This window comes from Gopherus evgoodei, chromosome 3 (genome assembly GCF_007399415.2).
Source record: "Gopherus evgoodei ecotype Sinaloan lineage chromosome 3, rGopEvg1_v1.p, whole genome shotgun sequence".
Lineage (NCBI taxonomy): Eukaryota > Metazoa > Chordata > Testudines > Testudinidae > Gopherus > Gopherus evgoodei.
The window spans coordinates 139,597,240-139,719,135 of NC_044324.1; the positions used below are offsets into that span (position 1 = coordinate 139,597,240).

At 40.5% G+C, this 121,896-nt stretch overlaps 1 protein-coding gene across 1 annotated transcript; it reads right to left on the bottom strand.

Moving 5' to 3' along the window:
• Nucleotides 1-53,487: 53,487 nt before the first annotated feature.
• Nucleotides 53,488-102,472, bottom strand: THBS2 (thrombospondin 2). The gene is made up of 22 exons (XM_030556797.1): nt 102,270-102,472; nt 100,752-100,826; nt 99,301-99,857; nt 97,401-97,485; nt 85,008-85,204; nt 84,024-84,164; nt 83,532-83,628; nt 82,396-82,566; nt 81,375-81,551; nt 78,770-78,943; nt 78,167-78,294; nt 77,890-78,042; nt 76,372-76,590; nt 72,882-72,989; nt 70,813-70,972; nt 68,265-68,383; nt 65,611-65,845; nt 63,182-63,409; nt 61,467-61,738; nt 59,042-59,139; nt 57,448-57,587; nt 53,488-55,661 (listed from the first exon to the last, which is right to left on the bottom strand). The coding sequence occupies exons 1-22, from the start codon at nt 102,274-102,276 to the stop codon at nt 55,654-55,656; spliced, it is 3,549 nt and encodes a 1,182-aa protein (XP_030412657.1). The 5' UTR covers nt 102,277-102,472; the 3' UTR covers nt 53,488-55,653.
• Nucleotides 102,473-121,896: the final 19,424 nt, after the last annotated feature.

Genomic DNA, 121,896 nt, shown 5'->3' on the forward strand with positions numbered 1-121,896 from the left:
CAATTTCTTTTCCTTCTTTCCAGATTAGCTAAAAATAGGGAATGAAAATTACATACAACTCAGATGTCCAGGACTAGAAAATTCAGTTCTGGACTAATCATGTGTTTAAGGGCTAGAAACACTTGCTACATCCTATTGGATGGCTAGGAATTCCAGCTTTCGAGAAAGAGGTATAGCATCCCTGAGCACCCCAGGCAAATCATAAGATCCTGGAGATTAAAATTGCAAAACTGAAGCCAGTGCTTTGTAAATAAGGCAACTAGAATGTAGGGAACTTAAAAATAAAACAAATACAACTATAAAACTCCAAAATATGTTCTGAAATATCATCTCAGAATGGGTCCTAATGTAAATACATGATAACGTGTATTGTATAAAGGTTTCTTTGTATTCATAACAAGGTGCAGAGCACATTCTTGGTACTATGTTAATAAGTAATGATAACAACACACTCATGACTTCAGCACATGTGGGTAATGCAGCCAGCACAACCTAATGCTGATAAAATTTTATATCTCCACATGCCATCCTGTATTCTCTCTATCCACATACTGTATACATTACATATTATGTCAATGTTTCTACACTACTACTAAAACATTGAACAGGTCACTGTACATTTAAAAATTTCTGACATCTGGAAATCTTAAACTCCTATGGGATGAAATGTAAAAAAGGGCTTCAGAAATTCAGAAAGAAGTGGCTTACAGAAAAAAAATCTGATTGGAAAATAATCCATAGAAATTGCAAAGTGTCAGTGGAAAGTAAAATGAGTTAATGTGAAAAACACAGAGAAAGCATTTGGGTTTTCAAAAATGGGAACTTAGTGATCACATTGAAAAACCATGCACACTATAGGCAAAGGACAAAAACCATATGACTTTAATTTTATAAATTACACAATGTTTTGATCGGCAAATGTTCATTATATTGATAGCAGCTTCTGTTCCGCTTCACCCTCTTCCTGTCCACTCTCTCCCTTGCATTCCAGGAAAGATCTGAAACATTTTAATCTGTCCAAAACCATGGACTGACTAGTCTGAAAATGAAATATGTTTGCTTTTATGCTGTGTCTTTTTCAGATCATTTATATTACTGTTTCAGGTTTTAGATTTCAGGCTTTGCTGTCTGAAGTTGATCTTTTCTGTGGTCTGGGTAAGGTTCATGGAATGATGTGTTTTCATCAGGCTATGTCTAGTTCTGCCAGCTGAAAATATTACTGCGTATTACAGCACTCCGCAAAGTACCATTTTCTCTCCTCTCGCTAAATATATCTTCAAATACTGTAGGAGGCTTAAGGTGTGTTTGCAAAGTGACAGTACCAGTTCCATAGTTTCCAGTGCAGTGTAACCCCATACATGTAAAAAAGAATACTCATGCTTAAAGTTAAGGAGGTTTTATGGAAAACAGATCAAATGGTTAACGGATCTGACTTTTGAACAAAGAAAAGGGAAAAGGAAATGTGACACAGTAATTGAAACCAAACTGTCCAACAGTTCAGATGAAACATGCTAAAAGAAATTACTTAGGAACATAGAATTTGCCACACCAGATTTGATAATCTGTCCATCAAATCAGGAGCCATGCCTCTGACAATAGTTATTACCTATTATTTTGGAGTAAGCTAAAAATACCCATAAGGCATCTATCTCTTTCAGACTGGGACAGGATATTTATCTATAACCTTCACAGCTTTCCACAGATTGTTGGCACACAGTCTATAATAATTAATAATGAGGTAAAATTCTTTAATGATTTCTGAAGCAAAGATTTTATGCCCTGAAATATGAATTCATTCCTAGTTAGGCATGGTGTTGCTACTAATATTACTGGTCAAAAATTACCCAATCTATTTGCAGTTCCATAGCATATAAGAAATCATGCATCTGATAAGCAAATTAAATCATTGCCTCCCTATCTGCCAGCTAGTATCCAGAGATGGACAGGCTAATTTTCTTCAGCCCAGACCTATAAAAATTTGTATTTTGACATTCATGTAACCAATGGTGAAAAACAGAATAAAAACCAAGACAAAGGGCCGTATTTTCAAAGGTATTTAGGAGCTTAAACCTCAGATAGGTGCCTAATGGGATTTCCAAAAGAACCTAGGTGAGTTAGGCATCTTAACCCAGATCTGAGTGATATCTCTTAGCAAAATCAATGGCAGTTTGTTGCCTAGCCTGCTGAGGTTCTTTTGAAAATTCCACTAAGCACTTAACTGCATCTTTATGTGCCTAAATACCTTTCAAAATCTGACCGTAAGAGTGAAATTCTCTTCTGGCTACATTGTTATAACAATACTTAGTATTTTTCTAAAACACTCTACAGACAATAACTAATCTTCAAGGCCATGTGAGATAGGTGAGTAAATATTATCCATATTTTACAGATAAGAAAGCCAAGACAGAAAGATGCAATGACTTACCCAAGGACATACTAAGTCACTGGCAGTGCTAGGGGAAGAATATAGGACTCCTGACTCCTCAAATTGTGCCTATTCCTCCATACCACATTACACAGAGCAGGAATAGTTGCTTCAATACTTCTGTGCCTGGGTTCAGGGCACTGGATCCATAGAAATGTGCCCTCAGCATCCCCACACCAACAGGACTCACCGCTCCGTCGTGTTTAACGACAGTGCAGATTTCCACTTGGTGGCATGAAGGCAGTATGCAGAGCTATTTCTCACCCATCATCCCTCCACTCACAGGGAATGTGGGATATAAGTGGTGAGGAGAGTCTTGGCCAGGCTCCCTCACATGGGTGAAATTTCACCCATGATGTGGTCTCTTTAATAAAGTTTAGCACATATGGTATGTTTTCACTGAGCACTACACAAACTAATTAATCCTCAGTGAGGTAGGTATTGATTATCCACATCTCTCATAGATGTTTAGTGCCATTCTTGCCAGATTAAATGGAGGAACTCATGTCTCAGACATAAGACTAGCTCTGAGGTGGTTCACATTTAAAGGAAACCAGTAGTGATTTTTGCTATAGCGTCATGGATGATGAAAGAAACATTCACAAGGAAATTAACAACAAAAAAGGATATTTTAAAAATACCAACAATGGTTCAAACACTCAATTCCATTGAATCAGGAAGCTGTATAATCCTTGGTGGTAGCCATTTTGCTGGTAATTCCGGCAGGATGTGCAGCCAGATGACATCTCTGAAAACAGGAGGATTAGATCTGCAGCTGGTCATGAACAGTGGCAGATTTGCACTGTATGGATAGCTACATTCTGTATTTTAATCAAGATTTTTGAAAATCTCTTACTGTTCTCCAGAGCTCTCATGCAGCTTCCTGTGTCAGATCTTTGCCTTGATACATATTATCAGGCTTACAATATGACTTCCTGCTTTAATTCATATCTCAAGGGTTTTTATACTGTATATATATATATATATATACACAGTTGCGTAAATTTGAAAGAATCAACAATAACAGTAACCTCTTTTCAGTGATTTAGGCCTCTATTCTGCAAAACAATCTGCTGGTTAACTTTAAACATACGCTTACATCATATGACTTCAATTAAGCATGTTCAAATTTATAAAACAAAACCCATGAACTTGTTTGAAAACATATTATCAATGCCTTTAATATAGTTCTGTGGTGAATGTCACTTATCTTACTTTATATTTTTGGACTAGTACGTAACAGCTGGTCCCAATCCTACTGAAGCCCAAAATATGAGTCTTTTATAGAGTGAATGACAAAAGGGGGCCCTGGTAAAAGTTTGAATGTGGGTCAGTAATTGTGTTACTACTCAATTACATTTTGCATTTCCCAACTGCACTATTCAATGTAGGCAATAATAATAATACTGAAAGGTCAACAGAGTGATAAGTCAAATTTTCAACAACATTTTTTTGTAGGATGTGAGCGCCATTCATCTCAATAAGAAATTCCGCTCCACTATGTCCTGAATTTGCTAAAATGTAAGTCACTCAATTTACTTACTACAGTCTGAATAAAGATATATTAATAATGAGTTAATTACCTCTGAGGCACAGGAACTCTATCCAGCAACCGTAGCCAGATGTCAGGTGTTTCTGCTCTCAATACTGGCTTTAAATATTGTGATCAGCCTGTCAAGTGGGAGAGGGAGCTGTAAAAATTCATGTGCTAGAAAATGCAGGTCACTGTAAATACATGTGTGGCAAATACAAAGCTATCTGTGTGAAAGGTTTTTGTTCATAGCTTTTGCTAGGCCAAAAGAATTTTTTTCTTTGTTTGTTATGTCCTACACTAATCCTGAAATGTGCAGTCTTATGCTCTGACAAAGCCTTTTAGGTAAAAGGGATGTGTACAAGGATCTGGGTCTTAAAGAGCTTAGAAGGAATGGTTTGTTCTTTTTGAATAAGAGTAACTGAATAATTCATGATACTACCCAAAGAGCAAAGCGGCTGATATTGCAATGGCTGATGCATTGTTATAGCTACCTTCTCTAATTGTTTGTTCATTGTTGGTATGTGTTCGCTTTGAAATGATATGGCTAGTATGTTAAGGAGCTGCTGCTTAATGGGAATACTTGCAGCATGGAATTTCTACAAGTAGAAGCAGGCCCCAAAACCAAGGTGTCTTACACCATGGAGGGTATTGTGAAATTTGACCTTAGGCCTGTCATGTGGGGGAAAAAAATAGGTTAGTAACTAGATGGTTGTGGTGTGATTGGTTAAACAAAACCACATGTTTTTACTAAGGGAATTTTTGTATTAAAGAATTTAGCCAACTCCTCTCTTCTTTCACAGCAGGTATTAGTTAACTGTTAACGTTTTGAATGGAAAGGAACAATTTCATTATTTTAGGCAAGGAGATGTTGGATTATCTGCTACCACACTATAAAGAAGTCTGATCTGTGCAATCAGAGAGAGGCCTGTTTTAGGAGAGCTTTAGAAATGAGCTCCAAGACAGGATTTTTAATGCTTGAGTGTGGTGTAAATTAGCAGCTAACTTGTAAAAACTGGGCAGTAACAGTTTATTATGTATTTTAAGTTTACTATATATATTTTACTTTTTATTTATTAAATTAAAGTGGAGAATTTATATAATCCTTCTGTTTTTTTAATGGGATAGCCAAACCTCTCACATCACCTTGATAGCAAACACAGTAGGAGGTGAAATATACAGTAGTGAGTTAAATTTATTCTTGATGTTACCCTGTTGAGATCAGTGGAGTTACACTGGAGTTACAATGAAATTTGAGTCTCTTGTTTGCATTTGATAGATGAAATTACTGGCACAAACTGTGAAGAGCCCAATTCTTCTCTCATTGATGTCAAAAGCAAAGTTGTCATTAACTTCAAAGGGGAAGGATGAGGCCTCAAATGCTAAGAATATATCTTGAAATATTAAATATTTCAATTTGACTGAGATGAGTTTAAGTTCCTAAACTCTGGAAGGGGACATGGCCCAAGTTATACCTACACCTTGCCCCTTTAGTGCAGTCCTGTGCTCTAGGTGAAATTCAAAAAAAGTTTTAGTTGACACAAAATGAAATGTTTTGTTTCACTTTTGAAATTTTAAAAATATTTCAAGTGTTTGTTTTTTCAGTAAAATTGAACCATTTGAAAAAATAAAATCTTTTTGAGATTTCTGAAAAAAAACCACCTTTTTTGACTGAAACAATTCACCAAAATCCACCCGAATACACGCATTTTCATTCAACCCAAACCTGCATTTTTTTGTGAAAAAAGGCTTCACATGAAAAATGTCCCTCGGTTGCAATTGCGAAGCTCTTCAGCCATGCAAGAAGTGCACCTTTGCACTGTAACCTTTGGTTTATGTATTCCCAATTAGCACTCTAAAGACAAGGAATAAAACTAATCGAATTCTTTATGGTTTGAGCCTCCAGGGCAGTTACACATAATTTAATTTAATTTAATTTAATTTAATGGAGGACTGTGAATGATACAACGAATGATAAAATTAAAAACTTCATTTAAAATAAAGTGGTTAAAGCAAACAGGTGCTGCAATATAACCACACATTGTGCTGATACTCACATTCTAAGATGAAATGTTGCATCCAGGGGTGATCAGCCCCTTGATGGGAAGAAAAGGTATCATCCTTTCTCTAGCAGTACCTTGATGGTGGATGGGCACTCCTAATCTAAACTTAGCGTGCTACCCTTGGTATAGTCAATTATAATAAAATCCATTAACTAACTAACATTAAATCCACCTTTTACCTTATCTATATTTCCGCTATCATAATTAAATATTTTCTCATTGGCTATGTACTATAAAGCATCACATTAATAAATATCTGCATAAATGCCACACCAATAACTTGAATAGCAATAGCGTTTCCCAAAACATTAACATTTTATCTAAAACATTTTTAAAAACCAGTTAGGACTAAAACATGTTTACAACGTGACCTGCGGTGATGCCATAACTTATCTCTAACTTGTCTCTGAATTGTCTCACTTCACTTATATTTATATTTATATTTTACCAGGCCTTGCTTGACTATTGTCAGACCTATTTTTAGGCAATAAAATTTTGGGCCTACTTACATTTCAACACATTTCTATATAACATAGGCAAGCATGATCTCTCTAGCCTACATTGCCAATGAACTGGAGTGGCTTATATCAGAGTATGGCTCATTACATATATATATTACACCTCTACCCTGATAAAACGCTGTCCTCGGGAGCCAAAAAATTTTACCATGTTATAAGTGAAACCACGTTATATCGAATTTGCTTTGATCTGCCGAAGCACACAGTCCCGCCCCTCCAGAGTGCTGCTTTACTGCGTTATATCCAAATTCATGTTATATCGGGTCGTGTTACATTGGGGTAGAGGTGTGTGTATATATATAAATGTTTTGTGCTGGTTTACATTATCAATCCTTCCCCTATGAAAAAGTATTTCATAGTAAAACAATGAGAGGGAATAGTAGCAAAAAGATTATAAACTCTTTATCTCAGATATTTTAAAAATATTTATTCCTTGCAATTTTTTCTAACTCTTTTTCTCTTTGATGAAGGTTCTCTTTCTACAGCAATTTTTAGCCTAACAGTCACTTTCATCTCACCTTCTTTTATTAAAAAAAATTTTGGACTGTTGAACAGATCCCAGTTTAGCTTTTAAATTGGAAAGTGGGTGGAAAAAAACCCGAAAGGGCCAAATATTGCTGTTGAAAAGGGTTTCTTGACATTTTGAAGGAAGGGGCAGTTTAAAATGTCTATTTTTTTTCTTTCAGCCCTTCCCTCCCCTCACTCCCTACTCCTTATGACTGCCTTTCTTTACACCTTGTACCCCCAAGGTGCCTTATCTGTGTCCCTCACATGAATATTGTCCCACCATTGAGCAGAACATGCAGAGGGATTTTTTTTGTGTGTGTGTTCCAGCTGTGAATTCTTGTGAGATGGCATAGAAATGTAACATCACTGAAAGTACCCAGTCAGAATGCAGTATTGGACAATTGGTACCAGATTTGCATTATATTGTATTTGCATTTTGTCCTGGGTAGTCTTTAGTGGTAGGGTTTTTGTGGAATCTTGACTAGACTTCAAAGCTGACTTCCCAGGAATAATTATCTCCTGCAATACAACCACTTCCTCACTCCCACCCCCAGCATGGGGTGGGTGCAGATTGCAAGTCATTGCATCAGCGGGGCGAATTTGTCCCTATACTGCTTATATATGATACATACACCAGAAAGAGATGAAATCTGACAAGAGCACTAGGGGTCCTATTTAGCAGTGAAGCATTCACAAGTTTTAAAAATATGAAAAGAAAGAAGCCAATTTCTAGAGCCAAATTTAGCTTTTACTAGAAACTTCTTTTCCCTTTTGGGGAGGTGGGGGGTTGGAGGAGAGGGAATGGAAAAAATGTACCATTTATAGTTTGCTCCTTAAAATCTTTCTGGACCAATTTCATCTTTACCCTTTTTGTCACCTTTAAGCTTTGAAATGGAGACTGTCCTTAGCAACGTTAGGGCTCATCTGTCCTTTTGCGAACATCCCAGCAGACTCTGCGTGGATCAGCACAAAAGAACCCAAATGTATAGAGTATGCAGGCCTCGGAGAGGGGGTGAGCTGCCAAAAGTTGAACTTTGTGCTCAAGCTTCAATAGCCCTATAAGTATGTGGTCAAAAGGGGAGGGTGGAATGCATTCCTAATGAAATACATACTTTAAAACTTAAATTAATAGGTTTTTAGTTACACTGTGGTTCAGAGACGAGTAGATGTGGAACAACTGCTTACACAGACATAAAACAGTCTCACTCTCACTCTCGCTGGGTCCCTTAGGATGCGGTTGGGCAGATGGATACACATATGTGCAGAGGAATCCTCAACAAAAAGCCTAGGAAGAAAGACAGAGGAAAGTACTTATGTAACAGAAATGTAATTAAATTCTCAAGTGATGAGGCTGACAGCCTGCCAATGCACATTTGCTGGATATATAATTTATAAGAATCATATTTTTAAATGTTTTGTTAAGGATACCTGGAACACTGGCGAAAGTATTTTGTGCTTTATGTACAAACTGAAATAACTAAATAATAATGAAGAACCATACAGTATTGAAGGAGGAATTTAAAAAGACCTTTAATTTTTATAAATGCTGCAGATGTCACTCATTTAACACTAGAGTATTTTCAAAGAAAGCATTTGGGAACAAATAATTTTGCAGCCATTCATTGTTCAACAGCACCATTCCCATAATACTGTAACTCAGACTCCCCTAAAATATTTCTGCCAAAGCACACGACTGGCTTAGAAATATTGTTGTTCATAACGTTTTTCAAGTTTGTATTTCATTCTTGTGTGTCTTGTCAGTGAAATGATACTGTGTAAGTACATATTTCCTATGAGAAGTTGAGAGGATTTTTTAAACTGCCTGAGGGAATTGAAAGTGTCACTAATTTCAGTGATAACTGACTGTCTATTTCCTGAGGTGCTTTTGAAAACCTAACTCAACAAGCTATTTGCAAGTTGGGTGGCAAGTACAAGAGTTATATTGCTTTTAATTAAACCTACTAAAATACACATTGCATAGAGTCTTTCGTCAAAGGACCTCAGGATTCTTTGCAAATACTGATTGAGCAGTGTTGCCACCTCTCATGAGTCTCCTGATATTTGGTCTTTTTCTCAAAGCTTCAACTCCTGGAGTCATGTCATTTTGTGAGAATCTCAGCTTTCATTAAAAACAAAATAAAGTTTCTAGCCTTCATAGTTGCAGAGTAAAGCTTGAAAACGTGACCTGAATGCACCCTAAAGATTAAAAAACCACTGTGTAAGACTGCATATCCCACATTTTAAGTGCAAAGAATCTCTTAGAGGACTATAAAAGGGACTAATATATTGTGGAAGAGAAAGCTGGTTCCAGCCTTAACTATTGAGAGACATATGTATTTTTGGAAGAGAGGTGGGGAGATCCACCTTTAAGGGACCAGCCATTCTACAGGAAAAAAGCCTGGTGGTTTTTGTGGGATATTTCCTGTATAAGAGCTACAGGACTGAGTCCTTTCATTGGAGCCTTGGAGAATGTGGTTAGAGCATGCAGTGAGTAGTGCAATTGGCAGCAGTGAGTCTATTCCAATCTTTTATTTATAATTCCTGCTTCATATGTAATCTAGTGTTGAAGGAGAAACTTTTTGTGCCTCCCAAATAACAGTGAGATTGCAAGAAGTGAGTTTGTAAACAATGATAAAGAGAAATATGCTGCTGAGAAACCCTGTTGCACTGGATTCTTTTCCAAGCTTTCTGTCTTTGATCCCTAGTCTATAGTTTGTTATTACGTTATCTTACAAGGGATGCACTGACTGTGCAGAACAACAGAACTTTCACCCTGTGTGTACTAGATGAATTGTAGAGCTATCACATTCGGCTTTCATGTGGTTTCAGTGTGACTGAATGTCAGTGACAAATGCTGCGTAGAGTGAGTACAAAGTTAGTTTTACCAGCTACTGAATCTACTGGTATACTTCTGAGTGCCTTCCATTATCTCCTCATGCATTTCTATCCAAGTAGAATGGCACAGATAATGAGATATTAAAACCGTAACGGCAATGCTATCGATTGTTAAAATTGTAATGAAATTTGGAAAAAGTAAAAGAATACAACGTGCCCCAATGATTATTGTATTTTAAAACCATGGGGAAGGCTATTAATAGAGAAGTGCAAAATATTATATCCTAGGTAAAGTACCTACTATGCTGGATTTAAGTCTACCATGTAGATCCAATTCTTGAGGGCTGCAATGATTACCAAATGCATGATTTCACAAAAATGGAAAAGTAGTGTTATGCCCAGAACAGAGCAGTGGTATTCGGACCTGTCTGAGTTACTAATGAAAGAAAGACTAGCTTATTGATACAGAGAAAAATTATATTAATTTGAAGAAATTTGGACCCTCCTTTCTTGATACATTTGGATAAAGAATGAGGAGGCATATAGTGCCAGACCTCCATTCCACCTGACCTCTCTGCTTTTTCCCTTCCTCTCCTCCCCACCACTCTGGTGCTCTCCTTCCTTTATTTGCCTATTAGTATCTATCTTTTTTTTAATTGTTACTCCCACCCGAACATGTTATGTCGGTGTAATATTGTTTGTTTTGTACTGTCTGGTTTTGCAGCTTTGACAAGTTGTCAAGGTGCACAATAGCATAATTTTATTGGATATCTTGTGAAATTTGCAGTATTTGGTAACATATAAAAAGCTATAGGTCATTTACCTTTTTGTATTTTTTTTTTACTGTTTGTTTCCTTATGAAAATTAATTAAAAAATTAATCACAAAAAAGAAAGAAAAAGAAATTCAACCCCATTCCCTACAATATGCAGTAGTCTGACCAATACTAAAAAAACTATTGCACAATGCTAGCAGTGTCACAAACTACTACTGTTTCCAACCTCCCTTTCCTAAACAAGCTAACTTGAAAAGCTATCTAAAATTAGTCTTTAGTGCCAACACTCTGCCGCCTGGATCTCCCCCAAATAAGCTTCAGGCCAGGGTATGGCATAGAGACAGCACTTCTTGCTTTGGTGGATAACTTCCTCCTGCTTGTAGCTAGGAAGCATGCCCATATTTCTCATATTAGATTTCTCCTCTACCCAACTTCTCCATCAATTCCCTTTCCAGTCCCTCACTAAATTCCATATTATCCTCCAGCACCCTCCTACATTTTGAAGCTCTACCAGCATCCCATCCAGCAGTTCCATCACATCCCTCGCTTCCTACCAGCTCCACATCCAACCCCCAGCATTATCACAAACCCTTCAACAAAGCTCCAGTAACCCTACCTATTACTTCCAATCCAAGACCTACCAGCCTTAATGCTTCCCATCAGTACCCAGAATCCCCCACCTATGTTCCCAGCACCCAGGACTTTGATTAACAAAAGGGGAATCCTATGGTTTTCTGGAAAATTATATTTGTACTGCATGAATGATCACTAAAGGCCTTGAAGTGTTCTGGAAAAAGACAAAGTGGTGCCACATCTTCCATTTATGGGACCCTGTTATCAGGACTTTTTGCACAGTTCTCAGATTGGTTGGTAAATAAAGTCCATGTGCCCACTGCAGCTGTTATTTTAATTCCAGATTCTGTAAACCGACTTCATCTCTCCACACATGCAATAGTTCACATTTTAGTTTATTTTTCAATTTGGAAAAGGAACAGTATTACTAAAGTAAATTAGCAGTTTCTCTGCAACAACAGAATTGATGTTGCTGAGCATTTAGGGAAACTTTTTATTTCACTTTTTATTTAGAACTCCTCAGCCGGGTTGTGTCCTAGTGATCCATATGCAAAGGAAACTTCTGTGTGTCAATCTTCTCCTGTCCAAGGGGAAGATGAGAACCAGCTGTTTGTGACATCATTCCATTGACTGCTGATTGGAAATTTACCTGTGGGAAGGAGGCAGGCTGAGGGCAGGAGAAGAAAGTTGGGGTGGGAGAATCATGTATTGTCTCCCCACCAGCCATGTGGGTAATCCCCAGAAAATTTATATAGAGTGTGCTACTTTTGTTTGTGGAGCGTTCCAGAGTAGGGATGCACTTGTCTCCGGAAACAGTGCCGAGGCACAGAGCCTCTCTTTGGATGGACCTGGCCGCCAGTGAATGCCCCAAGATTCATGTGAACTGGGTATGAAAATAGAATAATTTTCAAACTCTGGGTTACCCAGAAATTGGTTGCTTCATCTGTTCACTATTCATGTTGTGTGGCTGATCCCATAAATCAAATGGTGCTGTTTCTGCTCCCTGACTGGATAACTGAAACTATTTAAAGAGGAGAATAAGCTAGTAATGAAGAGCAAACATTGAATAATGTGCATCCAGTATGAATTTTCAGACAAATTATTACTTATGACAAAATTTATTACATTTTTCTATTTCATTAATAATTTTGTGACTATGTAGCGCTTGTCGAAATCTCTTTGACCCCACTAGTAACATTTTAGTAGTCCACTGGCTCTACTGATACATAACAAAATATAGTTCAGATTCACATTGTGTACTGCCTGAAATACTGGAATTTTTGTTGTTGCAAAAGTGGAAATACTTTACCCATGCAGATAATAATAAATATTCTGAGTGATTTAAAACAGCTCTAAAGCGGGGACAATGACAAAATCAGTCTAATTTTTGTGCACAGCAAAACACATCCCACTTAACGAGTACAGCATGTAAAAAGATAAACAAACTACTTCTTCACTATACGAGGTGGAAAACAGCAAAGTATACTGTATAAACAGGAGATCATTAAATAGCTAGCCAAAGGATTATTTGTTTCATTTAAAATTAAGACGAGTCATTTGTTCCATCAAAGACATTATTTAAACGTTTTTGGTTTTTCTTTTGCAATTAAATAACAAAGACAACTTCGTCATCATAACAGCAAGCAATCTTTTCCTGTTTCTTAAATTAACCATCTTCTTTGAAGATTATTCATACTTTATTATATATACTTACAGTGGCTCAGGGATGTAGAGAGTTTATTAGCATAAGAAATCACTTCAGTAGTCTTCATTTGATTTATAGCTCTTAAAGTATCAAAGATATCTTACCCAATACATTCGTCTATATAATGTAGATAAGAACAATTTATATAAAATTACATTTTCTACTGTAAATTAATAATGTTTTAGAAAATGTTAAAAAATATGTTCTTGCCTACATATTGCCTTTATAGAGAACCAAACTCCCTGTGATGTAACACTGAGATCATCAAATCCAAGGCTATTAAAATCTATAGAAAATTAATTTTCCAAAGACATATGGCATGATCTTCAATTCTATAGTCCAAATGGAGTTGAAGTCCAGTTCATTGTTCAGACTCCCCAGATTATGGGTGGGGCTGACAGAGCTGCTTATTATTAAAGTTTCCTGACATTGCCCATTATAAGATTCTGGTTTCAGTTGCTTATAACTTTTCCAGACTTTAACCACTCAGGCTGAAACTTTCCACTCTGGGTATCTGCCTCAGGCTGAATTTTTCTGGAAAATTTCAGCCAAAACAGTTCAACTATTTTTGAGAATGAGGCAAGGGGAAAATATGTTGTTTTTCCCATGTCAAAAAATTCTGGTGACCTTTTCTTTAAAAAGATCTAGCACCACCATACTTTGGAGCAAGAACTTGAAATTTGGCAGGGGTAGGCATCACTTTTATGCCAGCGATGTGCCTTTTGCCATCCCCATGAAAATCCACCCAAATTCGACCAAGTTATATGCCCTTTAAAAGTTCACACATGCTTAATAGAGACATCTTAGATTTTAGCAGCTAAATTCTCCAAAGATTCTGTCTTCACACAACAGGCTGCAGCCTGGGATAGAGCAGAACTTTCCCTGCAATCGCAGATCTGGGCTGCTGTGGGCCATGCTAGGTCCAGGCACCTGAACTGAGAGGCAAGAGCCAGTCTCTTTTTGCTGTCAGTTACATCCTTGCTGTGCCAACACAGCCTGGAGGTGGGAGCTGCTTGTTCTGAAGGCAGAGGAGAAAAGAGGCACATTTGCATGTGGAGAAGAGAATAGATTAGGACTAGGAACCTGGGTGTGTACCTGTGCGAAAAATTGAACTGGCACCAGGCAGGGAGGGAGAGGGAAACTGGGACTGGGAATTGGGATGTGGTGGAGCCTGGTACTGTAAGTCAGGGAGATAAATGAGATAGAGAGGAGTGGAAGCCTGTAGATGAGGGGCTGAGGGAGACTGGGACTGGCAGGACAAGAAGACTGGGACTGAGAACCAGTGGGGTGGTGGGATAGAGGTGAGGTGGGGTGTGATAAGACAGATCTGATGAGGACCCAGTGTGTGGGAGGAAAACTGGGACTGGCTGGACAAAGAGACTAGGATAAGGAGTCAGGTGGTGAAGCACAGAGTTTGGATGAGGCACCCAGGAAGTACAACTGGGTCTGGGAGACAGTATAATAAAAAAGAGGATTCTAATCGGGCACATGATATTTCAAAACAATTAGAAAAAGTGATAAATTCAGTTTGAAAAAAAAGAGAAACTGGCAATAATGCAAAAAATAAGGGAAGCAGACCAGGAAATGCTGGCACTGTGAAAAAAATGGCCACTAAAAGAAGGGTTATTATAAATATAAAGCTGGCCAGCAAAAAGCATCATAAATGCATAATGAAAATCCCTTTCCCAGTTCAGGAGTTGAAGGGGCAAAGCTCAGAGGTACAAGGAGAAAAAATGGCTACTAAAAGAAGGATTATTATAAATATAAAGCTGGCCAGGCAAAAGCATCATAAATGCATAATGAAGGTCCCTCTCCTAGTTCAGGAGTTGAGGAGGCAAAGCTCAGAGGTACAAGGATCAGCCCTACAGCTTTTGAATAGGTAAGGGACAGTTAAACAATAATAATGAGAGGTTAGCTATTGAACATGTAATAGGATCTGTGACTGGCACAAGAATACTAGCTACTGACTCAGACATTACAGTTATTAGAACAGATATGCTAAAAGGGAGTAGGGAATCCTAATTGATCTCAAATGGAGACAGTGACTGAGGAACTTCCACCCATTGGAAAATTGGGTTTGAAAATTAGATATTGGGAATTTGAATAAAAGATCTGTATAGCCAAGCTAGTGGGTGAGCTAATAAGAGGTTGGGATTTCATTATGACATACGCCTATTTCATAAATGCACAGGTCTTTACACTCCCAGCTCCAAATGTAAACATTGTCATTGTTTCCTTGTACTCCTCCATCAATCTGTCTGTATCCATCTGTTATCTCTTGTCTCATACTTAGACTGTAAGCTCATTGGGACAGGTACTAGAGACAGGTGATTTTTTTTTTTTTTTGGCAAATAGCAAATTTGATAAATAATGCAATTTCCTTCTCAAGCTGGGAATTACACCCCCCCCCCAGCTTGAAGTGTGGACATTTCTAATAAGGCTGTACTGGTCAGCATGATAGGGACTGGTCTCAGCATGTCAGCAGTTAAATTTTCTTTTCTTTCTGTCTGGGATTGGTTGGTTAGGGTGTCAGCATTTTGGCTCCATTAAGATGATGGGTGGAGATGAGGTGATATTATGGGTTGAGTTAAGCCTCATTGAAACTAGTGAGTGTAACAATCACCCTTCATTATGGATAAAGGTAAGAATGGTTAAGCTCCTTTATGCAACCAGGTAACTGAAACAGTAGCAGCCTCCACCCACAACACAGGCACATGTCACCACCCGAACTAAGACACCTGTGGGTGGAGAAGTTTCACTTGGTTTTGTTTTGTGGAGGGGTGTGTGTGTGTGTGTGTGAGAGAGAGAGAGAGAGAGAGAGAGAGAGACCTTGGGAGAAATGGCAGGAAAGACGCACCAGACACAGATGCAGACACACTGGCCCTAAAAGAAAACTGCTGAGAAAGAACTTTGGTGCTGAGTGCTGGCTAAAAAGGGGCTTGAAGCAGTGAGCAAAGCAACAGTCTTCTGCTGTTTAATTCCTTCTGTGTTCAGGGAGACAGCACTTTGTGCATTCTATATAAATAGACAGGGTTGCATCAAAGATACTTGCCTTCATCTTCATTTTACTCTCCTAGCGGAAACAACCTGCAGGACCTCGGATTTTGGCTACTCTGATTTTGGCTAATAGAGGTAACAATTTTAGGCTACCCCGGTTACCATGACAGCCAGCTGATAGTGGTTATGCCAGACCCAGCAGGGAGTTCCAGCAATTGAATGGCAGCCATGGGATGCACCCCATCTCATGTACTGTCTTTGTCCAGTATGCCAGATCCAGGATTGGATAGATGGAGCAGCCTGCAATAAGCCATGCAATACCTAGGTCACAGTAAAGAGATGTCTAAATAGAACATCTGACATAGAGAACTAGTCCACACTGCACATGGCTAGCTACCACATAGATAAAGTAGCTAGTAACAGAAAGATTATGGAGTTAGAATATGAAATATATATATTGCTGGGTCAGCATCTATTTACCAAATGCTTTTCCTGGCCAACGGGAGCCAAGGACTTTGTACTTGTGGCAGGCGCAGCATGTGGAGAGTCTGGAGACCCCCCTAGCTGCTCTGACACTAGGAGCCAGAGACCTCCCAGCAGGGCTGGTGAGTGCAGCCAGGGAAGGGGGCAGGGCATGATGGAGTGTGTGTGTGAAGGGTGCTGGGCTGTGAGGGTGTGGAGGGTGCTGGGCAGGGTGGGAGGTTTGTGTGTTTTGGGGTGCTAGACAGTGCGGGCCTGTTGAGGGGTGCTGGGCAGTGGGGGAGATCTGTGTGTGTCAGGGCACTGGACAGTGCGGATTTGTGTGGGGCATTGTGTAGTTTTGGTGGTGGGGCTGTGGGGAAGGGCACTGGGAGGGAGGGAGGGGAAATCTGTGTGTATTGGAAAACTAGCGAGTGGGGGGTTCTGTGTGAGGTGCTGGGCATCTGTGGTGGGGCTGTGGGCAGGGGTGCGCTGGGCGGTGTGTGTGTGCACAGCACTATGCATTTGTGGTGGAAGGCTGTGGGGGGCTCTGGGCATAGTGGATCCAGGGGGTGCCGGGCAGGGGAGCTGTGTGGCACAGCATGGGCCCACCCCCAACAGGAAGGCGTATGCTGGTAGCACAGGGCCAGGTGGACCAGTGTGCCTCTGGCTCCCGTTGGGGTTGTGCACCTGTGTCTGTCTGTCTGTCTCACCCCTCCCTCCCCACTCGCCCAATGTGTCCTGATATTTCACTCTTGTGATCCGGTCACCCTAACACCATTAGAATGAGAAACTGAATGCAAATGAGCACACAATAGATGAAGGGAAGTCCCCTCTGTCCTTGCCTCCCATGTCCCTTCCTCGCATTGTATCTGCTGTTTGCACTGATTGTATTCTTTCAAGCTTCCTATTGTTGCTTTAATATAGGACCCTGATACCCCTAAAGGATGCATATCATATGGAGAGCATGCCACAGTGCCATTTATCCATTCACAACATCCCGCTTGTGTGTGCAGCAGTCATTTTCACCCGGAAGCACTTTAATATCCCCAGGCACAGCATGCCAGCATTTTACAATTATAAGGAGTACAGTAAATTCTACATGTCTGCATTCACTGGTCATTAGAAAGATCTAGCACATTATGTTTCTTGAGTAATGGATTGTATTTTTGTCTGGTTGTGGTATAATTTACATGTTTTGTGCATATTAATATTGTTCCACACTAAATTCTCCATTTGCTTCTCTGTATGTGTCTGTAACTATATCCATCTCATACTTTCTTTGAACTGCTTCTCATTTACTTATTCAGTCATGTCATACTTCAGAATTCTTCCTTATTTCTCTTTCTTCCTAAAGATGGATCTCTCGCTCTGCGATTTGAACATTTATTAAATCCATCAGTTTTGCTTGTCTCAGAGACCAGTGAGACATGTATTGACTTAAATATTATGAGATTTAATCTAAGAATCACTGAGAAATGTTACAATAGGAATACAGGGAAGATGTGCTGCCAAATTTGGATCTGAGTTGCATGCGTGGTACTGGGAACATACAATAGAATGTTATTGATTTTATAATTGAGGATGCATTGTGTGGGGTATTTTGGCACTTGATTCCGTTAGTTTTGCTGTTTGTTTCATTAGGATATGCTGCATTTGGCTTTTCAGGACTTGTTTTTAGTTCTATTTTTATGACACCCATGGGCTTTTGAACATGGAACATTATAAAATTAATAGAATTATTATCCCCAAATTATGAGCATTTCTCTATTGCTCCTATGTATTTACTCTCCATCCTCAAATATTTTTATAGGCCACCTATTCATTATCATCCTGGAGGCTCTGCACTAGTTTTTGAAGTCCAGTTCTCATCCCCAGTCTGTGGCTTTCATACTTTCTCTGGGTATGTCTACACTACCTGCCGGATCGGCGGGTAGTGATCGATCTATCGGGGATCAATGTATCCCGTCTCATCTAGACGCAATAAATCGATCCTTGAATGTGCTCCCCATTGACTCCAGAACTCCACCAGGGTGAGAGGCAGAAGCAGAGTCAACGGGGGAGCAGAAGCCATCGATCCCACGCCACGAGGATGCAAAGTAAGTCAATCTAAGTTGATCTAAGATATATCGACTTCAGCTATGCTAGTCTCATAGCTGAAGTTGCATCTTAGATCGATCCAGTGTAGACCAGGCCTCTGACTGCCACAAGGAATAATTCATGGTCCCTATTGGGTGCTATATCCAGGCCTCTTTGGGCAGAGAGAGCAAAAGGAGAAAAAATAAGGGATCCTCTGAATTTCAAGACAGACTTGGATAACTTCCCGCCAAAATCCCACCGACCAAAAAAGGCAATGCTTCTACATGGAAAATAATAATAGCTTCTCTGGGGGTTGCTGCTGGCTCTCCTGGACTCACTGACAACTTTGCAGTGCCATCCCTATAATAGGAGGGGCTTCAAACAAGAGTTTAGGTCAAATGCTGAAAAATAATAGATGCATATTGGAGGCTAAAGCCTTGGACCTATGCCCTAAAATGTATCATTTTGTTTATGTGGTATGTGTGTGCAGTGAATTACCTTCCATCCTTTACCACTGGCAAAACCAAGAAGCAGGCCATGTGTTGCTGATGTTCTGTGGGAGTACTGATGCACTCTTTTAGCCTAATGTTAGACCTCTCAAAAGTGTGAAGCTACAAACAGCTCCCTGCCTTGCATGCTTCAGGTTGCTCCTGTAGAACCTTTCAGAAAGGCTAAGCCTTTACCAAGGAAAATGGTGTTTAGTTACACAAAGATTTTGCAGTGAAGGGAATGATTTCTGTCTCCATACCTGGAGTAACTAGTGCTAGGAAAGAAAATACTTGTTTTTCTGTTGCAATACTGACTGTGACCATGTACAGTGTAGCTGGTTTAACTTATCCCCTTTGATTTTTTCTCTGTTACACAGTTCCCATACTGTAGCTCCTGGAAATCATTTCAGTCAAAAATTCTTGTCTGTGTAAAAATCTGAGACTTCCTGCAGCTGTGGGACACAAGCCAGCAGACTGAGGATTCAGGGCTTTGTTGCCAAGTCTTGCACAGTGCATGGCAGCAGAAAGACCCATAAGATCATCTGAGTTTGATGTGGAGAGTTTCCACTATAGAAATGGAAGCAACATGGTAGTTAAAGCAGGGGTTCTGGAACCGTTTTTGTAGTGGGAGTGTTGAAAGGCATTGAACAAAACTGAGAACCCTGTATATAATGGAAACCACTTCAAGCCAGGGGGAGCTGCCACCTCCTCAGCACCCCTAGTTCCAGCACCTATGAATTAAAGTTTAGAACAGAAAAACATTTATACATAAAAATCATATAGCTATTCAGGTTGGTTCTATCATACATTGACTTCTCTCACTAATTTCCATGAGGACCAAAGAGAATCAATATTCATTTCCTGAACACCACCCCCAAACATGGCAGTTGACCAACCCCATCATCTCTCTAGCATGTCTTGTCTCCTACCCCACCCCCAGCCTGTACCTGGATCACATGCAGCCTACATAAGAAACATGGTGCCACACAGCATCTGAGCTCCAATTCTACAAAACAAGATAGGGAAGGGATAGGTCAGTGGTTAAAGTACTGTCCTGCTAAACCCATGGGTGTGAGTTTGATTCTTGAGAGAGAGATTTGGGGCAAAAATCTCTCTGAGGATTGACCCTACTTTGAGCAGGGGATTAGACTAGGTATGCTTCCAATTCTATTATCTGTGGTATACTTATTTAAATAACTTACCATAATTAAATAAGGCATCCCTTGTTAGGATTTGAAGTCAGCTCTCTCCTGAACAAAGTAGGAGTCAACAACAATAGAATCCCACCCAGTGATGAATAAAGTCCTCATAAGACTTTTCTTTTACATGTATTTCAGATCCAGAAATTTAAAGCATACAAAGACAAGACCATGTGCAGTTTTCCCCTGGCATGCACTGCCCCTGGAGATGGGTACAGGTACTTGACAGGTGAAGAAATGTGTACTACTTTGAAATCTAGTTGGAAAATAAATCATTTATTGGACTGGTGTCATGTTCTGCTCTTCACTGTTATAGCTGCCACCAGTCCCATACATGCTAGCAGCTTCCAATGCAGCAGCAATTTCAGGGGGCTACCAATTTAAAAGTAAAGATAAACTAAAGGTTTGCTTTAAAGACTCCTTACAGGATTATGATTTTAATGTGAGCCACTTGGCTTTTTTAGGGAGGGAGTTTGCAAATACTGTTTCTGTTCACCTTCACATTTATTAGTTTCTTTACGGGGGGGAAATAAGTGAACTGAAGGAGTGGGGTGCAAACCTTACATTCTCTGAGCAGTGGGAGCGGGAGAGGAAAGTGGAAAACTGCCAGTCTCACAGTTCAAGACCCAGGCTGCTGACAGGAAGCCTCAGGTGGGCCAAGGAATGCAAGGCAAGGGACATCTTAGCTGCTTCAGAAAGGAGCTGCCTGTTGAGACCCTGCCTAGAATGTGCTGTACCACACAGCATTTGTGACAGGCAGTTAGGGCTTGCCCATGCCCTCCAACCAGGAGACCATGCCCTTTTTTTGGCAATGATGCAACTGCAAGTGTCGTTATCAAGGCATTAGCTTAGATCTTCTTGAGCATTAGATTTCAACCCTGTGAGGCTCCTTTACTTCATTACTGCACCCACAAAGCAGAGAGTAGTATTTTGCCTTTGGAGGTCTCTCTTTAGTGCACTTCCAATTCTGTATCCAATTATTCGTCTGCATTCTTGAGACGATTAAAGGTAGAGATGGGCCTAAATGTGAATGACAAATTCGAACCCCTTTTGAACTGCAGAAAGTTAGGACCATCTCTAATTTAAAAACCTATTTCCAAAATGTTAAATAAAGACCCCAAAAGATAACAGCTTAGGATGAACAGTCCATCTTAGCCTTCCCACAGTATTACATTTTGGTATCAGCCCAGGCAAGGCTAGTGGAGTGGCCACTGTGGGTGAGGTGTATGGTAGATTGGTGGCTGATTGGTTTTGTTTAAGAATGGCAGGGAGAATTTAGACCTCAGCACCTGCATTTCTTTTTGAGTTAATAGAGTTGTAGACCTCCTACACCAGGGCTGATTTGCCCCCACCCTTTTTAAGGGTTTCCAGTTTCCTTGATAGTGTAGTTTAAATAATCGAACAAATTCCACAACTAGCTAATAATTTTATATTTTGATTTACATTTTGTGAGCTCCAGTAAATATATAAATGTAATCTAAGAAAGTGCTTTTGACAGGTTTCCTTTAAAAAAAAAAAAGAAAACTTGCTGTGTTTTCCTATGCTTAACCAAACCTGAAACAAAAATCTTTCTTGATTAATAAAAGAAAACAATAACTTACCACCTAAGATTTGATTTCAGTAGATTAAGCACCCATACTTACCAAAGGGGAGAAAGAGAAACAGAAGAATAAGGGAAATTTCACATGTTCAGGATTTACCATTTGAGCCCTGCTCCAACGGTTTTGGCCAAAGTATTTTGGCACAGCAGGATAAAACAGTAATCCATTTTATATTTAGTTACTACTGTATCTTGTACAAAAATCTCTCAATGCACATAATAGAAATCATGCAACTCCCTTGCTAAAATGGACATTTATAAGGAAGCATCTTTTTTTTCCCAGTCGAGCAAGATGCTAGGGACAGTTTTGTTTGTTGTCCAAGAGCTTTCCCCTAAACATACAGGATTTCTCTGATACTGATAGTTATAGTTATGAGTGTGGGGTGATTCTCAGCTCTCCCAAATCCTCTTTATAGCCTTAGGGGGGATAGACAGAGTCATTACAATACCTAACAGTAAAAAAACAGACAAATTATTGGATCAATAGATAAGACATAGGTAAAACCCCAAAGTTTTGAAAGATCAATTCAGATAAGGCTCTGGGATGAAATCCTGGCCCCACTGAAGCCAATGGGACTTCTGCTATCAACTTCAAGGAGGACAAGAATTTACCCATGAAGTTGATTTGAATATTTTTGTTTAAAAGTTGGACTTGAAAGCTGCTATGAACTACTTTCTTGTGAGATTTCTTTAGCTCTCACAGCGATAATTATATATTATATCAGTATTTTCACTTCCAAAATGGGGAAATATAAAGGCATGCAGGCAAGACTGACTCCATTTGTGAACACAGAGACCTGTCTGGCCCCACCACTTCCTTCACCTATATGGGCTTCGGGAAAAGAGAAACTCCAGGATGGAACCAGCTAAAGGTTCAACCTGGCTGGAAATACTGCAGAAGGAGCTTTAACAGGGATCTTCATAAACAGGTGATGTCATCAGATTATGCATTCTACGGTGTTTGCTGTAAATATTCTTTCCCCTCTGCTGATTGGCTGCTGGTTCCAACCTCTTCCTACCTCCTCCCTCAGTCTCTTCATTTCAGCCTCATTCTACTTCCTTGCCATGTTCCTCCATCCTTGCCTCAGTTGTCTCCTATCCCTTCCTATCTTCCCTCCTCACCTGCTTTTGCCCTATGCTACATTTAATATCTATATAGACATATAAAGCAAATACACCCATCCCAAATAGAAAGAAAAGCCCAAATCATTTGGAAATAACATGCTTACAAACCATCACTCTGATTGTGTGTTGTATTCCTTTCTTCTTCCCCCCTATGCCTGTCTTGTGTTTTTAAGACGCAGACTCTGCACAGCAAGGGCTGGCTCTTGCTATGTGAATATATATCTCATAGAGCTGGGAGGGACATTGAAAGGTCATTGAGTCCAGTCCCCTGCCTTCACTAGCAGGACCAAGTACTGATTTTACCCCAAATGGCCTCATCAAGGATTGAGCTTATAAACCTGTGTTTAGCAGGCCAATGCTCAAACCACTGAGCTATTCCCCCTGTTTACATGGGCCCTTACACAATCATGAAATCATAGAGTCATAGGGTTAGACAGGACTACAAGGATCATCTGGTCTAACCCTCTGCCATGATACAGGATTTGTTGTGTCTAAACCATCCAAGATAGATGGCTATCCAGCCTCTTTTTGAAAACCTCTAGTGAAGCAGCCTCCACTGCTTCCCTAGGCAGTTTAATCCATTGGCCTATTGTTCTTACAGTTAGGACGCTTTTCCTGAGATTTAATCCAAATCTGCTGTGCTGTAGTTTGAACCCATTGCCTCTTGTCCTGCCCTCTGTGGCAGGAGAGAACAACTTTTCTCCATCATTTTTACGGCAGCCTTTCAAGTATTTGAAGACTGCTATCATGTCTCCCCTTAATTTCTTATTTTATAAGCTAAACTTATCCAGTTCCTTCAGCCTTTGCTCATATGACTTGCATTCCATCCCTCTGATCATCTTTGTCACTTGCTGCTGGATCCTTTCCAGTTTCTCTACATCCTTTCTATACATTGGTGATCAAAACTGGACACAGTATGCCAGCTGAGGCCTAACAGCACTGACTAGCATGGTTCTATCACTTTCCATGACTTGCATGCTATGCCTCTGTCAGCGCAATCCTGATCTTGACTGGAGCCTCTAGATGCTACCGTTATACAAGTAATAATAATCAGTCATTAAAACTGATATATCAGATTGGGGAATCAAGATATTTATCTTCATCTCTTCCGTGCAATTTTGCAAAAACACAATCACACCTAACTCAAAACTTTCATTACAGTTTTCATTGCTAAGGAATTTTTCTCCCACTCTTAGGTGGATCATTTTGACTCAGACAAAACAATTACAGAAATATGTGAGCTATAAACATTCTTGCCTCTTTCCACACCCTTGCATTTAAAAAAACCCCACAATACTATTTCATTCTGAAAGGTTCATCAGAAGTGAATTAAAAAATAAGTAAATAAAACAAATGATAGATTAGATAGATAGATTGATAGAACAGTCTGACGGTAGTTTAACTGATCCTCTTTTGTCATGAATGTATATAGCTATGGAATGTTAAAAGGATCATATTGTGTACAAGATGGCAAAGATAAAGTATATAGCTATGTGCTTCATTTAACCTGGCCTTGAAATTAATTAATGGTCAGTGCTCTTATTTTCTTCATCATGAAGTGTATGGCCCAGATTCTCCATTCAGTTATAGATTCTTTGACACACTGAGGTGGTATAAAGGGCCCATAATCTGGCCACAAATGCCCCACGGAGCATTTTCTGTCAGAAGGGAACTCCCTGCTGGGAGCAACTGCCCAGCAGAGCTCTGTGCCTCCCATGCTGGGAGTTGGAGGGGTGGTGGAATTCTGCTACACTAATTCTCCAGTCTGCATAGAGTCTATTAAAGGTCTTACACAACAGTTACTTTACGTGCCACTGGGAGCAAACCTGGCTCCCTGGCATCATTGTGCCAAGCATATTTCTAACACAGGAGAGAATGCAGTTGCACGCCTTGCTGAAAATGGTGTGCTGTGGAATAAGATAGGCTATCTTTTCTATGATAAGAAAATGGGACCAGGGTTAAAGCTTACACTAACTGGACCAGGGACCTGTGGAAAACAGAACCATTTTGCTATTTGCTTGATAGAGAACGCAATTTAAAATGTGTTTACAATGCAACCCTCTCCTATGCAACATGCCAGTTTCTTGTGTGTCTTTGCATTACCTCTGCTTTCTTTACTGACAAAATTAAACTTTTATTATTATTAGCACTGCAGAGTAGTTGATACAGCTCTTAGACTCACTGCTGGCCTGAACTTCCTTGTAACGTTGACATAACCATGCTAAGTGCTACAAACTCCATCATGAGCATATTGGATCATGTGACATTTTTGGCAAGCAGTTAAAGCGAGGAAGGGCTAAGGGATGGAGAACAGATGGTGTATTATTGGGATTAGGTTGATGTTATTTACTGATTGTACAAAAGTGCAGGTAGTTTGCATTCTGTATTTTGGAATTTTATTTGTATATATTCTTAAGCTTTTATATAAGCATCTGAGGGATGTGATAGCCGCGTACAATCAAATTACAAGAAATCAATATTTTTGATTCCTGAACATTCATTACAGTGATATAGTGTAGCTTCCTACTAAACTAAGATCCAACTAATCAAGAACACCTGATTTCTAATCTTGACTCTGCTAATGAACCATTTTTTGATAATTGACTTACCTTTTCCCCATCTCTAAGAATGTGGATAATAATAAATACCTAGCCACCTACCTGTCATAAACAGATAGCTAAGGGTTAACGTCTCTTTAACCTGGAAAGAAGTATCTGAAGCACCTGACCAGAGGACCAATCAGGAAACAGGATTTTTTCAATTCTGGGTGGAGGGAAGTTTGTGTGTGAGTCCTTTGTTCTTGGTCTTCTGCCTGACTCTCTCTCGGCTATGAGGGGATTTCTATTTCCTGCTTTCTAATCTTCTGTTTCCAAGTTGTGAGTACAGAGATCATAAAAACAATAGGGGTTATTGTTTTTTTCTTTTGTATTTACATGTCTATAGTTGCTGGAGTGCTTTGAATTGTATTCTTTTTGAATAAGGCTATTTATTCAATATTTTTTTAAGCAAATGACCCTGTATTTGTCACCTTAATACAGAGAGACCATTTTTATGTACTTTTTCTTTTTTTATATATATAAAGCTTTCTTTTAAGACCTGTTGGAGTTTTTCTTTAGTGGGGAACTCCAGGGAATTGAGTCTGCAGCTCACTAGGGAATTGGTGGGAGAAAAAAGTCAGGGGAAAATCTGTGTGTGTTAGATTTACTAGCCTGACTTTGCATTCCCTCTGGGTGAAGAGGGAAGTGCTTGTGTTTCCAGGACTGGAAACGGGGGAGGGTGGAATCCCTCTGTTTAGATTCACGGAGCTTGCTTCTGTGTGTCTCCCCAGGAACACCTGGAGGGGGGAAGGGAAAAGGTTTATTTCCCTTTGTTGTGAGATTCAAGGGATTTGGGTCGTGGGGTCCCCAGGAAAGGTTTTTGGGGGGACCAGAGTGCCCCAAAACACTCTAATTTTTTTGGGTGGTGGCAGCTTTACCAGGCCCAAGCTGGTAACTAAGCTTGGAGGTTTTCATGCTAACCCCCATATTTTGGATGCTAAGGTCCAAATCTGGGACTAGGTTTATGATATGGTGTGCAGTGATGGGATAGAGAGAATCCAGAAGCCAGTAGGAATATTATATTTTTCTTTTCTCTGCTAGGGGCTTTTTAGCAGAGAGAAACAGTTTGGTTTTAAAAGGGAACCAGAGAGATTTTTTTTTTCTGCTCTCTCTGGCAGTTGTGGCTTGCATATTAAGCAAGAAACCATTAAGAGACTATTAAGGGTCTTTTGTCACACAATAGCACTCCCATTAGGAGGCAGATACCAGCACTATACTCATGCAAATAAAGTGGTTTTTCTGGTTTACTTTACATTGAAAAAATTAGCTAGAGGAAGAAAGGGAAAAAGGCACTGTTGCTAGGCAGACCCCAGGAGGCAACAGAGAACCTGCAGTTCAGAACATAAACACCGGAGGGCACCACAACACAAGAAAACAGGAACCATGCCTAACAAGACAAAAATGGAGGCCGAAGAGCAAATCAAAGACGCCGAGCACAGGCTCGAGATGGAAAAAAAACAAACAGGAACTAGAAATAAAACAAAAAGAAATGGAGATGAAAGAAAAGGAAGAAAGCATCAAACTGGCAGCCTACAAAAGAGAACAAGCAGCCAAAGAGGCAGCCCACAAAAGAAAACTAGAAGAAGAAGAGGTGGCCCACAGAAGGAAACAAGAAGAAGAAGACATGGCCCACCGCCGAGAAATGGAAAAACAACAAAAAGAAAGTGAAGAGAAGGAAAAACAGAGAAAACATGAACTGGACTTAGCGCAAGCTGGGCTGCATGCGCCAGCCAATCCTAACAACCCTTCGCCAATTATGGTTCCACATCACAGGAAATTTCCCACCTACAAGGCAGGTGATGACACCGAGGCCTTCTTGGAAAATTTTGAAAGAGCCTGTCTTGGGTACCGCATCCCTGAAGACCAGTACATGGTTGAATTGAGGCCACAGCTCAGTGGACCTTTAGCAGAGGTGGCAGCTGAAATGCCTAAGCAGCAAATGAAAGACTATAAACTTTTTCAAACCAAAGCCAGATACAGAATGGGAATAATCCCGGATCATGCCCGTCCGCGTTTCAGAACCCAAAAGTGGAAACCAGATGTGTCATTTCCCAAACACGCCTACTACGTTGGGAAAAATTATGAGGCCTGGATATCAGGACACAATGTTAAATCCTTGGAAGAACTGCACCTCCTCATACAAATGGAGCAGTTCTTGGATGGTGTTCCTGAGGACATAACACGGTACATACAAGATGGAAAACCCAAAAATCTCGCTGAGGCGGGGAAGATTGGAGCCAGATGGATGGAAGTGGCAGAAAGCAAGAAAGCTACGGTCAAGGGGAACAAATACCCCAGGAGGCACACCAACCATAAACCCTACAACCGAGGACAGCCAAAGACTCCACATACAACCCAAGTAAAGCCACAGACGCCCTATTCTTCCACCTCACCAGTCTCCAGTAACTCACCTCGGCCCAGTGACCCATCAGATGGAAGATGCTTTAAGTGTAATGAACTGGGACATATCAAGGCCAACTGTCCAAAGAACGCCATCCGAGTGCAGTTCATTACACCACCATCACACCAAAGATCCCCAGGCCCAGATGCCTCTCAAATACCCTTGGAGCGAAAGGAAAATGTGAGAGTGGGCGGAAAGAAGGTTACTGCGTGGAGAGACATGGGGGCACAAGTGTCAGCTATCCACCAATCCTTCGTAGACCCCAAATTCATCAACCCAAAGGCCCAAGTGACAATTTACCCCTTCATGTCACAAGCTGTAGACTTGCCTACAGCTCAACTGCCTGTCCAGTACAAAGGCTGGTCAGGAATGTGGACTTTTGCAGTCTATGACAATTATCCTATCCCCATGCTACTGGGGGAAGACTTGGCCAACCAGGTGAAGCAGGCCAAGAGAGTGGGAATGGTTACACGTAGCCAAACCAGGCAAGCTTCCAGACCCATTCCTGTTTTTGAGCCGTCCACAGACGCCCCGTCTGTGTTACCAGAGACCCAGACAGAGGTAGTGGACCTGGATTCCATGCCAACCACTGAAGCAGCCACAGCACCTCCAGTCCCAGGCCCGGAACTGGAACAGCAACCAGTACCAGCAAGTGCAACCACATCTTCAAACTCAATGCCAGAGGGTGCCAGCGAGCCAGAACTGGCAGAAGCAACAGACAGCCATACCCAAAAGGCTCAGCCAGAGCCTGAAATACCCTCAGGTGCACTAGCAGAGAGCGGTTCACCAGCAATGGAAACAACCCCATCACCTACATCGCTTCCAGAGGGACCAAGCCCAAGTCCACAGTCTAAGGAAAAACTGGTAACCCCAGCCTCAAGGGAACAGTTCCAGACTAAGCAGGAAGCAGATGACAGCCTTCAAAAAGCTTGGGCGGCAGCACAAAGCACCCCACCGCCTCTCAGCTCTTCTAATCGATCCCGGTTTGTTATAGACCAAGGACTTTTATACAAGGAGATTCTTTCTGGTGGACACCGGAAAGAATGGCAGCTGCAAAAACAGTTGGTGGTTCCAACTAAGTACCGGGGGAAGCTCTTAAGCTTAGCCCATGATCATCCCAGTGGCCATGCTGGGGTGAACAGAACCAAGGACCGGTTGGGGAAGTCCTTCCACTGGGAGAGGATGGGCAAGGATGGTGCCAAGTATGTCCGGTCTTGTGAAGTATGCCAAAAAGTGGGAAAACCCCAAGACCAGATCAAGGCCCCTCTCCAGCCACTCCCCATAATTGAGGTCCCATTTCAGCAAGTAGCTGTGAATATTCTGGGTCCTTTCCCAAAAAAGACACCCAGAGGAAAGCAGTACGTACTGACTTTAGTGAACTTTGCTACCCAATGGCCGGAAGCAGTAGCTCTAGGAAACACCAGGGCTAACACTGTGTGCCTGGCCCTAACAGACATTTTTGCCAGGGTAGGTTGGCCCTCCGACATCCTTACAGATTCAGGATCTAATTTCCTGGCAGGGACCATGCAAAAACTATGGAACACGCATGGGGTGAACCACTTGGTTGCCACCCCATACCACCATCAAACCAATGGCCTGGTGGAAAGGTTTAATGAAACTTTGGGGGCCATAATACGTAAATTCGTCAACAAATACTCCAATAATTGAAACCTAGTGTTGCAGCAGTTGCTGTTTGCCTACAGGGCTGTACCACATCCCAGTTTAGGGTTTTCACCGTTTAAACTTGTCTCTGGTCACGAGGTTAAGGGACCATTACAGTTGGTGAAGCAGCAATGGGAGGGGTTTACGCCTTCTCCAGGAACTAACATTCTAAACTTTGTAAGCAACCTACAAAGCATCCTCCGACACTCTTTAGCCCTTGCTAAAAAAAACCTAAAGAATGCTCAAAAAAGCAAAAGGCCTGGTATGACAGACATGCCAAAAAACGTTCCTTCAAGGTGCAACAGGCCCATAAAATGAAAGCATCATGGGAAGGGCCATTCACGGTCCAAGAGCGCCTGAAAACTGTAAACTACCTCATAACATTTCCCAATTCCTCACTAAAGCCCAGAGTGTACCATGTTAATTCTCTCAAACCTTTCTATTCCAGAGACTTACAGGTTTGTCAGTTTACAGTCCAGGAAAATGATGCTAAGTGTACCTCATGGGGATGTTGTAAAGACTGCTTGCCTGATGTTTGTGCAGTGTACTTAAAGCTGTAAAATGCAAACTGTGGTTAAGAGACAGCAGGAACAGGTTAATTTTCTAAAAACAGGCTGGGTTAGAACTGAAGGCAAATAAAAAAATGACCTTTGGGTTTGTATTTAAACTGATTTGATATGGAAGTTACTAAGACGAGCCATGTGGAAGGCCACAATTGTCATTCTGAAGATTCATTTTTTTGCCTATAACAATAGTTTAAAATATAATGACCCGGGGTCAAAAAAATGAGTGCCTCCCAGAATGCAATATACTACTGGGTAGTAATTTTATATTTCCCATTGCTGTCATTGAATTCACCTTTCACATGTTTATTATTTAATTATTTAAATCTGTTGTTTCACAAGATTTGTCTCTCTTGCAGACTAGCTTCTCCTTCTCCCTAATTCTTCAGTAATGGCATAACCCTATAGTTCTGACATCACAGCCTCATACCATGGAAATGATTGCAAAGTTCCATATTGAGCATTATGCCTTCACTGCTATATCAAGAGGAAGCAATGCAAGCAATAAGGCTGAAAAGCTTTGTAAAGTAATAAATGTAATTATTAATAATTTAGACCAGAACCATAAAAGTTAGTTAGAAGAGACCTGTTATGTCATTGGTTACCTGAGAATTTATTGAAATATGTGAAAAATACATACCAAGTGAAATATACGTTTTTGTCCACTACTATTTCAGAAACATTTACACTTACATGGTTAAATTAGGCCAGCGTTTCTCAAATGCAGCCAGCAACTGATTTTTTTGTGGCCATGACAGCCTCCAAAGCATGGGCAGAGATTGGTGGAGGAAAAAGCAGCGGCCCTTCTCTGCAGCGCCCAGCTGTTGCTCCTGAATAGCTGTTACCAAGGGCAGCAACATGCACTGCCTTGGTGTTTGCGCTAGCACCGCCAGCAGGGATCGGTGCACTGCACTGTGCAGCCTCTTCAGGGACTCCCTGCAGCCAGGAGCGGAGCCAGGGTTTCTGACACCCTAGGCGAAAGGCCATTTCGCCGCCCCCTGCGGGTCCGGTGGACCTACTGCAGTCATGCCGGCAGATGGTCCGCTGCTGGAAAGGCTCCGGTGGAGCTGCCGCAGTGATGCTGGCGGGCGGTCCGCTGGTCTAAAGGCTCCAGTGGACCTGCCGCAGGCATGACTGCGGTAGGACCGCCGGAGCCTTTAGAGCAGCACACCGTCCGCCGAAATGACTGCGGCAGCTCCACCGGAGCCTTCCCAGCAGCGGACCATCCGCCGGCATGACTGCGGTAGGTCCACCGGACCTGTGTGCCGCCCTCCCTGCAAAATAGCACCCCCTAAAAATTCTGGCCCCGTAGGCCATTGCCTAGGTCACCTAAATGGTAGCGCCGGCCCTGCCTGCAGTGCCTCTGGAGACACATGGGGCTAGTTTGCCCAGTTTTGCAGGCAGCTCTTGTCAGTGGAGGTGGCTGCTGCATTCAGTCACTGTGGTGCTCCTCTAGGCTTCTCTACTGCTCCACCTGGCTGGGGCACTGGGAACCAGGGACATCACAGGTGGCCAGTGAGTTCCCAACCCACCATCCCCAGGGCAGGTTCTCGCTGAAGGGCCACAGGAGACAGGGACAGAGCAACAGGTTTGTCAGAGTGACCACCAAAAAATTTGTTGTGAGAACCCCTGAATTAGTCCATGATCCTACAGCTGCATCCAGATAGACAGAGTCCTGTTTTCACACAGAACCCCTTCAGTAGAGCTCAGCACAGGTGCATGGGGGTCTGTGCAGGCAGATGTAGTTGCAGGATCGAGGCCTTTATTTGCTGATGCTGTGCACTTGGGAGACAGTAAGGTTTAAAGGAGCTGGAGGAAAGGGAGTTAGTAATGACTGATTAAATGAAAAGTTGGTATTACTACATGAGAGAACTGAACTACCAAAAAAGAAAAGGAATGGGAACTTGCAGGAATTGGCAGGTTTGATTAGCAGTTAGTCTTAAAAGATCTAAAGCCCTTTCCAATGGGAGTCGGCAGAGTTAAAGCTGAACTTCAGCATGGTGTGGGTCAGTTTAATACCTGGCCAATAAGTAGTAGAAACTCATCCAGCAGTATTGCTTTTTCTCTAGCTAGAAAAATTCATAGTATTGAGCCAGAATAGGGTTGGAAAAGAAGTGATTTTAGATTTTAGAGAATAGAGAGGTTCTTCTGTCTTAAACTCAGAGTTAGGAAAACCTAGTTGGTTCAAACTGCTGATAAGCATTGATGTGAATCTTCATTCTTGCCTTGAATTGATCTCTGAGATTTGAAATGTCTTAAAAATTTCACACCATCCATGTAGCTGTGAGCATCCTGGTTTTGCCCAAAATGCTGTACTGTGCTATAATACAATCGAACTATATAACATAGCTGAAACCATGAAATACCGGAAATCCTAAGAGTTACTTCATGCACGATTTCCTGACCAAAGGTATTCAGAGTAAGGTTTGGGCAAATTCTGAACCTAGCTGCCTGGCTTGTTAATTTATTCAAGAGTAGTGTGAAATTTGGGTTGATTTGGTTTCAGTAGTAGACTTTTTTTTAATCTATTATGATTGACCAACTGAGTTTCTTTAGGTATGCCACCCACCTACCTCAGTGGGTGGAGAAACTTAATGGGGCCGGTGATTAGTCCCAGCAGCAAGTGTGGGAACACTAGGGGTAACAAGTAGCTCCTCCTGCACTGAAGTCTCTGATACCCATTGGCCAGCTGGCTGGTATGGGACGCTAATTGGCTGGCATTCCCCAGGTCCCAGGATTTAACCTGGAAGGGGGAGAGCCCATGTGGACCCTCTTTTGGCTCTGTTCCAGCAGTTACTCACATCTTCAGACCACAATGTCAAGATGCAAAGGAATTGAACAACTAAGGATTCCAGAACCCCTTTCCCTAAGGGGACTTCTACTCCAATAGTAGGCATGCTAGGGGGTAGGGGATTTACTAGCAATGCACAGATAATGAAGTGCAGGATTGTGAATGTTGATATGCAAGGGTGGTGGCCCAGGGTCACACCTCCCTGTGACACCCCTTTCAAGAGATACAGAGTGATCTGGAAAAATCAGTGACGTAGGTTGGGCAGGAATGGCCCCGTCAGACAAGGGAATAAAGCTTGGGTCATAGGTTTAGTATAAGGTTGATATCCTGCTATAGAATATGGCACAATTAGGGAAGTACACACACACATCCCATCTCCAGGTGGCAACATTCCTGCCAAAACTCAGGCTGGAGACATGACAACTAATGCCACTAGAGCTTGTGTGGGATCCGATCACATATTCAGAAAACATCTGTCGAAAGAGGAAATTGTGGATTTATTTACCTTGCTGTTCAGGGAAAAGCAGACTGAGGAAGGGATGGAAAAGGATAGAAAAGAGGAGGCCAAACCCCACAGACCAAAAGTGCCTCAAACTCTTGAGAACTGGTCTGCAACCTTTTTCATTTATGCTACTATAATTTCCATGAGGAACCCCAAGAGATTATCTCCTTCTTTAAGTATGAGGACTTAATAGAGAGGGCTTATGCTACATATGAGTTATGTCTGCTCTGCAGTTAAACATCCATAGCTGGCCCATATCAGCTGACTCAGGCTTGCTGAGCATAGGCTACAAGGCTGTTTAATTGCAGTGTAGATGTTCTGGCTCAGGCTGGATCCCAAGCTCTGGAAGATGTCATTGCTGCTGTAGTTAAGTCCAATCTTAGAAGGAGAAGCCCTCTTATTTGGCAGTCTCTTAGATGGTAATAACTGTTTGGTGTTTGGGATTCAATTGGAGCCAGCAGAGGTGGCAATGTCAACTTGATCCCTGTCTCTCTGCCTTGCTCTGGTCAGAACATTTCTCAGGATCAGGATAGTAAAAGCCTGAGGTCCCATGAAATGGTGGGGGTTGGCAGCCAAGATGGTGAAAATCTTTCCAGTAGCCTCTTTCTGTGTGTTCATCTTTTTGTTCTTTTGTACTTTCCCCACAAAACACTCTTTTGATTAAGGATCCAAAAAGAGAGTGACAGGCGGACTAGCCCAGTGGTTCTCAAACTAGGGCCACCACTTGTGTAGGGAAAGCCCCTGGTGGGCCAGGCCGATTTGTTTACCTGCCATGTCCGCAGGTTCGTCCAATCGCGGCTCCCACTGGCCAAGGGATGTGCTGATCACCCTTCCTGCAGCCCCCATTGGCCTGGAGTGGCTAACCGTGGCAGCCAAACCTGCAGACGTGGCAGGTAAACAAACCAGCCTAGACCACCAGGGGCTTTCCCTGAACAAGCGGCAGCCCTAGTTTGAGAACCACTTCACTAGCCCATCCCTTCATTATTTCGTCCACCAGTTAGGCCAAATATCTGACATACCAATTTTGGCTCACTAACTTCCAGCTGCACATCTCCTCTGTTTTTAACAAGCATAATTTCAACACAGTCCTTGAATCATATCAAGTTTGCCTTTTTTGTTTAGACTAATTCAGTTCCTCGTCTCTCTTTCGTACCTTTTCCCATCAATATTTATTATGCTAGGTTATTGTAACATCTTATGTGGGTTTACATACTTTTTTACAGTTAAGCTCACAATTTGGGTGAATGTGTAGGCCTAGTTGTCACAACAAGACACCGAACTGCACAAAACTTGGCAGTTGTGCTGTGGTAGGTGTGTGCTAGAGACTGTACAGCCATGGTGGACAACCTGACATATACTGCTGTATAGGGTTGCTGGGGCATATGAATATTGAGGTGTCTGGGGTCAATGGTTGGGTGCTAGGGTTTGTCTGGGCTCTTGGAATGGTAGGTGCTAAAGGCCTGTGGCATAGAGGGGAGATAATGGAAGATCTCTGAGAATGCTAGGGTGTCTAGAATGGGTGGGTGCTGTTTGAGGGTAGTTTGGTCCTCAAAGGACCTTGAGGTTGCTATATAGTAGTGTTGGGGGGACTGACTGGGAACTGTACTGGCCCTCCCCATCACCTTCTGGCCTCACCTCTGCTTCCTCCTCCTTGTTCCTCCTTCCTTTTTTAGATCCAGCAAAAGCAGCAGTGAAAGGGAAAGCAGAGGGGTCGGCTGGCAACTGCAGGACTGCGCCTTACTCCTGCTGTCAGTAATAACAATTGTTGTATTCGCTTAAATATCTTGCTCATTGTCTTGTATTTTGTTTGCTTTCCTGTGCATTTTTTCTTTAAAAATTAATATGGAATCTTAACAATAAAGAAGCTGCAGGTCGCCTGAGATCTACATGACATAAAGGTGAGAAAGAAATTTGCAGGACAGCCCTGAACTTGACGAGACTTTCCTGAATCCAATGAAATTCCAAGTATGCATGTGCATGTGCATGTGTGTGTGAGAGAGAGAGAAAAGAGGAACATTAAAAACCTAACCTTCACTTTAGTGGGTGATTTGGATACAAATTTAAACAATATGGCAGATTTCACTAAACTTAAAATATACTACACTAATGAGCCATATTTATTTATCTAACTTTCTCTATACACATTATAAAACATATACTAAACCTCAGTTCTGCATGCAGTACAGAAATACTTGTCTGTTATACAATGAAAATAGATAAGATTCAATATACATCACAATAAAATAATCCTTTTTTAAAAATCCTCTTTTGGTAATTTTGCCTAAGAATTTTTATTTTATATATTATGTGGGCCAAAATTTCTGAAATCCCATTTCATTTCTTTTTGAAGTCAGGTTTAAGAATATGGCAACTCTTTTCCTGCTGGGCTCTTCTACTCTTCATGACATCATCACCTTCAGCTTGTACATAATGCAGCTGTTTTATTGGTACGCTAGGTGGTCTGTATAGCAGCTCTGTTTCTTCAAGAACTTCTTTGGCTTCTTGTGTCATTTATCCCTCTTAAAATCATAATGTTTTCTTTGGATCATTTTGCTGGAACTGTTTCTTGGTGCCTGATTGATTTGATGAAACGATGGACAGGCTGCCAGTGTCATTCAGCCGAGCTTATTAGCAGAACTTTTTCCTCTGAGGTTGGCAGACAGCACTAATTCTAAGATCCAGTCCAGAAAATTTCCCTTCTGAGTAACAGTACTTTAGTGACACATCACCTGCTCAATGGAGTCCTATTGACAGCATCAGAATTGGCCTACTCCATACCCAGGCTGTAGAAGATGCAGTCCAGTGAGATGTGAAAAGAATGGGAGGACAGCGGAAGAGGGCAGGGGAAATAATGGTCTCTAGTCACGGATCAAACATATTGTTTTTCACTCATAATCAGGAATAGATTTATCAGATACTAAACTGGGGAATTCACGATGACATCCCTAACATAGCTGGAACTCCAACTCAATGTATTTATGGTTTGCTTAGCGACAATTATGCTTAACTTGAACTTTAAGCACATAATAGGGAGGTTGCCACAATTTATCCAGTGAATACAAATCCCATTTTTTTTTGGCTAAACAATTCCCTTCAACCACATTTCATCAGCAGTACTGGACTTGATTCAGTAGAAAAAAAGCTCAGAGGTACAAGACTAGGTTCATCATGCCCCACAGATATCTTCACTGAACAACACGCAGAGGCTATTATTTCATTTTTTACTCTATTATAGTAAAGTTGACTTGATAGCCTCATTCAAAATCCCTTTATTGACCTCCTTGCACTTACCACATTCAGTTCAAGGTCTTTGTCCTCACTTCAATGGCTCTGTACAACCTGGCCTCACTCCCTCTGTCTTGCTTATCTCTGCTCCCCTGCTTGCACACACAACTGCCCAAACAACCTGCTTCTCTGCCACCTTCAGGACTTTTTCCCTCTCCAACCATAATGCCTTCTTTCATGGAGTCTTCTGCGTTTGGGACCACCTCCTCAACCCTGTTCACCATGCCTCAACCATCTCTTCCTTTAAATCTCTTCTGTAAAATATACTTCTATCAAGTCTACAAAACTCAGTCCTTCCCAATGGGACATTTTTACAAACCAGACGTCTGATTTCCTTTCCCCATCAATAACAAAAATCCCAGCTAAAATGTTGGCACTAACAAGATGAGCGTCAATATTTCTGAATGTGTTTGAACAGTGGAATGTTCAGATCCAGGGCTTTGGTTCAAACTCAACCCTAATTACAGTCAAAAACAAACCACCATGGAAGACTAAAACAGTTATATAAAATCAGACTCCAGAATGCATCATCAGCTTCTTGGCAATAATCTTATGAAACAAAAGGGGGCATGTTTACTCTTTAGCCACCCATGTGTCAATATCTGAGAAATTCCATTATGCCTTTCAGCCATAACAAGTGCTAATTTGTGACACAACTAGCCTTTTACCCAATATCAGAAAGTATTGCTCAGAGATTAAATTCCAGTGTATTTAAATGCCAGGGTAGGATCAACAAATATGTATCGAGTAGACAGAGTCTCTCCCTTGTCAGCTTTTTATAATATTTTTAGGTAAATCTGTTCCAAAAGCAGGACTTCGGATAAGTCCAAACTCTCCAGAAATAAACAGAGTAGTTTCTTTGCTTTAAATTTAAAATCTTTTCCTACCAGTAAAGTGGAAAAAAACCCAGAAATCATAGTTATATAATTTCAAAATCATCAACAATTTTCTGGTTTGTTTTTTCCAGAGTCTCCTTTTCTGAGTTTAAACACTAAAGAGGGAAATAAAATATTAGGGTGGTTCAAGGTGATGAAAATAGAAGTAATGGGATGAACATGAACCAAATAAAGTTAAGGCTAAATAGCAGGGGGAAAGTCCTAAAAGTGAGCTCTAATAGACTTTGTAATCATCTCCCATGGTAAGTGATAGAAACCCTTTTGTTTAAATAATTTCAACTGAGATATGGCAAAGCCATTGAGAATATGCAGTTGGAAAAAAGCCTGCATTATGGCAGGGGATGGATTAGGGTTAGGAATAGTTGATGCCAAACAGTCACAAAATATTTTTAAAACTCTCCCTGTCTTGGTTATTTCAAGTCAATTGATTAATCTGGCCCTTAATGGAATATATAAGAAAGTGGATATAAAAGGTAACATATTTCTAAAGCCTGGGTCAAAGCCTGACAACTTTATGTCCCTCCTTCTTTCCTGGAGTTGAAGGAAGCATCCCTAAAGTTATTACTTATTATTATTATTAATTGACATTTGTATTCTGGTAGCAACACACCGATAGTGACTTCCTAAATGCCTGAACCGTGGCCAAGGCCCCATTAGGCTAGGCACAATGATAGCCCCTGCTCAGAAGAGATTAAAGCTATAGACAAGACAAGCAAACAGATACAGACAGTACAATTTCTCCCCACTTTCCACTCCCATAACAACCAGCTCCCTCTCCTATCTCCATCTGCCAATCAATTTCTTTCACAGCCCTTATTCCCACTAAGTGCCTTCCTTCCACCTTACCCACTCCAACATGAAAACATGCAGCCTCATTCTAGCTGTAAGAATTTGAGGGGGGGAAATGCCTGGTGATGTGTTCTCAGCCATTTCCACCCTCCCAGGGATTGTGGAGGGAGGATGCCTTATTGCTGCTCCCTAAGTGGAAAAGGCAGGGGACCTACATAGTCTTTCCTTGCCGCACCATCCCACCTTGTGTTTGGCAGCAGCCTGGCTCCTCATCATAGACTCATAGACTCATAGACTCTAGGACTGGAAGGGACCTCGAGAGGTCATCGAGTCCAGTCCCCTGCCCTCATGGCAGGACCAAATACTGTCTAGACCATCCCTGATAGACATTTATCTAACCTACTCTTAAATATCTCCAGCGATGGAGATTCCACAACTTCCCTAGGCAATCTATTCCAGTGTTTAACTACCCTGACAGTTAGGAACTTTTTCCTAATGTCCAACCTAAATCTCCCTTGCTGCAGTTTAAGCCCATTGTTTCTTGTTCTATCATTAGAGGCTAACGTGAACAAGTTTTCTCCCTCCTCCTGATGACACCCTTTTAGATACCTGAAAACTGCTATCAGGTCCCCTCTCAGTCTTTTCTTTTCCAAACTAAACAAACCCAATTCCTTCAGCCTTCCTTCATAGGTCATGTTCTCAAGACCTTTAATCATTCTTGTTGCTCTTCTCTGGACCCTCTCCAATTTCTCCACATCTTTCTTGAAATGCGGTGCCCAGAACTGGACACAATACTCCAGTTGAGGCCTAACCAGCGCAGAGTAAAGCGGAAGAATGACTTCTCGTGTCTTGTTTACAACACACCTGTTTATGCATCCCAGAATCACGTTTGCTTTTTTTGCAACAGTATCACACTGTTGACTCATATTAAGCTTGTGGTCCACTATGACCCCTAGATCTCTTTCTGCCATACTTCTTCCTAGACAGTCTCTTCCCATTCTGTATGTGTGAAACTGATTGTTCCTTCCTAAGTGGAGCACTTTGCATTTATCTTTATTGAACTTCATCCTGTTTACCTCAGACCATTTCTCCAACTTGTCCAGATCATTTTGAATTTTGACCCTGTCCTCCAAAGCAGTTGCAATCCCTCCCAGTTTGGTATCATCCGCAAACTTAATAAGCGTACTTTCTATGCCAACATCTAAATCGTTGATGAAGATATTGAACAGAACCGGCCCCAAAACAGACCCCTGCGGAACCCCACTTGTTATACCTTTCCAGCAGGATTGGGAGCCATTAACAACTACTCTCTGAGTACGGTTATCCAGCCAGTTATGCACCCACCTTATAGTAGCCCCATCTAAGTTGTACTTTCCTAGCTTATCTATAAGAATATCATGCGAGACCGTATCAAATGCCTTACTAAAGTCTAGGTATATCACATCCACCGCTTCTCCCTTATCCACAAGGCTCGTTATCCTATCAAAGAATGCTATCAGATTGGTTTGACACGATTTGTTCTTTACAAATCCATGCTGGCTATTCCCTATTACCTTACCACCTTCCAAGTGTTTGCAGATGATGCCTTTGATTACCTGCTCCATTATCTTCCCTGGCACAGAAGTTAAACTAACAGGTCTGTAATTTCCTGGGTTGTTTTTATTTCCCTTTTTATAGATGGGCACTATATTTGCCCCCTTCCAGTCTTCTGGAATCTCCCCCGTCTCCCATGATTTCCCAAAGATAATAGCTAGAGGCTCAGATACCTCTTCTATTAACTCCTTGAGTATTCTAGGATGCATTTCATCAGGCCCTGGTGACTTGCAGGCATCTAACTTTTCTAAGTGATTTTTTACTTGCTCTTTCGTTATTTTCTCTTCTAAACCTACCCTCTTCTCGTAAGCATTCACTATACTAGACATTCCTTCAGACTTCTCAGTGAAGACCGAAACAAAGAAGTCATTAAGCATCTCTGCCATTTCCAAGTCTCCCGTTACTGTTCCCCCCTCCTCATTGAGCAGTGGGCCTACCCTGTCCTTAGTCTTCCTCTTGCTTCTAATGTATTGATAAAAAGTCTTCTTGTTTCCCTTTATTCCCATAGCTAGTTTGAGCTCATTTTGTGCCTTTGCTTGTCTAATCTTGCCTCTGCATTCCTGGGTTATTTGCCTATATTCATCCTTCGTGATCTGACCTAGTTTCCATTTTTTATATGACGCCTTTTTATTTTGTAGGTCCCGCAAGATCTCAAGGGTAAGCCAAGGTGGTCTTTTGCCACATTTTCTATCTTTCCTAACCATCGGAATAACTTGCTTTTGGGCCCTTAATAGCGTCCCTTTGAAAAACTGCCAACTTTCCTCAGTTGTTTTTCCCCTCAGTCTTAATTCCCATGGGACCTTGCCTATCAGCTCTCTGAGCTTACCAAAATCCGCCTTCATGTCCATCCCTCATGGAAGGGGGCCTCTCACAAAATGCATTCTGTTTCACAGCTGTGAGGAAGTCAAGCTGTTGGCACAGAACTTTGTGTATCTTTGGACCAGAAATATACAGGTGACACCCAAGATTCTCTGTCAGTTTTTCTTTTTCCAGTAAGTTTGCATCTATGACTCTATTGTCTAGAAATTTCCTTAGTGCCGCATGGAACTATTTATTCTCCACCAAATATGTGGATTAGATTACATCCTATATTGCAGGTGTCCTAGTTATCTTATCTTGGTTTCCTGACTGCACCAAAGTTTCTTCAAAGTCAGACTTCTTAATTTTTCAGTATAATTAGTTCATCTTGTGACTTGAAGAAAAATTCATGCTTCAGTAAATCTATGGAAACAAAGCATGTGGAATCCTGAAAATCCTTGAACCCAGCTGGTTCTGCCAAGGCTCCAAAGGAGGCCCTGTGAGGCTTAGGAACTCCAAACTCCACACAAATCTGGATTTTGTTTGTGCAGGTATGTGTGGTAGAGGACTGATAAGCTATATGTGGAAGTGCTGAAGAACACCTTGACAGTGCATGCCCCAGCTTCTTAACTCCAGAGTCTATGTGTGTTTCAGAAAGTCCAGCAGGACCCAGGATGGTTACATAGAGTCACTTTTTCAGTGCCAGCCACCTTTTTTGCAGGGGTAATTTGGCACCAATTATAAAATGGGCCCATACTTTTGCACCCACAATTTATTATAGGTATCACACACAACATCCGTGCTACACAAATGCTCATTAATAACAATCATCAGAGAGATGTGCCTGGGTTGAAAAATGTGTGTATGTCACATTTTGACACATTGGAGTGTCAAGCTCCAAGGTTACAGCTTGATCCATTTAGAGAGATAGGGAGGTTAACCATAAAAATCAGGCTCAATCTGAGTTTGGAACTATTGGGGGAAAGCAGTAGTGAGATTTCAGGCCAAACTTTCTTCCACTACAGCCAACACAGTGTAATTATTGCATATGTTGCATAGCTCTGTCTGCACACTCTACTCACTTAGCGGTATCCCCTTTCTCTCCTTGAGGAAATATCTTCATAGAGTCTATCTAACTGCGACAAATTGCGGTATCAATCATTGTAGAAGGAAGCTCTGATGCTATTAAGCAGAGCAGTGGCCACCTTTCCATACTTTATTCCACGGCAAGTTATTGAAAGCAAAATATCAAGGGAGCCAACTGCACCATTCATTAACAGCGGAAGGCCAGAGAAGCAAGGAGCTGAAAAAACCCTCCTTTTCCAGAAATCAACTCAGCTGCCTGCAGTGAGGAGGCAATGCCTTCCAGTGATCTGCCACAGCAGCAGGTCTCTGAACTGTAGCGAAGCCCATGGAATTTTGAAAGTTTGAACATACGCCAATTCCCTGGTTTCTTTCCAATGAGATGATCATTTGAAATAAAACATACCAAGAAAAGCAGGAAAACGAGAACTGCTTTTATAAAAGCTTCCTCCCATGTCTGCACTTATGTAATTTTGTGTGTGTGTATGTGTGTGTAGCCTTTTTAGCCTGACATTAAAGCCTCTGCACAAATGAAACAGGAACTTGGTCTTCTGTTTTAATCATCTAATTTAAGAATATGCAGTAAAAATGAAAGGCTAACACCTGGAATCTGATGCATTGAACAGAAGCCCTGTAGAGAAGTGTGCCAGGCATCTTAGATAGTTCTGATCATGGTTGGTGATCTCTGCATACAATTAGGCTCTAAGTTTTAGCAAAGACTGAGCCTTGGAATGAACTTTGAACAAGATTGCTATGGTTTGGTTTGGTTTTTAATACAGTAGTTCCACTAGTCCACGTATGCTATATTACATGACACCATGGGGTAGATTGCTGCCTGGCTTTCCAATGGCTCTAGCAAAATAATGCTAACTTTGATATTTTCTATTCTATGTTGCACAACAAAGGGTGAATGGCCCTCAGAGCTGTAGCCCATGACAGCCTATTAGCCATGTATTGCAGATGGACTAATGCATGATGTACTGAGGTTTTGCACAGAACTTTTGAATAAAATGAAACACCAGAGGCTGTATTTTTGCTGATTGAGATTGTGCAGTGAGGATTTTTTTTTTGCTTTTGATTTCATTTTCTTAAATCCTTTGTGAGTGGAACTGAGCTGGGGTGGTCAGAATCATAATCAAATACCCAAAAGAAAGCAAATGTTAATGATGCAGGACAAAGGATGGGCTAGTGAGAAACTGTGAAGGGAGTTTGCCTACAGAAGTTTGCTGAGGAAAATGGTAGGTAGCTACAAAACAGCACTATGTCAAAGTGATGACCATTCTTGTTAATACTCTAAAAAACACCAGGTTCAGTTTAGCACCTTCACTTATAAGCTACATAACTATAATAAAAACATGGGAACACTTTAGCTCCTCTATCCAATTCAGAATAATTTCAGCTTTTAATTTAGAAAATTTATTACCAGGAAAGGAAATGAAGCAAAAGTATAGATAAAATGATTTTATATGGAATACTGTTAAGTCAATGGCACAGGAGGGGAGATTATTGCCGGAAACTTTGCTAAATTAACTATTACCACTGGAGGTAGATGAATAATAGTCACCAAATAAGTTGACAGATTTTCCTATACTCGTCAAGTTATTCTGCATAATTTCCCCCACTATTCACCCAACTTTATTGTAACATGAAATATAGTGAATGTAATGTACTCCCCCCCTCACCTGCTTTAGCAAAATAAGTGAAAAATGAGAGTATTTTTCTTAGTGATAATCACAGATAATGTAGGATGTATGCAGGCTGATTTTTTTTTTTAAGTAGTCTCTCATTTGGGGATGTCTCTAATTCAGGGTGTCCCAAAATTAGAGACTGATTTTGAAAGGTTGGGTCATACAAATTGTATTGGGTACAGTCCTGTTCTTATTGAAGTTAATGGGAGCTTTGCCATTAACTTCACTGGGAGAGGAACAGAGTCCAACATGTTGTCCTTTTGACCTAGCTTTACATGAGGCCCCTGTGGTTGGCTGACTAACCCAATATGAGATTAAGGAAACCTAGAGGTGCTCAAAGAAGATCAATTTTGAGACTGGGTATCCATCAGCAATCATTTCATGAGGATTGAATTCATTTCTAGGGGGGGAATATAGGGGAAATAAACCTTTCATATTACCCCAGTGTGAAAGGGCACACCTAACATTCCATAATCGCTTACACACACACATACAGCTCTTACTTGAGAACACCAGCATGTACTTTATTTGCAGTGTCCCAGTCCCTCCACAAATACATATCACTGCATCCACCCCATTGCACTGTTTTCCAGTTTTCTTGTCCCTTCTCCCAGGGGGAAGAAAGTGAGTTGAGGAGTCTCTGCTCACAGACCCACCCCTTGTCAGGCACTCTTAGCACCTCTTTTTTCTCTCCCCATTCCTACCTGTGTTCTTTTTAACCACTTGCCCATTAATGCACTAATTAGCTCATTAACTTCCTAAGCCAGGCACATCCCATGACCAATTAGGCCTTCTCTGAGGGGACCTAATGGCTGCTAATAGTGACCAGAGTGCTGACTTAAGCTCCATCTCTCAGTACTTTGTCACACCCAGTGAGAGGGTTTGTGGCTCTTTGCTTTGAAATGATGGCCTTGTAGTAAAGACACTGGCCTGGAGTTCAGGAAGCTTTTTTCAATTTCTGTTAGCCATTGATTTGCTCTGTAACCTGGGGCAAGTGATTGAGTCATGCTCTGCTGCAGCTCCCATGTGTAAACTGGAGATAATAGCACTTTCCTACCTCAGAGTATTGTGAGAATAAATACCCAAGTGACTGTAAGGTTTTCACATCCTACACTGATGGGGCATATATAAGGGTTTAGATAGAATAGAGAACTTTAACTGTCTTGGCTATAAGTGAGAATGACCTTGTTTCTTTCCATTTAATTAAGAATGTTGGTATCATGTATATTTTAAGTGACAGGCATCACTTTCAATGGGAGAGAGGATATCAGGTGACCTCCCTGAGAGAATAAGGATTATATTTACACCTGAGTGTTTTAATATTCTTGAAGCAATCCAAAAAAGTATAAATAACATCTGTAAATGAAGTCAAGAAATTGGACTCTGTTGAATAAATAATGGATTGTGGACTGTGTAAATAACAATCCTGTTAGAGCATCCTCCATTTATAATAGATGAAACTTCCTAGCAAGGTAGATGTGAACTCTGTTGTGATATATTGATTATAAATATTTAATAAAGATTAAGTGTTGTCTTGATTTTTCTCATTTTTCCCCACTAAAAATCATTCTCTTTTATTGTTATGTCTTTTTCTTTTTAGTGTTCTCTTCAGACTCTTTGTGTGCCTGCCCATCTCAATGCTAATTGTTATCATAATAAATCATGTGTTGTTTTCCCCTTTGCCTAATCAGCTTATAAAAAGTTAGATACCTAGCTCTTTAAACACATGAATGAATGATTAGTGTGTTCTAGAATGTTACATGAAAGCATACTGAGTTTGTTCTGCTCCTTTCTAAGAATTATTCTTTATTAATGATAGGAAGATTCTTCTCCACCCTCTCCATCTTGATTGATGTTTGATGCCTCTTTAAAGACTGGACAGACAATTGTGTTCACTATACAGTTAGGAGATGGGCTCAGTGAGATCCATGGCCTACAACTGAAATGGAAGCCCTCTAGAGACAGATGATGTTATGAATAACAGTCCTCAGTTCAGGAAAATATTTCATTTTGTTTTCTCCAAAGATTTGAAAAAGACATTTGGTCAAAATATCATGTCAGGAACTGATGTGACTGCTGATTTCTGCGTCCCACACAAGCCATCTTAATTTTTCCTTATGTCAGTATGATTTAAAGAGCAGAAATTGACTCGCAAAGGAAGTGCTCAGAATGTATCTATTAGAAGTCACTCAGTGAGTACATAATCTAAATGACTATAAACAATTTCCGAGACACACTGTTACAGCTGTTACTAAGATTTAAAGTGTGATTTGCAGTGTGTGAATCTCCAGTATCCTATTGTGACACAGATGGGTTCAGCAAAGATGAAGATAGCTCAAGAATACCCCACAGATGTTGGAAAGAGACTAAGGTGTTTATAAAGTGAAGATAATCATTTTTGTTTATGGATACTACAGGGATATATACAAATAGATAGATAGATAGACTGGTTGGTTGGTTGGCTGAAAAGTATACTGCAGCTTAAGCTGTAAATGTTTCTAAAGACTTAGTTCTTCTTCACCTAAATGGAGTCACCCACCATGCATTAGGCTATTATTACAAGGTCAAAGTATGTCACAGCAGATTTTGATAAAATCTAATAATGGCTTTGTTATGTGTTTCTAATTAGAGATGGGAGGGAATTTTTCAGCAAAACTTTGGGTTTGTTTTGGGTTTTTTGGAGGGTCAGAGGGCAGAAAATGTCAATTTGTCAAAATCAAAACTCTTTTGTAGAGAAGGGTCAGTTTAGACAAATTTCCTGTTTTGAAAATTTTTTTAAAGACAATTTTTGAAATTGGTTCAAACGACTTTTTGTTGTGAAATGGAAGTTAATTAATAGTTAAAAAAACAATGTAAACTTAAGGTCAAAACTGAAATGAAACATTGCACAATTATCTAAATTAAATGTTTGAGTGATCCAAACCTGTCTTTTCTTTCTTTCCTCACCTTCCTTCCCCACCCAGGTCTTTTTATTTGTGAAAATCTTTGAGATTTCAACGTTTTGTCCTGATTGCAGACAGGAACATTTTTCAAAATCTTGACTTGGGGGTGGGGGAGGATTTGGAAAGAAAAGCCACTTTCCACCCAGATTATTGGTGATTGCAACACACTGATGTGACAAATATGAGCACTAGTTTCTGATACATTATACAGTACCCACCCCACTTCACTTAATAAAATAGCAGGCTCTGGCTTGATAGGCAGAGATAAGCATCCTTGGAGAACAGGGCAGCTACAGAGAACAGACAGCTATGGTAGATAAGAACTTCTCTCCTTTTTCTCACTGAAGAAGAAAAGGCATTACAGAAGCCCCATGACAACTAAAAAGTATTGCCTGGGTACTGCTCCACAATATACCATGTACCAACATGGATGGTTTGGTTTTGTACAGTAAAGCAGAAACTTCTGGATTTTATGAGCCAGATTCTGTCTTAGTTGCACTGATATGGTTGTCATCTGAGTCCATTGAAATCACTGGAGTTCCTTGGGATTTCAAGGGACTTATTCAGACAGAGTCTGGCCCATAAGGTGTGGGGGTTTCTGGGTTTATGTACTTTCTATATGGATGCATTGCAGCATGTAGTTCTTCCTTAGGAGAAAAAGGTACAGTTAAGAAAAATGGCACTCATGCAATAAACCAGCACACATTTAGGCAACTTTTGGGGGGAGGGAGAGACTTTACAAGAATTTATTCCTGACTGTGTCTCCATTTGCTGTAAGTTTCACAGCTTTTATTTATTTAATTCAAACTGCCAATCCACCCAATTTCAAGGGAAAACCTGTACAACTGTTTAGTTTTACACCTCATTTAAGATAATCTGTGTCATCACCCACATTGGGGGGTTGGCTGTGTAGTACCAGTCACAGCCTTGAAAGGCAGGCGGGGGAGGGGAATTAGGAACTGCATTTCTTCGGGAAGGGTTTGGTGAGAGATTGTAGGGAAGGGTACACATACATTACTCCGTCTTACTAGGATGATCCAGCCTGCTCTGCACAGTGTATGCCAGGCACTCTGTAGGCCAGTAAAAGAAGGACAGGAGAGGAGTGGACCATGGTTCTGCCTCGTCTCTTCTCCTCCCCCCACCTTTTGAGAAGCTATATGACCCTCAGCTTCCCATGCTCCCTGATGGGTAGAGGCTATGGCATTGTCCCTGGTTGTTGAGCAGGCTGCTCAGCAGCAGGGAAGACTCCCTTTCTTTTGGTCTTCAGCAGACCCACTCAAGGGCCAGGGATAATATGGCCCCAGATACTGGGACTCAAGGATCCCACTCTTTGAGCTCATTGTATTTCATTAGCAGGAGGGAGGGAATTTTTCACCAAAGCAAAAACTCCTATTCCATATAGGCTTACAGTAATAATATTTTTCATTCGTGCCTCAAATTTTTGGGGAAATTTGATTTTTTTTCCATAGGGGAAAAAAAGGCAAAACATTATAGGAGTTAAAAATATTTATTAGCTGGAAGGGAGAAAGATGCCACAAGCAGCAGCCAGTTAAAAAATGGTCATATTAGGATGCAGCTGTTTGGCTCTGCCAAATCTAAAGGGCCAGCTAAAGAAAGCCATGCTGGGGGGAAAAGTTCTTGTAAGAGGGAAACTTTGCACTAAGGAGGCTTAGCAGAGACCATGCAAATGCAAAGGACAGTGTTCCCGAGAAGTGGTTGTTTCTGCCTGTTGCATATCACCACTTTAATACAGGGAAATTATAGCATTCATCTTTTTCTTACAGTCTCTCTCCCATTCTTATTTATCACATTCTATTTGCCCCTTTTTTTTTCTTGGGTCGCTTTCCCCTGAAATGCTTCTGGCTTCATGCAGAGAACAGGTGCAACTACAGGGTCTCAATCTATGGATAAAAAGATGGTTTAGGAGAGAGGGATGCAAATTTATGAGGCACTGGGGAATCCTTTGAGAAAGATTCTTTACAGAAAGAGTGGACTCTGTTTTAAACAAAGTGGAGCCAGATTGCTGGCACAGAAAATTGGGAAGATTTTGGGGGTTATTTAAACTAGATGGTAAGAAAAAGGCTGACAGGTTCTGAGAAGCATTTAGGTCAGACAAAGACATCTGCTAGGGATGTCAGTAACATGAGAAACTATGCATCTAGCAGTAGAGGAAAGAATTACGACAGCACTGCAGGAAGCAGAAGTTGAAGTCATTGAGGTACAATTCAAAATGATAATGGTGCAGATAAGCATGTTATATTAAGAAAGTACACCCAGGAATAAAGTCTACACATGTCTATGTGCCAGTACAAGAAGATTAAAGGCAAAGATAGCTGAACTTGAATTCCGAGCAATAGGAAAGGACCTCACTAGAACAAATATTTCAAGGGTGAAGTAAGGCAATCCCTATGCACACTGTGACATAAGGCCCCATGTGACTCTGCCCCTGTGGCCCCACCCTGCACTATGACCCCACTCCCACATGCAATAGACATTGGAAAGAAACATTTATATGACTCATACACCTTACAGCAGGGGTCGGCAACCTTTCAGAAGTGGTGTGCCGAGTCTTCATTTATTCACTCTAATTTAAGGTTTTGAGTGCCAGTAATACATTTTAATGTTTTTAGGTCTCTTTCTATAAGTCTATAATATATAACTAAACTATTATTGTATGTGAAGTAAATAAGGTTTTTAAAATGTTTAAGAAGATTAATTTAAAATTAAATTAAAATGCAGAGCCCGCTGGATTGGTGGCCAAGACCTGGGCAGAGTGAGTGCCATTGAAAATCAGCTCACGTGCCACCTTCAGCACCCATTCCCGTTGCCTAGCCCTGCCTTACAGGGTTCTAAATTAACTGTATCAATTCAGGAAAGGGCAAAATTGTACATTACTGAATGAAGATGTCTGCTCAATGTGCAGCTGCAGTCTGGAAAGCAAATAAGAAGTACGATGTATAAGGACAGGATGGAAAATAACATTATATTACCATTAGATATATCAATAATATTGTCTCATCTAGAATATTATGTGCACCAACCCCCCGAAAGAAAGTTTCTGAAATAGGATGGATTCAGGTAAGGGTAATAAAATGATTAGAGGCATAGAAAAGTTCTTGGAAGAAGAAAGGAGAAAAATAAGGAGGGACATGATAAAAGTTTATAATATACTGAATGGGACAGCAAAGGTAGAGTGGAACCTTCTGTTCTCTGTGTCTCTCAATACAAAAACAAATGGGCAGTCAAATTAAAAGGTGGCAAATTCAAAACTGATAGGAAATAATTTTTCCAAACAACATATAATTAGAGTATTGACCTCACTACTACAAAATACCATTGAGGCCAAACAAGGGATTGGACATTTATACAAATAACAAGAATATTTAGTGCTGCTATACTTAATGCCAATAAACTGTGGAAGGGATATTAAGCCTCATGTTTCAGGGATTAAGCCAATCGCTACCAGATAGAAATTAGGAGGAGACAATATTGGGGGCAGATAAAACAAGTATTTTTCAGTCTAGATGATTTATTTCAGATTAAGAAAAATGACAAACTACAGAGTCTCCATGTGAGAGTGAGAGGATGACTACAGTGAGCGTCTCTGTATCTGTGCTGAAATCCAAAATGGCAGCTGTTGTAAAGCTTTCCCCCCATCAGCAGGCAGGTTGCCCCCCACACAACACACACACACAAAGAATGACAGCATCTCCTTCCAGTTACATGGCTTTATAAAGAACAAATTGGTTTGGGAAGGAAACAAATCAGAACTGACATGATAAAGGTATATATTGTTTACCCTCTCTCATAAGGCAAGGAAAAAGGCCATCCAATGAAAGGAAAAGGTAACACAATTACAACTGATAAGAGGAAATATATATTTTATGTCATGCATGATCAAACTGTAGGACTCACTGTTGGAGTTTATTGAGGCCAAGAAGTGGCATTCAAATAAATTAGACATGAACAGGAATAATAAGACTATCTGCAATTATATTAGCTTGCTAAAGTAAACAACACTCATGCTTCAGGACATAAGCCAGCCAATAGCCTTTAATGCATGGGGCTAGGAAGAATGTTTCCTCCATATGCATCTTAATGTATAATTTTTAATCATATGGGTTTTACACCTTCTGCTGAAGTATTTGATTTTGGGCCCTGTCAAGAGACAGGATACTGAATCAGATGACCCTTTGGTTTGAATGGTTCTATGCTCCATTTGTTTCAAGGTCTCCCCTCCTGCTCTACCAGGGTGGTCCCCTCCACGTTGGGAACAAATCTCTGCCAAGTTATTACATAGTCATTTATTTTTCAAATGGCTTTGTACAGCAGATGTTCCCATGTGAGCATTAGCTTTTCTTTTACTGACTTTTGCTGTGCAAATTGAACACTAAATCTAACCCAGATCCCATTGAATTTAATGGCAAAATTCCGACTGAGTTCACCAAAATCAGGATTTGGCTCACTAACTTACATTCTGTTCAACTGCTGTCCCAGAATGAAACTAGCAAGCACTAGACATCAGGGGTGCTGGAACAATTTATATAGTGGGGGTCCTGAGAGCCATTGAACCAAACTGAAAACTCTGTATATGAGGGAAACCACTTCAAGCCAGGGGATGCGGTAGCACCTCCAGCACCCAATACCTATGGTAGACACAGATTTAACATTACTTATGCTACTTTTCAGGCTGTTTAACATGAGAGTTCACAGATCTGACTCTTGCTTTTGTCTTCCTCAAGATGAAAACCCTTGTAGATATTTTAACCTGGTGTTGGACAAAGCTTTAAAGACTCAGAAGCTTGGTTCAGATAAACAAGCTAAAATTCAGAGGCCTGGTTGAAGCTTATCTAAAATAGCTAAACTGCTGCAAAATTGGACTGGAAATCATGTCACAACTTGCTTTCATGGGATTTTCAGTATTGATTGGTTTGGTTGGTCCAGAAATAATAATACATGGCACTTATATAGCACTTTTCACCCACAGATCTCAAAGCACTTTGCAATGAAGGGCAAATTTTATCATTCCTGTTCTATACACAGGGCAACTGAGTCCCAGAGACTGTAAGTGATGTGTGACATTGGACAAAACAAATCAGTGGCAGAACCAGAACTCAAGTCTACTCACTGGCCCACTGCTCCCCACACTGAAGAAATAGTTTGCCTTTTAGTCTCTTTCAACACTTCTTTCTGTTTGCATCTTGAAAAAAGAAGTTCAGATGCTGCAAAAATTAAATTGGGTTTTTTTCAAATGTTAACCAAATGTTTCTGAACTTCTTCAAGATCCTCAGTTCTAATTTTGCTAAAAATACTAAAAAAGATTAGAGTATGTTATTGTTTTTATGAACGCATTACCTCATAGCAGTACCTTCTTTTCAGAAATTTTCATCTCTATTTTCTTCAGAGACCCAGTATTTTTGCCATGCTGTCGTTATTTGACTTTTCCTTTCTCTGAGCCTATCTGCCACAGTATATCAAAACAGCCTTTGCCACTGCAGCCCAAATGGCGCCAAAGCTAGTGATGGATAGCTCTCCACAAGCCTGGAGTTCGGAATCAGTTCAGATATGCTTTTGAAAGGTTTGGGGTTTTTAGCAAAAGATTCTATGGCTTTCTTGTGTGATGTTTCTCATACTTCAGATCAGGGCCGGCTCCAGGCACCAGCCAAGCAAGCTCGTGCTTGGGGCGGCAGATTCTAAGGGGCAGCATTCCATCCAATCCCAGGATGGCATGACCACCCTTTTTTTTTCTCGTTTGTTGCTCTGGCCGCGCTGTAGTGGGCGGCGGCGTGGAGGAGGGGACTGCCCTGCTGAGAGCCTGCTGCATGCTCTGTGTGCCCCAGCCCATGCCAGGTCTGCAGCAAGCCTGGTAGCCCGCGTCCTTCCCTCCCCACCAACTGGAGCAGCACGGAGCCCTCCTGGCAGGCGGTGCGGCGAGAGAGGCCAAGTGGTGAGCACCCTGGCTGAAGGAAGTCTTGGCCACCCCCCTTCTCTCTCTCTCCCCCACTCCCTGCCCCTCCCCCCTGCTAGCTGAGGCACACACTCCAGTGCCCGGGGCATGTCTGCAGCGCAGGGAGTCCTGCTAGCTGAAAATTTGCACCCTGGATCCGGCCGCTCCATGGTTTGTTTGTTTGTTTGTTTGTTTTTTGGCTTGGGGCAGCAAAAAAGCCAGAGCTGGCCCTGCTTCAGATCATATCTAGAAGTGTCACCTGAACAAACTTTTGTTTCCAATCCCCATTGGAACACCAAATTGGAAAGGCACATGAAAATTAAAGTTGAGGGTGTTCAGGCCTATTAGGACATTTAAAGAAATGTTTGGTTCAGGTTCATTTCACAAAGTTTTGGCATGATGGGTGTTCTTGTTTTTTCTAAACCAATTCACCTGCTCCATCTCCAAATGACTGCAGCTTATCAGCTACCAAAGCATTGTCATGTTGTTTTGAGAATTTTTTTCTTATTTCTTATTCTGTGTGAACCATCCCAAAGTGCTCATTCCTGAAACCCTTGATTGTGTGGGTAATCGTTATTCACACTAATATATCCCATTGACTTCAGTAGGATGTGCGGGAGTAAGGATTACAGGACCAGACTATACATCTGTTCAGTTACGCTGGCCAAGATCCAAAGCAGAAACCTGTGCATTTGTCTGGCAAGGACAAGAAGCAGGAGTGAATTTCTCAATTATAGTGTCAGAAATAAAACAATTTTGGGTGGTTCACCAAGAGATTAAGTGGCTCAAGTAGAATTATGGCCCTTTTCAATGAGACCAGAAAGCCTGCCATTACATCCTTAAAATATACTCAATGATTTGTAACTAACCAACAGGTCCATTTGACATGAAATGATTTATAACCAAGCAGCAGGTTTGTTTAGATACTAGAGAGTTTCAGGGCCTGGTTGCTCTCTTTCTTTTTTAAGAAACATTTTTAACTATAAAAAAGGTAAAGAGATTCTTTTTTATAAAACCGTTTTACAGTTTATTTCCTATCATTAATTGTTAAAATATAAAAAATTATAATCTGACTAAATGAAGCAGGATGTTAAATGGTGAATTTTGTCTGTCTAAACAAATAAATAATTATTTACAATCTTTGGCAAGACAAAGTGAAGTTTCATTGATTTCATTCTCTCCCTCCTTTTTTCTCTCACATGCACACACACCCTTGCAAAGAAAAAACGAAAAAGAAAAAAGAAAATCTTCATAAATAATTTACATAGAATAGGAAAATTATGGTACAATCTAAATATTAACATCTTCATCCCCACACTGATGTCATGCTTTCACAAAACCAAACCAAAAAACCCTACACGTCCATCACAATCATTACATTTAATGAAGTCTCCCCATTTTCTCACTGGGACTTGGGGATACAATTTGAAACAACAGAAGTATGAATTGCAACAAACACAAAAAACCTCATAAGGAGGATTTAAAAAAAAAAAGGATTTGTTAATATGAAGAGATTGTAAAATGTGCAATAAAGCCCCAAACTGTGAATTCTTTCTAATGAATATAGTAGTAAAATCTATTTAAAAGGAAAAAAAGAGCTGAGTCAACATTTGGCTCACCATGCCCTATGATAAGGCAAGAGATACTGTATTATTCCCTTAGTAAACCTCGTCTGTGATTAAAATTACACCAGCAAGAGTTTTTTGTGAACAAAGCTCATACATCTTAAACAAAACAAAAAAGTGTTAAATACTTGCATACTATTGTATAACTGAATAACTGTTGTATCTGGTTAGAATAAACACTGGTATCCCTTCAGCACTATTTAAAAAATAAAACAGTTCTATATACAGCAGACTTAGGTAACAATACAAAATACTAAAATTAGGATAACAGTATATATATATTAAGGTTCCATTTATAAATTCCTCATTATTACTTATTTAATCATGTGCTACTTTAGAGCATGCTGGATTATAATGACATAAAACCGCATGTTTAAACAAATGTGCACATTGCTTCAATGATATCTTCATGTTGTGATATGCTTCAACAGATTGTTCTAGCATTATTTGCTAATATTGCATTACTAATGCACTGTATGAGATACTTTAAAAATAAATTATCAGAGAAGGTAGCAGTATGTGTAATCATGATAAATATTCACAAAATATTTATAACTGGAACCTTAATTTCCAAATTACCAAATTAGGTAATGGTAGCGTGGCTACCTTTTCATAATCCTAGATCAGGATTCAGGATGTCAAAGTGCTTTTTGCAGCAGAGATGGAAAAGTGGTTCAGATTCAACTTGTTCCAGACGGTCATGAAATATGTTTAGCAAGAGGGAATGCAAAAAAAGATGTACACTGGCCAACTGGAAACTATTTTATAAAAGCCACAGTGGATGGTCTTATGTGCTTAACTGAATTGCTATGCTTTCTTATGTTCAAGTTTAAGTGCTGGTTCAATTGTATTTGTCCTGATTTAAGTCCATACAAATAACATGCATTGTTATTTCTAGTTAGACATTATTTGAAACTAAAAATCTGAAGTTTCAGCAACTTCTAATCTTAAAAGGTATTTTTGAAGAATTAGTAAAAGCATCCTTATCAGCTGAAAGATCTTTTTGCATCAAGCCATCTTCATATAATGTGGCCTTCACTTTATTCTCCAATGGCTTCATTATTAGACTAGATATTGTTGGTGTGGTCCCTTTGTTATTTTACTGAAATTAGGCTCGGAGGCTTTGTGTTACTGAGGTCCAGCCCTGATCGGAGCAAGGGAATTGTCAACCCTAGGCATAAAAAAGTGGTTTTAACACTTTTTTTTCCACTTAGTTTAAGACAATGGATGATACTCATCCCCTTTTTCTCCATATATATATAAATACATTAAGTAATTACACTTTATATGTAAACGTCATTCCTTTGTAAAAAAACAAACAAGTCTTGCTAAGTTTTCACTCTACAAAAATGTTCTAACGTATCAATCTGCTTTTGCTTCAGTGGTGGGTTGGACGCTCACATTTAGGTCCCATTAGTCCTAGTTTTCAGAAGGCACTTGAGCGTAGGATTGGCTAAGCCACTCTTGGCAGCAGGGAGGTACAAGGTCAGTTGAACAGAAGGCCGGAAGAGGAGGAGGTACACAGAAAGAGAAGTTGGGAGTACCAGGATGTACTGAGGTGTCTAGGTTGCACAGCATCTACAGTACTTTGCTGGTAATGCAGCAACCATAGCTCAGAAATCTAAAGTAAAAGAGAAACGGATATTAATAGGTGCAGAAGCATATTTGGTTTGGAATACAGTAAAAATGGAACGAGAGCTCAAATGTGCTATAGTAAAAGGGAAACAGCCTGCATAATACAAAGATTACTTTTCCTGTTCTTATAAATGTGAAAATATAGTACTATTAAAAACATTGTGGATGGTTTCATTACATATTTTTTTTAATGGAGAATGCATGAATCATCATATTTGGAGATTTTTAAGAATAGGTTAGGCAAACACCTGTGAGGAATGCTCTAGTTATTACTTTGTCCTGCCTTGAGTCCAGGGGACTGGACAAGATAACCTATTGAGATCCCCTTGAGTCCTACACTTCTATAAAATGAGAACTGAAAATAGCCACTGAATCCTTAATGCCTCCTTAAAGAAGGGCTACCAATAAGTCTGCAAGTGCATGAGTAACCCACTACTGAATACATGTTACAAGTCCTGCTCTGATCAACTGAAGATATGAGTTGTTACATCTCCTAGCTAAGTAACATTGGCTCTTTAGCTCAAGCTGTAGCAGTTCACACTTTTAGTGCTAGAGCTTCACTCCCAGTGTGTCAGGCATGAAGGTGACCATCACGCATGCAACACACACTAATGTGCTGGATATACACACACAGTTCCAAACAATTCTCTCCCTCAGATAATTCCATCTTTTTTTTCCAGGCAGATTGTATTAAACATGTGTTTGTGGTTATTCAGATTTACATTAAGACTAGTGAGATCCAAGCTATTTTAATGAATCAGTGTCTAAATTATGCTGTGGTCCCTTATGGCTTTGGAACATACCTTCTGGCTGAAATTTATCGAGATTATTGCTGTATGTTATACAGTCATGCCCTGATTCAGGAAAGCAGTTAAGCACATGCTTAAGTCCACTAGTTTCAGGACAGCATGTTGATCAACTCAAAATAAACTCTCTCTTGTTTCATTCATAGTTAAGGATTGATTGAGTTATTTCAGAATGATTGACAGATTAAAGATTCCATTCAACAACTGGAAGATACTTTCTATTTCCATCTTTTCTCCCTAGCGCAGTGGTTTTCAAACTTTTTTTCTGGTGACCCAGTCAAAGAAAATTGTTGATGCCTGCGATGCAATGGAGCTGAGGATGAGGGGTTTGGGGTATGGGAGGGGTTCAGGGCTGTATCAGGGGGTTGAGGGTCGGGGCTGTGGCCTAGGGGTGAAGGCTCTGGGGTGGGGCCAGGGGTGAAGGGCATGGGGTGCAGGAAAGGGCTCCAGGCTTTGGGGGCTCAGGGCTGGGGCAGGGGATTGGCACCTGGGTTTATCTTGGGCAGCTCCCAGTCAGCGGCGCAACGGGGGTGCAGAGGCAGATTTCCTGCCTGTCCTGGCACAGAGGACCATGCTGCGCCCCGAAAGTGGCCAGCAGCAGGTCCGGCTCCTAGGCGGACACATGCAAGTGGTTCCACGCAGCTCTCACCCACAGGTACCGCCCCCTTCAGCTCCCATTGGCCAGTTCCCGGACCTGCTACTCGCCTCTTGAAAGGTGCAGCTCAGTTTCAGAACAGGTAAGGACTAGCCTGCCTTATCAGGGCAGCACCACCGATGGGACTTCTAATGGCCCGTTTACCGGTGCTGACCAGAGCTACCGCAACCCTATGCCTTACGTTTTGCAACCCACTTCTGAGTTATGACCCACGTTTTGAAAACCACTGCTCTCATGTTTAGCTGGGAGATTGAAGTAATTGGGGCATAAATAAAACTTTCATAATTGCCTAGTTCACTGAAAAAACTAACCTCTGCATTCATATTTGAGATCAGAGAAGTAGACCATTTCTTGAGAGAAGACAAAAAGACCTAATCGTCCACCAGCAAAGGTCTTATCATAGATTGGTCCAGAGTCTACCATGACCTGTTTTCCTTCATATACTAAAACTCTGTAAAGAAAGATATGTTTTAGATTAGTTTAGTGAATCAACAGAACTTTTCAAGGTTGAGACGTAATAGCAGCTGTCAGATGATGATATGATGTTGAATTCTAACACTAAGTGCCATGTAGTACAAGTTTATTACATGGGTCATCCCTCTGTTATACTTCCCCTGAGTCTGTCTGGTAGTCTTAGCCCATTTATTGGAAACCCCAGTGCTGTTCCGTGAGTAATTGGATGAACATCATCTGCAAAGAATTTCCCAAATCCTTGTGTTATTACAGCTAAGTCTTCTGGACTGTCAAGAGGGAGTGTCATGTTCTTAATGTTGATTAGCCACATGCCTCTTTATGCTCAGAAGTTAGCTTGAGAAATATATACATCATTTAATTGACTCATGGTAAGTCTGTTACCTCCTCACAAATAAATATATTTTAATGACTATTCAAAAACCTAGTTAATTTTTCTTTTTCTATTAGAATTCCCAGTAGGATGAAGGAGCTTCATGTACAAGGACCATAGGACCTGCCACATTAGATTAGGGCAATGGGCCCACTAGAGCAGTATCCTGTCTGACAGTGGCCAGTACCAGCTGCTTCAGAGGAAAGTGCAAGAAACACCATAGTGAGTGCACAACTGTGAAATAACCTGCCCATAACAGGAGTATCTTTCTATCCCTTGTCAATTAATCGCTGGCCTATGCTCTAAAGCAGGATGGCTTATATTACATAGATAAACTGTCTTTTATTCTTTCTAATGTAATGGATGACCCGTGTGGTCCCCAAATCCTTTCTACTCCTTACATCATGCAACAGAACAAAACTGTATTAGTCCTGGTGAGTCCTGGGCTATTCAGGTCTAAAGAGGCAAGAGATAATTTCCCCAATAAAAATGTAATATACAGTTACAGTATTTACTGCAGGTTAAAAATTATCTGCACTGTCAATCCTCATGTTTAAAAGGCATAAAATAACCAATTAGGGTTAGGAAAATATATCCTTCATAATGTAATACATAGCAGTGCAATTTTGTGTGCATTACAGAGGTGTTTACAAATGTTTCTGGAGTACCTGGTGTAAGTCACTGTCAGAGACAGAATGCTGAACTAGACAGGAAAAAAATGTCAATTTTTAATCTTACTTTGAGTATTGTTTTGGAATTTCTCTTTCTTGGCTACTTTACAAAACAGTTATTTAGTAAGAATTCAAGATATTTTTATTTAATAATATTTAGTTTATGTAAATACTGAACAGTCGTAATGAAATTGAACACATCTGATGTGTGTGTGTGAGGAGAGAGAGAAGTTATTTAAAATCTAATAAAATGTTTCAAAAATAGATAACACTCTGCCGTGAATGAATCATCAGCACTGGAATTAACAAACAAACCATTAAAAGCCACTACTTCATCAGAAATGAAAGCTATATTATTAGGAAATTTGTAGGCATTCAAATACCACTTACTTTATTAATCCTGTTTTAGGCCTGTGAATCAACTGCCACCTGTAGGCAGTATAATCTTTCCAGCCAACATTCTTGGGGTCATGCCACAAGGTACGTACCTATAGTAGGAATACAAACGCTTCATTAGAAAAGGTTTGTACTACAGCAACTGGATATCTGATCACAGCCTATTTTCTTTGTAACACCAAACTAAAAATCACTTGAACATTTAGTGATACTGAATGACATTCCCCCCACACTCTGGTCACCTATATTAAGCAACATGAAAATTGCCATCTTCGGTTAAACATCAGTTACTCTCAAACAAATAGATTAATTCATAGATTCATAGACTTTAAGGCCAGAAGGGACAATTAGATCTTCTAGTTTGACCTCCTGTATATCAGAGGCCATAAAATTTCACCCAGTTACCACTGTATTGAGCCCAATAACTTGTGTTAAAGAATATCTTGTACTAAAGAATATCTTCCCGGAAAGATGTGACGATATTAGAGATGGAGAATCCACCACTTCCCTTGCTAGTTTGTTTCATTGTCAAAAAATTTATACCTAATTTCTCATATGAATTTGTCTGGCTTCAACTTCTAGCCATTGGTTCTTGTTAGGCCTTTCTCTGCTAGATTAAATAATCCTTTAGTTCATAGAATTCCCTCCAACCTTCCCCATGAAGGTATTCGACGCTGTAATCAAGTCATCTCTTAGTCTTCTCTTGGATAAATTAAACAGATTGAGCTCTTTAAGTCTCTCCCTCCAAGACATTTTATTTATTACTCAAAACATTTTTGGCTCTTTACTATACCCTCTAATTTTTCAGTGTCCTTTTTGAAATATGGGCACTAGAACTGGAAGCAGCATTCCAGAACAAGTCTCACCAATGCTGCATACGCAGGGCCAGCTCTACAGTTTTCGCCACCCCAAGCAGTGTGCCGAATTGCCGCTATGGGCGGCGGGGGCAGTCCTTGTGCCCTTAGGACGGCAGGCGCGTTTCCGTGGCGGCGGCAATTCGGTGGCAGCTTCTATGTTTAGCTGAAGCCGCCCCGGACAGCTAAACATAGAAGCTGCCGCTGAATTGCCCTCACCGCGGAAACGCACCTGCAGCCCTAAGGGCACAGGGACTGCCCCTGCAGCCCATGGCAGCAATTCGGCATGCTGCTTGGGGTCAAAACAACAGGGACTACCACCCGTTGCAGGATGCCGCCCCAAGCACCAGCTTGGAATGCTGATGCCTGGAGCTGACCCTGTGCATATGGATGTAACCTCCCTCCTTCTATTCACTATTTCCCTGTTTATACATCCAAGGAGCACATGAGCTCTTTTTGTCACAGCATCACACTAAGAGCTCATGTTCTGTTGCTTGTCCACTCTGAGTCCTAGATCCTTTTCAAAATCACTGCTTTCCAGAATATAGGTGCCATTCTGTAAGTATGGCCTACATTTCTTTTTTGAATGGGCACAGATTATCAAGCGATCCAGATCACACTATATGACTGACCTGTCTTCATCATTATTTACCACTCTGATAAGCCTTGTGTCATCCAAAAATTTTATCAGCAGTAATTTTATATTTATTTCCAGACCACTTGACGAAAATGTTGATAGTTGATGAAAAAGTGCAAGGAAAGTAAAAGAGAGTGGAGATCTGGGAATATATTTTCTTTGAGTTCTGTACATGTTCAGACACACACACCTCACACACAACATTCACCCTACAGAACTGATCCTGCTACACTTACCTATTTGAGTAGCTACATTGAAAGAAATGGGACTAATTAGCTGAGTAAGTGCTACTGCAAGACTGGCCCAATATTTATTGTATATTGTTCCAAAACTCTGGCACAATAAAACTCTCCAGGAAGGCCCAGACCCTGGTGTGAACTGTATGCAGTTGGATCCCTGTGTTTGTGTGGTGCCCCACTGACTTCAGTGGGCTTCCTTGGGGTCACAAGGGCCACCGTGTAAAGTTATTGCAAGACTTGGGAATTTGCGGCAAACTTTCTGAACACAGCCACATTCAGAAATATAAACATCAAATATATGTGATGCCCCAAAGGTAGGTGTTTAAACACCTCCCTTAAGAGAATAAAGCCCATTGTAATACCAATACAATCTCCAAGCTGGAAGAATTACCTGTACTCCTTGTCTTTGATTTTGCAGGTTCTTTTTAACTACTTTGTACGTTCTCTTTTATCTATGTATATTTTGCATTACTTTGAAACCAGTACAAATAAATAACAAAACCATCTAAAAAGACTGGCAATTTCATCCAAAAATTAAAATAACATTGAAAAGTCATTTACTATTTTCCCTACTCTTATTGGCATACTGAGCCTCAGTGCCCCTTTTTAACTGGCAACTGGTTTTTGCATCAGCCCCCTTTTTACCATATTGGTCACCCTTCAGTGATATGAAGACTTGATTCTCTTACCTGTCCAGGCGTGTTTCCAGTGTGCCAGAGAGCATTTCTCAAGTGCTCACCAGTGCCAGTCGTGGAGTTCACTACTTTGAGTGATACCCCTGAATAACCATAAGCCCTGGTGGGCTTGTCCTCCCAGTAGGTCTGTGTGACTTGCTTCCACATCAGGACATAAAATCGACTGCTGGACTGATAACCAAACACAAACCCGGCATAATCGTCATCACGGTCTGTGTTAACATAGAATGTGCCACTGAAGTCAACAGAGGTGAACTCATCGAAACCTGGTAGAGGATTAAATATGCAAGATATTAAGTTACTCCATGTGGTGCAAATTCAGAATGCTTGAAAGCAGACTGTTATACCATTTCTGTTGCTTTGGGCTTTCTAGAGATTTTTTTGGGAGGTGAGGGTGGGGATGAAGGGTTGAGAGAGAGAGAATGAAGTCATATGTACTGTTTATATAGTACTTATATATTTGTTCTATCTCATTCCTTAAACCAGGATGAGGATAAGATGATATCATCCTCTCTTTTTACCTTTGTTTCTGTGTAGTCTTTGCGTTTCTCTGTCCCTTTCCCTCTTGTAATATTGCTGTTACAGAAACAACACGACTTGATAGCCCTTTTAAAGAAAAAACTACGTTTCATAGTGTCTTACATTAGGATCCCCTTACTATACCAATTGGGAGCAAGGAGGAGGCATTTGGCAGGAAGAACAACTAATGTGATGTACGTCTGCAAGCCTTCTTCAGTTCTGATTTATTCAGATCAGTGAAACAACTATGTTCCCTCCAGGGCCAGCTCTAGCCATTTCGCCGTCCCAAGCACTGCAGCACGCCGCGGGGGGCACTCTGCCGCTCGCCGGTCCAGCGGTTCCAGTGGATCTCCCACAGGCGTGTCTGCGGATGCTCCACCGGAGCCGCGGGACCAGCAGACCCTCCGCAGGGACGCCTGCAGGAGGTCCACCGGAGCCGCCTGCCACCCTGCCAGCAACCGCAGAGCGCCCCCTGCGGCATGCCACCCCAAGCACACACTTGGTGCGCTGGGACCTGGAGCCGGCCCTGGTTCCCTCTTATCTATCAGAATTAACGCTATAAAAATGCACGTGGGGGTTATTGTAGGTAGGTCTAACATATAGCAGCTGACATTCCAAAAGGAAATGGAATCAAGTAGCTCAATAGGCTTTTTTCTCTCATATACAACCTCAATACAGAATCCTTTTTCTTCATCAGCTGAGCAGTGAGTTGTGCCAACAGCAATAGGAAAAAAACTCTGACCAGTGTATACACACAGGCACTCTCAGACACTCAGGATATACACTCCCATCTGAGTAAATGAACAAATCTAGGCTATTTTGGGCTTCTATATGAAAAGAGAAACAAGACTATGCAGCTGTTTGATGTGCTACAGAAAGTATAATAGAAGTGTGGTCTAGCAGCTTGAACACTCAGGTCACTATGAAAAATTCAGAGTCCTAATCCCAGCTCTGACAGTGACTGTGTATTTTAAACCTTGTGTCTCATTTTCCCTATCTGTAAAATGGGAATAATTATACTTACCTAACTAATGGGGTGTTGAAGAGAGTGTTGTAGTTAAAGTAAAGTGCTCTGAAGATAAACAGCACTATATCTGTCATAAGGTCTGGGTCTGTGTATTATTCTGTATGTGTTTCAGCCAGCACTGTTCCAAAGAATCCAGATAATTCTTTTCTCTTTTGATACTCACCTACTGCTATGCCAGGATCAGAGTTGGCAGTCTGCACCAGTTCTTTGCCCTGGTGGCGAATAACCCAATTGGGGTCAATTTGAGCTGTTCCCTTTGGATCCAGAGGGACCATCTGGAACTTTCTGAAGTCAGTTTCACTGATGTCAATATTTTCGGGGCACACGTCATAAATATCTGGTACACTGTCATTGTCAAAATCATCTTTGCAGATATCACCTCTGCCATCACCTACAAGCAGAACACATACACAGGCAAAAATTGTTAGCATTTTGTACCTCTCTCCTTCTCTATTTATATAAGTCAACAGCTATTCACATAGGAATTAAAACACTGGAAAAGACCAGTAGCCTATGTAGTGTACCATCCTGCCACCAACAAGAACTTACATCAGAGGCAGATGTAAAATGTCTTTAGTGCATTTGATCAGCAGTATATTCTTCAAGCATGGGCTTTCTGATAGAAAGAAGGAGAATGAACCTTAGGAAACAACTAAAGACTCAAAGACTTTCTGCAGTTCAGCTTGGTGGGAAAATGGTTCCACATTCCACTGTCTGACAGCCAAGTAGAATTCCAAATTCTGACCAGCTGTGCACTCCCGCACTTGTTTATCTTAACTCTTAAGATAAAAACTATGCATTTCCAACATTATTCCCTTTGCCAATATCAAAGAAGCAATTCTTGAATCCATACGAGGATTTTAATTATTCATTGCATATGTTGCTGAAGTTCCCAGTGGTCCTGACTGCTGACAGAGTTGATTTTGTTTCAAACGATATTGAAAGCATTTGTCCAACCAGCCATGTCGTCCACAAACTCTATCCAGGTCTGCAACTTAAAACTGTGTGGCTCACATACTTGAGAGCACATGAACATCTTTTGTTTTTAGTTATAGTCTGGCTTTTGCCAAAGTCGAACAACATTTCTTCTGCCATTGATGAGGATGAAGAGCAAGTCAACCTGTACTACTGAGTCTGTTGGACAGTCTTCACAGAAGTGCATTCACACATATGCTGGCCTAGACCTCCATAGCCCAGCTGCGCTACGCTTGGCACAAGACCAGGAGGAGCAAAAGCTGGCTTTAATGGAACTATACTGCCCAGATCCCCAAGTCACCTTTGGACTACAGAGGTCCCCATAGAAGTTACAGCAGTCCAAGGGCTATGGAGCAATTATAGAGATTGGCAGGGCACAGAGTTGTATAAATCATTCCCTCTTTATCCTAGCCATGCCTCCCTTACACCAGGATACTGGGAGGAGAAGTGGTGTGGGAACTGCTATCACTGTTCTTTATCACCCATGGATTTCCCAATGCAGTTAGAATCCCCAGGAGGCTATAACTGCCAGCTATACAGTGCAAAGTAACCAGAGCAGGAATCGAGAACTGGTCCACTGTAAAAGTATTGTCACTATGAACATATGAACTAAATTTTGCTTTCAGTTACATCAGCATCAATGTGGAATAACTCCAGCCATTTCATTTACACTTGTGTAACTAAGAAATTGCTCATATGTATTTATTTTGTGGGTCATTACTCATAGATATATCAAACATATATACCAGTTTTTATCCTAAAGGATCACAAAAATGTTTTATATGTTATATATATATATATATATATATATATATATATATATATATATATATATATATATATATATATATATATATATATATATATATATATATATATATATATATATATTGGTAACACTTCATTAACCACTGAACTGCAACCATCTATGAGGTAGACCATTACAGCTGTTTAACAGTGACCAGGACTACAGTGCAGTAATTCAGCGCATGAAATGAAGGAAAATACTGCATCCATTTATGTAACTGTCTAGTGCACATGATCAACACATACCTGAAGTGTTTCCTCTGTGAAACAATTTTTAGTAGAGTTGGTTGAAAAATGGCAAATATTTTCCATATATATTTACAAATAAATGAATATTTCTCATTTTTTTAAATGTTATGGAATATTTTGGCTCTTTCAATAAAAAACTGAAGTTGAATACCAAAATTTTCAGTTGTGTTGGTTTTCAAAAACCAAAACAGATTTTAATTAAAAAATTCTAGTTTAATATTTCATCAAAAAATTAACATTTGAAAAGGAAACAAACAATGTCCCAGAAAATTTTTTTAAATAACAATCAAATTTTTAATCAAAATTATATTATATGTTTGACCAGTTCTAGTTTGATGCCCTTTAATGCATTAATACAATGTTCCAAGTTCAGACATGGCATAAGCAGGAGAAACTTCATTGAGGTCAATGACATCAGGCCTGTTACCTCTGGGCTCAATTTGGGCTGCAATGTCTTATTTCTTTTATCCATGAGGAAAAGTATCCTTCACATTGCTCTATACATGCACCAGTTCTTCATGTACTTAAAACTGAATCAAACCCATGCTACTTGGTTCTTACCATCAGAGTCCTTTTGGTCAGGGTTGAACATGAGCCGACAATTGTCCCTGTCATCAGGAACACCATCATTGTCATCATCAGAATCACATGCATCCCCTTTGCCATCCTTATCATGGTCAGCCTGGTTAGAATTGGGGATGTAGGGGCAGTTATCTTGGTTGTTCTGGTGACCATCTTCATCTATGTCCTCATTATTGTCACACTGGTCACCAACTAGGTCGTTATCTATGTCAGTCTATAGAAAAAAACACAGACAATAACATTGGCATCTTGATTTTTACAAAGCACAAAATTGAGATGACATGTTTCCTTATTCTCTACATTTCTCTTTCAGTAACTTCCTGAAGAGCTCCTATATTGTGGTGACAAATTTCTATGAAGTAGAAATGTAATAAAATTTCATTTTTTTTCACTCTAATATGAAGAATGTCAATGAAGCTCTTACCAAAACAGGGGCAAAGATTTTCCTACATGCCTCTTAGCTTATGATTGTTGGTTGGAATCTACTGGTCCTAATTCACAGGACTGATACCTTCCCTTTACGCTGCTGTACCTTGTTCAGATCTAGTCCACAGGAAATAACCCTGATGCAAAGGAGTTCTCTGTGCATCATAGAGTATGTCTACACTGCAATTAAAAACCCATGACTAGCCCATGCCAGATGACTCTGGCTTGCAGGGCTTGGGCTAAGGGACTGGTTAGCTGCGGTGTAGATGTTTGGTTCAGGCTGGAGTCCGTGTTCAAGAACCCTTACAGAGCATGGGCCAACTGAGGAGTTTTAAGTGCATTGTAGACATACCCATAGAGTCTTCACTGCCTGCATCATAAGGGGTGTGGCCAGGATAGGAGATTTGCCTGGAGTGCCACTGCATTCTGGCAATTTTTGTTGCCACATGGGCCCTTGGAGCCATGGAAAGCCAAGTGAAGTTCAAAGCAGACCTAAGGCTTCTCTAACTTGCAGTGGGAGCCAAATTGTTCTCCAAATGGCACAGGAATACAAGGAGTGCGAAGGTGGGGTTAAAGACATCTTTGCCTCAAACCCCTCAGGCTCTGCACAGAGCAGCACTTGGCCAGACCTGAAAATCAGGGCTGTGGGTTTTTCACATATAAGGAAGTTTAATGCCTACATTGAAGAGGAGGGTTTTATATATATATATATAAAATGTTAAAGATCCATAAGAAGGATGGACAATTCAGATCTAACTTTTCACTCTAAAGCCAGCTGTTTGGGGTTTGACTGCAACTGTTATAACAATTTCAAAATCTGGAATGAACACTAGAGTATTCATTAAATACACTGCAGGACAAAAATCAGATGTAATAATTTAATAAAACAGTGCAATGTGATAAAATTCTTTCCTGGAACATAATTAACATTTCAAGCACAAAATAGATGCATATATGATATCATGTATTTCAGCTGGCCTGATAGCCCCTCATGAGAGTGTGTTACCTCATATTATTGAAGTCTGTGCAAGCTGTGTAGCGCTCATGTGAACTGTCTTGCACAGACAAGGTTCTTAAGGTATGAGTGGCTGCTATTGGTCTCAATTAAGTTTAGTTATTATAAACCCTGAGGTGAAGCTAAGTGCAATAACTTTGCATAATTATAAATTCCAAGGCAATCACCTGATCCAAGGCAATATTCAGTGTTAGATCATTGAAAACTTGCAAAACTATTTTTCATAACTTTTGCTTTCAGTTCATAACAGAACCTGCAATTTACCATGAATATCATAAAAGAGCTGTTTATATATTATGTTGCCAATCAGGGCAGTTTTCTTTTCATGTAAAGTGGGTGGATTGCAGGCAAAAGAGAATTGTCACTAAACAGAGTGTATGATTGCCATAATGGGCCTTTATGTTTTACATGGAAACAAAAAATAGGCAAAATATGGCCTTTTCTTTTCCATGCATTAATATGTCTCTTCTGTGAAGGAAGGGGCATGATTCTCCTACCACAGGTCGGAGTAACTGTCACTGAAATCAATCCCAGTTACTGATGTCCTGTGATAGGAGAAATGGGCCCCTCCAGTTCAGAAGTGAATTTAGGCTGCATTTTGCACTGGTGACTTGTGGGATATCAGACTTTTAAAATTATATCATTTAAATTATTCTGTGTCCTGTGATAACAGAAGAGCTTCCTGGCCTTTTACCTAATGAGTCTGTTCTGTATCTCCCACACCCCCACAGAGCAATCAGCTAGCTAGAGACCATAAAGGGGGGCAAGATGGTCTAATGGGCCAGGCACTGGATTGAGAGTCAGGAGACCTGGACTCCATTTCTGGTTCTGTTGCTGATCTGAGTCCTTGGGCAAGTTAATTAGCTTCTCTGTCACTCTTTCCCCTCCCATCTCTTGTCTATTTAAGTGATACATTCTGAGGCAGGGACTGCCCTTTACTATGTGTCTGTACAGTGCTTAGCTCAATGGGGCCCTGATCTTGGTAGAGATCTCTGTGCTTGACTCTAATGCAAATTATCATAATAATAATAATAATAATTTAGTTTAGTTCCTTAAACATTTTTTCTCTCTTTCTCTCCTACTCTGAGGTCAGCATTAATACAAGCAGTTAGAAGGTTGCTTTCAGATTTCCCTCATCAAGAGCAAATCCTCCCACCCCATCGCTCCTCACACAAATGAGCTTAGTGTTTACCTGATCGGGATTGTGCACCAATGGACAGTTATCACAATGATCACCTACTCCATCCCCATCTGTATCTCTCTGGTCAGTGTTGTAAACATATGGACAGTTATCTCGTTCATTAAAAATGTCTGTGAGGGTAAAAAAAATAATGTGACTAAAGCAGATAAGAAATCTAGCATAGCTGGTTCACATACAGTAAGATATACCATTGCAGGCCCCCACTTAAATTCCATTGAAACCCTATTTTGAGGGTTTAAGTGGCTCTTAAGAGGTTCATAGCCCTATGCTGATCCTCTGTCAGAAGTGAGTTTTATTCATGCCATTCCATTAAAGCTGCTTCAGTTTTATTATACTACCACATCACAATAAGAAATGAAAGAGCCACTGAGGAACTGGTGTACAGTGGAACCTCAGAGTTACAAACCCCAGAGTTACAAACTGACGGGTCAACCGCACACCTAATTTGGAACCAGAAGCATGAAATCAGGAGGCAGCAGAGACCAAAAATTAAAAAAGCAAATACAGTACTGTACTCTGTTAAACATAAACTACTAAAAAAATAAACAGGAGTACTTGTGGCACCTTAGAGACTAACAAATTTATTTCAGAATGAGCTTTCATGAGCTACAGCTCACTTCCGCATGCATCCGCATGCATCCGAAGAAGTGAGCTGTAGCTCATGAAAGCTCATGCTGAAATAAATTTGTTAGTCTCAAAGGTGCCACAAGTACTCCTGTTCCTTTTGCGGATGCAGACTAATACGGCTGCTACTCTGAAACCTAAAAAAATAAAGGGAATGTTAAAAAAAGATTTGACAGGTAAGGAAACTGTCTCTATGCTTGTTTCGTTTAAATTAAGATGATTAACCATGGCATTTTTCTTCTGCATAGTAAAGTTTCAAAGCTGTAGTAAGTCAATGTTCAGTTGTAAACGTTTGAAAGAACAACTATAATGTTTTGTTCATATGAACAACCTCCATTCCTGATGTGCTCAGAACTCTGAGGTTCTACTGTAATTTCATACTGTGGGCCAAATCCTGCTTTCCTTACTAATGTAACAACTCCCAGATATATTTCAATGGAAGTTTTGCTTATGTAAGGACTGCATGGGCTTCGAAGAATTTGGCCTTTTATATTTGTGAGCCTAAAGAAAATGTGTATTGCTAAAAGAGTTGAAAAAAAGTTTTTCATTTTAAATTACTTGGATTTTTATTGCTTAGAGTTGGAACTACCTACCCAGAATTTTTGAGTAATGCTCTGCAATAAATACTATATAGAATTCCTCAGGAATTCCATTGTGATATAGCAATACATTGCATGAGCATATGCTTTAGTACTAAATGAGCTAATCTTATTATAACATATATATAATTAATTGTACAGTGTTGCCAAATATTCAACAGATACCCTTCCTTCTCATTTTGCAACAAATTGTCCTCTCCTTCCAAAATTATATCATGATGACAAAAAAAAGTTAAGACAATGTTGGCACAAGTGCCAGAAGATAACACTAGGATCATCTCTTCAATTATATGGTTTCTGGAGCTTTATATAAACTTTGAAATACGGAGTCTCAGCCAAAGATACAGGGTTATGTTTTTCACTCATTGCACATGCAGAAGTCCCATGAGCTCTCGTAAGAATCCGATGTTGTGAGTGATGGGAGAACTTCAAGAGGTTCAATTCAGAAAAGTGTCCAAAAGTTGCATGATTACTGAAGCAAATCCAAGACCAGACTTTTTTCTATTATTTCTAACATTTCTGGGTTTCAACCATGTTAGAAATGCTTCAAGAACAAGCTTTCTAAAGATATTTCAATGTTTTTGTTTCCATTTCTAGCCAAAACCAAGATTAGAGAGGTGTGTAGAAATAAGCAAATTAAAACTCTCTTTTTCAAAACTCAGAGGATGTTTGAGTTTGGATTGGCTTGAGCTTTGTATGATTATCCAGGTCAATTCTGATTTTAACTGGCCCAGATTAATATCCTCTAGATATTGCCTTAACTGATATCTTTTTTCTTCTCTAGTATACAAACAGGAAACAAAAGTAGAATATTGCATCCTGATTATTTTGGAGTCAGGAAGAAATTCTTCTCCTCTGAGAGATATTTGCATGAGCCTTAGAATGGGCTGGGGAAGTGTGATTTATCGAGAACATTGAACATGGGTGACCTATTACATTCATGTGGGTACATTTCACATTATTTTCACATAAGATTTGAGGACTTCAGCAACACAAGCCAAGGTTATAGGCCTATTACAGGAATGGTGGGTGAGGTCCTGTGGCCTGCAATGTGCAGGAAGTCAGACAAGATGATCATGATGGTCCCTTCTGTCTTTAAAGTCTATGAGCCTATAATCAATGTCCTGTGTTCAATGCAGAGCCTGGGGATTGATGGACCTTGGTCTTCTCTTTCTTTTTCTATATTTCTGACAGTAAAATATAAGATGGAACTGATTTTATTTTACATACAAATTCAACTAGCCCACCCACTGTCCATAAGTATTAGGTCTGGAATAGTAACCAGTTGCTGTTTGATTTAGCGAAAAAGAACATACCATCACCATCAATATCCACAGCACATGAGTCACCCTCTCCATTATTATCAGTGTCAATCTGAGCAGGGTTGTGCACATACGGGCAATTATCACAGCGGTCACCAACTTCATCCTTGTCATAATCAAGCTGACGGGGGTTGAACAGAAGGGGGCAATTGTCCTAGCAAGCAGAAGCAAAGGATTTAAGAATATAAATCACAGCTTGGTTCGAGGCACTATTTCGTTTATCAAGAAGTATTTCCCCATCCTCCCATCCCTCATATTCCACTTAGGAAGAAATGAAAGTGAAAATGAAACTAAGACGTATAAATTGATGTACAAGTGTGCCTTCCACTGATGAGCTTAGCCTTTTCCCTTGTGTAGCTATTTACACCTCTGCGAAGCGGGTGCAAAATATTAATGCAGATTAATAGGCATATTACATCCATTTTGTACAAATGTAAATGACTACCTAATGCGCAAGGCAGTGGAGGATCAGGTCCAACATATGTGTGTGGAGAGGAAACTAGGTCTCTCAGAACCTTAAGAGAAGTCACTGGAGAATATTCTGCACTATTTTGTTGTTGTGCAAGCATTTTCCATAAAGACAAATTACTGTCTTAATGCAAAAGCCAGACTTCACTATTTTGGATCTTCTAAGAAAAGATATAAAGGAAAGGCAAAATATGTCCTATTTTATCAAATACTGCCATATGGTAACAAAAAAATAAATGTGCCTGAGAGAGAAGGCTACTCACTTCAGTGTCACCTAACTGGACAATGTAACTGAAGGCAATAATTTCTGTAACTGCACATGCAAAATAAATGTTATTGATTAAATGCTTGTTCAACTTTTTTTTTTAAAGTTTCCAAATACAGACTGCATGGGTCAGATCCAGAACATGAAAGCACACCGCAGACTACACCTCATTTTTCCCTTTTGTTGTTACATTCTCCCCAGTGCAGACAGAGCAATCAAATGGCACTTTTTATTTAAACCAGAGGACCAGCTCCTGCTCTAGTCAATATACCAAAACCCTAAGATGATGCCACAGAGCACTCAGCACAGTACGGGATAGGGTGGAGACTTGAAAGGGGCATTAGGTCCTCTTTGAGCTCCTGCAATCCTACTCTGCTCTGCACTAGGCTGTACCCCCCAAGGGTAATTGAGATAAGACAGGGAGGTTCAAAGCTACCCTAATGCAACTGAGGATCTGATCCACAAAGTCCTTAATTATTTCTTGTAAGGGAGTGTGACAGGGTGCATATACCCCGCAATGGACAGGGAAGGCTTAACTCCTGACTGTGGGCTAAGCCAAGCCCCCATGTCCCTCCTGGACATGCTCAAAGTGTAACACCAGTATAAGAGGGAGCAGCCCAGCTCAGTCTGGGCTAGCTGCTGGAGAGGAAGGATGCATGCTGCAGGCTCCAGCCCAAGAGCTGCTGGGGCCCCACACTGTGGGAGCAGGAGACACTGAGACTCAGGCAGGTACCTGAGGATGCCAATTGGAGTTTGGAGCCCCCAGGATCAGCACAACTCGAGGACAGAGACCCCGAAGACACATAGGCCAGGACTGCAGGAGTCACAGCAGGAAGTAGGCCAGGGAGAGACTAACCATTGTCCCTACAGCAGTCAGAGTGTTTCAGGCAGATCCTTGCTGACTAAGTGGCGAGTCTATTCATCACTACCAGGGCCTTGGGCTGAGACCTGGTGGATCAGGGAGGGCCGGGGACTCCCTACCCTGGCCACTACCCCCCTGATAGGCAGCCCAATCCTATTGACGCTGGCCTCTAAGCATCACTTCCTTGGGAGCCAGGGTATTGCTAGTGACTCTGGCATCTAGTCCTTACACCCCAGGGATTCAGGGGGCTGCTATAGACCCTGACTCCTAGGCTGCACAACCCTACAGCAAAGAGCCAGTTCGTGGACTTAAGCTCTTAGGCCTCACTGCCTAGAGGCAGAATGCAGCTTGAGAGACAGGGTGTACTCACCCCGCACTGGACAGGGACCCCCCACCCCATTACAGGGAGTTGCATTAAAATGATAAAAGACATTTTTTAAAAATCAACCATTAAATAAAATCGCATACTTTGTCATCCTCTACCCCATCATTGTCATCATCTTCATCACAGGCATCACCTTTGCCATCCTTATCAAAGTCTTCCTGTCCAGAATTAGGCAGATGGGGGCAGTTATCCTGTCCAGAAAAATCAGTACATTATATTTATGTTATGTTACAGGCTCGTTACATGGGCTTGAAGACTATATAGCCCACAAGAGGCTACAAACACAAAGCTGAGAAAATCAGTCACAGGTACTTTTTAAAGACTCTGTGTTTGTTTGTTGCCAAAAATATTAGTTCATCCAGTTTTCATGCTGTAAAATAAATTAAATAAAGTTACAAATCACATTCCCCAACTTCCTTCTGTTAGAAGAAATGTTTGGAGTGTATTTTAACTGAGAGCATCTGATAGGAAAAAAACCACACACACACACAGTGTCAGCTCCTTTTGGACAGCTCATGAAGGAACTTTGAAGACTGCAACATAATGTGGCTGGCTTTGGCTGCCTTTAACCAGAAGAATGAAGTTGAAAACTAAAAGGATGATCTTCAGATGTAATCTGCCATATGGAAAGTTAATGCAACAAAGACATAGACATGGGGCTGTAGTTTTGAGACATGTGTCCTTTTGCACTGTTAAATTTCCAAGACTTTTGAAAATAAAAGGCAAATGTATCCTTTTTTTATTTCACATTGAAGATCAGAACTGAGGAAAGGGTGATTATTCCAACTGAACTGCTTTCTGGATTAGGCAAAAAAAATAAGTACAGATTTTCAAAAACTTTGGTTCAAGAAAGCAATTACTCTGATTAACACATGGAGGCAACTTCTGTTCTCATTTACAGTCATAGAATCCCATTTAATTCAGTGAGGTTGCATGAATGTACCCCAATGGCATCAAAATGGTGCAAAGAAGAGCAGGATTTGGTGACTGAAGGATCTAATATCTCTTACAATAACTATGTGGGCTTTCTAAATTGGAAATATAAATATCAAAAAGTGAAACAATGATCCAATGTTTTAACTACTATTTTCTTTTAAAATAGTATAGTTAGTGGAAAAATAGATTCATAGATTCCAAGGCCAGAAGGGACCATTGTGATGATCTAGTCAGACCTTCTGTATAACACAGGCCATAGAAATTCCCCAGAATAATTACTAGAACAGATCATTTAGAAAAGCATCTAATTGTCAGTGATGGAGAATCCACCACAATACTTGGTAAATTGTTCCAATGGTTAATTACTCTCACTATTACAAATTTATGCCTTACCTTGGGTCATCATTCTGCCTTGGGATAAAGAATGGGTGAAAATGTAAAAAGCCACTCAAACCATTGTTTATTTCCTACACTAAACCTTTTCTGGGGTTATAAGTTGTTCTCACTGCTGTTTTCACTTATTTTCACCTTTCCACTTCTGCTTGAAACCAAAACTGGACATGCCAAAGCACTGCAGAAATATTGTTCTTATGGCACATATATTTGAGTCCAGGATCAGCCAAGAAAATGTTGAAATCTCAGGAAAATCTATTCTCATGACATTTCCAGCCCAAATTTTCAAGCTCAAGAGATTCTGTTCATCTAGATAAGCTGAGGAAAAAGCATTATAGTTTTTGGATAATTATCAAAATCAAAATGAACCTCTTTAGGACTCAAAATGAACTTTTAGGACTCCTTTTTTTTTGTATATACAGATGAACCCTTAATGCCTGACCCAATGTTAGACTCCAAAGTATCATATTTAGGCTAATGTTTCATTTTTTCAGTACAGGAATTCTGGAGGAAAAAATGTCTATACCTGAAAATTTTGAGAGAATTAAAAGTAAATTTAAATTCAATATATTACATTTATTTAGACAATAAGTTATTTTTCAATCACTTTCACAGAGTAGGGGAAGGATAGCTTTCTTTTTTTTTTTAGAAAATTACTAAACTAGAATAATTTCTAATGAGTGCTACTGCCTGAGAATATTTTCTATTTTTTAACTAGACCTTTTTAATCAAACATTTGTTTCTATAAAATTAATGTATGTCTTACAGAAAGACAGGACTGAACCTTTGGGAACAGTCTCCTCTAAATGTGTTCAACATGTTATGTTCTTAATGAAAGCGGATCTTTTGTGTTGCATCTTGAGTCAACATGTTGCATGTCCTGATGACAGCAGCCAAAAAGAATATATGAACTGCAAATGCTGAGTTGGCCAGATCTACAATGAGCCGACAGCAGGCAGCGTGAGAAAGTTCAGCATCTGAGACTAGTGTTCAGCAAGGGTCTATCTAATACACCCTTTCTGTTAATAAGGCATTGGCTCAAATTCATTCCTGATGTAATGCCATTGACTTTAATGTAGTTACACCTGGGTGACTTTTTGCCCCATTTAACACTCTTAGCTTAAACACTGTTAGTCTCTGTGTAAAGTTTCTCATTTGTTTGCCCATTACGCTAGTTCAGAATTTGACACGGTTCTAGCACTCTGACAGTGGCAACAAAACCAAATGAAGAGGATGCCATTGCTTGGGACAGGTTGGTTGCATTCACAAGTAAATTAAGGACCTTTGTTGTTTTTAATATGGGACAGAAACAGAAATCTAAGCAGGTCGTGTTTAGAACTGAAAAAGAGCAATCAAAAGAAAACAGTGCCATCTGTAGGCCTATGCAGCCAATGTCGTTGCATAAAGACTAACTCAGCGAAGTGCTTAAGCACATGCCTAACAGTAAGCATGTCGATAGTGCAGTGATTTCAGTGGGACTGCTCAGGTGCTTGAAGTTGAGTACATGCTTAAGGACCTTTCTGAGCTGAGGCCAAGTTCACCCATGGTCCCAGAAACATTTATCCTAACCACCATCTACCCTTTCTCTACTATCTCAGCAGTCCTGCTCCATCTGCCCCTCAATCAGCAATACCAGATCATTATAATCCTATTGCCTCCTTTGTTGTGGAGTGAGGTGTGCTAGGTCACAAGTGGGGATGAAGTTGCATGGGGCTGAACACTTTTGGCATAATACCCCACAGAACCAGCATTCTGTCATAGAACATTATTAATATCTGGCTACCAGTGCACAAGCTCCTGCTGAATTTTGGTGACTGCATAGTTTCAGTCTTCTTAGATAACTCTTTAGAGAAGAGCTTTTCATGCAAGTAATGCTTGAGCAATTCTCAAATGATGGTCCATGGAACTCCTCTTAGTGGTCCCCAGAAGACCTCCCAGAACAGAAACAGAATTCTGCTACAAAGGGAAGGGGACTGACAGTTTGGGATAAGAAGTGACCCAGGAGTGATCCCTCTTTTTCCTATTTACAGAATAGGATAATTGTGAGCCAGTGAAATACAGGATTCCATTAAGGTGTTAGTGAATATACATTCAATACTATCTCATAGAAAGACTGGATACCTTAACAGTTCAAGTCTGCATAGAAACCATCACCAGTTTTATAATGAAAAGAAATATCCTTAGCTATTAAAAAAAGAAAATTGGTTGTGACACAACATCTTTTTATTGCCCCTTCCTGCTTACCTTCATGCAATGGTAAGTAGCATTGGCAGCACAGACCAGGTTGCTATTGGGCCAACCATCCAGGTCAGAATCTTCACCGCAGATGCGTCCGTCACCGGCATATCCTGTTCTACATTCACACTTGTACATAGGGTCACTGAAATGGCCCAGGTAGATGCACTCTGCAGATTTGTGGCAGCTGTGTGTCATATCTAGGCATGGATTTTCAGGTTCACACTCCTATAAGAACAGATCGCACTCATTCAAACTTAATGACATCAGTAGGAACTTCTAGGTCCTCAGCACTTTTGAAACCCAGGCCACTTATTTAGATGTCTCAATTTAGGCACTTTTTAAAAAAAATGTTGGTCTACGCCATACAGTTTATTTTGTCAGTTCACAATTGTAGATAACTGGCAATACAAAAAAAAAAAAAGCATAACCACAGGTACAAATGGACATTACTCAATAAATAAATTTAAACAATTAATTTATGTTTTTTGGAATTATGTCTGCATTCCTCTAGGAGCCATTAATTCTCATTATGGACAGGAAAAACTGCACACACCCATTTCCTTTAGAGTACTGGTCTTCAGGATATAATGCTCTAAGTCTACCAGCTGGTGTGTAGTCATTTTTTTCTTAAACCAGAGAGACAAACAAATATCCTGTCAGCAAGTTTACTGTCACTTTCCTCTTATTTCTTTTGTTTTTCCTGGTAAGTTTTGAGTGGCTTAATTTTAACAGGTGTTGTACATTTAGACTTCACATGTTGAGCTAACTACAGCATGGCTCAAAAAGAAGAGACTGATGAAGTCTCATGGCAGCTGTTTTAAAGAAGTTGCCTTAGTTTTCTATGAGATAACATTCCTCTGTGTCATTTCCTCTCCTTTGCCCCACCCCTCCCCACACACAAACATCTTGACCTACTGGCATTTAGAAAAGTGAGATCTTCAGACAGATGTTTGATGACTTACTTTGGTGTATTTATCAAGATAATCATCCTACCTTTCCACTGCACTGCCTCTTATGCAGTCTTTTACACCTGTGAAAAGGGATTGCAAACTCTGGGTTTAAAAGGCTACCATTCTGGCCTTGTAGCATTTTGCACTCATTTCACACAGGTAGAAATGACTACACAAGGTGACGAGCAGTGGATAATCAGGCCCAATGCACCATCATATTAGTAGAAAAGTTGCATCCACATTTAGGACTGTATTTTTAAAGGTATTTTAGGCACCTACAAAAGAGATAGATGCCTACTGTGATTTTTCAAAAGCACCCTGGCGCCTAACTCCCATTGATTTCAATGAGAGTTAGTCACCTACGAGCTTCTGAAAATCCCACTAGGTGTCTATCTATATCTGTAGCTGCTTATGTACATTTGAAAATCTGGTGCTTAGCTATTTGTGGCTATATTTGTTTGTTGCCCAAATTTATGAAATATTCTTTCACAATTTGTTTTTTATGGAGAATGCTTAGATAGGTTTCAGTTTCCATCACATTCCTAACCATTGACCCCTCTTCAACATCACTTACTTGCTTTTCTGCCTTGGCAGCCTCCAGGCCGACCCCGAAAGGCTGATTTCCTTTGTAGCGTGGAGGGCAGGGCAGGCAGTGGAACCCTGGATTCACGTTCACACAGCGATGGAGATGATTCACCTTAAAACAAACGTCTGGCACAGCTATACACTATGGAAAAACAAAGAAGCAAAATGAAAGAACCAAGTTAGCCTGTTGTATAGTCACCATACAATCTTTATAAATAGCCTCAAGGAAATGTTTCATGTTGATTGACAACTGAAACAACGCATACCTCATCAAGATCCTCACACACTGTTCCATTACCAAGGTACCCAGCTGGACATGGGCCACATGACCAAGACCCATCAGGATAACTGCTGCATTCTGCTCCAAGAAAGCATGGATTTGACAAACACCCATCTGTCAAAACACAAGCAAAAATGTAAATAAGGGGAGTAGTGCAGAAAGTAAAGAACTGTAACCCGGGTTAAAGAAAAACATTCTCCACTCATTGAAATAGATAAAAATGATGGAATGCTGACAATTAAAAATATTTGAACATTCAACTGTATATGAATGCATTTCCTTTTTGGTTCATGGACTGCTACAAACAGTTGACTATATTAATAGTATACTGAGACCCTGATGCAGGAAATCTTCTTATTCCAGACAACACTTAACAATCTGCACATGCATAGTGTTTCACTGAAGTGAATTAGACTTAAGCATTTATGTAAGTGCTTTTCTGAAACAGGGACTGAATTAGTGTATTTCATACATGTAGACTCTCTAATATCAATTAGTATTGTTATCCATGTGACAGGAGATAAATAACTAACAATAACAAAGTTTGCAAGCTGTATAGCTCTCTGTTGGTCACTCAATGCATACACACCAATCGGGCAATCATTCTTGTTGCATATATCATGTTGCTGGACATCTCCCACACATTTCTTTCCTCCATACTGTGGCTCTGGGCTGTTACAGAGACGAGACCTCTCACGGATCCCTCCTCCACAGGTGACAGAGCATGCGGACCATGGAGACCAGGGACCCCATCTACCATTAACTGGAACATGCAGGACAAAGGGGAAAATTAGCATGAGCAACATACTGCAGACAACATTCAGTACTATAAAGGTAACTCTTCCTTCTGATAGCTCTATAAACAGTTTGTAATTGTACCCAGAGGAAAAAATGAAACCGAACAGCTGAAAACTGAGATTACAATATTTCCAGGTAAATACATGGATTTTTCAGCCATTTTAGTTATTGTTGACAACTCATAACAGCATGCAACACCTTTTCATATGTTATATTTTCAATTAAAGTGATCAGAAGTAGTTTATGTTGGCTGATGCATCTGGATTTTCAACATTCACTGATGAGATTGTTATTAAAACAACTTCTGTTATGGAAATATGACATGGGAGAACACCAAGCATATGACCTGCATAACTCTGAGCCCTGTGACTTCTTCCATGATTAAGGTGTCCTGAGAAGTCATTTTGTTAGGAGCCAATCTGAACCAGCTGTTTCTAATCAGAACTTACAGCTGAAAAAACCCTCAGCTTGCACTTGGTGCTGAGACTCTTTTGTTTATATTTGGTGATGAAGATCTAGCTCAATGCATTTAACTGCATTCTGGGATCTCCTTCTATAGTTAGCAAATGACCTCAATGTTTTACATTCAAATCCCTTTTTAAGGAAACTACTTCTATCAAAACTTGAAAGTAAGTCTGCTAACTTACACAACATTTTTACAGTAACATGACATATACACCACCCACAGAATTCCCTCTCATTTCGTATTCCAAACTGTACTGCCTAGCTAACTCTGGCTATAAGGGCCTGATTTTGATTTCATGCACATTTTATGCTAGTGCAACTTCAATGATTTTGATATAGTTATTCCAGGATTACATTAGTATAAGAACAGAATCTGGACCTAACTTCCCAGAATACAGATTGTGTTTTCCCATACGCGTTGTACAGCACCAAGCACACTGATGGCTCTCAATAAATAAAAAACACCTGGGACTTGTAGTAATTTGGCCTCATAGGTAGAGAGGAGTAAATTAATTTTGCCTGTTTTTCAATCCACTCAAATATACAGTGGATTCAGAAGGTCAACCTTCACTTTAATATACTTGGATTCACATGCCATGATAGACTTGCGAGACTGTGAACAGAGAGAGAAAATACTGTAAAAAATAGGATGAAATTGAGCAGGAAGTGGGCAGAATGAAAAACAAATCTAAACTGACTGTGAGGAAAAAAAGAAATGAGGGAGAAAGATTTTTTTTTAAATATAAATTATGCATGTATACTATATATAAGGCACATAATTATGCCAGCTTTAGGGGGATACTACTTCAGTTCCTAATACATAGCAAAGGTTTCCCTTTAGATAGAAAACATGTTTATTTGTTTGTTATTGTATATTTGAATTATCCTTGGAAACTATGTCTTCAAGTTACAGGAAGGAAAGATTCCCAAACTTTAATTTTTTAAACCCAATAACAATTTAAGAAGCTTGCAAAGCCTCAGACAACACCATTGCCACTCATCTCTTCTTAAAATATTCCTGTGAGCTAGGTAAGCATAATAATAAGGAAACCAAGGCACTGAGAGGCAACGTGACTTGCAAAAGGCCACATACTGAGTCACTGGTAAGGGCACAAGTAGAACCCTAGATGTCCAATTTCCATTCCCCTGATTAACTCATAGACTTTAAGGTCAGAAGGGACCATTATGATCATCTAGTCTGACCTCCTGCACAATGCAGGCCACAGAATCTCACCCACCCACTCCTGTAACAAATCCCTAACCTACGTCTGAGTTATTGAAGTCCTCAAATTGTGGTTTGAAGACCTCAAGCTGCAGAGAATCCTCCAGCAAGATTAACCCACAAGACCATACTGCTTCTGAACTTTCTTTTCTGAATCCAATGCCACAGTCCCAAAAAACAAAGCAAAGGAACAGAGCCAAGTGACCACATACCATAGGCTTATACTAATCCATCTCCAAGGCTACATGTTAGACCCTGAATCACTATCATTATAATTTAGAGCAATGGTTCTCAACCAGGGGCCCGGGGCCCCCTTGGGGGCTAAGAGCAGGTTTCAGGGAGCCTCCAAGCAGGGCCAACATTATACTTGCTGGGACCCAGGGTAGAAAGCCAAAGCCCCACTGCATGGGGCTGAAGCCTGAGGTCCTAAGCCCTGCCACCTGGGGCTGAACCCAAAACCTGAAAAATGTAGCTTCATGTGGACCCTATGGTGTGGGGCCCAGCCTGCTTGCTACCCCCTAACATTGGCCCTGGTTTTATATTCAGAAAAACAGTTGTTGTGGCACAGGTAGGCCACGGAGTTTTTCTAGCATGTTGTGGGGCTTCAGAAAGAAAAAGATTGAGAACCCCTGATTTAGAGCCTGGCTTCTTAGAACACACAATACAGTTCTATTTGACTTTCAATTTGAGGTTAAACCCACAAACTTACTTGGACATGGGACTCCCTCACATTCTTTTGTTTCACGGCCACTTCCTTTACAAATTTTCCCACCCATCTGTGGGATGGGGGAATTGCAGAGACGGATGCGAGTGATGTTGCCTACTCCACAGGTCACAGAACAGGAAGACCAAGGAGACCAGTGACTCCAGCCACCATCTTGACGTACTGACAGAGGGGAAAAAAACCCCACACAACATAAGGAAGTGCTTGTTCCATCTGGGAGCATAATAGAAATTCTCTCGTGAACCTACCCCTGCCACAGAGCTTTCTCCATTTTACAATAGGTGTCCCACCTTTTATTACTATCTGTTACAAAAGCCAACATTTGGGTTCAGACATCAGAGACTATCTTACATATGAAACACAACTACCAATACAGGACTGATGGGGACGTTAGAGTAGCTCAGTTCAGAGGACAGATCATTAAAAAAAATGTATTGTAAGTACATAAGAAAATACTTGTCTTAAATAATTGTTCAGGAGTCATTGAAAGTGATCATGACCAGTGTTCCTTTAGTCTGCCTTGTAAGTACAATAAATATAAGATCACTTAGTATTTTACAAAAGTTTTCATAACTACTTAATGCAGGTATTTCTTCCCCATATCCTAAACACTTCTGTGCTTAAGGACTGTGCTGAGAATCATGCCTCAATGACACACAAGCTATTAGCTGCCCCAGCAGGGTAGCCAGTGCTGCATATATGCTGACTCAAGGCAAAAGGCCCTACTTGTTAGTATCTTTCCTTTTACAGAGCAAAAACTAGACTGGCCAGTACACATGCATATTAGATTGACACTAAAGGTGAGGAATATTAGATGGGTGAGTAAAGGAACAAAAATACAGTATGTCTTGATAACTAGTGTACTAATGCATAAATTAGTGTTAAAATATATACAGTTCTATCAAAATGTGCATAGGAAATCCAGGCTAGGATTCCTTTTGCTTCATGGTTAGAAAGGGAGAAGCAGAGAGAACATGAATAAGGAGAGAGAGATGTCAGCACTCACTGCGATTGTCACATTTGCCAAGACTACACGTTCTTGTCTGGATGGAAGGGCCTACACAAGTGTTGCTGGTGACATCACATGATCTTCCTCTCTGCTGTGTTCCAGAGCCACATGTCACTGAGCACTCTGTCCACTCAGACCATGGAGACCAACCATCTTCACTGTCTTTGGCTGCAAAAGAAGCAAAAACTGCTTAACACTGTTAATTCCTTTGTCATAAGATTTTTGTTCTCACATGTCTTTTTGTTAGAACTTATCCTGTGCTAGTTAGATCTCTGGTTCTGATTTTTATTTTAATCTATCACAGAAAAGATAGAGAACTTTATATAAAAAGAAAACATAGTTAAAGATTGGCCCACCTCAGATACCTGGATCTGAACACCCTCACATTTTATAAATTTAGATCTGGGGCAGGCAGACATCTACACACTTTGGGACCCAGATACAAAATGTGAGGCTTGGACCCATCCCTGAACACAACATAACCATAAATGTGATTGAGAGCACAATGAAAATATGAGCTGTATATAATCTGAATAGGCAAGAAACCTGAATATGATGCAATAAATATTACACTTCAGAAAACTGAAACTATTAAAAATGTCTTGCAATTTCTTTTTCTGCAATAGACCTGTCCAGCCCAGAACAAGATATATTTCCAAAACTAGTCTTACTACAAATGCAAGCCACAAACTGCAGTGCTATCTTGGAAGAATCCTTTTGTTATTCTGTTCCATATAAGTGAAGTATTGTAAAATTCAAAACAACAGAAGGAGAAAAGAAATTTGTGAGACTTTTTTGCCTTTCCAATGATTGTTATACTGAAATACCAGAAATTCCCATTTTTCTCTAGAATCCAAACACATTCTATAGGGGAATGGCAGGCACACTAATCCACTCTGACTGCAGTCTACTTTAACCAGATAGTAAAAAAAGAGAAAGCAAAGCAAAGAATACACAATGGGAAATTGGAATGTGCAGCCAGGGAAAATGCAGTTAAACCTCACTATCTGATGCTTAAATAATGATTTTTCTTTGGCTCAGTTGGTTTTCAACTCTTCCTTTACCACCCCTTAAATAAAGTAGGTTTTTTAAAAACTGACAAACAGGTGGTTTTCTGTTTGTTAAATACTTACAATGAAAGCAGACAGGACAGCATTCACCTTCAATAAACGATGGATTGGCACAAAACACCGCTGGGCAAGTGATTTGATGGCACACGGTTTTAGAATTCTATATACAAAGAAAGCAACATATTGGCTCGTCTATATGTTCAAATACAGGCAAATCTGTGTATCCAGGAAAAATTCTACCCATATATTGAAGAGATTTTGCTTGTCATCATTTTAAATGACAAAAATATTTTGTTTAATGAGATTGGATCTTTATAAAAGAAAATATTTTTAAACCAAGCAAGTTACCAGTATAAGTCTGCAGTATTGTCCATTAGAAATTGAGGACCTAATCCAAAACCCCTCAAAGACAATGGGGAGTCTATTTATTGATTTCAGTGAGCTTTCGATCAAGCCCTGAATAAAATATTGGATGCTGGAACAGGATTGAGTAGCCAAACTGAATTCAGTCCATTGTCCATTTTGGAAATAGGGTGAATCCTTCCATAGTCTTACCTCACAGGTACATTTGGTGCAGCTATCCACAACCCAGTTTTCATTATCTGCAAAGGCACGACCACCCTGCCAGCAGACTGATTGGTTCTTTAGAGTTTTGTTAGGCCCAATCAATTCCCACATAATTTGGTTCTCCTCAGACTGAAAGATTAAACAAATAAATTATATAACTAAAGAGCCTTAAAACAAAAACCAGAGAAACTATCACTCAATCACCTGACTTTAATATATGATTGAAAACTTACACTTTTATGCATTCATGTACTTTAGCCAAGAAGAAAAACACAACTCAGTTACTGTACCACAGAGTGCAATTCTTTAAGCTAATATTATGATCATAATTACCTAGTGCTCAATAAAATCTACTGTAGAAGGCTTTTTTTTCCCTCCAATGTAGTTCATCTTCAGAAGGGAAAATAATTCTAATCCTGTGACATGCAGTAACTTATTAAAACTTTGTTTACAAAGTATGAACATGATTCACAACTAGGGCTTTAAGTAGCTATACACTTCATCATACTGCAGTGATGAAAGACAAAAAGATAAAACTCACATGCATTCATTTCCCCCTTAGTTATAATATGTGGCCATTATAAATATAAACATTATATATTTATATATAACACACACATGCATAGATATGCACATACAGACATATGTATATACAGTACACATATGGCCAAATTTGACTAGTGATTTTGAGTGCTTTGAATTTTGATTACCATATGGGAAATATTTTTAAAAGGCCTGATTTTCAGAAATGTTGTTCTAAACCCTGTCCTTTGAAAATCATGCCCAAGTGAAGTGTCATAGTTGGGCACGCAAAATCATTTGTCGTCACTTTTGAAAATGTAGGATTCCCTTCCCCCAACAACCTAGCCACCTTTATAGATGTTGATGCAAAATGACAGAGGGAGACAGAGAAAACAACATTCTATAATTGACGTTTTGTATCTTTTGATTCTTAAGTCCAGAGTTACTTACCACTTTTTGAAGGTTATCCACTAAATTGTTAACAACAATGCGCAACCCAGTGAGCTCAGTGAACACAGTTCCCAGCTCTTCACAGGAGCGGTCACAGAACTCCATCTTCTTCTCTGTCTGTTCGCCAACATACTCCGTGGTGACAGCAGGGTTAAGGTGAAGGATTTCAGTACTCTCATTGATAGTGTTCACTTCAGCTGGTAAGGAGAGAGGGGAAAAAACAGTTATGTATACAAGTCTTCTGCTGATTACAGCTTACGGCTGGAATTATAGACTGGCACCTGTAGGTAGGGTTTAACTGCAGCTCTTTTGGAACAGCTTCATGCTAAATTATACCCAAGAATAAAAGAGAGGGGTTGAATGTCAGCTGCTTCCAATTATAGACATTCCCTTTCAAAATTAAGAGCCCAACTCCATCTCACATAGTCATCATTTAAAGGCACTATTGGCAACGTAAAACACACATTTACAAAAAAAGATAATAAAAACATAGAACGTCATAAAAACATACACATTAAGTCCTCTCAAGGCCATGAAAAGTTTTGCATTTTTCATGACACGACAAGGGTTATCCTTTTCATTTGGGTCACAGAGACAGGAATCTTCTACTAATGAGGCCACCACTAAGAGGCCAAGGTGGCTTTTAAGCCACATTTGTGCTCCCCCAATTTCTGGGATAGCCAAGACCTTCTTCAGCCCCATGCACATCTCATAGCAGCCTTGTGGCTCTTCTAAATTAAACCGAATGGTAACAGCTTCTTATGGTATGTGTACACTGCACGTAAACACTTGCAGCTGGATGGTGTCAGCTGCCTTGGGCTCAAGGGGCTTGGGCTATGGGCATGTTTCATTGCAGCGTAGACTGTCAAGACCAGGCTAGAACCTGGACACAAGACTCTGGGACCCACCCCACATACACAGGGGGTCCCAGAGCCTGGGGTCCAGCCTGAGCCTGAATGTCTATACTACAATTAAACAACCCCATAGCCCAAGTTCCGGAAGCCCGATTCAGCTGACATGGACTAGCTGTAACTGCTTAATTACAGTGTAGACAAACCCTTAGTGGCACTTCTGTACCACAGAATCACCAAAAAGCACAGTAGTCCAGTCAACCCTCTCTCCCCACTGATACAATCCTCTACATCCAGAGGAGAAGTATAGCCGACTGTACTAGCCAGGAATTCATCCCAGCTCCAACATCAAGGAAATACTGCTTGGATAACTTGGATAGTTTCTCTGCTTGGGTAACTTCTCCAGCCCCTTTGTGGCACCAGACCTCTATTTATCTACTGAATACCTACAATATGGTGAGTGTTTCTCCCACACTGACCTGCTGATGTTCTTCAGTAATCATCTGGAAGGACATTACCTAAGGCTGAAAAAGTAATTTAAACTCTGACCTTTATGGACTCTCTGGTGAGACTGAAAACAAAGGTGAAAATTGTGGTGTTTGACTATCCAGTGGAAATAAACTTAAACCAAAAACTTAAACTTAAACCAAAAACAATTCCACACAGGCAACCAGAGAGCTGTCAGAATACAGCAGCTTACAGTTACAATCAGCAAGTAGCTGCATAACCCATCAAAAATCCCTTAAACCATGCAGGTCCCTTTGATACAGTGCTGATTAAATGGGCTACCTGTAGCCTCAGATAGATATCCTCCAGTCAACTCTCTTTTCCATGCTCTGTTCTCCTAAGTCATCAACTAGCTAAGAGAGTCCAGATACCACAACTATCACTGGTGGAATAAGTGGAAGACCAGAGAGTGTTCACTGCCATTCGTTAGTTAATGCTGCAGCTCATGTAGTATTAGCGGTTTTTGCAGCTTCACTTTATGGCTGGTTGTATGGGTGAAACTTAGAATAAACTCCTTTACTACAAAAACTATGGAGAAAAATAATTAGGCCAAACACTGCTCCCGCTGAAGTTAGAAGTTTTGCCATTCTCTTCAACAGAAACAGGCAAGGACCCTTAGGGCACATCTACACTGCAGCTGGAAGCATGTTTCCCAGCACAGGTAGACCGACACGCACTAACTCAGGTCTAACTAGTTCACTGAAAATAGCAGCGTAGCTGGGATAACATGGGTGGCAGCTTGGGCTAGTACAGACCCAGGGAGCCCAGGTGGGTTTGCAACCAAGCCGCTAGCCCAAGCCGCTAGCCCAGCTGCACTGCTATTTTGAATGCACTAGCTAGTGCAGAGCTAGTGCATCCGTCTATCCATGCCGGGAAGCATGCTCCCAGTGACAAAGTAGATGTACTGTATGCGTCCTTGCCTGTTTCTGTGGAAGAGAATGACAAAACTCTCATTATCTTCAGCTGGAGCAGTGTTTGACTCTAATTCTTTTTCTCCTCAGTCTCTGTAATGGCGATCAGCTTTGTGTATTTGTGCGACTGAGAGGTTTTGTTTTGCTAGCAAGAAGCTTATTCAAAGTTTCATCCGTGAAACCAGGCATAAGGTGAAACTGCCAAATACATTAAGACACCAGCTGAGCTGCAACATTAACAAATGGGTGGCAGTGAATACTCTGTTCTTCTACTCATTCCGCCAGTGATAGTCAGAGCATCCCAAGGTCCCTCAGCTAGTGTACACATATCCCTTAGTGTGAGGTCTAAGTAACCTAAGGCTTGGTTATTAACCTGCAGTGAAAATTATGGCAGAAGCAAAGGAGACAGCTAAATATCATCACTGAAAATCAACAGCAAAAACTGGCTTTTGGCATAATCCTACAGTCCTTGTGCAAAAAAAAATCCCATTTAAGTCACCTGGGGTTTTGCCAGTGTGAGGACTACAAAATCAGGCATTTTTTATTCCCCCCCTGCGTAAATGAGGAAACAACATGGTGCCATACTGAATCGAACCCAAGGATATCTTCCAATTACAGTTTACTTCCCAAATTACTGAAAGGGTTAGGGCAGGGGTCGGCAACCTTTCAGAAGTGGTTTGCCGAGTCTTCATTTATTCACTCTAATTTAAGGTTTCGCGTGCCAGTAATACGTTAATGTTTTTTAGAAGGTCTCTGTCTATATTATATAACTAAACTATTGTCATATGTAAAGTAAACAAGGTTTTCAAAATGTTTAAGAAGCTTCATTTAAAATTAAATTAAAATGCTGATCTTATGCCGTCAGCCCGCTCAGTCCACTGCCAGCCTGGGGTTCTGTTCACCTAGGCCGGCTGCAGGCTGAGTGGGACTGGCGTCCGGGACTCCGGCTGGCAAGGGGCCGACAGCCAGAACCCAGGACCGGCAGCAGGCTGAGCAGGGCCAGCGGCTAGGACCCCAGACCAGCGGTGGGCTGAGCGGCTCAGCCTACTGCCACTCAGCCCGCTGCCAGTCTGGGGTCTCAGCCCTGCCCACGTAGAGTGGGTACCTACCTTCTCCCTAGTTCGAGCCTATTCTGTTCCTCTCTCTCTGCACTAAGCAAAGGGTGGGGGTGCACTGAGCACAGGGCTAGGGGTGAAGGAGCAGGCTGGGGGTTGGGGTGTAGGGTCTGGCCAGGAGCTAAAATGAAGGAGGGAGCTCAGGACTGGGGAGAAGGTTTGGGTGTGGAGTGCTTACCTGACCAGCTCCATTTGGTGCGAGAGATGCAAGTGGGAATGGTGGGGAGGACAGTGCAGGAGCTCCCATTTGGAGCTCAGGGTGGGGTGGGGATGTGGGGGGTGCAAGAGTCAGGGCATGGGGTGTGTGGGGGCTCCCACTGACATAGGTATTGCCACTTATGGGGGCTGGAGTAATTAAGTCAACGGAAGAGCTCTCTCCTGTCGGCTTAGAGCATCTGCATTAGCAGCATTACAGCGGCAAAGAGCTGCTGTAAGCTCTGTAGAGTAGCCATAGCCTAAGTTGCAATGGTTGGTGACAGCCCTCATAGGAGCTGTCACATTGACATGGAAATGCTGGAGTGAACTATATACCCAGCTAAGGCCAGGCTATACATTGGCTCCGGGCACTTCAAATGTCCTCCAAGAAGGCAGATGTTCTACAAAATGCACTCGATGGAGCATTATGTAGGGATAATTGAACATGCTTGGGAAGAATTCTGAAGTCACATTTTAAAAGTTCTCCCTATACATAGCAAATTGCTGGAGTTCAGTATGCCAGAAAACAGCAGCAATAATTCTTCCAAACATTTTGAAGCAAGAGGACTTATTTTCTGCCAAAAGATTGTATTTAATGAAACTAGTTTTTTTAACAAATAATAATGATAATAAATGGGGACTAAAATCCTGATCTGCGCCATTGAGGTCCTTACTGTGTCTACTCGCTCCTTACATAGGTAAAGCTCCTTTTGACTTCAAAGGGAGCTTTGTGTGAGTAACAGCTACAGGATGTAGCCAAATATTGATCTCAGCTTTATGGGAAGCTTTACTTCCCTGCCTTTCAGTAAAGATTCATTCACCATATTTAGTGTCAATACAGTACCTCAATCTAGTAAGGTGAACCAGAGTCTAACGTAGCTTAGATAGACTGATTTAACCACTCTGCTCTTTCTTAAATGTTCCAAAGGAGAAATGCAGCCCGTGATTGCAATACAGCATATCATCACAAATGTATCAGCTCAATAGCCACAAGCGGTGAAAGGAATTTAAAAAATGGGGAGGGGAGACTGATTTTATTCTTAGTTACCCCATGGTTTGTGAATACCTTGCAACATAGTCTACACCGAATTGTTTCCAGTTATCAAATTTAATGAAATTGGTATCTTAGCGACTAGGACAGAAAGAAACTACATACGTGGCATCATGGGCCAGAATCATCTGTGGTGTGACTCCCCTTAGTTCAGTTGCCTTTTGATTCCTTGAAATGAATGCCATTTTCTTAGTATGTGGTAACATTAGGCTTCTCTGATTCCCCATGTGATACTTTTCAGACCATTAATTTCATACTGTCAAGTCAATGTAGAAATTTGACTTGACCTGAGCATTTTGAGAACATTATTAAATCTGCAATCTCAACAGAGTTCAGTCCTAAACGATGTTAGAAGCATTACATCTATACTCACTACTCCCTCTTGGCAATCAGAGAAAGAAGACACCTGGGGATTTCTGAGGAGGCAGTCTTATATGGCTGGCTTCCTGCTCATTTCTTAAGGACTAGATGACTTGCTTTGGAAGGAAAAGGTGCTGAAACTATAAATGTTGATATAAAGGTAAAAATATGAATCTTTTCCCAAACACAACTCTCATTCCTCTGAGCTGGCCATGGGTGGGATTTTATTTTATGTATTTATTTAGCTTTTTAAAACATGCCTCTCCAAATCTCTGTGCATATATATGTCATTTTTTAAAATGCACACAATGATCACATTATAGTGAGACTCCCCCACCCATCAATCCAACAGCTCCCTCCTGGATCACCTCTCTCGTCAGCCTACCTCTCAGAAAGGGTTGCACTGTGCCCTGAAAGTCAACAAATTCAGGTCCCTGTCAGAAAAGAAACAGGAGTAATCCCAGAGTTGAGGGGATTTCATTGACAATTCCTGCCCTGCCTCCCACCCTCTTCCCCCGGCCTCTCACATTTAAATCTAGAGTCAGTTAGCTCAGGCACCTCAGCTCAGCTGCCATGTAATCAGCAAAGGATAAAGGAAGGACAGCCTTGTGTTTCATGCATTGTCCTAAAGCCTGAGAGATCTGGATTAAAATCCTAGCCCTGCCACAGACTTTCTTGGGCAAATCATTTAATCTATTTGTGACTCTGTTCCCTTCTTGTAAAATGGAGATAATCACATTCCCTTTCTCCTACCCTTTGTCTGTCTTGTCTATTTAGATGGGAGCATGGATTCTCTCTTCCTATGTGCTTGTACAGCACCTAGCACAATAGAGACCTGAACTGGGTTGGATCCCCTAGATGCCACCATAATACAAATAATAATAAAAATAAAAATAGAGGTCTCTAGCTATTAAATATTTCATAGACCAAAACTAACTCCTTGAATTGCACCCAGGAATAAAGTGGAAGACATTGCCACCCACTCCCAGCTAGAAACTCCTCCTAGTAAGTGGACATCACATCTGCAGCCGCTGAAGTTTGCTAGAGCTCACTAGATATAGCATCCAGTAGTGTAGATTGCAGTAATCCAATCTGGAAGTAACACAGGCATGAATACCTGTGGCAATTCACTGTCCAAATTCTACAGAATAGGTTGCAAGCTAATCAAGTGTAGATGGGACAAAGATTTCTTGGCCACTGCTGATATCTGAACATCTAGAGGCAACTAAGATTCCAAAAAGACCCAATGCAGATCCATACTTCAGTCACATTTGGTCAATGTTCAGCTAGACTAGCATCTGGGGCTTGATCAAGGTGTGTGTTGTTAATTTAAAGTCATTTGTCTTGGCATCAAACCATACCAAGGATTAACTACCATAATTGTTTTCTCATCTGAAAGTACAGTGATTGTCTAAATAGAGAATAGCCTTATTTAGATTTGTGCTGAAATACCAAAGTCCTGAAGTATAATCTGAAAACTTGCTCCATGACGAATTTTCAAAGATCCCAGAAAGTGTTTTGCAAGAATGTCACAGGTCACAAAGGTTGAGACTATTTTCATGGTAGTTCCACACAAGAAGCAACAAGAACTACTAATATAGGGCCCTTGGGTACACAGAACTGTCCCTGGAAGCAGCAGGGCCATTCTATATTCCTGCCTGTTCAGTGTTCCCATAGACATGTTGGTCCAATGTCCTACACCTCCTGCCTCTCTCTAGAGTCCAAGTGATTAACAAGCATTCCTGCCTCTCTCCAGGCTCCAGGAAAACATCCCTCAACCTTCCCACTTCCCAACCCTCTCAGTTCTCCCACCTGTATTTTAAACAATTTTCAAATAAAAGGTTAAATTGTCCCCAAACAAGTTTTGAACCTGCCAAACTTGACCAAATACTTCTAGTGTTTAGCATCACCATGCTCAGTTAAAGCCCAAGCCTTGTTCTTTCACAAACCTCCAATGGAAGGGTGAAATCCAGCCAAGGGGAAGGGCAGGAGCACAAGCCAGCCTGGATAGAAACAGCGCTGCTAAGCTTGCAGGCAGCTCCCTGCACATTTGCAGAATTCCCTGCCAGTATCAGTGAGAGGTCTTAACCCAGAACTGTCGCAGAAACAATCACTTTCTGTCACAAATATGAGCCAAAAGTTCACATTGGGAAGATGGCCTATGCCCATATAATAATAGGTTCAGAACAGCAATATATACACCTCTACCCCGATATAATGTGACCTGATATAACATGAATTCAGATATAACACAGTAAAGCAGTGCTCCAGCTGTGCACTCTGGTGGATCAAAGCAAGTTTGATATAACACGGTTTCACCTATAATGCGGTAAGATTCTTTGGCTCCCGAGGACAGCGTTATATCGGGGTAGAGGTGTACCTTAAACTGGAAGAGGCATATACAGGCTTAGCCTGATTAGCAATCCAGTGTTCCCTTTCATGTCTTTACTCAACATCAGATCATTAGGATGATTTGAAATACAGAATGTCACACTTTCCCATTAATATGTTGCAGTGTATTAAGGAATGCAGCACAGTGTGATATGTATTAAACTTCTTAGCCAAGTGAGCAGTACATCACCAATGGCTTTTCTACTGTGGTAATTAAGCTACATGGGCAGCGCCATGAAGCTGCAAACTGCAACTATGTGTGTGGCATGTCTCATGTTGCTCACATGCATGCCACAAAAATGATGCAACTCCACCTCACATATTTGAATGAGGAATTTCCATTCCATTGTGTTCAATTTAGTGTTGTAAAAAAAAGAAAAAAACATTATTAATTGGTCTATTGACCTGCCTTCTTCCGGAGAGGGTGAAAAAAACAAAACAGTGTAATGTACCTGATTTGTAGCTCTTGTGTTTGGACCCCAGACATAGCTGATAGATATGGTTTGGGGGGAAGGGGGAACACCTGTAGCAAAACAACTCTCTAGTTGACTATACAACTGCAGATGCTGAAGTATGCAAGGTATTCCAGCTAAGGTTAGTATCAGCAGGCACTACTGTCATAATTTTCCTTCTACTTTCTTTTTACAGTATGGCTCCATGGGTTTTAGCATGATCCAATCTACTTTTGCTGACACTATTTCCCTTCCTGGTAATCTTCCAACACAAATAGAGAAGATCTGGAGATCTGCTCTGTATTGGCACAACAGATCATGCCATTATATCCTCATCTAGGCGAAGAGAGTTCTGTCAGTCTTTTAATTACATCAGTTACTCTAGATTTCAAAGCTCTGCCTTGTGGATCAGATGGGTTAATGTGGTACTTCGTATCTACATGGGCTTGATATTTACAAAGCTCACTCTTTGCCAGGGAATGAGGGAAGTGATGCCTGAACATTGGCATCCTGGATGCCAGCCTTCTGCTTTACTCTGAATGTACCATGGCATAAACCAAAACAAGATTTACACTTTCTCATACCTGTCCCTTCACCCACACACATCCTGCCACTAACAACAGAACCATGGATAAAACTGATCACACGTTTGGATTTGCTGTCTACTCAGAATGGAAACATTAGCAATGAGATGTTTCCCCTTCTACTCCCTCTTCCCTTTTGCCATTGAGCAATGGTAGGAAGTGTAGATATGGCTTATGTAGAGTTCTCACTTAACCTGAGCAAAGAAACCTGCTTAAATGAAATGTGCCAAAACCATAGAAGGGTATGCCTTGATGCCTATGCTGCCTAAAGTAAGACACTCAACTATCAAGCCTACAAATGTTTAAAACACCCATCAGTACAGTATCTAAAAGCTAGATCCACAAATGGACTTAGGTACCTAGCTGCCACTTTTGGCACCACTGAGGTCCTTTAAAAACCCTGCTCAGCTGCCACCTAGCTCTGTAGATTGCCAAAGCCCCATGGCACCTAAATTTCCACCATTACAATTTCCTTGGGGGCTGCTCCTTATTCCCTTTGTTGTTTGCTTTGGCAATGAAACCATTTGCAACAACGATGAAGAAACAGCCCCTTGGTAAAGGACATTAAAATGCATTCTGAATTAGAACACAAGATAGCTTTGTATGCTGATGAAGCCTTGTTGTATTTGCAGGATCCAGAAGCCTCATTAAAATTTAAAGAACAATTGACTCCAGAATTTGGGCAGGTATCAGGCTTCAGAATAATCTACAATCAATCTGAAATTTTAGGAATTAATATTCTCCAGAGGGTCAAAACAAACTGTTGTCAGCTACATAAATTTAAAGAGGCAAAGGAACTGTTAAAATATTTAGGAATAAATATAGTGGAGAGACATAAAAATCTTTTTAAGGCAAATTATCCTCCCTGTGGAATACAGAAATAAAAGACTTGGAGGAATGGAACAAATACTAAATCTCTTACCTAAACAGGTAAAAAATAACATCCTCATAAAGTTACTATTTTTGTTTCAGTGCATCCCTACCGGTATCCCTGACGTGACATTAAAAACATGACTGGATACACTATTAAAATGTATATGGAAATGGAAAACCCAAAGGGTGAGTGCTATAGTTCTGTGTAAGCCTACAAAGTAGGGTGGACTAGCGTTCCTCAATTTGGTTTATTATCATTATGGATTGAAATTAAAAGATGTGATTGATTGGGTTAACAACAGACCATTGAAACACAGGGTAAAACTTAAACAAGCTGGCAGACAAATATAGCTATTCATAGTAATTGTTGGGTTAAAAAGAAATATCACCCGTTCATCCAAACCACCGCAACTTTGGACGATTTTTTTAAATTCCTGTTGCTGAGGTCCTCTCCCTTAGCTACTTTCATTAATAATCAGGAATGTATCCTCAGGAAATTTCGAAGTGGCTATTTGTTGTGGGTAACTGCTGAGATTACTCAATTTGGATGGCTGTTTCAGGTTACTGATTTGAATGATACCAACAGATGTGATGTAAATAATATAAACAGTGGATATTTTCATTATTTACAAACCAAATATTTTATTGTAAATCTGGACACAAGACAACTCTATCTAATCTTTCAACCATATTTGAGGAGCTGATGCAGAAGCAAGTTGGAACAAAAGCTTTAATTTCTAAGATACATACAATTCTAATTGAAAAAGATGTTGATGAGAAAACAACCCAGAGGAAAGATGGGAGAGGGATTTGAACAAAGAAATTGATGTGGATGAGCAGGTCTCTGGATGAGAAAGGGGATATATATCTTCAATTTGTGTGGTTCATAAAGAACATTTTAATAAATTATTGTATAAATGGCATTTTGACTCCAGTTAGGAACCATCAGATTTTTGCTGCTAGGGAGACGCTCTGTTAGAGGGGTTGTGGGGAAGAGGGAACATACTTGTACACGTGGTGGTTATGTACAGGAATTAGAGAGTTTAGGGAGGAAATTTAAAAGATTAATCTTATGACAAAATGCTGTCTTCCTAGAAATACCCTGGGCTTCTTACTTAATGCTCCAATACAAAATCTCTCTTATAAACAGAATGACAAATTAATTTCATTTTTTTATTGTTAGCATGAAGACTTTGAATTGTACATTATTGGAAAAATTTGACTTCTCCTGTGGAATGAATCAAATATAGAGTGTCTCTGCAGTAGAAAAGTTTCATACCAAGTTCATACACAAGAGAATTGCCAAAAGAGGATAAGTATTTAGACATTTGGTCACCTTTATTAGAGTACTCAGTGCACGAGGTATCCCCAGCCAGGAAGCCAAAATCCTTAGCCAGATTCTTTGAATATTAACCTAACCCTTAATAAGTAATGTATGATGTACTGTTAACATTTTTTCATAAGTTTGCCTTAATAAAATGTTTCAAAAATTCCCGAGGTGCATGCAAGTTCAATCAGCTAGGCATCCTAGGAACATACCTAACCCCACACAAAGTGGCTACAGGAAGAGTTGGTGCCCACTTCATAACTTTTAGCCTAGTGGTTAGAGCACTCACCCAGCATGTGGGTTCAATTCCCACCTCTGCCTGATATAGAATAGGGATTTGAACTTTGGTCTCTCCTCTCTCAACACAGTGCTTTAACCACTAGGTATTCTAAGGCAGGACTTTCTCAGCCTCTTTTGATAGAACTCTTCCACCACATATAAATAACTAAATATTCATTGGTGTAAGGGGACACTCCTAAGTGACAGAGTTATACCGACATAAGAGCAGGACAGAGTCTAAGTGCCCTACTGACTGAATAATCTACAATCAATCTGAAATTTTATTTTAGTGACTGGACTAAAGTATTATTCACACTCACTCCACAGCCCAATACACTCTTTTTTTTTAATCATAACCTACAAGGATTCAGTCACAAAGTCCCTTTCAATGATATCACTAATAGATTTGGCACCTAACAATTTCACTTTTTTAAAGCTTGTCTAAGGTCACACAGTGAGCAGGTCAAACAGTCAGGATTAGAACCCTGACATGTGACTGCTCGGCTGTGTCTGTACTACAGCAGCACCAATGCAGCTACACCATTGGTGAAGATGCTCTAAGCCAGGGATCGGCAACCTTTGGCATGTGGCCCATCAGGGAACTCCACTGGCGGGCCAGGACAGTTTATTTACCTGCAGCGTCTGCAGGTCTGGCTGATCACAGCTCCCACTGGCTGCGGTTCGCCGCTCCAGGCCAATAGGGGCTGCAGGAAGGGCGGCCAGCACATCCCTTGGCCCATGCCACTTCCCGCAGCCCCCATTGTCCTGGAATGGCGAACTGCGGCCACTGGGAGCTGCAATCGGCCAAACCTGCAGACGCTGCAGGTAAACAAACCGTCCCAGCCCACCAGTGGATTTCCCTGAGGGGCCAAGTGCCACAGGTTGCCAATACCTGCGCTAAGCTGATGAGAGAGAGCTCTGCTGTCAGTTTAACAACTCCTGCCTCCAGAAGAGGTGGTAGCTATGTCGACGGGAGAGCATAGCACTGTCCACACCAGTGCTTAGGTCAGCATAATTTATGTCAATCAGAGGTGTGAAGTAATTTGTAATGTAGACATTTCCCTTGCTCTAATAATTTGAGAACATTCCTTCATGGAAGTGCATGGATATTTTCACATATTAAATTTTCTTTCCAACTTTCAGTAACTTTCTCCTTGGTAATTAGCTTTTCCCCAACCCACACAAAGAAACAAAATTTTAAATCTGAGCAGCAGGGATAAAAAAAATCAGATTATCTGGTGGAAGCAATATTTTGATTATGTCTATTCAGCAATATTGTAATTGTTTACAACAATCTGCATTGTTTGTCACTCCCTAAAAATGTTCATAAATAGCTTGTCAACAATTCCAAACCTTCCAGAGACTTGTTCTACCTCTGCCCCAATTCATACTGGCTTCAATGGGAGCTATGCCATGGTTTGAGGTTAATATATGGATGCTGGGCTTCTTCACTTTCAGATTCAATTGAACAATGATAGTGTGAAAAAATATACGTACTTGTCTGGCTTCTCTGACATCCTTTGTTACGCAGAACATCCTCTACTGAAGTATCAAAAATTAAATACATATTTTGAATTAGACCCTGTAATCAAAGAAAACAACTTTCAGATCAATTCAGCATTAAATTTATATCATTGAGGTTTTTGTATGTATTCTCCTCCACCTATCAACTTCCCCAGTTTATTGGTTGGATTTAATCACAGGTAAATACTCAAAAGTAATGTAGGATACAAGCCATGAGAAATACATACTAAAAGTTAACTTTGATAACTTGGCTACATTATTATTTATTATATTAATGAAGTGCAAAAGCAAGGTTTTTTTTCAGAATGAATCATGATAAAGTAATATTTGATGAGCTGTTTTCATGCTGCTGTTTAGTTGTGAGTTCAAATCTCTATTTCCATACAGTTCAATTAGAGATCCAATTATCAGAGCAGAGGCTGTGTAGCGCAGTGGGTTGCAAGGCACTGGCTTTTCAACTCCAGAGAAAAGATTTCATGTTTGATTTCAGGCATAAAGAATTGGGTGGCTCAACCTAGCCCCTGAAGAACTTTGTACAAATCACTAGAGCAGGACAGGAGCTAGATTTTTCATTTTGCAGGAAAATCCACAATTTCAGAATGTTTTCCATTCTGAAATGGAACAAAATCAAAAAAAATGGAATTTTCCTTGAAACAAAATCCCACCCCCCCCCCCACACACAAATAAATCTTGGATCAATCAAAATGTTTCATTCCAATTTTGACTTATAAAATTTTATTTTATATCAAATAAATTTTTAAAAATTGAAACAAAGTCACTTAAAACTAGAAAATCAAAATGTCCTGTTCTGAAAAGTTTGAAATGGAATGTTTCAACCTTGTCTAAATGTTTTTTAAATTTTTTCTTTTGAAATTAAATTTCCTTAAAATTGACAAATTACCATGAAATGTTTCACCTTCGCTGATACGGTGTTTTCTCACAGAAAATGTTCTCTTGCAAAATTTTTGATCACCTCTAAAATTCACAGCAAAATATGGGACTCTGCTATGGGAAGCCTCACAAATGCTCTGGAACAGCCTTCCAAGGGGAGTAGTGGGGGCAAAAGACATATCTGGCTTTAAGATTAAGCTTGATAAGTTTATGGAAGGGATGGTATGATGGGAGAGCCTAATTTTGGCAACTGATCTTTGATTATCTCCAGATAAGTATGCCCAGTGGTCGGTGATGGGATGTTGGATGGGATGGGATCTGAGTTACTGCAGAGAATTCTTTCCTGAGTGCTGGCTGGTGAGTCTTGCCCACATGCTCAGGGTTTATCTGATCGCCATATTTGGGGTCAGGAAGGAATTTTCCTCCAGGGCAGATTGGCAGAGGCCCTGGAGGTTTTTCGCCTTCCCCTGCAGCATGGGGCATGGGTCACTTGCTGGTGGATTCTCTGCAGCTTGAGGTCTTCAGACCACAATTTGAAGACTTCAATAACTCGGACATAGGTTAGGGGTTTGTTATAGAAGTGGATGGGTAGGGTTCTGTGGCCTGCTTTGTGCAGGGGGTCGGACTAGATGATCACATTGGTCCCTTCTGACCCTAGAATCTATGAATCTATGAAATGCGAAAAAGGGCTGTTGAATGTTAACATGTTGCATGGGGAAACCTATACAGAGATGGAGTGCATTTTGCATGGCTTTTGACTGTGCTGTATCAGTCCTTCACTTTCATGAGCACTAAGATTCATATAATTCACTCCAAACAATCAACTAAAAGATGTATTGGAGGAAATTCTGTTCTTTTATCCATGCTTCCCCATTGACTTTGGAGTACGTGTGAAAGTACAATTGGGCCCATTGTCTGCTAATATTAAATGTAGCTAAATTCTTTACCTCAGCACAGACCCTAATGCTTTCACGTTACGTACCCGGAAATGGTTCTCTCGAATTGACCCCTTTGTCACATACATTCTACTGTTCTCTTCTTTCAGCTGCTCGTAGAAAGGCTCCTCCAGGATGAAGCTGTCAATAAGGTCACAACCAACATAGAGGCTGTAGTTCTCCCCTGTCACTTGCACGGTGAGGTTCTTCCATTGTGAGTCTGCTAGGTCCACATCTTCCAAGGAAATCACATTCTGGGAGCCATCTGCCCAATAGATAAGGTCCAGGGTATTGGCTCGGCCATTGGAAATAATCTCAAACTGTCTTTGAGAGATGCCAGGACCCTCTAAAGCAATGATAGTACCTCTGGATTCCCTGTCCTGCCTTAGGGTGGCTGAAAGAATAAAGCCCTCATTTTTCCGGATGAGTTTGAGAATCTGTTTGAATTTCTCTGGATTAAATGGAGGTATATGGTCAAATCGGATGAAACGATAGGCCGGGACGGTGGGATTTGGACCCCGAAATAATTTTGCTCCAATTGTCTTTCGGTTTATGTTACTGATTTGAAATAAGTCAAACGTAGTCTCATCTTCCTTGTTACCATCTGCAAAAGTCAACGGCATGTAGCAATGTAAATACAAAAATGGGCATAAGGGAAAATAAGTATGCATAGTACACCCAATAATTCTAATGATTTATTACCTGTTTGGCACAATAAACCCATTACTTCCATCTGCTTGGAAGATAGAAGCGCATGTGCTATATTTGGCATGGCACAATAAACAGCATTTCCATCTACTTAGCACTTTCATCTATTTGGCAACTTTATATGTAAAACAAAAATCCTTAGTGAAAGTGAACAAAATTCCATATACATAACCATGCTTATTTTTTACAAGGACAGGATTTCAAGCTACTTACTCTAACTCTCAGCGAAGAAGAATCAAATTATGAACACCACGTTACAAGAGGTTAACTCTCAAGAAGAGAGTAGAGTTACACCAGATAGGAATTTGGTCCAGGAGGCCACATGGAAATGAATATCTGGCATTGTGCCCTTTTATACCCAGCCTGAATTTGATCCATAGAGATTTTCTTCTCTCTAAATTTCTGACAAAGCAGTTCCCGTCCACCCAGTCCATTTAAGTCTCATATTACATACACATTACAGAAGGGAATCATTTAGCAATTAAGAATAGGTAAATTTAGGTCAATGTTCAGTAGGAGAAAACTACTTTTATATATTTATTTATTTTGTCAGTAATAGGTAAATGTAATCATTCAAATGTGCCAGTAGTAATAAGACTTATCTTAAAGTTTTTGTCTTACTTTGTTTATTTTAATCAGGTTTTCCTTAGATTATGCTATCACTGTATTGTCTCCAGTGGTTTAGCTATCTCATTTTTAAAAGTCAACATTTAGCTTTGCAAACTACTGTAATTTCTGCTTGCTTTCAAATGCCTCAAGCTTCAGGAAGTTAAGAAGTTTCAGGACTTACCTTGAGCCTTTGAAGAAGCCCACAAAGTTAGCAAGACAATTAGCCACAACAGCCTGCTCTTCTGTAGCATAACTCCTATGAATAAACAAAAAAAAATCAGTTAGGAAAATGGTATTTGTCTATAAGACCTTCAGATGCCTCGTGGACTGTACTGAAAAAAAACAACTGTGACCATAAACAATTCTGTTTATATGCAACAGGACGTATTCACAGTATTTTTCATCCTGTTTGTTTGTGGTTTTCTTGTTGGTTCATTTTAAGATGACACAGGATATTTGTGATTAAGAGTTCTGCTGCCTATCCCTTACATGTGGTCATGCTCTTACATTTCTGACATCACAGTTGCATGCTCTGGACTTGATTTTTGACATCAAATGCAGAGCATGATGATTTCAAGTGAATTCTCAAAAATAAAGATCCTGTATTCATGCACATATCCTTAACATTAAAAAATGAAAGATATACAGAAAAATCTATGCTATGTAAGCAGAATTTTCTTCAAGGTTTTTCCATGAGACATCATCAAGGCTTTAAGTGACAGGATAGCCAGTATAATAGTTGTTCCATCCTAACTCCACTTTAAATCACAACATATAGCTGAATTCTTTGCAAGATAATAGAATTTCATGAGCTCTATTCAACTTTTAAACTTGCCACTATAGAAAGTTACATACATAGTATTTATTTCAATGCTGACTTTTAAGTAGATAGCATTCCATTTAGGTATTCCCGTATGGTTATATAGATGTGTAAGCAGTATATCTGCATTTTCATCTAAACTTGCGTATGTGTATGCATGTCTGTTAAATAGTGCAACCTCAGTTTGCCAGCCGCACTGTATAGACACAAACATTTCAAGATACCAGTATGCTACCTTGATACTGTAAAAAATGTCTAACCTAAATATCCAAATAACCTCAGGGAAATTATCTTTTACACAAAGTCAAACTTTCAATATAAAACTATAAGTGTTTACTGCTCAGGACATTATTACAAAACTATTTATCTGCAAATCTGGGGTAGTTAGCTAAAAATCCTACTTCAAGTACATTTTGACAGATGCAACACCAGCCATTTACAAATATTTCCTTTTCTATCTAATGTACACATAATGGTAGATAGGATGCAATGACCAGCAGCATAACAAACGTGTTTACACCCCATTTCAAAATGCTGCTTCTGTAATCATATCTACCTAACAAGCCATCACCAGGAAAAATGTCCTATAATTTGTGCAAAAAATAAACCTGTACTGTATGTGCACAATCCATGAATACTTGTTAACACGAAGTATTTAGGAGACAAAATTCCCAGCTATCGTGACAGCTGAAAAGTTAGTCGTCCAAAAGAAAGATGGATTGAATAACAGATGCCCTGCTACTGAGCTAAGCAGACATGAGAGGAGATGGAGGACAGACAGATAAGCAGACAGACAAATCCATCACCCACAGTTCATAATAGCAGTTTTCTGCCAATCCCGGCATTGTGAAATCTTAAAAGGTGTCTGTCCCCTCTTACCCGGCATAAAAGGATCTGCTGCTGCTCTTTTACTGTTAACGCTCCAAACCAAATCCAAAAAGAAAGAGAGCGGTAGTTGTTTTAAAAAGCGAAGTGCAAACTCCAAGCGTCCTCGGGGCTGCGGAATCTGCTGTAGTCTGGCTGAGTTTCCTTCCAGTGGCTTGCGAAGGGCTGCTCTCTGCTTTTATATACTCTCCCTCGCGTGTACTGCTGTCAATCAGCCACACAAGGGAAGCGCTTTTCAATTCATTCCTCCGCAGGAATGACATAATTCCCCTTTCTGATCCGACAATTTGCTCTCATCTACCTGGAAGGCGATCCCAACTCCAGCCCCCCAGAACCATCCCGCCCCGCCCCTCTCCTTTTTCTACAAGGGACGGTCCTAAACTGGGGCATAGGAGGAGCAAGACAAAGCAAAAGGGATGTCAGTAGTCTTCTGTCAGGACAAGAAGCGCCCTGCCTTTCCCTCCTGTCCTGGGAAGAGGAGTCCAGCGCCTCCAGCCCCGGCTCTGATGAGTGTGAACGTGATGAATACGGAGTGTAGCTGTAGCCGCATTCGATGTGATGAACAGGAGCAGACACCAGAACCCAAAGCTCTGCCCCTATTATCTAGCATCCTGCACTCTGATCACCCCTAATCGTCTTTAGCCCTGCAGTAAAGAGCATCCCTCGGTTAGCTCAAACTCTCTCAGTCCGGCCAGAAATGAGCCTGGCACTGCAATGCCCCTCGAATCGCCCCGTGCAATAATCACACTTCTCTCCCACCCAGGCAATACCCTCTTTCTTTGTATTACCCGGAACATTCATTTGTAAACACACGTCTCTAAAGAGGTGGCGGGGGGAGGGGCTTAGAGCATTGCAAAAGTTGGGTGCCCTTCAGTCATTTAAAATGCACTTGAAACTGATCTGGAGAAAGGACTGTTCGGAAACAGAAGGCAAGAAAGACAGAACTCGCGGAACTGAATCTGCTCTCGCCTCCTTGAAAAAAACGGGGGGGGGGGGAGGGAGCGAGGTTAAGGGGGCCTTTCTGGTTGTACATCCATTGACGGCTGCCCGGCGTTTTATTTTCATCACACCTCAGTCCTGTCCCCTCACACGCGGGTGCCTTTGTTTTCCGGATCTACGAGAAGATGAGCGCTAGACATGAATGACTGAAGCAGTGGGTTGTGTGTTTCCAGAGAAAACGGTTAGATGGCTAAGTATTTTATCTAGTATATGAATCTGCTGCGTATACGCAGTGTAATTATCCACACACTGCACATAGCTATGTGTGTTAGAGAGCCCGGTCTGAGGTTATTTAGTACATTCTTATTAATTGCTTGCACTGCTATTTATGATTATATAGTGCATGTACCCCAGCAGATCTCTCTCTGTCTCACACACACACATCCCCCAAATGTATGCACTTTAAAAAAAAAGAAAGAAAAAGTCGTGTCTGACGTGAAATTCTTTTCCTCCTCCTAGCTGCATTGTCTCCTTGGCAGCCGTGCTAGCGGAATAAACCTGGCCCTCATTAGCTGGGTCGGTGGATGGCTGGAGGCCAGCCAGCAGCAGCAGCAGCTCTCCAGCTCCAGTGTCAGGCTGTGGATGGGGGTCAAAGAAAGGGGTGGAAGGGGGATGCATGTTTCACTCCTGGAAACACAGGCATGTTCCGGGAAGTTGCAGAGCAATGTGACACCAGCGAGCTGATGATCCAGCGCCGAGACAAAGCCAGGGAAAATACCTCAACGTGCAAACACAGTCATGCTCCCCGGGACATGGGGGGAGCTGCGGGCAGGAAATTCTTCACTTTCTCTCCTCCCCCCCCCCCACCTCCAGTAACAATTTTTGGTTGATTTTATGAAGCCGAGCACCTTGAATAATGTGGCAGAGGAATTCACCTTTCCTTTTGCCATTGTTTACCTTTGATGCTGCTAGTGATTGATTCCTCTTTCCAGAGGCACTGTGATACTTTTCAAGACATTGGATATAGAGGAATCTTCTCCACTGCTGAAGACCATTGCGACAACAACCTCCTAAGCTATCCAGGGTATGTCTGTCCTGTAGTGTAAGCCATGGGTTAGCAGAATTCCAATTAGCAGACCCAGCCTCTACACTCACCTGTAACTGCTAAACTCTTGAGTCCCAACCTGGCACTCCAGTGTCTACACTGCCTTATGTGAGCCTGAGTCCAACTCCAGTGTAGTTGCCCTGTTCCTGCTCCCATTTAAGTCAACAACAACCAGTCTCGTATTATCATTATGGAGGCATCATCTGCTTTTTTAATTAAACCCACCCCTGAAAGTGGGTCTCTCACAGGAAAGTTAAAATCTGTACACAGATTAACCTTCCTAGGCAAACTTCTGTTTTGAAAGACCAACTCAAAGTGGTCTCCAAACAATGACTACTATTCTACTCCACTTTGATTAGAAGACTCCATGCTTTAAGCAACAGTTTTGTTATTAGACACCTCACCATCCACGTTGATTCTCAAACAACAGAGTGAATAGTCAGTGGTCTTCTATCTCTTTCAATCTTTGTCTATTTCTATTGGTTGTTTTATGTTTGTTTGTTCTGCTCAGCCAAGAATTAGAGTGTCTTCATTTTGGATCAGGTAAGAATCATGACATTCAGAATGGATTACTGCAAATCACCGTAGGGTATCACAGAGACGTGCACTGGGCTATGCTGGAGCCCTGGTCCTGCACTGACTCAGAAGGACAAAGAGTATGGAAGATTAAACAATGCTTAAGATGGTGAGTATGAAAATGAAGTTAGCTGAAGTTAGCTCTTTAGGCACAGAAAGTAAACTCTACATCCTGGTCAGGCTGGCTCATCATGGGCCATGTTGTGACAGATACTTATGTGGAAGTGCACATGGACGAGTGCTAAAGGAAGCCAGTCCCCTTGTGTGTCATGTACAAGGGCTCTACAATGCAATCCCTATGCTCATAGCAAGAAAGGGAAAGAGGAGCACTGAGCACTTGCTCTCTGAAAATCAGACCCCTTAGAGATGTGAATTGAGGCACTCCAAATAACTAGTCAATTTTAAAAATCAAGGCCCTACCAATTCAGTTAATAATTTTGATTTCTACATCCTAAATCTATTTCAGTATTACATGGTATTTTCTTTTAGGCAAAACTGCATCTCCCACTATGTTGGATGTCTTCCTGCTTTCCAGATGGAATCAGCTATTGTTATCATTGAATAAATTAATCAATACGTAAGTCTAAAATAAATTACAATTAAAGGTCATTTTGGTGGTTATTGTGTCTCGGCTATTTTTGTTCCTCTTTTGGGGATAATTTTTATAATGATTTGGTTAATAAATATTTTCCATGACAGATCCCTTGAGTTGCTTCATCATGCTTATAAGGTTATCCTATTAGAAAGTATACATGGTAGTGGGTTACAACAAATAAAAACACAAGCAACAATGTGATGTGCAACAAAATCAAGGTCTTTTAACAATTTAGGAGTTTTGTGAGCATAGAAATAAAATGGAAAGATTGGTGGAAAATGGAATAGAAAAATGCTTCGGCTCCTGCACTGACTTCAGTGATCATTGGATCAGGTCCTAAGAATGTGAAGGGAAAACCTGTTACATATGGGAAATACAGATAGGGAGGGCTTACAGGACTGGGTGCTATAGGTGCAAATTTAAGACTAGATTCTAGACTCCTCAACCTCAGAAAATATTCATGAAAATTAGTGAATAAAGATCCTGGCCAACTGAAGCCAATGGCTGTTTTCCCAATGACTTCAGTGAAGTCAGGATATTGCCCATTGTGAAATGCATTATTATGAAATGGCATTAGTGCGCTGGATGCAAGTAGAGCTTTTTAATTAGCTGTCAGTGACATTATGCTTATGGTTAGCATGCCAAGGGAATAAACAGGTCTCACTCCACCTTATTTTTTACTGCACACCACAAATTCATAACAACGGTGAGTTTGATTCTGCAACCTTTACTCATATGAATTAGGACTTACTCACAAAGTAATTCCTTTGGCTTCAGTGGGACTCCTTTTCTGAGTAAAAGTTGCAGAAATGGACCCAGTATTAAGCAGAAACAATACATTTCATAGGAGTTCTTGTGGTACAATGGTTACTTTACTTGATTTTCAGCATCATGCTTAATACATAAAAGATAGGAACTGGCCACAATTGATCTGACATATAATAAACAAAAAACAATCACAGAACAACAAAACCTAGCTCTTATATAGCCTTTTTTTATCTTTAGTACTCAAAGTGCTTACAGAGGAAGCCAGAATCATTATCTCCATTTTACATATGGTAAAACTGAGATACAGAGAGGTTAAAACAGCTTGCCCAAGTCACCTATAAAGTTGTGGCTGTGCTAGGAATAGAATGCAAGTTTCCTGAGTCCCAGTCCAGTGCTCTGTTGACTGCACCACATTGCATTCCCTCATGTTATTCACAGTCCCACATCAGTCTCCAACATTTGTCCATACCAGATGCTTCAAGGGAGGATGCAAAACTTCCATAAAAAGGACAATTATGCAATAACATGCTCACAGAGACAATTTAACACAACATAAAAATGGCCATACTGCAGGGGTTGGCAACCTTTCAGAAGTGGTGTGCCGAGTCTTCATTTATTAATGCTAATTTAAGGTTTTGTGTGCTGGTAATACATTTTAACATTTTTAGAAGGTCTCTTTCTATAAGTCTATAATATATAACTAAACTATTGTATTTAAAATAAACAAGGTTTTAAAAATGTTTAAGAAGCTTCATTTAAAATTAAACTAAAATGCAGAGCTCCCCAGACTGGTGGCCAGGACCCAGGCAGCAATGAGTGCCACTGAAAATCAGCTTGTGTGCCACTTTCGACATGCATGGCATAGGTTGCCTACTCCTGCCATACTGGTTCAGACCAAAGGTCCATCTAGCCCAGTATCTTGTCTTTGACAGTGGCCAATGCCCAGTGCTTCAAAGGGAATTAACAGAACAGGTAATCATCAAGTGATCCATCCCCGGTTGCCTATTCCCAGCTTCTGGCAAACAGAGGCGAGGGACACCATCCCTGTCCCTCCTGGCTATTAGTCATTGATGGACCTATCCTCCATGAACTTATCTAGTTCTTTTTTGAACTGTAGTATAGTCTTGGCCTTCACAACATCCACTGGCTGAGACTTTAGCCTTGTCCGCAACCACAGGTTTTTGAGAAATCTCTCACCATTGCAGTTCTACCATAGGTAACAACAGTAACAGCATTACTCTAGATTTGGCAGAGGTGTTTTTACCACCATCTCATCTAGACATGCTCTGAGCAGGTTTAAGAGAGCTGCTTCTACACCAGCTCTCCTAGTATTGATCTTAAAGGGCATGAGCTGCCTGGTATGGTAAACATAAACCTTCTGCAGCCTGGATGAGATTAATCCAGAGTGTAATACCGCTGATGTCCCATGTTGTTATACCAAGAATTAATCTGGCTCATGCAATTTAATCTTCATCAGATCAAAGGTTATTGAATTATTGTCTTTGGAGCTGTTGGTCATTTCAGAAAAACAAATAACTGAACTCAATACATTGGTAACTGAGTAAAATTGTATGGCCTGTCAAATCAGACTAGATGATCTAATGGTCCCTTCTGGCTTTAAAAATCTTCTAATATATGAAACATCCTCTCCAAATGGTACAGCAACAGCTGAGTATTTATGCTTTAGTGTCACTGCCACATTTCAGATCTGGGGCTTAGGTGTTAAAATGTTAATTTGTTTGGCTTTACAAAATAAGAACAAATAAACTAGATAAAATGTGGGAGAAGGCAATTGTCAAGTGAGATTTAATTTCCATAATCCAGTGTCAATCTGGGCCATAAAACTAAGATTGCTGACTACAGAGCAGACTGTGGCACAGCTATACAGTTTCTGAATGAGTTTGTGCTGCTATCCAGCAATATCTGAGGGGCAGAGGAGGTGTTCTTCAGACATCCCTCTGCAGCTACTCCAGTTAAAAGATGAATGTGGATTTTGGATTACTGGAATAGATTATTTTACATGATAGGGATCTTTTCCCTTGATGAGGATCAAAGTTGTTTTTACTAAAGTGTGGTATATGAATAATTTACCCTCTGGTACCGGAGGAGCAGGGAGAGGCTAAACATCACAAACCTAAGCAGATTTCCATGTTTGTCTTTCTTTGACACATAGGGAGAAGTATTCCATTTCCAACTGTCCCTAAACTATTTCTGAAAGCTAAATGTATCCTCTCATGAGTTAAAATAGTAATACTGTGAACTTGTATAACACCTTCCAGCAGAAGATCACAATGTGCTTTACAAACATCAGCTAGCATATCCTAACCATACCCTTGCCAGCAAGAAATCATATTACTCCCGTTTTACAAATGAGAAAATTGGGTCAGAGACAGATCAAGACCTCAATCCAACAAACACTCAAGTGCATAAGTAATGTCATCAAAGTCAACAAGACTGCTCATGTGCTTAAAATTAAGCACATGCCTGAGTGCTTTGCTGGACCGGGGGCGGGGGGGCCTAAAGGCTAGACACAAAGGGATTTAGGCACCTAATTGTCACTTTAGGCACCTAAGTCCAAAATCTAGTCTTCAAAACCCCTCCTCAGCTGCTGCCTAACTCTGTAGGTACATAAGTCACTTAGGCACCAAGGTAATTGTCAGTAAAGTCCCCATGCCTACATTTCTGCTGGTGGGCATACACAAAGCCACCTAAGTCCTAACACCACCAAACTGCTTGGCAGCCAGTTCACTAATGATGTGCTCCCCTGCCTATCTCACCTGTAGAGCCCCACCTAGTAGGCCTTTTCTGAGCATGTCTAGCCCACACACCATCTTATTATGTTATACCCAATAACCTAGTGGCTAGAGCACTCACCAAGGATGTAGGAGACCCAGGTTCTATTCCTTACTCTACCTGAGCTGAAGCAAAGATTATAACATAGGTTTCCCATCTCCCACCTAAGTGCCCTAACCACTAGTTTATGGAGTACTCTGCAATGAGTCTTTCTCAATCTCTCCTGTTGGAGCTGTTCCACTTTGTATAAAATACCTAATGAGCCAATAGAGCAGAAACTGGAACCTAGGTCACTCAGATACATATGCTAACCACTGAGCTATCACTCTCACTCTCTCTTGGGCCCAATGAATAAGTATTTTAAAAGGAGGACACACCTTGGCTTTTCGCAAGGAAAGGCTGACCTGGCTTATGCACCTAACTCCAACATAGGTTTTATGGCTGTGACTCTGGAGTAGAGATAGGCAGCACCCTATGGCCCAGAATTAGGTGCCTAATCCCCTTTGAGGCATCACCCATCACCTCAGAATTTCCTACTGGCTAACTTCAACAGCACTCTGCTCACTTCGCTGGTTTCTGTGAATCACTTTCTTAAGCACCGAACTTTCCCCATGCATTGTTTAGGGAATTCAGCACTGTGAATTCCACTGGACCTAAATGTTAGGTGTTGCAATGTAGAGACTAAGTCTCCTTTGGGTATTTAGCCTTAAGTGTCTTGACTAAGATCACACAATGAGTCATTGGAGGAGCCAGGAACAGAGCTCAGAACACCCAACTTCAACGCCCATGCTTTAACGTCCAGACTATCCTGTCTCTTTTCCTTAAAGTACATATAATAATGAATATTTATCCACAAACAAATAGTTAAATATTTTCTTATCCTCTTTGCTGGATTTTTCTTATTTTTTTCCCACCAAGTCTGCACCACAAAACACAGCAGGGATGCCAAAAATTTTCAGCATACAATAAGGAATACTCCCCCGCTGAGAGAGCATGCTATGCATGTGTGTATTGAAAAGGCTCAATGGATCCCACATTGTTGCTGTGGATTCTACAACATATTTTCCATTAGTTTGAGTGGTTTTATTATTCCAATTCAGATTTCTATTATACTTTTGCTACATAGGTCCTCACTCTACCGTTAAGACAGTGTGCTGTATTCAATTATAATCGTTGATGGCAGGGTCCATTACTATAGTGTAGTCTTTGAAATGCACAAGACTATCTTCATTATACAGTATTCAAGCCATAATCTTAATTTTGTTTTCATTTTAGTACTTAGTTGACTTTTTCTATCTCAAATGGAATTTAATCGTATTATAATTATGTGTAAAAACCAAGTGACCTACATCCTTACCAGTTATATTCAATCCTTACTCTCAGGCAAAACTTATTGAGGTAAATTGGAGTTTTACCTGGATAACGACTGAGGACAACTAAGTGAGAATTTCAATACATGGCCCAGGAAGTTGGTCCTTTCCACTATGTGCAATAACTGATGTCATCCATTGGAAACAAAAACCAATAAGAAATGAGATTTGGATAATCTTACTGTGAAAATAGCTTTTGATTACACAGAGGGCAGTACTCCAGGACTTTCAGTGAGATGTAGCTGTGTCCACATGGAGCATTACTTCGCAGCAAGCTGGTGTGCTATAGATTCACATCCTAGTTTGTCACATAATAACTTGCTGTCTAGACAAACCCCTAGTCTCACTTTGTATGTGTAATATATTAAAATAATGAACAGATTACTTACCCATATTACTCTTGAGATAGGATACCCCATCTGTAGACCTAACTGTACTGCATGTATTTAGTTATACAGGGATAGATTCTGCAGTGACTTTATATGGGTGCACAAGGGGAGGGAGTTTGAAAGGAGCCTCTCTCCTGTGCACTCCATGGAAGGACCAGTCAGAATTGCAGAGCCTGAGTCCAGGGGACAAAAGAGTACTTCCAATATGTCTGCCAGGAGTACACTTAACTCCAGAGGCTCAGGACCCAGTCACAGCCCTGGCCTACACATTTTAATGTGCATGCAGGAGGATATATTGTGCACCCCAGAGGATGTCCTGGGGAAGTGTGGTACTCCACTGTCCCAACAGATATGGAGCACTGATAAGATAGAGGATTCACATCTTCGAAAAAAAAATCCAGAGGGACAATTGGCTGAAGGGAGGGCAGTATTAATAGAATGTTTTCCTTGCGCTAAGAATTGAAAAAATTTCCAAAACATGGAAAGACCACAAAAAGCAGCCAAATGACCTAGTTTCTACCCATATGCACAGAACTCCCAGAGAGAAAGAGAGAGAAACATATCCCAAAGGATGGACACAGAGATAAAAGAAGGAAATTCAAGACTACTACAGATGGATATGGGACCCCGAACAGGAGAAAGGTCTTCATCCAGCTGTGACTTGATAATGATTATGTGATTAAAGTTGAGCAAATGCAAATAATTTGTTTTACTCTAATTGCTTGTCTCTTTTTCGGCACCCAGAACATCCACAAGCAGATCATAATGTCCTCTAATTTATTCATTACTTGAATGCATTTGCAGTTCTTTTCTTTGTATTGATCACAAAAGTTGAAGCTCTGAGTGGTGAGATAAATCACATGGAACTATTTCTGTTCCCTGATTGGATGAACAAGCAAGCACTTCCCTCTCAAATACTTATATACACAAATTAAAAGTTTGGCCTCTGACAATTTTCATGCATCCAACTTGGTAATTTGCTTTCTGCAAACATTTGTGTAAGACAGGGATCAGCAACCTTTGGCACACGTCCCTCCAGGGTAAACACCCTGGCGGGCCGGGCAGGTTTGTTTACCTGCCGCATCTGCAGGTTCGGCTGATCGCAGCTCCCACTGGCCTGGGACGGCCAGTGGGGGCTGGTGGACCACGGGCCAAAGGTTGCCGATCCCTGATGTAAGGAAACCTCAGTGACACACTGCTCACAAAACGCAAAAGCCATGACAAAGAGTGAAGATGTTTCAAAACTTGAAGAACTATTTGCTGACAATCTGCATTATTCCTCCTGATCTGAAGCTGCTGCAACGACTATTGGGACCTCATGAAAAGCAGCCAGAAAGGATTTTAATTTCATTGTAAACCCTACCTCACTAATTTAGTATAGCAACATGATGAGACATTGGGAAAACTGCGGAAACTAGAAAAACCTCTATAGCTGAGTTGTAAGTAATAAGGAGATAACTTTATCCTAATGACTTTTCCTCAGTGTTTGGTTTCTGAGCCTCCACTTTTTACAGTTTGACCCTTTTGCTGTGCCTGATCTATTATGTTTCTTTGTAAAGCTTCCACTATGACACATAAGAACTTTACCATTTCTTGTAAGCTATTGACCATTCTTTAACTTTGCAGTTGATTCTGCGTTCTACCCCATTCGAGATCTTACTGACTTTGGATCAGTCAAGACTATCAGGAGTCTGCAAATATGTTTTTTTCTCACATACATTATTATCCATGTGTTCTTTTTTTAGATGTTACACTGATATACAGTGACATAATACTAGTTACATGCGTTTAATTGATATTAATAATCTGGCCATTTACTCAGTGTTCCACTGGGATTGTATATCATGGCAAATGATGACATTCCTTACTAATGACATCACTTCAGTCATCACTCCACTTTCCTGTTGCACATGGACCAACACTAATGTGCTAAAATGGGAGGGCGTGGAAGGAAGAAATCATATCAAGATGGATGTTCATGTTTTGGAAACAAAACTTTGCATAATAGGCAATTGTATAAGAATAGGGTGGGATCTATATTAAGAAAATGTGTGTTGAATAAATCCTGGTTTCTGTTTTGTTTCCTTCTTTTCCTCAGTTCAGTATGTCACTTGCCTTGAATTTTTATTGAGAGGTCATCAAATTAAGAAAGAATGCATTGGGTGTAGGGTAGTTTGTTTGCATCTGGGTATGAAAGCTTATATGGAGGTAGGTGTGTGGCTATTTGGGGCAAGGGTTCATGTTGATAGGCTAGACATGTTCTCGTGCAAACACATTTGTGTAAGCATGTGTGTATGTGTGTGTGTGTGTAACAGTTTCTGGGTTTGTCCATCACTATTCCAATTGTTGAATTCCACTGAGATACACCAGTTTAATGCAGCTGAAAACCTGATCCAAAGTGTCCACTCACTTAAGGCCTAAGAATGTGTAACTTTATTTATATTCATATTGCTTAATCTTGTACCACGTTAATCCTTCCATCTACCTTTTACATATGTTTATACCTCTTTAGTCTGGTTCTAGCTCATCCTTCTGCAAAACCCCCAAAACTATTCCTTTCATTTCACGAGTGCCTACTGCTCTCCTCTACAGGACAGAAACTCTAGGGTAGCAACACTGTGAGTTAAGTGCTCTCCTTTATAAATAAATTTAGATATAGGCCTCTACCTGTTTGAATCAGCTTCAATTTTTCATTCCCAGCTGCAAATTCTTCACAGAATAAACTATAGTTTAAATTGTTGTTTGCACTTCTCTCTTTTCTCTCTGCTGTTAGAGATTTAAAAGGAAACAAGTACTTTTGATAATGGCTCTCCCATAGATCATATGCACATGGTAAGAAAAATTGCAGTAGAGATACTGAATAAGGAAAAGAAAAGGAAGGCATGGCCTCAGTACAGGAAATGTTAGCTTTCACAGGGGGGAAAACAGAAGAGTTTGGAACTTACTGCAGCCTTGAAGTTAGGAAAAATTAAGCTGAAGTAGGGATGGTTTTAATTAACAAGAGAATAGCCAGAATCTGGAAAAAGGGTTAGAGGTTGCTTTCACTTTAAGTATCACTCAGTTGATTAGATAGGAGATCAATTCAATGGAAAGGGAATCAATCAAGTATGCAATTCATCAGATTATGAGCTATTTTGACAGTCAGAGATTCAAATCAAATGCCCAAGTGTGGCACCACACTGCCACACAGAGGTGATGGGGTCAGACCTTGCCACTCTCAAGTTCATGCACCTGTTTATCTGTGAGCAGCTGGTTGTGGCCTGCTGGCCTCCTTCCACACCATCACTCCGTGGTCAGGGTAGAGGGCCTAGTGGCCGGAATCCAGGTACCTCGGCCCAAGTGTCAGGGCAGTATGGCTCAATGGCCAAGGGCCATATAAATTGCTCCCCGCATTGGAGCAGTGTGCACTAATGGCCAGAGTCCATACAATCTCCCTCATGAGCAGGGTAGTGCAACCTAGTGGCCAGAGTCCAGATAACTCACCCCCCAGTGTCAGGGCAGTGTTGCCCAGTGGCCAGGGTCCATATAAATTACTCCCTGTATTGGAGCAGTGCTACCTAATGGCCAGAGTCCATACAATCCCTGGAGTGTGTTGGGGGGGTGAGGTGGTAGGGGGACCCAGGGCCCTGGTAATAGCAATTTCCCCTTGCCTCGAGCTCGGCGGGGAGCCACCTGCAACAAGGCAAGCATTTGTGCGGCTCTAATGCCATTTGCCTCTAAAGTTCCCCTGGGTCACTTCCTACCATAAATCCCAGGTTCTTCACTTCGGGGGGTCCTCCAGTCTGTTCCCCTCCTGTGACATACTCCGTCTGGGCATCAGGGTGCGTCCAGGCTTGGCTGGCCTCTGGGTCTTGGTGTGCAGGCTATCCCTCCTCGGGAGCTGGCGGTATGCCTCCTTCCCCTCCAGCAGTCAGCCCAGATTGAGCAGCTCTGCCGGCTTTTATACCTGTTCTCCAGTTGGAGTATGCCCGGCAGAGCTTCTGGGGTGTGGCTTCCTTTGTTAGGCAGGAACGGTTAACCCCTGCAGTACCAGTGCAGGGCCACACTGCCCCATCACACCAAATCAGAAGCCATGTACTGCAGACGTGAAGCCAAGACCTATGAGCTAGTTGAGAAGACTCAGTGCAAGAGAGCTAGACAAAAGTGGAAAAAATGTGTGAGGAGGACAGTAAGAGGCAGATGGCAGGTGTACAGAATAGCGTGTTTATACCATTACATACCATTTTGAATTTTGAGGAATAGTGACTTATTTTTGGTGTACCAGCATTTTCTTTTTGCCTATTACTTGGCCTTTATTGCTGCTAGGTCACACCAACTGCACCAACTGGGACATTGATCATATTGTGTATAATGGCATATGTGCCCTGAAGATTATAGGTACACTTCAAGAAGAGGACAATAAATCAATCAGTATGTTTTCAAATTGCTAGCTAAAATCTTGGGTCAGACAAGGAGAGTCTTTCCAAGTGATATTCCAATGTATGGGCAATGAGCCACAGCATCTCAGCAACAGATTCTATCCCAGCCAATAGGACAATAGCCAGGAAAACAATCCACTTCACTAATTATCTAGCAGTCAAACAGAGTAACACAAGTCGAGAGGGAGCCCAGGTCATTCAAGATATATTAAACTGAAAAAGTGAAGAGAGGTTAATGCTTCAATTAAACAATGACAACAAGACTCCTTTGGAGCACCAAGGTCTTACAAAAATCTCATCATGGTCTAAATGTGCAAAAAGACAGAAAAAGAGGCAGGCCATCCTTCTAAATAAAAGCTGTACATTTAGTTTATGGAAACAGGCAGGAATGTATGCACCATTTCTGGCAATCCCACTGATTAATCTATGCAATTACTCTCACTCTCTCAGCGGGTGCATTCCTTCAAGTTTGTTCTTCTTCTGTGGGAAATGCTTGACCTCTCATTTTGACATGAGGGCTTTCTGAACCACTTTTGTCATCTTACAGAGTATTTATGATCATATCTGTGTGAAATTATTGGGCAACATTCTCAGGTCAATTCTGTTTCATTTGCAACCTGCCTGGAGTGCAAAGGGAGCAGAAAGCCCATACTTTGCTCACAATGTAGCAGAGTTGGGGGAAAGATGGCAGGGATGGCTTTAACATCAGTCCCCTCCCCTGCAGCAGCCTCTTGTCTAGGAGTGTATTGGAGACATGGATGGAGTCCAGTGTGCTCTAGCAATCCCAAGGTAGGGTACAGAACAATGGAACATGCCCATAACCTCACCTCTATCAAGAGTGGAGTTACAGGAGGCTACCACAGAGCATAAAATGAGCTGCACTGGCTGGATCAGAGATATAGCCAAGGAAGCCAATGATGAAAACCACCCATGCGCCTGACAGCTTCCGCCACTGTTCTAATCACAATTTAAGGTGGTTACCACTGCCTGCCCTCCCTTAGGGTGAATGCCCTCTACAGCGCCAGGGGCAAGGCTGGTGAAGGGAGATACACCTTCTTGCACCAGCAACAATGAATCTGGCCCAAAGAATCTTAACTTACTTCATATCATCAACCAAGGGAGCATTGCTCAAGAAACCACAGTCGTTAGTAAGCAGTGGGAGCTTGTAAATTGTCATTTTATGGGGGCAAATAAAAGTTATGGCTGTTTTATTTTCCTGTTTTAGAAACATCTTTGTGATGGTGAGTTAACGGGTTCTAAATCACCATTTAAGGACCCGGAGGAAATGCTCCACCCTTATAATTTATAAGAGGGCTGATCTGAAGCCAAAAACTGCATGAGAGTGGCTCCATTTGTGTTCTAAAAAGGGAGAGGAGCTTGACAGCTTTTCTTTAATGGGTGGAAGTGTATTGCAGGGTGAATGCAAGTCACAGACATGCAATGGATAAATGGAAACATGTACCATTTTTGCAGTCACACTGCTTCTGAGAGACCTGGCTGGTAATGTAATGTAGCTAATCCTCACACACTAATTGGTGTTGGCTAGCCAATGAAAATTAAAGAAATCTGAACATTAGCCAGTGACAGAAAATAATTTATTTATCCTGAGGGATTAGCAGATAACCTTGGCACTGATACACGCATCCAGTGAGCTTTATGTTCACAGTTGTATTTTGTCTAGGACACCACAAAAAACACAGTAAAATATGGCACAGATATAGGAGATTGTTTTATTGAGCACTATTGATTCATATAGGCATAAATGTACATTTAGTGCTCATTAAAGGTGCCAGACTGATGCTGCTGGCAGCTGACATTTACTGTTGCAGTCACTGTTTAAAGCACAGAAGGGAGGAAAGCCAACTTCTGCATACTGAGCTGGCACCAAACCTCAATTCTGATTGGGAGGGGACATTTTTAGGGATAGTTCACGCTCCTTGCCCATTAAACCTTTGGCATCAAATCAAACATGGTGCCAGATCCTTGGTCAGCAGCCAGAAAGACCACATAAGCAGCTACTTGAAGATTCCATGCTGTATGGGGAATCCCCATGTGGCAATATGGCATACAGCTGGCCCGTCATCTCCCACTCTCAATCCCCAGGGAAGGTGGTGTGCCTGGAGAATGGTTGAATGAGGAATGTGGTCAAGGAGCTAATGAGATTTGGTGATCCTCAGCTGCTGGAACAGCATATTGGGGACCTGCAGTCAGAGGCAACTTGGAACAGGCCTGCAGCTGCTCTAAATTGCGCTGAGGACTGAGTCAGACTCAGATTTGTTGGCAGGATTATAAACATGCAGCACTGGTGCAAGCTGAGGACACTTTGCTGTTAGGAACTAGAGTAAGACCACCAAACTCAATTCACATTTATAGCTTCATAGATTCCAAGGCCAGAAAGGACCATTATGATCACCCAGTCAAACCTCCTGCATAACACAGGTCATAGAATTTCACCCAGAAATTCCTGCATCAAGTCCAATACCTTCTGATTGAGCTAGACCCTGTCTTTTAGAATGTCATCCAGTCTTCTGATTTAAAGTTTTCAAGGAACAGATAACCCACTGCACCCCAGTAAATTGTTTGAATTGTTAATTACCCTTGCTTGTGCACTTTCTTTCCAATCTGAATTTGTCTAGCTTCAGTGCTTAGCCATTATGTCTTGTTATGCCTCTGTCTGCTAAATTAAAGATCCCTCTACCATCAGAAATCTTCTTCCTAATTATGATCGCGTCATCTCTGAACCTTCTTTTGGACAAAATAAATAGATTGACCTGCTTAACTCTCTCACTGTAGAACAGGTTTTCCAGATCTTGAATCATTCTTGTAGCTCTTTACTGAACTCTTCTCAATTTTTTAACATACTTTTTGAAGTGCGGACACCAGAACTGAACACAGTAATCCAGTAATGATCTATATAGTGCTATAGAGAGAGGTAATAATACCACCTCTCTGTTTCTACTCTATATTCCCCTGTTTATATATTCAAGATTCATGCTAGCTCTCTGAATCACTGCATAGGAGCTCACATTCAGTTGGTTATCCCATCTTAACCCTTAAGTCCTTTTCAGAGCCAGTACTTTCCAGAATAGTCTCCTATTTTGTAAATGTGACCCATATTCTTAGTTCCTAGATGTATGACCATTCATTAGGCTGAATTACAATACATGTTGTTCAAGAAAGCCCCGCTTACCAAACAGTCCAGACCATCTGTAGAACTGTTCTATCCTTATCATTGCTTATTATGCCACCATTTTGTGACATCCACGAACTTAACCAACAATTATTTTATATTTTCTTCCACGTCATTGATAAAAACATTAAATAGCATTGGGCCAAGTAAGGACCCAGGTGGGACCACACTAGACATGATGATGATGATTCCCAATTTATAATTACTTCTTGAGATCTATGACGAATATGCCATCCAACAATCATCAGACAATGGTACCTCATAAATGAAAGAGGATGATTTTTCAGTTGCTTCAGAAACTCTTAATGGCTGTCTTAATTGCATTTTCATAGAATGTCTGAAGCTCTGCTCTAGAACTGGTTGAAAATTTTCAAAATTTACCATTTTACTTAATTTTTATTGTGATTTTTATAAATAAATAAAAGGAAAAATTGAGAATATTTTTGCACAAAAAAAAATCCTATTTTTGACCAGCTCTACTCCTCTCTATTACATACGATAATTTATTACTTTCAATAATTCTTCCCTCCCTGACAGGGCTATTGTGCTCCTTAGTTCATAAATGTGTATAAAATGCTTTTGTATTTTGTATTATTAGATCACATGTGATGTGTCCTTTGTAAATACCAAAAGAAAAACATACACAATCTAAGACAACAGCAACATTCACATAATACATTTAAATGTCAATCATGATTTAATAAAAACTCTTTTCTTCAGCACAGTGCTAAAAGGGCAAAAATTGCCACTAATTTATTTACTACAGGAGATTTGAGAAAATACTTAAAACATTCTATTTTGAGATGGTAATAAAAATTCTTTTTATACAAGAAAGGTAAAATCCAGCATGCTGTCAGAAGCTGGAAAATTCTACAGTCCAAAAGCTAATGAGGTAGATCTATCAATGCTCCAAATTTACATCAGGAAAAACAAAGATGTAAAGTAATTTTCCATATCTACCTTTAAGAACAGCAGTTTCCATGGTTTGGAATCTTAACTGAGTATATGCCTTATGTAAATGAGGATTTGATAACTCATTCAAATACTTCAAAAACACGTGTTGTCTTCAAAGTAGAAAACCAGCAGGCAAACTTAGAATAATGAGTCATAGCCAGATGTTCTGGTTGGGTAATATCGGTCATTCCCTGTTTAAGTAATTCATTACATTGATTAAAAGATATCAACAATAAGTGAGTAATAGAAAAACCCAACCTAGCTATAATAAATTGGAGGGTCTTATATCTTGGAAATAAGGTGTACACAGATTGCTCCTCCATCTCCTGAAGGCAAAGAGGGGCAATCTATAAGCTGGAACAGTACAGATATTAGACCATAATTTAAGAAAAGTAATACAAGATCTACTACCAACAGAAAAAGCCTCTCACCTTGGCACATAAAGACAAGACAGGGATAGAATTTGGAAGAATAAAAAGTCTCCTCACAATTTTCTTTTAATGACTTCTAAGGCCAAATTTTCTTTCTTTAAAATATCCATTAAATTAAATATAAATTAAAAAGAAGAGGCACTAGAAGGCTTCCCTGGTGTACTTCCCTAGAAGTAGGGAAAACAGCACATTCTCCACCGACTTTAGATCTTACCCTCGCCATATTGCCATGGCATAAAGCCTCCAAAATATACAAAACGCTTAGCTGGATATCCAGGTTTCTTAATTTCACCCAAAGTTTGTCTTGGTTAATAGAATCAGATGACATCTTTAGATCTATGAAAGCACCATACAATCTAGTACCCTTAACCACAGTATATTTATAAATTATATAGAATAAAATAAAATAAGTATAATTTGTGACTCTACCAGCCCTAAAGCCAGACTCCTCTTCATGTAGTAAATTAGCCTCTAAAGCCCATATTTCAAATTCAGATAGTAAAAATCTGGAAGGAATTTTCTCTGCCACATCTAACAAATTAATAGGTCTGTATGAAGTAGGATTCTTTCTGTCCTCTTTTTTTAAAAATAGGAGCTATCACACTAGACTTCCAGCCACACAAAATCTATCCAGTATAATTGATGGCAGTAAACAATTTAGTCGAGACTGGAGACCACCAACCAAGATTTCCCTGAAAAATTTCAGCAAGGAATAATCATTCCCTGGGATATTTTTTTTTCAGTCATGGGGCTAAAATAAATGTCCAGTAATGAAGACCAGAATGGTCAATCAAAGAAAGAATTCCTCACTTCATTAACTGTGGTAGAATTAGATTTTTAAAAAACTGATTGAGGGGAATTATTAAAAACCTAGCCAAAATGTGCTATCCAGGCTTCATCATTAATATGCAGTTCCTCAACTGGAGTATATCTACCAAAACCCAAGGCCACCAACTTCCAAAACATGGAAGATTTTTTAGTTTTAATTGCTACTTCAAAATCCTTCCACAAGGAACTAAGACAGTCTCAGGTTTTATATATAATACACCCTCATATCTTCTTCTGGCAGCTACTAAATTCTGAAGTAAATAAGAAGTGGGATTGTGTTTTACCCTAGTAGCTGTGTGCACTAGAACAGACTTCTCCATCAAGTCCACATCACACCAAGTGTGCTTATATTTGAAAGCACTTTTGGAATAATTAAAAACAAAATTTGTTTAGGGACAAGTGGTTTTAAGATCTTCCCAGCAACATATATGATTCACAAATTTGAGAGGAATTCTTATAATTAATAATTAGGTCTCTGAAAAATCTAACAGCAGAGTCCTGCAATCACTTTGAGAATTTGTTCTGACTGGCTGAGATCCATTTTAGTTTTTTACAACCACATTGGTCCAAAGGGATAATTAAGGCATCGTCACCTAGCAGAAATAAAATGCTTTCTGAAAAGGGCACTTTATCCATAATTATAGTGAGAGGTCACCATCTAGCCAAGAAAATATAGAGAAATCCCTATAGAAGGGCCAATTCATTACAGAGATAACAATATAATCAATAATACTATCACCATGCAATATAAGTAAAATGCTCTTCTCTATCTCCCTCACTTCTTCCATTTACAGGTATCAGATTAAACTTATCTAAAAAAGCCTTTAATTTTTGTCCAGAGATGTTAACCACCTGACCTCTAGAGTTTTGAGGGGGAAGTTAAAAAACTTCTTCAATATTTTCTTTCCCTAATAGTTAGTTGGAGGACCAGTTCAGCGTCAAAGTCTTCCACAATAATTAGACATGCCATTGGAAACTGAAGTCCCACTATATCATTTTGCTCATTCTGGCACTCCCACTATGACTCAGAATGAAAAGGGGGAGGATATGGAGGGAAAATAAACATTTAATACTAAAATTTGGAGACCAGGAGAAAAAATTTAAAATATAGCCGGAATGTCCAAACACTTTGGGCTTTCAAGTGTAAAGAAACCAAGGTGCCAAGTCCTCCTGACGTACAACTCCTTTTTGACAATCAACTTCCTCCTTAGAGAAATAATAAAAATCCTGGAATGCTTTCAGAGTCAGCTAACCATGTGTCTTGT

What these genes read in the sequence shown, in the direction of transcription:
- THBS2 (XM_030556797.1), bottom strand. An exon ending in GGCTTCTTCAAAGGCTCAAG is followed by an intron (nt 99,858 to 100,751) that starts GTAAGTCCTGAA and finishes TGACTTTTGCAG; the next exon opens with ATGGTAACAAGGAAGATGAG. An exon ending in TGGCAAATGTGACAATCGCA is followed by an intron (nt 81,552 to 82,395) that starts GTGAGTGCTGAC and finishes CCCCTCTGTCAG; the next exon opens with TACGTCAAGATGGTGGCTGG.